The 128417-nt window shown below is 38.6% G+C and overlaps 2 protein-coding genes and 3 long non-coding RNA genes across 6 annotated transcripts; 2 read left to right on the top strand and 3 right to left on the bottom strand.

Moving 5' to 3' along the window:
- Positions 1 to 16037: 16037 nt before the first annotated feature.
- Positions 16038 to 29686, bottom strand: LOC135289259 (uncharacterized). Its single transcript, XR_010352042.1, has 3 exons — positions 26147 to 29686; positions 23038 to 23075; positions 16038 to 17180 (listed from the first exon to the last, which is right to left on the bottom strand). It is a non-coding gene; the product is annotated as an uncharacterized LOC135289259 (long non-coding RNA).
- A 5175-nt stretch (positions 29687 to 34861) lies between these two features.
- On the top strand, positions 34862 to 72096 carry SLC27A6 (solute carrier family 27 member 6). Of its 2 annotated transcripts, none has more exons than XM_064402818.1 (10): positions 34862 to 35871; positions 43687 to 43893; positions 46002 to 46160; positions 47193 to 47317; positions 57421 to 57612; positions 64156 to 64246; positions 66032 to 66230; positions 66779 to 66876; positions 68877 to 69007; positions 70989 to 72096. In XM_064402818.1, the coding sequence occupies exons 1-10, from the start codon at positions 35358 to 35360 to the stop codon at positions 71163 to 71165; spliced, it is 1893 nt and encodes a 630-aa protein (XP_064258888.1). In that variant the 5' UTR covers positions 34862 to 35357; the 3' UTR covers positions 71166 to 72096. The 2 variants fall into 2 exon arrangements, with proteins under 2 accessions (XP_064258888.1, XP_064258887.1); XM_064402817.1 differs by having other exon boundaries at positions 34869 to 35871; positions 57418 to 57612.
- An 11501-nt stretch (positions 72097 to 83597) lies between these two features.
- Positions 83598 to 88462, bottom strand: LOC135289323 (uncharacterized). Its single transcript, XR_010352100.1, has 2 exons — positions 88325 to 88462; positions 83598 to 85439 (listed from the first exon to the last, which is right to left on the bottom strand). It is a non-coding gene; the product is annotated as an uncharacterized LOC135289323 (long non-coding RNA).
- A 46-nt stretch (positions 88463 to 88508) lies between these two features.
- Positions 88509 to 104049, top strand: ISOC1 (isochorismatase domain containing 1). Its single transcript, XM_064402819.1, has 5 exons — positions 88509 to 88890; positions 98317 to 98436; positions 98624 to 98827; positions 99209 to 99325; positions 102568 to 104049. Exons 1-5 carry the CDS (start codon positions 88591 to 88593, stop codon positions 102712 to 102714), a joined length of 888 nt encoding a protein of 295 aa, XP_064258889.1. The 5' UTR covers positions 88509 to 88590; the 3' UTR covers positions 102715 to 104049.
- Positions 104050 to 105665: 1616 nt separating this feature from the next.
- LOC135289322 (uncharacterized) lies at positions 105666 to 113836 on the bottom strand. Its single transcript, XR_010352099.1, has 5 exons — positions 113767 to 113836; positions 111285 to 111398; positions 110422 to 110484; positions 107617 to 107669; positions 105666 to 105876 (listed from the first exon to the last, which is right to left on the bottom strand). It is a non-coding gene; the product is annotated as an uncharacterized LOC135289322 (long non-coding RNA).
- Between the last annotated feature and the right edge of the window lie 14581 nt (positions 113837 to 128417).

The following is a 128417-nucleotide window of genomic DNA, read 5'->3' as shown; positions in this document are numbered from 1 at the left end:
CCTATGAGAGAAGCTATTGAATTGCTGTATCTCACTACCTCAGCTGCCAGTAATAAAGTGGGAGACCAATGGGTGAGCAGGTATTTCACACTGCAGTCCCCCAAAGAAGAAATTACAGACCTGAACCCTGTGCCCTAGGGGAAAACAAAAGTCTGCCACAGTCCCAGAAACAGTGATGTTTCCTGTTTTAATGTCTCCTGTTTTGCTTTTCTGATAGCTCTTACTTACATTCTCGTTTTAAATATTAAGTCCTGAATACAAACCTTGGACAAAAAATATTTGCTAGGCATTAGCAATGCCAGATGGGGCACGCTGGTCTGGCCACTTCTGGTTGCAGGACCTTCCATGTTCCCCCATCTTTGCTTCTAGGTAGGAGACGTTTAGCTCAATGATTTGGACACCTGTCTGGGGCCAACACACTGCTTATCCACCAAAGACCTCCTCTGTCACCTGAGACTTCTCACTTTCTGTCTTTGTACCTCACTTTCCTGAAAGACGGGGATGCAATGAAGGCCTAGTACATTAAAGATCAGTCGGCACTCAGATACTGCAGTAGGATAGATGAATGAAATAGGGGCAGGTAAAGCTGTGTGTGAAACTGGGATCTAAAAATGCCTCTGCAGCTGCAAGAGGCAATGAACTGGGTGGAATTTGCATCCTATGCAAGAGAAAATATACAAACATGAGCATCTCAGACTCTGCTCTTCTGGTTAGTTAAAATATCTGAAAACTTCATCCTCCACTAGAAACCCCCTCCAGTTTTTAGTGGGTCTTGGCACTTCACTCTGCCTGCTTTTTGCCAGAAGAAAAAATCCACTTCTTGGAAGGTGTGCTGGGTGTCTTTCAAATCTCTTAAAATTGCTCTGCCCCTAGTAACAACAACAAACCTAACTTTAGTACCTAATGTTGAGCATTGCTGAATGAAGTAAAAGGATTTCAAAGCACAAGTTTTCTGCCTGTTCTGAAAGGTTGGGTAGGAGATCTGCAGAGGAGTTCTTCCTTCTTATGGGCACAGAAGTCCTACTGCCTCCAGGAAAGGAGCATCACGGCATGCCTTTGAAAGCTGTGGTGTTGTACCTGCATTATGGGACAACACAAGGACAAGAAAACCTCAGAATGGTCTATATTTCATTGCAGCAGGAGACCAGCCTGCCAGAAGAACATGTGAGGTTCATGCTGTTTATGATGAAGCATGACAGCTTTATAAAAATGTAATTTGCTCCCCAAAAAAGCCAGCATAAGCACTTGCAGGTCTGAATTTCCCAGAATATGAACAGCTTGAAAAGCTATTAAGCTTCTTAAAGAAATAATAAGAAATCAAAGCTTGAATGAAGAGTGTAGGAGAACTATACACAAGCCTGAATGTCTGTTCACTTTATTGTGTTCATGGGCCAGGGCCACCCACCTTTCCATAATCACCAACTGAACTTACTTTAAGAATAGCACATAACAAGGCAAGTAAAAAGCACACATTAAGGTTTTGAGCCATGGGGGAAAACAAACTCTTGTTTGAAATAAGCTAAACATTTGAATATGTGGCCACAAGCTGGGGTTGGGCTCCAGAAGGGCTGCAGCCATGACACAGTGAACAAAGTGGGAGGAAGGAGGGAATGATGATCCACCAAGCCAGAGGCATGACATCAACTGGGGTAAGTCTCAGCAATGGCAAAACCTTGCTTGTTGTCCAGGCTGCTGTGGAGCAGCCTTATATTTGCACCTTTTAGTTCTATCCACCCCCACTCTGGCCCTGCAAATATTTTCCAGCTAACCTTTCTGGAGGGATCAGGCTAGAAAAGCAGTAAGTAGGGAAAAGGCAATGGAAAAAGCTAATATGGAAGGGACAATCAGTAGTAAATGAGGTTCCAGAACTCAGAGACCCTTCCCAGAAATGGGCTGCTGGAAAGCTCAGAGGGGATCCAAGAGCATTATCTGTGCCATGCTTACTGGAGGGAGGGCAGTGGAGTCTTTCGTTGGAGGGTATTTGTGCTTGTCTTTACCAATTACTACTGCTGTAATGAACTGCTACTGCTAATGAACTTTAAAAAAAAAGGAAAAAAACACCAAACACAAAAAAACAAACAACAACAACAACAACAAAAAGTTGCTTTGGCTAGAATTAAGCCATTACATGGAAGTGTTTTGAAAATTCATATGAAGACAAATGAGCCCTTGCCATCTGAGCATCATTGGATTTGCAGCAGAAGAAGCTTTTGGAGAGACCATGCTTGAATGTCTTACTTTTTTGCAAGGGGGAAAAACTGTCCTTGCTGCCTGTTCTGGTATTAAAAATGTTAAGACAGTCTAGTAAGAAATGATGCAGTGCTACAGGCCAGGACACAGAACAACTTGGTGTGATAGTAGTAACACATCAGGCATGAGGTATTGAGTAGGTCATATATGTCCAGATATACCTATGATGTGATTGTGCAGGTGAAAGCTATTAAAAATTATTAGCACTTCACACTGAAGTAGTCCACTCTTTGGAAAAGAAAGAGCAGCTGTTCCAGAGTCAAAGGGTTAAATTTTTTTTGTATCACAAAACCTAGACAAATACAAAATCTCTGCTTTCACTCTTCCAGATGAATCCTGCCAACTCGTTCAGCCTAAGGGCACAGCTCAGTACAAGGCATAGGCAGTATTATAAGCCTAAACAGCAATAGCTTCATCTGCTATTCTGTTCCTTCCTTTGCAGTCACAATAATGAAATCCAGGGGGAATTAAAAGTATCCTGGCTGCAGAGCTCATCAGCCAACCATTGTAATGTGGTTGTGAAATACAGAGCCACAGACTAGCAAGCATAATTAGCTAATAAGATCGGTGCTCCATCATAACCCCATTTTAAACAGGCTGCTGATAGAGTAATTTTGACACCAAAATAGCATCACAGGAAATGCATATTTACTGCAACTCATTGCGCCCGCCTTCTATTAAGCAACAGCACAACACTACAAAGAAGCCAGATTTTCACTGGAGGCTGTCAGCAGGAGCAATTTCTCTGCTCAGACCCATGCAGATGAGAAAATTTTCCATGTCCCCTTCCCCCAAGCAGAGCCAGAAGGGCATGGTTACATATGCCAGCTGTGAAGGTTGTAGGCTGCTCACAGCTTCCCTCACTGACCTCAGCTGGAAGAAAGACCATGGCTGTTCAGCAGCACACTGGCTCTGCCATATCCTTCATATATAACTTAACTCAGCCCAGCTCAACTCAGTGTATGTTGTGCCATATTTATTCCTGTGAGGCACTGGGCCTGTTCTTACCGCTATGCATGAAGATCAGGAGACCAAATGGGCCATGCTAGACTGAGTGAGCTCCTAGAAAATGAAGGTAGCTTGGGCTGCTGGATCTCACCAGCAGCTCAGAGCTCATTAGGGAATGTAATTTAATGCCCTTTAATGCCCTGACAATGTACAACTGCTTCCCACAGCATGCAAGGATGCACAGCACTCTCTGGGTTTGGAAGCTTCCCAGCAATGGTGTTCTCTCTCACGGTCCCAACTGGAGACTGAGAGCAGCTCTCTGAAAGGAAAAGGCAGCATTTTTTCTCCTCCAGTTTTTCTTGTAAGAACAAACTGCTCTCTTTTCTATCTAGTCTAGGTTTTTAACAAACCAGCAAAGGGCTCCTCCTTAGAGCCCACAACATGAAATCTTTCACCACAAAAATAATCCCAGTGCAATGAAGTCTCCAGTCTTCAAAGGCACCTCTTGGGCCAGCTCCAGCACTGGAAAGCCTTGTTCTGAGATGAGATATGCTGCTGCAGCTTCATGGTGTGGTTTGCAGTGACCCTTCCTGAGATCTCTTCTCTCAGGGCCCCTTCTGCCTTCTGAGCCTGTCCTGAGGGTGGGCTCACGATGAGCCAGCATTTCCCTGAGCTTTGCCAGCCTTCTGCCTTAAAGATTGCCAGCTTGATGACCTTCTGACCGATGTCAACCCTTTGTGCCCCTCCTCCCTCCTCTTCCAAGGCAGGGCTGACTTGTGCCAGCATTTGTCGCCCCCAACAGCCCATGGTGCACACACCTCGCATGATTTCTGTACTGGACACAGCCAGCCTATGAGTGCTGCCAGAAGCATGAACAGATGAGAAGCTCACCCCCTGACTGGCCCAGCCCAGAGTCAGGAGATGGTGCACAAAGCACTGGCATTGACAGTACCTGACCTCCCCTGGCTCTTGTCCTTGCCGCCTCCTGCTGGCTTATCACACTGAAACACAAGGTGATGCACCAGAGGTTATTGCTCTCCAGGAGATAGCAGAAAATAGGCGTTTGGGGCAAAGGTAATCTGCTGCCTCTGAGTTTCAATTACAGTAAGTGTAGGACAGGATTAGAACACCCTTTCATGCTCCCCAGCTTCTTGTGCTTAAGGAGAGTTATGGCTCATCAAGCCCAAAAGGTGCTGTGGGTGTTGGTTTGGTTTGGTTTGGTTATTTTGGGTTTTGTTTTGTTTTGTTTTGTTTTCCTGCTGTGAATCTTCTTTTGCTGTGCAGCCAGAATTCACTGCAAGATTTGACAAGTTAAAGGGTCAGATCTTCATCCCTCACTGCTCCCTAAAATGGTTACACAACTGCCTTCACAGAAATGCAGAAATGTGGCTTTCAATTCTCTTTTTTTTCCTTGAGGATTACATCCCTGAACCACCTTTTTTACCTCACCTCAATCACTGCAGTCCTATTTTTTTCTATTCTTTGAAAAGACAGCTGATCTGCATGGCACACAAAAAAAACCTGTGCTTCTGCTGTCCACATGTTCAGCCACTTCCTTTCTACTTGTTTACCTTAAACCCCTTCTCTTCAGTCACCCAAACATTGCCCAGCTGTGCCTCCATTCAGTTCTTTGCTGTTCTCTGTGCTTTTCCAAAACCATGCCCTTGCCCCCAGCCTTGAGTTCCATACAAAATCTACACCTCTCCCCCACCCAGACCTTGCCTCCATGACACTTCTCTCCTCTTCCAGCTCTCCCAGAACCTGAGGTGTTCCACAGTCAGGGTTGTGCTCTGACTCTTGCTTCTGCCATCTGGGACAAAGTTACCCATCTTTCCCTCTCTCTCATTCTCTGGGTTTTTTCAAGCTAGACATCAAGTTTGAGTGTCTCACAGTTTAAACATCCTCAAGGACAGAAAATAGAAAATAGAAGCTGTGTGCATTCTGCAGCTCTGGCTTGTCCCAGTAACTTCAGTAAGGTAGGCAAATGGACAACAACTTCCAGTCTCTGTCCTGCCATTTACATGATCAATCAATGGCCATGTAGTTCTGCTGCTATTTTAAATTATGATCCCCTTGCTTTGTCCCTAATGCTAGCAACAAGACACAGATGTGTTGCTACCTGCTTGCATGTGCACCATACAGTTCCTCTGTGTAGATGTAGTGCTTGGCAAGCCAGGGGTTTGACTCCAATATAAAATGTTAAGATGAAATTTCAACTGCACTTGGCTCTGCCCCCCACACACACTTATCTGCACTACAAGCAGAGTGGAGAGCAAATATGCACAATCAAGTATTTTTTACCATGTCACCCTAAAATGAGTTGAACAGGGACCCAAAGGACTTAGGCATGGTGTGTTTTAGTTGATTCTTCAAGAAGCATTTAAATGGAACTGCTAGTTGCAGGGTCCCTCACTGGCATAAGCAACAAACCCATAAATGCAATCTGTCTACATTGCACTCAGAGGTAGAATAGACAGATAGATTCAGGTCTAAAAAACCTAAAGCTTTGCTTTAGAATGTGTTTTGTCTTGGGTCCACCTATAACGGAAACACTGTGATTTATTTGACATTCTTACTTTGAGAAGACATGAGGAGTTAGGCACTCCACACTGACTTCAGTAAACAGGGAGACTGATATTGGTTTCTGCAGGATATCACTGCACTGTTCAAGTGAAAATCAAGACCGCCCTAAAGTGCCTAGTGCTTTCAGCACATGACATTTTGAAATTAAAATTTCCTTCAGTTAGTGACATTAGCAGAGCATAGTGCCACATGTTGTTACCCGCTTGTCCTCCAAGAGGCAGGTGGCACACCCCCACGACCCTGGGCACACAGGCCAACCTAGGTACAGGCTCTTCTAATGGCAGGTGTGCCCCTGCAGCCATCTCATGTTGTCCTGTTCTGCATGGACCCTCAGCATCCCCAGGTGGGTGAGGGCTGTGGAGCTCAGGGCCAGAGAGGGACACTGAGGGACACTGGGGCATGGTGGGGACAGGAAGTGCAGCAATGAGTGCTCCTGGTACCCAGGTCTGGGGTATTTGGGGATATGGCAGAAACCCTGAGACAATGCAGGTCACAGCAAAACCAGCAAAAATGCAAATTTGCGACTTCCATCACTCCGCCTTCTATCTGCTCTTTGAACCTTTTACAAAGTACTTCAAATGTCCCCAACAACTTTAGTAAAACTCTACTTGTCTGTGCAAACCTGCAACTCCTTCAAAAGAAGACATGCCCACAGGAGGGTTCAGTAAAAAGTGCTATTAATTATAAATGTTTGTCAGTGATCAGAAAGCCACCCATTTGACCAGCTGGCCAGAAAATGGCATGCTTTTCAAGCCAGGCATGTCCAATTCATCGTAGCTGTAGTCACCTGTTCCTGTGAAGGAAGGTGTACACTGTGCACAGATGCTTTCTTGAGTACTACGACAGTCTGATTTGCATGGTAGATCTCTGGCAACAGTTACACTTTCTGGAGGAGCACACTGTGAAGCTTCTTCTCTGATCAGGGTGGCCACCATGGCTATGGGGAGTCTCCAGCTAGGTGTAGCATGGTTCATTCTCCCCCAGAAAGCAGGCAAATGCCATGGAGAACTGGATCAGGAATGGCTGCATCTTCTTCTTTCCTAAAATGTGCTGATGGTGTTTCGCTGTAGTTGCAACTGGCTGTCCTAGAGAGGAGAGTACAGGGCTGTCACCAGCTGCTCCTCAGGTTTTCATACCACCTGCATCTCCCAAAAGGAGAGCCAGGATTGCTGTTGAAAAGAATAAGATGAATGTGTTCTCACAAACAGACTGTGTGAATCGACTTGTAGACAGGGCCAGGGACTTTTAGATAAGGAAGTAATGGGAGAAACCATCCGTTTCAGAAAATTGACTAATTCACGTGGACTGCTGCTGAGCCAATGTCGTGCTAAATTCCTGAACTGAGAGAAGAAGAGGACTTAATAGAATATGAATATCATTTAATGTACAAAAAGGGGTTGCATATTAAGGGAGACATACAGCAGGCAAAAATGTATCAGAGCCAATGGGAAAAGGAAGAGGGTGATGCAGCCAGGAAATTAGGAAAAAAAGGAGGCTGCATCCTCCAACAATTTGAGAGACCCCCATGGAGAAATGCCCCATGGCCTCTCCCTTTGTTCATGAATAAAGTTACAGGACTCCTCTGTTTCCTTTCTGGACATAAGCCTCTGGTGACGTGAATTTTTCTGTACACTGTCCCTGCCACAGCCCCCAGCTCGGCTGTGCCCAGGCTAGGGTCTCTGCATGCACGAGTGTCCTTCTCTGCCAAGTTTTCAGATGCCAGCACCCCTGTTCACTGTTAACTAGAGGGTAAAACGGCAGGTCATGGACTATGTTTGGCACTACAGCAATCCTTTTAGGCACTGATCACAGGCAGGTAATTCACTGCTCTCCCCCAGACAGGCAGACTGACGAAGACACAGTGCCATCAGCTGGGCATTTGCAGCCACCTGCCCAGAGTCCGGGCCACTGCCCTGCCAAAAGGAAGGGGTTTCATAAAACCATGCCTTTTGGTGACTACGAGCTTTTTGTGGCAGACAGCAGCGCATGCAGGGTGTGTGCCTGTCACAGGTGAGGAGGGCAAGCCAGCCTGCAGTGCAAAAGCAGGATTAGAAGGTGTTGAGTCCATTAAGCAGTTAATTCTTTCTAAGAAGCAGCTTTAGGGACCCTTTTGTCCTCCATTCTGCACCTTGCCATCCACCAGCACTTACTTGCTACGTGAAGGCAGAGACATGGCAGCAGCAGTGCCCCTGGCGCCAGCAGTGTGCTATGGGGACAAAAGATTTTGCCTGCAATTTGATTTGGGAACCTTTTATAATGAAAAGGGAGGCACAGGCAGCAAGCTGGATGAATACTCTTTAAGCTTTAATAGCTGGGGGACGCAACTGACTGTACAGCCCAGCAAAGTGCATACAGCCCTGGAAACCTCATTAATTATGCTCCTTCTCTTCCACATTGTAACTGGTCTTTCCACTGGAGTATGCCAGCACATGTCTCCCTGGAGGTGAGAGCTCGTATTTCCTGCTCCTCACTTAACTCCTGCCTTCCAACTGCCCACTAAAAAAATACAGGCAGCAGCAGAGCCTGTTCACAGGTGTGTTTGCTTTTATGCCATGTGAAAAACCTCCCCTTTTCTGCTCTTTGTCTTGCTGCTGCCTCTCAGTTTATTTCCTCACTCTGCCTGTCTTCTTTCTGCTCCTGGCTGGCTGCAGGGCGCCTCAAAATCTGGTTTTAAAATATGAAGTGACTTTTGGACTGTGTGGCTCTGGGCCAAGCTTTCATAGGCAGTGGCTGAGAAAATGTACTTATTCACTGCTTTTTGACATGGTCAAAGGTTATTCCAGTAGACATTTCAGCATGAAAAGAGCAACTTCAGAAAATGACAAAATTATGTGGCTTGAAGAACTCAGCCTTCATCTTCATAGGGGGATGACTTCTGAGCAATATAGGTTTTTTCCCCATGTAATAGATCTTCTATTTTTTTCCAGTAGCTCTCATGAACTCCCTTGATTCTGTTTTATTTGAGTAGTGTATAGGGGTTTATCCTACCTATATCGATATATCCTGGGCACTGAAGAATTCCCTCTGTCAGAGACGGGGAAGCAGCAGGAGTTACATAGGTGAGGCAGAGAATTAAATTCACAGTAGTTAAGTGAAATTAAAGGACAATTTCTAATCATCTGGGTCCTTTTGAAACTTACCCAACAGAAACAGTATCAGGGGAAAAAAATGCACAGCAGGGCAGTGTCCCAAAGATGGCACAAGCGTGGTGGTGCATTTTAACACCAGCACCGTGCTCAAAGCTGCTGTGACACCACAGAGCTGCGCTCCAGCCAGTGGCTGCTCTGTGGCTGTGTTTGTGTCTGTGTCAAACGCCATCATTATGAAATTACAGTTTCCTTTCAACACTGCCGTGTTGGAATTTTTTTTTTTTTTTAAGTTTTCGTACTTCCTTTTTAGAACTTGGATTAGTGAACTCCGTGATTAAGCAAACACGTATACACAATATTAGAGATAGAATGCCTGGGGCTGGAAGGGACCCACGGCAGGACAGCCGAGCCTCACATGCGGCTGCTGCTGTTGCGATCCCACGGGCACCCAGGGTGTGGGCACAGGCTCCCCGAACCCGAACACAGCCCGCTGCGGCTGCCGGCTGCCCCTGCGCGTTCCCAGCGGGCATCCCGGGGAGGCACGGCTGGTGCCTGCATCCCCGCGCCGCTCCGGGAAAGGGCGGACCTGCCCTCTGCCGCGGAACGAGGAACGTATCGAGACCGCCTTAGGTCAGGATGTGCTTGGGTGTAAGACCTTTGTATACTTTCAATACTAATCAGCAAGGAAGGAGAGCTAATCTGTGGCACTGGGAGCGGCTAGCATCGCCTAGTTCAGGACATCCGGGAACTGAACATGACGAGATTTGAGGATGCAGGAAATCGGGATTGTTGATGTATGTCTGTTGTATACATTGATAGCTTGGCAAAACGCTCAAGGTCTATGTGTCCTATAGCTTGACTATGTGCAATATAATACTTAAAATCACGCCTTTTTGTAGAGCAAAAAAGCCCGGACCAGCTGAGGACCCTCCTCTTGGGCATGCGTAGAAGTTATCTGGGGTGTATGGAAATTTCCCAGCTAATCGTGACAGCGGGGCTGTACTTGGGAAGTCACTGACTCCGAGCTAGTGCGTGTAAATAATGTAGGGGAAAGTGCGACAGGGCGCGCTCCATCTCTGGAATACCAGCAGGCTTGCGCAGCTCTGGAATAAACAACCACTACCTCTCTTGGGTGTGTGATTACTGGCTTGTGGAGAGGAATCCGGTTTTGTGGAGATCGCTCTCGCGGCTGCGGAATGAGAAGGGAAGGTGCATCCTCGGATTTTAGAAACAAGCATAGGAAAAACCACAAACACACACCTTCCCATCTGCTCCAGGATTGTTGTGTTTCTCCAGCTTGCTATGAAAAGCACGGTTATTGAAAGCTCCTGGCATTTACTTTTTTTCCTGTTAAGATGGTAGGAAGATAGGGATATGTATTCATGACAAGTGGCTTGTTTTGCTTCTGCTCTGAGTAGGTGACTGTGTTAAACGGTGACCTTGTGAATTTTGCCATCCTGCCTGTCCCACTCACACCTCCCTCCAGCATAGCATTCACCTAAGATTGTTTTTTCAAGGGCTCGATTCAGATTGGTGGATTCCACTCTCTTGCAACCATGACTTAAACCAGGAATTTATCAATGCCAGCCACAAGGTTAGTCTGGTTCTTGGGTTTGTAGGCAAATTATGGAAAACCCACCCACAGGGACAAGTGGTGGGAGGACAAGCCATGATAGATGTCCTAAACAGTGCAAGGCTTTCCCCCCTCCAGATTTCCTGCTGAAAATATCCCCACAAAGATAAAAAACTGGGGTGCTTGTATTCCTCTCCTCCAAAATGCCCCTGATTCCAATATCACACCATAGCCTTCTGCTTGGAAAGGAGCTGTTCTGCTGGCCCTGTCAATGCCACCACTGGGTACAGTGTTCCTGGGACCCCAGGGACATGATCAGCATCTTATCTTAACCCATGAGATTTACTGTGTTTTTTCCCTCTGATTCTCCTTGTCCTCCCACCAGGGTGGTGGGAGGGTGGAGTGAGTGAGCAGCTGTGTGGTGCTCAGCTGCTGGCTGTAGTTAAACCACGATGCCTTGTTATTCTGTGTTCTCGGTATGGAGGCCCGTCCTTGTAAACATGCAGATGAAACAGCCATTGGCAAAGCAAAACTGCAAAGCAAACTCCCTCTGAGTTTGATGTTCTCCTACTGCTAGACAGGACCAAGGGGACACCTTACTGGGCCCTGCAAATGCAAAATGTCCTTGTGTCCATCTCCCCCATCTAGTGGGGCTGTAGAGAGGGGAAAACCCAGGATTTGAAACCAAACAGGCAAAAAGTTGGTGCAGAGACTGAAATGTCTGGATGCATTTGGATTTTACCAGTGAGGTAAACAAGAAGCATTGTGAATGGCAAATGTGGGCTGTCATCTCACAAAATTTTAAAGGGCAGACCATTGTGGCTGACTTACAGGGCACCTGCCACTATCTTGCAGTCAGACTTTAAACTAACAAATAATGCAGTTCTAAAATAAAAGAGAAACATTTGAAATAATGATTCTAAATGGTTCTGAAATCCAGAGCCAAGAACAGCGATGGGACAACTCATCCTACTCAGACATGGATCCTGGGATTCCCAGGGTAATGCAAAGGTTGTCATTAACCACCTAGTTGATCAAGGGAAGCCAGTTGATATGATCTTTTTGAATTTCAGCAAAGTTTTTGATACTGTTTCTCCAGGACCCTTCTGGAGAAAATGTCCAGCCCACAGCTGGATAAACACATCATGTGGTGGGGTGAGCAGCTGGCTCATGGGTCAGGCACAAAGGGCTACAGTGAATGGGGTGACATCAGACTGATGTGACCTGTCACTAGCGGGGTTCCACTGGACTCCATCCTTGGCCCTGTGCTCTTCACTGTTGTCATTAGTGATCTGAACAGATCTGTCATTAGTGATCTGAGGAGATACTCAGTAAGTTTGTTAATGATACTGAAATGGAAGGAGCCATTGACTCCCTGGAAGGCAGAGGTCCTGCAGGGAGACCTTGACAAATCAGAGGTCTGGGCAATCACCACCTCTTATGTGTGAAGTTTAACAAGGGAAAGAGCTGGATTTTTCACCTGGGATGGGGCAACCCTGGGTGTGTTTATAGAGTGGGAAATGAGCTGCTGGAGAGCAGTGCCGTGGAAAGGGACCAAGGAGTCCTTGTCAAAGGCAAGTTGAACATGAGTGAGCAGTGCCCTTGCAGTCAGGAGGGCCAGCTCTGTCCTGGGCTGCATCAGGCACAGCATCAGCAGCCAGGAGAGAGAGGGGATTGTCCCACTCTGCTCTGCACTGGGGCTGCCTCACCTTGAGTGCTGGGGGCAGTTTCGGGTTAAACAAGGTGAAAAAAGGTATAAAACTGTTGAAGAGTCTCCAAAGGAGACATATGAAGATGAAGAAGGGTCTAGAGGGGAAGCCCTTCCAGAGCAGCTGAGGTTACTTGCTTATATCAGCCAAGAGAGGAGAACACAGCAGAATGCAAATTCCTCAAGAGGAGGAGCAGGCGCTGACCTCTTCTCTGTGATGACCAGTGGGAATGGACCAAGGGAATGTCCTGAAGTTGTGTCAGGGGAGGTTTAGTTTGCATACCAGGAAAAGGTTCTTCCCCCAGAGGGTGGCTGGGCACTGGAACAGGCTCCCCAGGGAAGTGGTCACAGCACCAAGCCTGACAGACATCAAGAAGCATTTGGACAATGCTCTCAGGTACATAGTGTGATTCTTGGGGTGTCTTGTGCAGGGCCAGGAGCTGGACTCAGTCATTGTGGTCCCCTCCCAACTCAGGATATCCTAGGATTCTTTTGGAACTTTAAGAGTCATAAATGTCCCATATATCTATATCTATACCTTGCCTTCTGTCAGTGTGAAGCCATTCCCTGTGTTCTGTCCCTACATGCCCCTGTAAAAATTCTCTCCACCTTTCTTGTAGATACCCTTTAGGTACTGGAAAGCTCCTCTAAGCTCTCCCTGGAACCTTCTCTTCTCCGTGCTGAAGAACCTCAGTTCTCTCATTCCTTCTTCATAGGAAAGCTGTTTCATCCCTCTCTCCAGTTTTGTGGCACTCCTCTGGACTTGCTGTGGAAGCAGTCTGTGTCAATGAGTGTGATACTTACTGCTGGCACTGGGTTTGTGGGGTTTTTGTTCATGTGATGGAAAGGTACCTGTTAACTGCAGAAATAGCCTGGTTAGCCAATGTGGCTGAGGATGGATGGATTCAGACCCCTGGTTCTCTGAGAGGTCAGTTGAGAGACTAGGGACCACTGCTCTACAATATGGAATTTTGACTTTAGGTGGGAAAAAAATTTTCAAAACTAGAAATGTGTCTCATTCAAAGTAGTTTCAAAGCATCTTCAGAGGTGATGTACAGTGGAGGACATCTGTGACAAGAATTTTCACTGCCTTTAAAAAAATGGGAACAAGCCAATCTCCTTCCAAAGACCCAAGGGCAGCACATGTTCCAAGAGTTGATGGCATCGCGGCTTTATTTCTCACTTGCAATTACTTGTTTCCCAGCAGTCCAGTGGCATCTCTCCCAAGCAGTGCAGCTGGCCAGACATCCCTCCTAATGGAGTAATATAACAAAAACCTCAGTCAGGGTATAACTGTGTGCTTTGGAGACAGAGCATGGTATCAATCAACGGCTCTGCATGTTCAATTAATGCGGAAGATAACTCAAAGACTTCTGTAGGTTAAGTGTTTTTAATGGATGTATATAAATATGTGCATACTTTTTTCATACGAAAGGATTCACCAGGATTTGTTCCTTTAAAAATTTTTGTTAATTTTGGTTTTAGAGTTTCCATCCAACTTCCCATTGCATTGTGTTGGCAAGTAGGACAGGCAGTGATGGCACAAGGGCTGTAGCTGTTGCAGTGGATCTGTAAGTGTAGATTCTGGTTAACATAAAACCTGGTCCTGCAGCCTCACATGTTTTATTCTTAGCCTTAGCCTAGGTTGTGGTCATGATCCTAAACCTTTCTTTTGGGAGTGTCTTGTTCAGCTCACTTTTGGACTGAAATCTGAATCTCTTCAAAACAAAAAAATCTGAATATCTTCAAAATGAAAAAAAAAATCACAACATTAAAAAAATCTATCCTGTGGGAAGAGTAAAATGACATGTTGTCTTATGACTGGCTCATCACAAACACCATCCATTGCTCACATAATAAAGAATTACATAAATAAATGTAGTTTATATTTATATATAAATACATATAGTAGATAAAGTGTGTAAGCAGACATAGCAATCAGCATCAATCCTTGCAGTAAAAACCCGAGAAACATACTTATATGCACACAATAGAGCTGTATAACTCACAAGAAGTTGAATCTATAAACTCCCTGTCATCTGTCCTGCATACCCTGCCAGGGAAGGACAAGGCTAAACCTAGAAAAAACAAGGAACAATTAAAATAAATAAAAATAACAGCCCACCTACCAACGGACTGCAGTCCCTAAACAAAACACAGGATTCTTGAGCTCTACACTACCTGTCTGACCTGAACAGACCCAGTGCTGGGCGCTGAGCCGGCCGTCCCGGGCTGGCCGTGGGCAGGGCTGCCCTCTGCTGATTCCCAGCAGGATATCCAGGTTGCCGCGGGGCTGCCAGACAAGGATGCCCACATCAGAGCGCGGCCCTCACAGCCCTCGCTCCTCGGGAGGGCTGGCGAGCATCAGCCGGCTCCATCACCGGGGGCACAGCACCCCAGGCTCCCTAAAACAGTGCTCGAGGAAGCGGTGACCAACCGTGCTGACTGACCCACCCCCGTGCTCGGTTAGCACAGACCACCCTTCCCGTCCAAATCCTTTAAAGACACACAAGTTGTGCCCACGCTTGTTTGTGCAGACCACAGGGCTGTTTTCTTCCCCTTCTCCTTACTAATTTCAGCTGCTTTCATTTAAAAAAAGTCCCTCATATATGTTATGTGTGTTTTGGTAATTCGTGCTGATTGAGACTATATGTGTATGTGTATATTGATAATGCATACATTATGAGTATTCTGTGAGATGTGCTATGAGTATGATGTAGGATATAGTATGATTTCTAATAAATCATGAAGGGCACACTAGCCAGAGACAAGGGATTGCTGCAGGGAGTGACGAAACCACAGCTGGCAGCCGAGGAGGAGGTGTGTCATTAACATACGAAGTGGACCTAGCCTGCACAGGAGATGGGCGTTCTCACTGGTATGAGCAAGAGGAAGCCCAGCAATGATAGCCCATGAAGATGTTCATCTCAGATTGACAGGAATGTCAAGGATATACATCTGAATGCGAGATTCTGGGAACCGAGGAGCAGATACACATCAGTTCCTGGACAAGGCTTTGTCCAGCACAGGACAGAGAGTAGACACAGCGTGAATATGAAGAACTCCAAGGAAGGACAAAGGGACCCCTCCGCAGGCAAGAAAAAGAGTCTAAAACTCGGAATCTGCCATTTGTGAATCAGAGGGGATTTGGTGCGATAGAGGCCGGATCTGAGTTCACCCAGCTCCAATCCCGGGGTCGGTGCTGCCCTTGATTGTTGGCTGTCGGATATATCTCCAAGCAAAAGCAATTCACATAGTTTTAAAAGTAATGGTAGAAGAAGGTAGCTCTTCCTCACAGAAGGACAAGTGGAGACTTCAGGGCAGCCTTTGTTGGCTCTTCATACTTGCTTAATTCATATTTACACTGCTTTGCTTCCTTCAAATGGAGCCTGTCGTGATTTATTTCGAAGATATTTTCAGAAATGTAGCTCTGGCCTGCCGACACGGACAGGAATACAGGCTGTGGTTCCATTACAAGTCTTTGTTTACTATTGTTGTAGTAAACAGCTGTTTACATTGTGATGCTTAACAAGTCCCCTTTTTGCTCTGTGTGTGTTGGTATGAAAGCACAGCCTCCCCGCTGGGGGTTTCGACAAACACTCTCGGTGCAGGTAGCTCGGTGTGCAAGGTGCTAGCTGCAGGGCTGTGCCCTGGATAGGAGGAAGCCAGCCGGGAATGGGGAACGACTACGTCTGACGAAGGGCACGGCCCTGCGGGGTGGGGATGAGGGGGAAATCATGCAGGAGCCAGTGGACACAAAGAGACCCCAGAAGAAACACCAGCATTGGAATGCGGGCAGCAGCTCGAGCCGTCCTCGTGTCGCTGCAGCACGACTGGAAACGCTCCAAAAGACGAGAGGTCTGGGAATGTGCTGTGGAAAACCTGTGGCCGAGCCGATGAGAGCAACTGGTCTGAGCGAGGGAGTGTGAGGTGTGCAGGGAGCCAAGCGGGACACCCTTCGGGAACTGCCCACTGTGAAGCCGCTGCGACAGTCCCCTGTTCCACCTGGGATCTTGGAAGAAGGGAGGAGACAAAGCGTGCATGTTGAAATTTCCTGAGTAGATCCAGCACCAGGCCTGAGGGTGTGTAATATGTGATTTAGATAATTCGTGCTTATGTAGAATATGATAAGAATATATGTTATAGTGTTTGAAAGAAATATTTACAAAGCGTTTTTCAAATCCACATGCGGGAGCCGAGGGGTTGCCTCATACCAGCAGACTGCCACATTCCCTTGAGAAACTGCAGAGGCAGCATGGAGAGGTCTAATTTGCAGCCAAAAGAGCCTGGCTCGGGAGGAGATGGATCATTACTCAAAGGTCACCTGGATGATGAACACTCACCAAGCACTGAGATCAAGATAGCAGAAGCTATTGGACAACTTGCATCTGAATGCCGGTTCCCATAAACCTGCCATCAGCACTCATCGCGGGGAACCACATTGTCCAGCCCAACTCGGAGAAAGGAGACTACATGAATAGGTTTAGCTATGAAAAGAGCAAGAGGGACTCTGCCTCAGGCAACAACAAGAGCATAAAAACTGACTCTACCAGACTGCCTTCATGGACAGAGGGGATTCGATGCGCTAGACCAGTGTTCACCCAGCACCAAACCCAGGGTCGACGCTGTCCCTTTGATTGTGGCTCTCGAGACTGTATATCGGTCACGCAATAAATTATATTTTTGTGATTATTAAATTGGCTTGATCAATTTTTACCTGTAACAGGTGGATCCAAGCCCCTCCGTTGGGGTAGCATTTGTTCAGATTTGGTGGCATTCCTGCGGGGCAGAGTGTGTGTGTGTGGTTGAAGTCCCTCGGAAGGCGCCGGTGGAAAGCGGGAAGTGTTTTCTGTCCGGTGCCTCAGTGTTGTGCCGCAGGAGCCGCAGTCCCGCGGTGTGGGAGATCGGCCGATCTCACCTGGGGCTTGGAGGAGTGATGCCATCACGGGAACCGCCGATCACACCGACTCCCTTTCCTGCAGCAATGAGTGCCGGGCGATTCCCGTCTCCCAGGGTTTATCTGTGCGTCCTAAAGACAGCGCGGGGACATAAGGGGGCTTACTACCATACATTCTGTTAGTACTAATCAATGAATATCTGCACATGTGTAAATTCCTTTTAAAGGAGGTAAAATCAATTTTAAAAAAATCAAAATAAAACTTCAAAAGAAAAAAAAAAAAAACAAAAACACAAACACACCAAACCCAAAACTTAAAAAAAAAAAGTTCCTTTTTTGGGTGGGGGGTGGTTGGTGGAAAGATGTCTTGAGAAAAAATTCACCCTAATCAAAAGAGACAAACAAAAATAAGAAATTCCCATGCAAAAGTGGATATAAGATAAAATCGGTCTTGAAGGTTTCCAGCAGACCACATGTAGGCTCTTTCTAATATGACTTCCAGCCATGGTTAATTGCATTTGTGGAAAACAGACACACTGAAAATCATTCTTAACCTCTGACTTGACTCTAGAAAGAAGTGGCATTCCCTGTGGCTAAGGGAAGACAAAAAGACAGCATTTTTCACTTGATTTGCCTGACTTAATTTTCTTGTTTGTAGAAAGACATTAGGAAGAGGTTTCTATGAGTATGCAGGAAGTTATTTAATTTTTGCATTACTTGCTCTCTATTATATTGAGGAGTATTTGGGTATTTTTTTGTTCGGTTTGTTTTGTTTTTCCCCCAAATTTGTATTTCTGCATAGAAAAGCCTAACTTTATTAAAGTACCATCAAGCAATCATTTAAAATTAAAATCTCAGGAACCTGTATTCATAATAAATTTAAAATAACTAATAGCTTTTTACAAAACTTTTAATGTTATTATTGTAAGTTTTTAGGTAGCTACCAAGAAAAACTCGTGCTAGCTGTTCAATTTGAAACAGTCTTGCTTGGTAATGGTGGAATGCTGTTGCCACCTGGCAGCTACTCAGTGTTTCTGTGACATGACTGGGTCATCCAAATGTGCTTTGTATCACAAGTGTTGCCAAATGAGAGTATGAACTGGCAAACTTAATAGCAGACTGACTGAGCTCAGAAGCCGAAACCTAAATGACCTGGGAATTGGGGAAATGGGAATAGCCCTGTGAGGAGGAAGATCAAGAGAGAAAACAGCTAAACCATGGCTAGTTTCATCTTGAGAATAAAATACAGTGTTTCCTGCATTGAAAACATTGTAAAAGTGGTAACAATGCCTGACAATTCAAACAATTCTGTTTTGAATTTTTCCCTTAAGGTAAGCCACATTTTAAATGAGATTATTTTGTATCCACTTCTGCTCCCAGACACTGACCTTTGAGTGCAGACTAGCTCATGAACTGGCACTTGAAAAGATGCTTCTGCAGCAATTGTTTGCACAGCATTATTTTACATCTGTCATTGATATGAATTATTTTTGTCTAGGCCACTAGTATCTTAAGTTAGTTAAATATTTTACTCCTTTAGCTCATGATACTGATTCTGCTTTTAAAGTGCGTAAATTATTAGATTAGTAATGTACAAAACATGCAGCTGGAAATGTAACCAAAAGCACTGCATATAGACTATAGTTCAATGTTTGTTAAGTATATGATGTAATATTTAATTACAATATTTTATGTAATGCTCAGTGACAGATTTTTTTTTGTGGAAAATAAACATTCAATGTCAAAATACAGTTGAAGCATTTAGTGGTCATTCTTTCCCACAACTTACACCAGAATTAACACAGATAAACTGTTTGCAAAAACTCATCAATTCTGGCTCAAAATTTCCATTATTTATCAGTTGCTATACTGCTGAAATAGAGCTTTCATGAAAATTAGCCTGAAATGACTGTTAGTTCCAGCTTTTTCTGGAATTGGACACCTACTCCCTGTTAAAAGGTGCTATAAAGTGTTGCAGGAAGAAGCTGACCAGAGAATATAACGTTAGCACACCTGCTGGATGTACTTTCTTTCACTGCACATATCTGATTGCATTTAAAAATTAAACAACTCCACACTTACATGAGGGAAAACTGGTCTGCTATATATTCTACTGTGTTATTTCCCTGCATTTGCATGATCTTTTATCCAGATGGATAAAACAGGTATTGAATTAACCTAGTTCTTGCCCCATTTGGAGCCCATTTTACAGAGGTGTTTGGTTAGCTGTTTCCCAAGGATGACACTTACTTTCCCTTGGTTTTAGTCTGTGCTGTCACTACAAGTGCTAATGCTACCACTACTGTCATAATGCATTGAAACACCATTAATAACAACAACAACAACAACCACCATCTAATTACTAATAATGACTAATATTAATAGAATTACTAATTACTAATAATTACTAATTATAATTACTAATAATTACTAATACTATCTTCACCTAGGGTACATTGACATCTCCCATGGGCTACAAGGTTTCTGAATTTGGAGTGAGGTTATAAAAGAGCAATACTTGTTACATAATCCATGTAAATTTACTAATCTTCAGAATCATTGAGTCCAACTCCCTGTTCCTTGCAGGCCTGTCTAAACCATATGAATAAGAGGATAATGTTAAACTAAAACAAGCCAATCTACTGAAAGAAATTACTTCAATAGTACGGAGGAACAACAAAAGCACTTTGAAATCTCGTTTCAGAAGGTGTGTGGACACTACCTGTACCATGCAGGTAAGGAGATGAGTTTCAGAGCACTGTCAGTATGTTCAGTCATTCCAGCCACCACAAGGTGGTAGCATTTCTGAACATTACTCATACGGCTGCCTTCTCTAGTACTTGCATGCACAGATTTCTATAAAACAGCAGTAGCCTGATTTTTAATCACAGAATGGTTGAGGTTGGAAGGCTCTGCATGTCTTCTGGTCCAATCCCTCAAGTCCAGCAGAAACACCTAGAGCCAGTTACCCAGATGGTTTTGAGTCTCCTCTCCAAAGAGGAAGAATCAATACCAGCCTGAGCAACTTGCACAAGTGATTGGTCACCCTCTGATAAAAAAACCCAAACCTTTTCCTGATGTTGTTACTGTTAATATTAACATCTTAACATTCAGAGGAACCTCCTGTGTTTCAGTATGTGCCGATTGCCTCCTGTTCTGTCACTGGGCACTGCTGATAATATCACAGCTCCACGTTCTGTACACACTGCATTCAGGTATTTGTACATAGTGAGGTGATTCCCCTTGAGATTTTTCTTCTCCAGACTAAACAGCCCCAGCTTGTTCAGCTTTTCCTCATAGGAAATAAAGACCCATAAAGATCTTCATGCTGGCCCGAACTGTCCCCAGTACCCAAAATACTCTCCATGTGCTCATAACTAGATGCAGGAATACTGGTGTGGCATTAACAATGCTGAGGAAAGGGGAAGGAGAGCCTCTCTTGGCCTGCTGGCAAGACTTCCCCTAATGCAGCCCAGGACACAATTATTTTCTAATAATCAAGATATTATTAGAGAGCTTTTCTCTGGAAGCCCAGAGAAAAGTCTAGTCACTGATCTGGCTTTATTGTCATTATGAAGATATATTACAGTACACTGTCTGCCCATTACTTCCACCATTCTTCCTCACCCTTTTCCTCCACATTCAATTCTTTACCAACATTTAGTCTTCAGAAAAAGTTAAAGAAGAGCACAAGGCAACAATTCTGCTCCTGGCTTGACAATTAAAAGCTAGTGGTTTATTCATCTGCATATGTGAAGAACAAATTATGTCCCACTTCTCTCCACCTGGAAGTGTTTATCCTTAATGTTTTCAAAAATGCCTTAGAAAATAAATTACATCTCTTTTGTTTACAGTTCAGTTTAAAACAGTATTTCAATTTCTGGTTTAAGGAACAAAAGATATGCTAATAAATTCCTCTCCATCAATGATGGAGCTACCCAGTATGTTTTTTAAGGCACCAGTACTTTTTTTGCTACCAGTACAAATGTCTTGATAAACTAGGGAAGCAGTAAGATACAAAATATGTAAGGAACTAAATGCAAAAAGGAAGGAATTGTATCTACACAAGAGGAAAATAATTAATCAGCAACTTTGTGAATAGAAAGCTGCACTGGGTAGAGTGATCAAATCCAAAGACATGGCTTCCAAAGTCAGCACATACAAACCAAGGCTGTTTATTCTCCAATGGGCTGCATAAAGCAGGCTCCCACTGAGGTTACCCTGGATATGAAGCACAGTGGCCAAGATGATTTGACCTGCACAAAACCTGTATTTTTTCTGCAAGTCTAAGAGCTTCTAGAATAGTGTAGAGCAGAGAGAGGAATTCAGCTATGTTTGCATCCCTCCATGAAGGTACAATCAAAAACCCTGACAGGTAATTTTAATTACCTCTAGCAGCAACAGTGCATACCACCCACATAATTAAGCACGGCAACTGGCTCTTGGAAGTGCCAATCTCTTCCTACTAATGATACAGTTTTCAAATATGAATGCTTTGAGTTGCACCTTTAGCAGATATACAGACAACAGTGCAGTAAAAGTCCCCAAAAAGGACTTCATTTGCACGAGTCTCCCTTCACTGTTCCCTGGGCCTGAAAAGGCAGAGAATGAACACACTCTTTTGTGAGCAGCAGACCCTGCTTCAGCATATAGATGTATCTCTGGGTGAAGAGCTCTCAATGCCCAAATAGTGAAACAAACTATACTTTCAAGGTCAGGAGAGCTGGGCATTGTGAAACACTTTCGTACACCAATAGGAACTCTTGGACTGCTGAGGAGGAACAAATGTTGCTCAAAGTTGTTTCAAAAAAATTTATCTCAGATGTGTCCTGAGCTTCTAGCCACTGTATTGCTTGTTATGGAGTTACTTGAGAACATTTTATTGTACTTCAAAGAAAGCAGTCATCCAGCCATGGTCAGCATTCGCAGGAAACCACATTTCGCATGGCAGAGGGATTGGTTGCCTGTTCTTGCTTGCTCTCACAAGCTGTATGCGTTGGTGAAATAAATATCAGGTATATACTTTATTTACTGTTGAATTTCTTTTAAAGTGAAGACATACCACATGACTTCTTTTGGCCTCTCCCCACCTATGTTTTGTATTTTTGTTCAAAAACAGGAGGAATTTTATCTCAGGACTAAACGTAATCTCCTCTGTATGCATCAATAAGGTTTAGGTGACCTGCCAAAACTCAAAATATGTAAGGTTATTGTGGTAAGAATATAAACAGATTGCAGATTTGGGAATTGTCCCCTACACTTTCATTTGCTTCACAGTTCAAAGCCTCCAGTCACCTCCCAGTGTTGATCTTTCTTTCATGTTTTTTCTTTCTCCTTCAGTACTTTCAGTAATGGTATCTGACTACGGCATCTTGTCTGGTTTTTTTGCATTGTTTCATTCCTGTATCAGCAAATATCCAGCTCCAAACAGTATCGGTAACATCTCTTCATTTGTTATTTCAAATTTGATGACTTTGCTTTTGTTTTGGAACAAGACATGCATTCAATTTTGAAAATTATATTACCTAAACTTATTTTCATAAAGGAATTCTGTCATGGACTGTACAAAAGCCTGAAACAAATTACAATAGTTGAAACTTGGCACTTAAACTGGAATGAAATCACCATTACAGAAATTAGTGCCAAATATTACAATAAGAACTTTTAGTACTGAAAAGCTTTTAAATATAAAATTTAGTACCCCTTGTCACAGATGGGTGTGAAACAACAGTAACCTATCAAACAAGAAGACTCTTAAAGAAATTGAGGGACTGAATATTTCATATGCAGACCACAATATTTGTAGCAATAGGAATAAGAATCCTACAAAAGGCAAAAAAATCCTTTGCGCATTATCAATTTCAACAATGAATAGGGAGGGCACTAATTTCTCTATTCAAAGCCTGGACACCTTTTACGTGCAAGGACTTTAATCTGCTAATAATGCTGAGTCTTTTTTTGAGATCTGAAGAAGTAGGATTATACTTACATGCTTTCACCATGCCAGGAGCACAAAAAAAATTACCTCTGGAAAGAAGTTCAGAAGTAATTTTGTTAATATCTGAGTATATGAACTACAGGCAGTATTTACATAAGTGTCTATACATACCACAAGTCATTCAGTCTGTCAGCTTAATGCTGCCTTGTGTTAAGCTTATGCACCAGAAGGACAGAAAGACATAGCCACAATCTGAATGCAAGCAAACGATTTGGCAAAGACACACTATGCCGTTTTTTTCTCAAGAAACTTCTAAAATTTATACTTCCAAGATTTAGAGCTTGTTCTTGCCACTGCTCACTTTTACCTACCTCTATGACACCTCAGTGCTGGTCAGGTTCTGTGGTCTGTCCTGCTCAGCAGCTTAATACATTTCCTACCCTCAGTCTTTCTGCCCAAGCTGGTGTCATGCACAGAACAGTCCTGCAGCCTCCAGAGAATCCTCTGGAGTATTTGGGCTGATGTGCAGCGCCACAAATTAATTATTCTACTTTTCCCTGTACATGATTTAACTTGCACATGAACCATCACTGCCTATGAATAAACCTGTTCTTTTTTGAGTTGAAAAGCAAGTTAAATATTCAAAATCTTCTCTGGGAGATATAAACTCAAAGAGAGAATATTACATAAGTGAGGGAAGGCGTTAAAAGGAAAACCAGCCCTCCCACATATTCCTCTAGAATATACTGAAGAAGTTTCTTACTATCCAGCCACAAATATCTGGAGTATTGATAAGCACAGAGGCATCTGAAAGCCTTGCATACCCAGAAACCTGAGGTGTTTTTAACCTGTGGAGATACTAGGTAGTGCAGAAGCACCAAGCCTCAAGCAGGTAAACAAACTGCCAGAAAACAGGCTAATGTTAAAAAAGCCTGTTTCAGGCTGGTTTTGTTCAGGGACAACTGGAGGGTTGCATGACATTCTAATCCCCATTCTATCTGCTGATTTCAAAACATTCTAATGTTTTTATGTGGCACTAATTTTATCTGGCATTGCCATTGTTCCCTCAGGCCTAAAAACAATTGTTATTCTGTTTTCTTTGCTTGGACTAGATTAGCTGTAAAGTTTTTACACGTGTCAAAAAAGTTTGACTTCTTCCAAAGCTTTCTACAAGTAGGGTTTTAATTAAAAGAACAGTTACAGAAATCAAATAAGAATTTTATTACCCTTGTTATATTTTACAGAATGTGCTATTTTAAGTCAAAACAAACACAAATACGGGTGGTTTTAAAAGCTGAAAAGAAAAATTGTATCTTAGAAGCAGCAAAATATATTGAGAACAAAAAACCTAAAAGGTTCCTTTGCATCTCATTTAAAAAAAATATATGCTGTATTGAAGAGTACCAATAAGGCACATTTTACCATGTGCATCATGATCACTAAACTTTGACTGTCAAAGGAAGCTGCTGGGAAAATATTCATGTCCTTTACATGGCAGAGAGGAATAGGAGTAAGCAAATTTTAGTCCAAGTATTCTGATGTGTTGGTACTTAAATATACTGAAATAGTACAAATTTAAAAGTTTTGAGATGAGGGATCTTCCCTTAAATGCAGATGAGCCAATCCCAAACAGACATAAAGAAACAATTTTCAAAGTAAAGTGTTTGATATTTCTTTGCTTTACTAAAGCCTCTATTGAAGAATCATATTTATACTATCCTTACAGGTCCTACAGATACATATCATACACATAAAATTTTGAAACTCCTTAAGTCAAAGAGAAAGGTTAATGTGAGTTTTAAACTGATCCATGTTTCTTAACAAAAAGACTTAACACTTCAAAAATTAAAAAAATATGGGGATATTTTAAATACTGAAATATGTTTAATGCTGGATAATGCTTGCTTTAGTGTTTGTTTTAACAACTTTTTTGCTGTTTTTCCTTGAGTTTCATTTTTGCTTGTAGTATTTACTTGAATTTTATCAAATTCAATGTAATTCACCAAAGAATTCTTTCAAAAACCTTAAAAGAATATATTTAAATTAAACTGTGTTGGCATTCTGTATTGTAAACAACTACATATACAGTTATTTTTAAAGTAGATCACCCTAGAATGTGGAGTAATGAGTAAAGAAAAGTGTTTATAAAGTCGTTCATTGCCTTCTAAATACCAGAAATCTGATAGCAACATGGCTCCTATTACTTTTTTACTACACAGGTATATTGTCAGATTCATTTATCCTCCATGTAGGAATTAAAAAATTTCCACAAAACACTTTCTGAAAGCAACACTGTCATCAAGTTTAGAAAGTCTTCCAAAATAACTTTTTTTTCCTTTTTTTCTTGTTATAAAAATAACAATTGCTATATGATGTTTTGGGCCCATTTCATAACAGGTACTGATTTTGTCTTCAATATTGTCTGTGTCTTAGAGCTCACACATTTCTGCATGTGGTGACAGTTGTAGCTCTTGAAATAAAAGTGCTGAAGAAATGTAGATTATGTTCTAAAACAATCTCCAGTATAGGCTGCTTCTTTCTTTAAGGCACATAGTTTCCTACAGTCCTGACTTTAAGTTATAAACAGAATTGCAAGGATTAGTAATACAAAGCTTCCCACACTGACGAAAACTACTATTATTTACTTGTACAAAACAGATTATATAAAACTCTTGCTCTGTGGAGAAGCTTATTTTCTATATACTTTTTACTTCCTTTTAGTTGGACAGCTGCATTGCCACATAGATATGAACAATAAATATGCATTTTATTTAGATTACAGTAAAGGGAATCCTGCTCAAAAAACTTCAGAGCTTGTACCTCTGGACATAAAGAAAAAGAAAGCCAAAAGTGTAGCATGGATCTACTTAACTAAGTAAGACAACCAGGAGAACAAGGAAATAGTCATGAGAAAACCATCAATATCAATACCTATAAACGAAGAGTCTCACCACATTGAGTCAAAAATTTTAAATATACACTATTGACAAGAACGCAATAAAAATTAACAGAGTTAGATAATCTTAACACAAGTACCACTTCCATTACAAAACCCCCTAATTTTTTGTAGTTTGATTTGAAGCCTGAGATATTTTTCAGAAAGAAGAGGAACAACGATATGGCAAAGAGGTTAAGGGCTTTCAGAGACAGAGATACTTACACAGCCTTTCAGTGGGGTTCATGAGAAACATGGTAGGAATGATGAAAAGTGCCTTATTCTGCTTCTGAGTTTTAGAGACAGTAAATTAACATATGGAGTCTGCCTGTTGGGAGGAGGAAAGGAAAATAATTTAGCAATAAGTCTGTATTATCTTCTGCCAGACCTGTCAAATGGCTCTTCTACACCCTCAGCAGTATTTAGCAATTTCAACTGACAATACCTTAAAAATATGCTCAGTGTAGAAAAACTGAAGTTTAAAAGTTTAAAATTAACGGAACTGTTCATTCTGGAACCCTTAAAAGAGAAGCATATTGAATGGCTGGTCTTTTATATAGATAATATTTAGAAATACGTCAATGTAATTTTTCTGGTTTTGGAACCTCAAGGAGATGATTCTGGAATATTTACTAAAAATTACTATGGAAACCTTCTTCAAAATATTTCAATAACCACTAGTTTATGAATATAGTATTTGCAAAGCACACAAATGAAATAATTTTGTTATTAAATTAACACAAAGACGGAGTAACCAAATTGTGCGTACACTCAAAACTCCTTTAGAAAAGGATTTTGAGCAACTTCCAGACACAATCTTTTTCACATTGCCAGACAAGAGCCCAAAATTAATAATAAGGCACTAAAGCCCTTCAGAAAAAACCGATGCAAAGAAATACTTTATTCCTGAATTATATAGGCATAGTAAAGACTTCTGAACTTTAATTTCAGGCAAAAAAAAAAAAAAATCAGTATGAAAGCTGGAATAACTTTCAGGCCCTATGGCGTAGCTGTAACATGTTGCTTCTTTCCTTACTGCCACTGCCCTTCCTTGAGTTCTCACATTGCAAAGAGCCTATACCCAACTCTTGGAAAGCAATGTAATGCTGAGGGACAGGGCACAGGAAAGGGAACAGGATATGCAGCACATTGCTGGCCTCTCTGGCCTTCCTACTGTGCCTTTCCCCTTGTTTAATCTGTGTTCTTTCTTGCCGCCATTGTTGGAAGATGTCTGAAAAAGAAAAAAAAAGGAAAAAAGGAAAAAAAAAGGAAAAAGATTAACACCCCGCTCCAGCTCTTGCTGCTTTATTAGGTGAGAGGTCTTCACTGAGCTACTTACAGAAAAGAACGCATGACAGAAGAGACTTATTGCTGTGCTGTCTAGGCAGAATGTTGTAGTCACTGCCATCACAAAAGTGAAACCCTTCTGCAGTTTGTGTTTTTTCTTGCTCCAGCTAGGCAATTGTCTGCTTTGATTATTACACAAGCTAGTCAGGCAAAAAGTTTCCTACCTTGGCATAATGTTGCAATTGCAAAAGCAACTTGTAAGGTGATTTCCCCGGCCTGTTAGTTTTCAGTTATCATGGTTTGCAGACAGATGGAAATGTAGGAAAACATATCAACAATAAATTATTCCAGTGAGACCATTTTGGCTGGTCATTTTTGTACATCGTTCCGCAGTCAGCTGACCTTGAGAAATCTTGCTAAATTTCTTTTGCTTTCAGTGGAAAGTAGAGCTCACTACCTTATGTTGAAGACATTTTCAGTGCTGTTAACACAGTGGTACCTGAGCAAATCGTATTCTAGTGGAGAGAAGACAAAATGGGATTATCTTGACATTTACTAGTATCCCACTGACCACTAACACTCATGGAGCAAGTGGTCTGTTAACAGCATTGAGACGAGACTATGAAGGTGCAAATAGCCAACAGATCAATTGTTATTAGGTGGTTAAGGGACTGGTGTACAACACAGGCTACTAACATAGATTTCAGCAAGTCATTTATAAAAAATGGCCCCTGCACACAGACATATCCTTAAAAATTTCTTTTTGAACACGATTTCTTTTTCTTGGCATGAAATCATTTTGCAACAAGATCATTCATATAGATGTAAGAAGTTATTCAACTCCATCCAGATGAAGGTTTTGGCAAGAAAGTCCCTTCCAGAAATAAAAGCATAGCTATTTACTCATATAATGCTGACTTTAGAAGTGTCTATACTTGCCTTGTGGTTACCATGTTCTTTTTTCTTTTATTACCAGACTAGTATTTGAAGATACCTACATACTTAACTCCTCATTTTTCAGATAACCACTTAATAACACAGACACACCCCAGGCAGTTAGAAACTAAGAAAATGGCCAATTTGTCTGAAATGTTCATGGCTTCAATCTTACAAACACCATAAAATGACACATACAAAAGATATTTTCTTTGCATGTAGTAGAGACTGTATCACATAAAGAAAAAGTAAATTGAATGATAGAAAAGTATGTGATTGAGTCACCTTATTTGTACCACATTAGCTTTCTTCCTACATTTTTTCCCCATTAGCCTCATGAGGTTTATCAGTCAAGGTGATTGAATATGACAGATTCCATCTGCAGTTCATATGACAAGTTATCTGAATAAACATAAAAGGGTTTTTTTTTCAGAAACACTTCTCAGAAAACTGCTGGAGATATGAGGATCCACCAACTTCTTAGAACCTGCAAGAATCAAGTAACAAGTAGTGACATAAATTTGCCCTAATGGCCATGAGCAGCAATCACTTGGGGTGCTCTCCCCTCTACCCAAATGCTCCAAAGGTCTATGTTCAGGGCTGGCATCCACACTTACCTGACCTGAGTTGTCCTGCCCTGTGGATGGACATTGTCTTATTCTTGTCTCTAGTGCTACCTCTGGCCTCATCCCCTCCCCTGGCCCTGATCCATTACCAGTCTGGGACTGCTGGCAGCTCCTGTGTTGAAGTGCCCCAGACCCCGGTGTGTTCAGGTGCAGCCAGACTGCCCCCTGGTCAGGGAGGGTGCTTTTGTCTGTGTTAGGGGTATCCTCAGCACCTGTTTTGCTCCTCAGGCTGTTTGAGTAGCTCCGCTGTTGCTGCTTGGTGACTCTGACTACGTATAATGGAGCCACAGGAATAGGAAAAGGGGGTTTTCTCTCCGTTATCTCTCAAAGTAAACTGCCTTGTGAAGGGGGAAAGGGGAATACCAGGAAAAAAGGGAAGCATAAAAGCATGTCATGTCAAACATTGCTTCCAGCAAGCAAAATTCATATGTGCCAGAAACAGTTATTAGCTGTGTTATTAGCACAACAGCACCAACTCAATCCAGCAAACTTAATACAAGATCACTTTGATTTAAAATTGCATTGAACAGCATCTACGTAGAAGATGCTTGAGGAATGAGTCTCTTGCACCACAAAATGACTGTGGTTTCAGCATTCAGTAATGCTGAAACATGTGCAGAGAAGTACAAGTACCTGTAACTCTTAAGTGCTTTAAATTCTTCCTCTTCTGTTGTAAGCTGCTCCTTGGGCTTTCAAGAGAGTAATGTTCTCTCTTCATTTCCACACCACAGAAAAGGAACGTGTGAGAAGAAAGCTAAGAAAATGAGTGGAAGTTTTTGCTACTGAACTTAAAGAAGTCAGTATTTTAGCATATAGCCCAGTTATACCAGATGGCAAAGTATTTCTGAAAATGTTCCATATAGAAGACCTAAGTTCTTGAAACACAGGACAGTATCAGAAATAGTAGTACAAGTACAGGGAAGTGCTTCTGGCAAGAAGAGGTCACAGAAATGAACTATTATACCAGCTAACACTGATAACACTATGGTCACAGTCATCAGATAAAATTTCAAATGCAATCAAAGCACAAAACAATGAAAGCACAAATAAGGGGCAGATATTCTCTGGCATACTGTTTAACTGTGTTGCAAACAGAAAGCAGAGGCAAGTTGAAAACTATCTTATGTGTGCCTGAAGGCACAGAGAGCAGACACCCTGTTCTAATCCTTTGGAAGATGAGTACAGCAGCCCTTTCACCTAGAAATTCAGCATGATAATGAAAACACTGAATACTTCCAACTGGTACTTACTGAAAACACCCTGATCTGAAAGATGCTTATTTTAAAAAAAATATTTTAAATTAAAATTTGTCTCCCTAGCACATACCTACAAAGCTGAAGCAAACAATGGATATGGTAGGCATCTAGCTCATATGTGATTTCTTAGAGACAGTTACATATTTTTGAAGTTTTGCTCATGATTTGCATGACTCATCTGCTCCATGCTGTTTTGACACAGAAAATTTCCCTGACAATCACTGGAAGATTTCTTCTAGACTGTTATGCCATCATATTCCATGACAGCTAAGATTGTTTAAAAGAATGCTTTTGTCATTTGACATAAAAGAAAAAGGAATTGGGATACTATGTTCTGCAGCGGTAGTCTAGAAAAAAATTAAGAATAATAAAAAAATGAAGGTGTAGAACTTTCAAAAAATGTTCAAATCACCCATAACATGAGTCAAGTTAAACTAGTGGTCAACAAGGTATCTATTTAAAGAATGTGCAAATGATAGCACTTCCTACTAAGGAGAAGTCTGTTTCCTTCTCTCTTTCATTTCAGGTCCTGTCTGGAGTTTCCCCATGTTTTCAAGTCTTGTTTACCTTACACCTGAGACAACACCAGAATATCCTTTATAAAGGATTTATACTCAGATTCTACTTTTCATCTGGCTCTTATTTCATCTTTCTGTATGAACGGTGACCTGTTCTTTAGAGCCATGTAAAGTATGCATCCCTTTGACAGGTCAGTGCTGTGTTTTATACCTGATGGGAAGGAGCTGAGAATGAGTAAAATCAAAACCACTGGTTTGAGACTATCAGACTACAATGTGAAATCCTTCTATATAATTATTTTGTATCAAGTGTATAGGCTCATAGCTCGCTCAATTCACATCACTTCTGGATGACAGTGGGACTGAACCACAACTCTCTCTTTTCAGGACCCAAAGACTCACTGTTGTGAACTCATGCCATCAGCAGTCCATGAGGTTGTTCTAGGAGCGAGAAAATTTGAATATTTAGGTATGCTTCTTTGGAAGCTTGTGGCTAAATTTTACTGGGGTGCTAATGTGTATGGCTCCTAGTAAAAACTATTTTCATGAATTCAGGCAAAACTACAAATTTACTTGTAGAACCTATTAAAAGCTAAATAAAATTAAAAATAAAATACGGGGGGTTTAAAATTATATATTAAATTAATAGTAAAGCTTTCTGTTAATAAAATTTCATCTACCAGAGGTGACATTTCTCTACATCTTTGAAAGGTTGCCCCAAGTCTGTAGTGTTGACATGCTGTAGTGAATGACTTGAGACAAGGCACGTCATGTTATGTAAATATTTCAAATGAATGTCCTCACACAACTACAGAATAAACAAGCATTCATAAATATTGCAAAAATTAATTTTAATTTCCTATGGATTTGAACCCTAAATGCCTTCCTATGATGAAAAACTTCCATAATGTCTGGTCTGTGCCATGACAACAACTTTAGACTTTATCTTCTCAGGTCTCTGTAATAACTGTAGTATGACTACACCATTCATTCCCCAAATTCCCATGGGACATTATTAGTCAAGAGCTGGTTTTGTGTGGCTGTTTCAGCATTATGACTTGCTTACTGGCCACTCAGACATCAGATTCTGGTTTGCTTATTACTTAGTTAATTTTAGATTTAAGAGTTTAGACTTTGGTATACATTTGTTTCACAGCTAACCTGTGGAAATTTACAGACACGGTTATTTGAATATTATTATTTTACTGTAATGGTAGTAATGGAATTGAAGAGTGAGATGTGAAAATCTGAAAATTGCATTTTCAAGGTACTTTTATTATTTATTTAATATTCTGGATTATGTTTTAAAATAGAATATATATTTAAAAATACAATATATATTTTGAAATATATTTATTTTGAAGTGTAAAAAAGGAAGAATTCAATAGTAGTGGACAATCTGCAAGAAAATATTCAGAATATGATGCTATTTTCTTCCTCTTCCATATTACAGAATTCTGACAACCTGAAAAGCCAGGAATCTATCTTTAAGTCATAGACCTTTTATCTTGAAGGAATTTCTATTTAGCCACTTTCTCTTGTAGATTTCAAAACTTCTATTTCAGATGAAAAAAATAACTATTTTAAAATTACTTCGGTAAGAAATTAGAAAATAGCTGACACTTCAAAATTTGTGCTATTATTTCACCCAAGGGGACCCAAAAGCTCCATACATCAAACAGATCTTATTTAAAATAGCTTCTTCCCCCGCCCCCTAAATTGACAGTGATGTCACTAAAATAGCCCAAGCAAATTCCCATGAGGATATTAGCCAGATTCAGAGTTAATGAAATGTATGTACAGCACCATATTTTGTTATCTGGATATTAAAAGGCACAATGTTTCAAAATGGTAATATCAAAACTACAGGTTTTTTATGGTACAGAAGCATTTCTGTAATCTGTATTTTCTTGTAATATTAAGATTTTGGTACAGGGAAATGTTTTATCTAACTACAAGTGTTAAAAAAACACTTCCCCATATGAATTCCACCAGTAGAAAATTAAACTCCTTTCTATTTAACTATTGGGTCATAACATACTTTCAGGCATCAAAATGGTTCCTGTTGAAGTGAAATTGAGCAGAATAATTACAGCATGCTAAATAATTCAGGACTCAGTGGTTTGTCTCTAGTACGAGTTTATGTGTTCTACATAACATCGAAAATAATTTAGATTTCAGCTCATGACATTTAACAAGAACCTGATGAACAGGTAATTTCTCACTATATTTTTGCGGTTTTATCTACTTTAAAGCAAATATCACTGCATTTAAAATATGAGAACTTTCTAGGGGTTTTTTTTGAGTTAACCTTTGGAATAGTTTTAATTAAGGTTTCCTCACAATGTGGATGTACCACTTGCAAGTATGTGCTATGTTAGTAATTTTATTCTCATAATAAGATACATTTTTTTCCCAGACAACTATTTTTTACAATAATTTATTCAATGCAAATAGCAACTCATGTTCTCTTAGCTGTTCATATGTTACATTCAACAACCTACGCATGCAGATAATTGCATCTTCACTGCTGATATGAAGTAGTTAACAAGAAAAAAAATTTAATTTGAGCCATTAAAATTCTATGCTGTTTACTTAAAAAAATCAAAATGAAACAAATGTGCATATATTTCCATTGGATTAAGAATCAAAACTATAGAGAGCAAAAATATCGAAGGTGAATTTAACTAATTCCTAACCCACCTGGTGCTGGACCGGCTATCATTTCACTTAGCATAGAATAGAAACTGCAGATCCTCGTGTTTCAATCTATAGTTGAGGGTCTTAAGGTGTAAGGTTAAGCATGTGGCTTGACTAAATAACCTGGTTTGGGGACATTGTAAGAAATTAATCCAATATCCCAAAAGAATTCTGGCACAGAAAGGGTTTTAATCCAATTCCAGCATGGCTTCACCCGAGTTACGTGATTTTTCCATTGTCTATTGATATTTGTTGGTGTGTCTCACCCATTTTTATAACACACCAGAAAATTACTGGAAAATAACATGCATTAGAGAATTTTCCTGTCTCCCTTCAGGAGGATATAAGAAGTTAGTTATTGCTCATGTTTATAAGAAAGTTGGATACTGAGTAAAGAGGATCGATATAATTTCTATGTAGAATTAACAGGAAAAGGGACAATTCAGAAACCACAAACCTACAATTTGGCTTTGAAACTGTGTATTTCAGAATACCAGAGTCTTTATGTTAAGGTCTTGCTCATCATTTCAGTTCTTGGGGATTAGCAGCACTGATAATATCTAAGATACAAAATTCTTCCTCTCTGTTCATGTGACATGTGGCGATATTCTAATCATTAGTCACTTTAGTAAATACAATGTTGCCTGGCTGACTTTTAGCTCACAGCACAGTATATTTAAAATACGCTTCTCTTACCCACAGCCCATTCTGTATGTATTCTACTTTTGTGCTCTATCAATTACCTATTGCTTTTCCTCTCACTCTCATCCATACGCCAAGAGCTTTTCATGGACCTGAACTGCCGTGCCTCCTGCTTTCTTTCTGCCTTCTTCAAAGCAATCTTTGCAAACAAGCGTATCTGTCAACTGCTATCTGCCTTCAAATCAACACATAAGTGTGCATCTTCCTTATGAGTAAAAGACTTTCCCTTTATTCATTATTTATGCACGTTTCTGTAGCAGTTAACAACAGCCAAACTCCAGTCAGTCAAATAACTACTGTGAGTTTTCGTATGTTAATGCAGGTTAATGCAGCACCTAATCTGCCGATTAGTTACTTTGAAGAAATTTTACATACTGGCCCTTTAAGTTATCTCCACCTAAGAAAAGTAAGCTAGAACTCTGTATTCTCACAGAATGTCTTTCTGGAAGAAGTGATTCTAAAATCAGCTGAAAACCCAAGTATTTTTTTCTTCCTGTAAATTTACACCTAGCCAGGACAGAACATACACACCCACTGCACTTTCCAAGCAGGGAACACTATAGTATCGATAAAAACCTGTCAGCCTACTGACAGTATCACCTTTAAAGAGGCATGAAATCCACTCATAATCTAGTTTTGCACTATTTAATTTGCTTGAATTTGTTTTCAATGCGTGTCCAGTCGGCGTTCGTATAACAGACCTGTGTCTGTACATTTTTAATCTAACCAGACCTCGATAAAACAGAAAAAACAGAGAGAGTTGGGAATACTCAAGCCTTAGGTGCCTGCGCTCCTCCGCTCCTTCGGGCCGAGCCTGAGGGCGGGGCCGAGCTCCGGGGAGCAGCGGGAGCCACCTGCCCCCGGCGCCTCCCTCCGCCCTCCCCGGAGCTCGCCCAGCCGCCGCCTCGGCCCGGGGCGAGGCTTCCTGCGCTGCCGCCGCCTTCCCCGGGAGCCAACCGCGGGCTGCGGCCGCCCGGCGGGGTGAGCGGGACATCGCGCCTTATGCAACCGGCTCAGGGAGCGGCCGCCGCCGCCTCGCCGGCAGCCACAGCAGCAGCAGCAGCCCCAGCAGCAGCAGCAGCCCGGTGCTGTGCGTGAGTCCCGGGGCCGAGGGGGAAGGAGGTGTCCGGGCTCAGCCGTGCGCGGGCAGCGCAGGCACTCCCGCCCCGCTCCCGCCGGGCCGTCCCGCAGGTGCGGCCAGGCTGAGGCGGACGGCGGCTGCGGCCGTGCCGGGCCGGGCCGTGCCGTGCCGGGCCGTGCCATCGGAGCTCCCTGTCTCCCTTGCTCCTGAGCGGTGTTGGCCCGGGCGTCCCGCTGTGGAGGAGGTGAGGGCGGGAAGAGCCTCAGCCCGTGCCGGCCTTCGCCTCCGCGCCCTGCCCGGCCGTGTGCCCGGCGGCCCGGCTGTGAGGAGATGCGTGGCTGGGACGACCTTTACCCGCTCCCGGTGCCGCCCTCCTGGGTACCGGGGGCTGCTGTCGGGATTCTTTCCTTGCACTTCATGCAGAAACTCCTCTTCCCCTACTTCTGGGCCGACTTGAGATACCTGCTCAAAGTGTTGACCTATGGGCTGAGAATGGAGATGTACCGGCTGCAAGGGAGGGTTGTCACCGTCCTGGACAAGTTTGTGAAGCTGGCGCAGAAGCAGCCCCACAAACCGTTCCTCATCTACGAAGGGACCGTTCACACCTACAGAGATGTGGACCGCAGGAGTAACAGGATAGCACAGGTCTTCCTGCAGCACGAGGCTCTGAAGAAGGGAGACACGGTGGCCTTGCTGATGGGGAACGAGCCAGACTTCATCCATGTGTGGTTTGGACTGGCCAAGCTGGGCTGTGTGGTGGCGTTCCTCAACTTCAATGTCCGCTTCAGATCTCTCCTGCACTGTGTCAGTAGCTGTGAACCCAAGATACTGGTTGTGGGAGCAGGTAGGGTATACTCCTCATTCCTACATCCAAAACTTTTAATGTCACGTCTCCCACATACCTGGCCCTCCCGATCATTTGTTAGAAACCTGATTTAGAGATGTTCACAGAATGAAAGAAACACAGAGCTGGAGGGGGCCTCAAGATGTTATAAAGCTTCAGCTTCTCAGGCAGAATCAATTATATCCCTGCTTTGTAAACATCCATTTGACCTTTTCTTAAAAAATGTGTATTGCAGGAGAATTTTCAGGATCTAGGTTCCCTGTTCCAAGTGTTTAATTGTGTCAGTAAAAGTGTCTCTGAAAGCATTATCTGTTAAGAATAATTTTCCATTACTTCTCAAGTAGTCAAATTTAATCTTACTTAAGTCACGTACTTTATTCTTTTGTACTATCTGCCCATCCTTCTACGATCAAACACACTGCAAAACTGGAAGGTCCAAACTTGGACTGTACAGCCTCTGCTGCTCAACTGTTTGCAGAGGTACAACAGTTTTCCAAGAGATGTATGTACTCTACTCCCAAAGTTTCTGGAGTAGAGTACATAGGAGGTTGATTCATAATAGCAAACTTACAGTTGGTGTTGGATTGTAGAACAAACTGCTGTGTTTGAATAGATGTGGTAGTGTGTGTGGTGCAACTTTATGGAGTATTAAATTTTTATTAAATGCTTCAAAAGAATTTAAAATCTTGTTGTAGGCATCCTGGGCATTGTATGTTCAAATTGAGTTTAATTACATAGATGTATAAGCTGAAGACAGATCCAAAACATTAACTTGCCAAAACTCATTTCTGATGAAGTGAAGGTGAACCTGCAAGGCTCAAAGACCACACACAAGCTTGACACTTGATTGGAAGAAAATATATCTAAATATTGCATATTCATGTTGTCCCATCTCTTTAAAAGTATTGTTTCAAGTTTCCTTTGCCTCTTTTCTGTTGCACACCTTCTTGCTTTGCTGCTGTTACACAAGTTGTGGGGCTCTAACACCTAAAGGATAGAATTTTCTTCTATCTGTTCTCTGCTGCTACGAAGTTGTGTTTTGAAAAATGCATTTAAGATTTTTTTCCTTATATATTTTTAAATTATAAATCTTCTCATTCTGATTCTATATGGTTTTCTAGTTTAAGATGTTTGGTAATTAAAACAAGCCAATGAAACAAAAGCCAATTTAAATATAATCCAAATACATGATAAGAAGTCTTCTGAACTGACAGCTTTTCATTTTGCTTTCTTAATCTAAAAAAAAAATCTTGTTTAGCTCCTTCTTATCAATATGTACTTTTGAGTGTACGGATTGATGAAGGGAATTAATGTTCAGGAACATTCTGCTCATCGACTGTGGAAAGGGAGAAAGTTTGGATCAAAGCTTGTATCTGAGAGAAGTTTTTATTTAAGTTAGAGGTAACTAATGGATGAAAAAAGCATTTGCAGAGTAGTTCTAGGAACTGTGTTTCTCAGCTCTTAATTTGCTACCAGCAGCTGATAATGAGAGCAACTGTGTTGAACTAGGTTCTTCTGGGAGTGTGCCTCTGCTCACAAGGGAAGAGCTGTGTGCAGACAGCTGATACAACAGAAATACCAACAAATTAGTCTCTCAGCTGGTATTTTACATTTTGGACTCCTTATTTTATTAATGGCTTTTAGCCTCTGCTCTAAGTCTGCCAGTCCCATGAGTCTTCTCAGTATTTCATCAGGACTTAAAGGCTCTTTAATTTTTATCTGTGAAAGAAGTTAAAGTTGCTGGGTTGTCAGCTATTGACCACATCACACACGAGCCTCTCCAGAGGAGTCCAGATTTGGCAACTGAAAGTTTATACGCAGACCAGTGACTGTGAGGCCTAACTCATACCACTCTTGAAAGAAACATATTGAACCTAATTATTATAGATAATAATTTCCCCCTAATGTTTATAAAAATTGCAGAGCAATGTTTAACACTGGTGTAACACAGTCAGTCACATAATTCTTAGAGGTTTATTATCATTTCATCCAGTGTTATTGGGAGTATCAAGGGATTCTTCCTCATCAATAGACATGAGTTTTTAATTTTTCTTGTGGCACCATTTTCACAGAACTGTGGATAGTTTGAACATGGTATATATTTTTTTTCCAAAGTATTTACACTAAAACTAATCCACTTGCGGTCTAATATTTGCCATTGCCATAGGCAGGTATCGTGTCTGGCAATTAAGACTGTTTTTTCAAAATCAGAGAATACTATGTAAATAGCAGTATTTCTGGATAGAGAAATTCTTTAAAAAGTATGTAGGTTTTCCACCGTCCACAAAGGAATGCAGTTCTCTTCTATTCTATTTCTTGCAGTAGTTACAAACTATATCTTCAGTGTTTTGGATGACCTTGGGTCTTAGTCATAGATTGCAGCAAGGGAGAAATTATCCCCTTAACAACTTGACTGCCTGTGTTCAGCAGGACCAAATTTGCACTTGAAATTCTTGTCTGTAATAGCACATTAGAACAGGAACCTGTGTACACGTTCTACTGTTACATTTCACTATATATCTAGTTAATATTAAGATTTCATTTATGCTTAAGGGAACCTTCATCTGCTGCCTGAAACAATTCTCACCAATGATTTTTTATGGCAAAATCTTCCCTACTCAGAATGATGATGTAGCATCCTTTTGCGTGAGATGATTGCATCTTGAAGCTTTTTCTGTACCTCATTTTAAAAAACGCTTTATTTTTTACAAATGTGATACCTCCATACAATTAGGCTTGATATTATTTATGGCTGCATTGTCTTCCATACCTTGTTCTGTTTTTCATGGTACCTCTCGTAAGGTCATTCTCATATGCCTTCTTTTACTCCTGACTTTTGTTGTGTGCCTGCATATTTGTCAGGCATTGTGGTTTGGTAAGCCCATCCAATTAGTATTATCTTGTCTTTGCTTCAGCACTTGGAATCAGACTTTCTCCTGATATGACAATTCTCTCATACTTGGATTGCTTTTTCTAACTTTACTTTGGAATGTTTCAGTAGTATTTAAGTTTTGTGAGTTTGGTATTGTCTTAATGTATTCTATGAACTGAGCAACTGACTATTTTATTCTTAAGCCCCAGATATGTTATAAAAACTTCAAGGTTTCTTCCTCTTGTTGGTTTCTTATATGAAATGGCTATCTCTAAAAGTGTGAGTTTTTTTTCTATGACACCGATGTTCTTTTAATTCATTCAGTGCAATCAAGTAAATTTTTTTTGTCTTCTTATCCAGGCTCTGATTAAAAGGCAATTATGGATTCTATTATTTGCCAATATTTAGTCTTTGTGTTCCTTTCCAGTAATTCCATTTGCCTTTGTGTCAGAGAGAGGTTTTTTTTACTTTAACTACTCTCATTTGTCTGCTGTGTTCCCAGAGTATTTAGCTCTTGCTTTAATTTGTTGCTTAACCTTTTCACAGTTCCATTCCCAGAAACATTTTCTCCCACCACTCCCATTTTAGGGAATGCTTCTTGAAAGAGGTTCAAAAGCTAAGTTTCAAACTACATTTTTAGTAAAACAGTAGTTAACTAACTAAAGTCAATGAGGAACTTGTAAAAGAGAAAGAAAGAAACTGCATATTCTTCTCTTTCAAAAGCTGTTCATTCTTACTACGTTACCAGACTATGCCACCCTTAGTTGTTTAAAAGCTGCTGGTTAAACAGAGGAGGTAAGGCACTGCTTAAAATGAAGACATCTTTTAAAGCACTGTGTCCTTTTTGGTGAATGTTTCTGTTGAAGACTTGCTTGAAGAAGGGATTACGTTGCATCTGTTCTATCCTTGTATCATTACAAGGATAGCATATAGCAGCATCTCTATCAGAAATAATACTAAACAACAAATACAGTTTAGTGACTCACCAGAAATGCATAAATGGAATTTATTTGCCAAGGCGTCTCTAGTCTGTTCCTGTTGGGAACAGCTCACCCCAGAGTAGGACATCCCAGATTGCCATCGTGACTTCCGATGTAAGGATTCAGCTGTTAAAGGATTTCTTTCTAAACTCCATGAGATTGATTTACATCAGTCCTGATAACAAAGGCTCTTAAGGGAGTGTACATGCTGCATGGACACGTGTGGGCAGCCTGCTCTACGCTTGAGCAGGGAGATGGGACCGAGGTGACCTCCAGAGGCCCCTTCTATCCACAGCCATCTTGTGATTTTGCGGTTCTGTTACAGAGGTACGTCTCCCAGCTTTTCTGGCAGAAGTTTTTACTCTTGAGGCACTAGCAGTGCTTTCTGCTGCTGGTGAGTGTGTTCTGAGCTAGACAGAAGCATGTCTACATCCTGGAGAAAGAGAGAAAGCAAAGTATATTTTGTATTTGTAAATTAAAGTCGTTTGATGTTACATACAAGCAGAAGTCTCATTTGTCATGTTAGTCATTGAATTAAAAAAAAAAAGGATTCTATTGAAACAACCTTTTCTTATCCGTTTGGAATAAGAAGCTATTTAGACCTAAACATTTAGTACAAGAGGACTGTAGAAAATATGTGGAAGACACCTGTTCTGTTAGACACCATATCTCTGATTATTTGCTCTTACTCTAGTCTATGTCTTGTCCCAGATGGTCTTTGAGGGGAAAAAAGAGCTGACTGTGATTTGCAAAGTGGTTTATATTTTGTTACCTTTACTGCCTTCAGTGGCACTTCCAGGTACCAGCTCTGATCCTGAGCCACAGTTGACTTTTTTACTGTTACTGCTTTGTGAGAAGCCATACTGAGTCACTTGGGGGATCAAGTACAAGTAACAATTGCTTTCTGAGGCCAGACAGTGTGGGGAAGAGTCCGGACTTGATATAACTTCCTGAGCATATCAGCCAGGGTACACATCAAAGTTATGTAAGAACCATTTCATGGAGCTTTCTTTCTGAGTAACTTTCTGTTCAGTACAAACTGATCTCATAATCTAATGTATTCCTTTCATCATCGTGGGACTGTGTCCTTGCCAACAGCCTGCATGATCTCTCTGCTAGAAAATCACATAAAAACCTTTGTGCAACTAGAAGCCTGGGACAGTAGTTCAGAACATATTTTCCTTGCTTTCTCAAAATATGTAACTGAGTTACATATTCATGTGAATATAAAGTAACAGTTTCACAAACTTTTACTGAATAATGCTTTAAAAGTAAGAGGAGAAAAAATGCAAACAAAAGCAGAAAAAACATATCCATCCTGATCAATTCCAGATATTTTTTCCTGGTAGGAGCCAAATAATTAGCAAATGGCAAACATTTGTGTATAAGCAATGTAAACAGCACAGATAGAACTTGCTAAATTTTGTGTGAGGAGACATTTCTTCCAAAACAAGCAACCCAAAATCTAAATATACTTCTGTAGTGTAAAGAGTAAATAAGTATTATTTGAGTAAAACTCCAAGTTAAAATAGCAGAATTGCTTTACTGTAATTGCTTTTCTATATGAAGTGCACATACAAGGTACCTCTAGAAATATACAAATTATAGGTCTTCTTATTATTTGGATATATGTTAGTACAACTGAGAGTCATCTCCAAACACCCCATCTCATATGTGTTCCAGAAGTAATTTTCAGTTTCTGGCACTTTGAATACAGCTGTTTTAACGTACCTTTTTTTATTCAGGAAATAATTTATTGTTTCTGCTGTTCTGTGCTATCTACTGAGACGCTTCTTTCACTATAACTTTTAATTACAAGCTGTTCATATACTGTTCCAAGTACTAGATTCCTGAGCACAGAAGAAAAATTATGCTGTGTAATCATTTAATTGTTCAATAGTAGTAAAAAGCTCCTGAGCCATTGGAGTACATTAAGAGTGAGTGTTTGGAGAAAAAATTAAGAGTATGTATGTTTAATATGATGATTAATCCTAACTATTTTGGGTAGATATGTTTCAGTCTACTAAATGGGAACTGTGTCCTCATGTCATTCTTGAATCTTAAATGAGTGTGTCTGCAGGGCTGAAATTAATAGTTCCCATCTTTCTTCCTCTGATGCACAAAAAGGGGAAAAAATCAAAAGAAGAGGCAAATCCTCTTCTTTTGACAGACTTGCATTGTGAAGCCAGTGATGGAAGCCAGTGCATTAATAAAGAATGGCAGAGAACACTATCTTCTCTTACTTTTGAAAACAGAAATAAAACTCCATCTACTTGCAACACCTCTGTTTCTTTTACTAGATTCTCAGTCTAACTTGCACCTACACAAGCTATCTTTAGTATATTTGAGAGACATATATGCATAATAGGAAGACAAAAATCAGTATAAGAAGGTAATATGTACATAGTTATTCCATCACACTTGGTTTATTAATACGTGTTAGAAATAGTACACTTGTATTTTTCTATTCATTGCTCAAAAAAATTCCGTAATTCCATAATAGCACAGTTGGACAGAATTAATATGCCAATGAACCTTGGCACTCATGGCATAAGGTTTCCTGTAGTTCTACTACTGTTCTTGACATTACTTTTTGTTCAGATTTTTTCACTCTGGTGCTGTCTATCGTGGGACTGTGCTCCACTGATTCAAACAGGATGCTATGTATCTTTCAGATTTTTAAAATTATTTGGGTGATTTCTTCCTGAAATCATTCTGCAGTACTAGGAAGTTAGAAAACAAAATTTTTAATGTAACACTACATCAGATGTATTTGCTAAATATTCATAAAACATATAAAACTTGTACTCTGTAGGCTTTAGGTTTGTAAAACATGTTTAGTTGATTATAGTAGGCTGTATATCTGTAATAGCAATTGTATGTTTTTGATTAAAATAACTACATCAGTCTGTTATTTTTAAAGCAGCTTTCTAAAAGATTAAAAATCTTCAGTTGTTTTGGCATAAAATTTATGCATATGGTATCCATATTTAATATTTGTTAAGTGAGTTTGGAGTTGATGTCAGGGTTTCAAATGCTGGCTCTGGCAATGCCTCATTGTGAGGATCTGGGTGAGTCATTGTCAACTTCGTTTATTCAAGTTTATTCAACTTTGTTTATTCAAAGTTTATTCAATTTTATTTATAAGAACTGAGATAATAAAATAAGTTTATACGCACAGGTATATTTGTAAGATTAATTACTTAGACTAAGATGTATCAAAGCCCTAAGGTTTTGATACATCTCAGTCTAAACAGTATTCCTGTTCTCGGTATGTTTCCTGGATTAGTACTTTAATGACTGTGCAGTCTTCTGAGAAAGTGACATTGTAAAAATGCTTCAAAATATAAATGCCAAATAGATTATTTAAGGATTGGCTTCTCTATATGTTTTCTTTTTTATTTACTGTGGAACTTTCTCCCATGGTTTCTTTCCTGATAAGCCAACAGAATAAAACTTCGTTAAACTGGTGTTTCTTTTAAAATTAGTCACTTCTGTGCTTTTGAAAAAAAATTAGCTTTCAGTAGGAGATTGCTGTTGAGGGCATCTGAGGAAACCTGTACTGTAATTATCAGTTATGTATATATCTGCCTCTGTGGATTTCTTCAAGATTTATTTGAAGTTGAAACTTAACCACATTTCATTCTGGTCTTAACAATGATCAAGTGTTACCTAAAATCATGTGGACAACAGAAGCTAGTAATCAAGGCTCACAAGTTTTCCCTGAGAGCTAGTTGACCATTTGACTATGGGATGGAATCAGCAGTATTTTAGCACATTATATCTGGTTTTCAGTGGATTTTCCTTCTAGTTCATTGTTATTTTATTGAATCTGTATTCATGGAGGTGACTTGCATTTTTCTTTCTACTATAAAAAGTAAAAATTTAAGAGAAAAAAATACTTTATTCTCTAGTTTTGTGGAAGCATAATGGAATTAACATTATTTCATGTTAATTTTTAAGATTTGCTTGGGACGTTGGAAGAAATTCTTCCTAAACTTCAAAAAGATGTTAGTGTTTGGATAATGGCCAAGGACTCCACACTTCCAAATGTGCATACCCTTTTAGACAAAATAGAAGCTGCATCTGAAGACCCTGTTCCTGTTAATCGATGCTCTGCCAACAACCTCAAGTCAGCTGTTTTATATATATTTACTTCGGGAACAACAGGTACAGATCTTCTAAAGAGTCCATGTTTTCCTTCAGCTTTTATCTAGAAACTTGATTTTTCTGATACTGTAGTATTTCAATAGCAAAATGTCATGATTCTCATCTAGAAGCATTACTATAGAAAACTGCCCATATTTCTTGTGTTTCTACTCGGTGGTTTATGGGTTTCCCTTCTTTATTTTTTCCCACCACACTGTACAAATACTATGAGAGGCTTTACCTCTTATTATTTCACAGCTAAAGTGTTTATAAAACATTGCTTTTTTGGTTGGCTTACAATCATAATAGATAGTATTTTTGTGACCACATAACACTGCCTAGCTAAAATTATTAAGATTTTTACCTAGAACTTTAAAAAAGAATCTTGAAACACAAAAATAGACATTTCTTTTTCTTTCATTAAGTCATGTTTTATGGAGGTCACTGTAGAGACAGAAAATAGGATTAAGTTACTAGCCTTTTAGTTTAGAAACAGATGTCTGAATTGTGCTCCAGCAGCTAAGAAGCTAAGACTTAAAAAAACCTGATCACCGACATGAAAGGCAGCATTGTTTTTAAGCTGAGTGGATTGGCATTCTCATTCAATTGAACACAACAGTTTTAGCTACTTGAAGATTGAAAATGCATATGTGGTTTGAGGCTTTATTCCTTCATACAAATAATAATTTATTTGCTTCATGTTCTCAGGAATAATTAGGAAATAAGAACATCAGTATCCAATAAAAAAGTTAGGAAGTTATAAATATTGTCAAGAGATGAGGTTTTATGTGTAATACTACTAATAGAAATATGCTTAAGCTTGCTTGTTAAGAGTTGGGAGTTAAATTAGCTAAAAAAAATTACAGACTGATCCAGAAGGGATGATTTTGTTCTTACAATTAGAGTATCTGTGTGAAGTGTCAAGTTTCAGTTATGTGGAATTTAAAATATTTTTGAAACTTTGTATGAAATACATGAAGTTTCTGTATGAAGTTTCTGAAGTTTTTGTATGAAATACATTGAGTTTCTATTATGTACTATGTAACTAAAATCATAATGTTTGTTTAGTCTGAAGAGTATGGAATAACTAATTTTGAGTAACTGAACATTTTCACATTCTTTGACTGATAATCTTAGTTAAAAGAAAGGAGTATTTTGCACAATCTGTAGTATTCTCTCTGTAAAGGCAGAAGTAAAAACTCAAGAAAACTTCTTGCTATAAACGATTTATTGGCAACCTGTTCCCTTAAGTGTAGAAAAGTGGAATAGCCTGGAGGGTAACTTGACTCTCCACAGATTATACTTCTAGCTCTAGCTAAGTCTTCAAATGAACAATACCATTGCAACAATAGGTGAGAAAACTTTATGAATAATTACATTTTTTAAATACTGAACTGTTCTCACTGTTCATCATCAGCCTGACTCAGACTGAAATTTGTGTGTGTGTTTCAGAACACATATATTATGCAAGATCACATCCCCTACTCAGATTAATAGGTACCAGATTAGTAGTTACAAGAAGCTCTTGCCTGTGAGTCTGTATGTTGCTGAAGAGAAATGCTGTGCTGAACTTGAAGAAACTCATCCAGATGAACTTAACTGATGTGGTCTTCTCACAGATTTTTTCTTTTTTGTTAATAGATTTCGTAGAGTTCTAAAGCAAATAGAAGGATGTATGATTCTTAGATAAACACCTGCTTTGTGACCTACTCTGTGTCGATCCCATACCTTTCTTGTTTACCTTGCAATCACTATGACCCTTGCCTGAGCAAGATCTGGTGTGATGGCTCTTTATATTAAAAGAAGTCCATATCTACAGTAAATTTTTTCTTCCTTCTTGCTTTTTATAACTTGCTAGCAGCAAACCAATGAGTTTCTTCATGTTTCCACTTATGTGAATGGATGTGACATCTAACTAAATAGCAAAGAGATGAGGTTACTGGCTAATCTTTATCTGCACATAAATGTGCAATATTGCATTAAACAGCCAATTGTCTATTTATGGCCATCTAAAAAGATGGTTGGCAGTTTGGTTACAGAAGTAAGAATTGACTCTTTTATGATTTTAGACTTCATACACAGATTCCCTTTAAGAAATGCTTTAATGCATTATTTTGATTTTATTACAGGTCTTCCAAAGGCAGCAGTCATTAGTCATTTACAGATTCTTAAAGGAGCTGCTGGACTGTGGGCTTTTGGTGCTACTTCAGAAGACATCATTTATATTACTTTGCCTCTTTATCACAGTGCAGCTTCTCTTCTTGGCATTGGTGGATGCATTCAGCTGGGTAAGGCTTGTTTGCTTTAGTTGTTAATAGAGAATTAATTATTATAAAAATGTCTAAAACACACTTAGGTTCATTACCCCTAGGGAAGCTAATGCTTTGCTCAAATTAACTGAATAGCCTTTTTTGGAATAGCTGTGTATTTTGGGGAGAGGGGATGCTTTATACTAACAAGGGATCTCTACAAACTCTTTTTGTGGAGAATAATTAGTTATCATAATTTGCATCACAAATGTTTTGACTTCTTTATATTTAGGTCAAAAGGAAGTTAAGGACATATGCAGTATTTTGGCAGTATGTATGGTGCATTAGTGCATGTACCACCAAGCATTGTACAGTAGAATGGAATTAAAATGTATTTGGTGAACTTAAAATATTGACAAATACATTGACTACTACAGACTGTACAGACTTTTTAATGTATTTTTAAATCCCATATAACTTTTTATCCACTTGATTTGTGTACTGTTTTGACACTGGCAATAAATCAGATGTATTACTGAGACAATACAGGTGTCCTCAATGACCCTTTTATAAAAGATTTATTTGGAACTCCATGGCAAATACTTTGTTTCCTTATGCATCAAGTTCAAGTCAGAGCAAGGGAAAGATCATTGCATTATGAGTTAATTCTGTCTGAATCTGCATTAACAAATACTTTCTTGAGAAATAAGTCTTCAGTGATACCCACATGATTTACTAATCAGCCTGAATCTTCTGGGTATTTTCAGTTAAACGCTTGAACACAAGAGTTCAGGTTAAACTCTTAAAATATGTTACCAACCAACAGTGTTGTAAGAGAAGCTAACTTCTTGTTTTTAAGTTCTGATCTATTGCATTGCTCTCAGCCAGGAGGCTGATTTCCTCTGCCTTCTATGTCTACCAGGTTTGAAAACACGTCTTCAAATAAAACAGCTTAAATACCGCACAGCTCTCTGAGCGAGGCTGTCTTAGTTCCTCAGATGATCTGTTTTATAGCTAAGCTGTCACACAGAGCAATTGCCTAATTTAATCTTCCCCACTGTTTCCATAAAGGTGCAACCTGTGTGTTAAAAAAGAAGTTCTCAGCTAGTCAGTTTTGGAATGACTGCAGAAGGTACAATGTGACTGTCATCCAGTACATTGGAGAACTTTGCCGTTACCTTTGCAATCAGCCAGTGGTAAGTGGAATCAAAGTGGTGCCTATTTGTCTGTCAGTACATTTATTTTTCTTCATTTGGGTATGCTAAAAGAGTAATTAAACTGTATTGAGCATGTCCTTCTGCCCTTCCTTTTATGTGAGGTTCTGCAAATATTTAGTGATATGTAGATGCTTAATAAAAATAACGGCTTGAATCATGAAGATGTACTAAAGGTATTATAAAGAATGATTTTGAGATTAAAAACTGATTCAGTATCATTTGGTGAAAAAGTACTATTTCACAGAATTTTGCAAGGTAAGTTCAGAAAACTAGGAGTACTTTTCAATGCCTTTTGTGAATTTTCAGAACTTTTTTCTTGGCATCTGTGTGTATCAGAGGTCTCATGTTTTGTATACTGTGTTTTAGTACTGTTTTGTTTTGTGAAATGTGCATATTCTGAGACCATCTATTTCATATTTTTAAACTTGGAAGAGGCTTGGTCTAGATCAGCAGCTTTTTGTTCAAAGTGAAACATTTGGTTTTTTTTTCTGATGATAGAACTATTCTATACAACAAATATTTAGGAGAACAGAAAGAATTTTGTGAAAATATACAGAAGTTGGATGCAGTGCAACTGTTACTTCTTTGAAAAGCCTCCCTTTGCCACTATCATAATTCCATTTTGTTATAAAAAAAAAAAATCAGTGGTTTATTTCCTTTTCAGTGAATTTTATTAAAATGACTCCTTCTTAGGAAAAGGTACCAGTAACTCAAAGTATTTAATTTGAAAATTATTAACACCATCCTTAAGCAGTATTCTAAAATAAGAGAATGCAAATCAGTCTTGTTTTCCAACAGAATAATAATTTGCATTAATATCAGAGTTGCTGACCAAAGAATGGAAAAGGTCATTGAATTGCTTTTCCCTGAGGAAAATTTTCAAAAGTATGTTTAAGCAATGTAGTTGTGGGTCATGGATCCAACTGCTCTATCCATGTGTGCCACAGTAAAGTAGAAGTTCTTGAATTAAAGGGAGCATGCATGATGGCTCGCTGAAGACCACTGGTGCTGATGAGAAACCAGAATAGTGATACTTTCTCTGATTGTTTTTTTTTGGTCTTTTTTGAGGGGGGGGTTATGTTTTGGGATTTTGTTTGTTTTTACTTTTTATTTGTTTGGGGATTTTAACTTTCTAGTAAATAAACAAAAAATTAGTCCATAACAAAAAATCAAGTTATAAATCATAAGAAAAGTCAAGACATTGGGGAGGCATAATTTTTATAAATTGTGATTTCCACAAAGTCATTTCCCTCTCTCCAAAACCTCATAACTTCTGCTCTGTTTGCAGTCGGAGATATTAATTATTCACTTTTTCTATTCTCTTACTGTACAGGGAGAGCATGGCTTTTTTTCCTACTCCTTTTTTATCTTAAAGCACAAATTATAGATTAATATACCTAATTTCTGAAACAAACTCATCTATTTTTAAATCTTTACTAAGCCACCAGGAAGTTAAAGCAATTTTAAATTGTGCAAATAAAGTAATTTATACTATCTTTAACTATTTATATACTACATACAGTGGTTGTACAATCATTAACTATTCATTAACTGTATAACTATTCTATTTGTTAATTTATGTGCGTACTTTCTAGGAGCTAGCATATCTAAACTCTTTCTTCTGTGAGGCTGCAAGGGTTTGTTTTGTTTTGTTTTTGCTTGCTTGCTAAGCCTCAAGAAAAATTCAAATTATAAAACAAATCAGTTTGACAGCTAGGTACTTGAAGAAAAATATTAAGTATCTGTCATGTTAAAACTGGAAGACAAACATGTTCACACAAATAAGTGGAAGGTTTTAAAATACCTTATGCAATTTACTCTTAGTTTTCAAGTAAGTAAAATAACTACCTAGGTTGGATTCTCGATTTAAGTTTTGTTAATGTAGAAGTACTATGTATGCTAGCAGCATGAGAAAGATACGGTGCATTTTAAAGTTCTGTCAGGATATTATGTGGGCACTGTTTGTGAGATTAGAGTGCTACAAAGCCCTCCTAATCACCCTAGATTATCCACAGCAATTACCTTATTTTCTTAATTTGTTTCTTCAACACTAAATTTCAGATAAATAGTGTATTGTTTGCAGTTGGAGTCCATGCTGTGGCCTTGTATTTCATAAATTCTGAATTGAACTTGGGCGAGTCTCTGTGGTAGCATATAGGCTCTTGGCTGAGCTTTCCCTACTGGCTTTGTCTTGTTTGATCTTTCTGCCTCCCACTCACATCTGCAAAAGCTCTTGAAGATTCTTGCAGCAAATTTTTCTGAGGTTATTCTGTATCCAGTTTGGTTTAGTAATCTGTTGTCTGGAAAGAACATTTGTTAGAAAAGGAAGTTGTCTTTCTTCCTTAGGTACAAGTACAAAAAGATCTGGCTTTACGTGACATTCATAGATTTTGCTGGGTTTCCATGTGAGTAATCCTCACGCCTGCCCTCTTCCAAACACTTCTTCTGCAGCATTTTGATTGTAGGGAAAATACAATGACCAGCATTGATGGCTAATAGCCATCAGTAGCAACAAAATGGATCTGTCTGTAAGATACTAGCATGACTAGTCCAGTGAAGAAGAATATTCAGAAAATTGATAAATTGGTCTTGATGGCTGACATTGCTCAAAGTCTCTATTACCAATGATCTGAAAAACTACAAGCGTATGGCATAGCAGAGCCCCCTGTTTTGCCTCTTAGCAAAAGCCTTGGAAATACTTCTGTACTAATCTGTGGAAATGTTTTCCTTAGACACTTGCAACTAATTTAAATTTTAGCATCTGAACTGTAAACAAAACCTTCCAAAGGTAGTTGCAGATTTATTTCAAATTTGACATAATTATCTATTTAATAATGCATTGCATCCTAAAGCTTTTGGAAAGATGGGAATGGTAATGCAGCTTCTCTTTCCTGCTTTTCTGTAAAGAAGACCTGCATCCTGAGAAGTGTTATAAGCAGAGGGTAGGAATCAGTGTCCTTAACCATTATGTCATGTTTTCTACTTTTGTAAGCTGTGATGCAGTATGACAATTTTTGTATGGTTTATGATACCTTGCATGAAATAGGTAAGGTCTCTATTAAAACCAGTGTTCACTTCTGCTTCTATTCAAAGTCTGTGTCACAAATAATTCTATCATTGCTTTCAATTTCCCATTTAATATGTGTCCTGTTTTATGTCCACTTGGTATTGAGACAGTGTTATCCTCTGGCAGAGGTAATATTTCTTATTTCCTTGGTGTTACCTAAGTGTATAAGACCATGCTTATCAGCTTTCAGACTTTGTTTTGTTAAGCTGAGGCAAGACCGTCTCTCTACTAGATACAGTTTGGCCAAGGGTTCTTTGGATGGGATTAAGCTCTCTGAAATTACTTTAGAGAAGATGCTTAGGGATTTATTGTGTTAAAACTCTTCTGTGTTAGAATAATAGTAGTTTAGAAGGTGAAAACAAAGAATTCAGTGCTACTGGGATAAGGAAACAGAATTAATATTTTTTTCCTGTGGTTGACGAAAGTGTTGTAGAAAGTGATGTAAGGATGGGGTTTATGTAGTTGGATAGCACTGTTTCTCACCGAGAAGCAGTTTTCCTTAAAGGAAGGGAATTTGATGGTCACATAAGCAAGGAGAAATTAGTCACTAGGCATTTTTCTACAATGCAGGTTTTACTTGTAATCATATTTTATTTCCCATTAAAGTTTAGCTCAATTTATGCTCAGTACTGGAAATCGTTCTTTCTGATATCCTTAAAATGTGGAGTGGAAATTTGTTAAGCCCCTTGCAGGCTTTTGGCATAAATATTTTATTGAATACCCTAAACCAGTAATGTGACACAGTTACAACCAACGACATCTGTATCTTGCATGGGAAGGCTTCTAAAAATCTCTATATGTCATTAAAATTTAATTTACAGGGGTGAATTTTGCAATTTGTTTATTCTTGTAGTGACCTATCCTTTAAAAAAAATCTGAAACCATTTGTGCGTGTCATAAGAAGACATTATTCTTAATCCAAACACTACTTACTGCAGTATCAGCAGTGCCTAAAAAAAATTGAACATTGTTTTTACATACTGTTAGAGAAAATATAACTTTTAGGCTAAGAATGTGTCCAGCATGTCTTAAATTAAAGCTTAGAAAAGGTAATGAGATTTGGAAGCTTGTATTTTTTTCTCTCTAGACTGTATTATTTGACCTTATAAAGAACAGACTGTATGTCACAGCAAACATTTTGTTTTCAACTGCCATAACTACAACAGTATTGTTTTTGAAAAATGGCTTTAAAACCTTTTATAAACCCATCTATTTTTCTCTCTGCCTTCTGATACGTACAGATACTGGCATACCTCTCTTGGTACCAACAGATGATCCTGTGTCTGTTTTCTCATTCTGCCCACTAATAATGGTAAAAGGTTTTCAGATGTTCTTTGTGGAAAATGTCTTCTGTGATGTCTTAGGAAACATTAGTTTTTCATATACAAACAGCACAGAAGGCTAGTTACAGATGGTGGATCATTACCTAAGAGGTCATACCATTTGACCAATTTCTCTCCTTCTTGCTCTCAGTTTTTCCTAGACTTGTCTTTTGGGTTAAACAAGTGGAGATAATGTGCTTATATTAAAGCCTGGAAATCACAATCATGCTTTCACAAAGGGAAGTTTCATATTGCTCACAGAATACTGTATGTAACGTGCACCACAAGAAATAATCTGTATGTGCTTTAATTCTCTGAACTGACCTTTGAAAAGTTTTGTGTGATTTATTTTGACTAATGCACTCCTGGGACAATCACCAAAAATACAATTATCTACTTCCTATTACTGGCTGGAAAAAAGACAGAAGTGACTTTTTTTTTGTTGGTAGATATTTTCTGAGGAGATATGAGTACAACTAAACAAAACATTTCCTATTTGAAGAGCTAATTGAAGAAAGCTTCTTTTAGAATATAATTTTAATAGATTATCAGGAGATTGATTATTAAATATGGGTGAGAATGAGCTACATTAAATAGCAAGCAACCAGTTTCTGTACTACAAAGATGTGTCCTTTTCCTACGTTTCCTGTCCTTATGGTGCATCTCTTCACACTCTTCCTGTTCTCTTTTATTTGTATTTTTAAATTTGGGTATGTGTTTTGCTAAAAAAATCTAGTTGTGGTTTATACTTAGGCATTACTAAATAATGAACATGGATGTGCATCTTGAAAAATGTATCTGTAATAGTAGGGTATCTCCCATCTTACAGTCTAATAAACTACCTGATGCCCCCTTTTCAGGGCTAATGTATCAGTAGAGGAATGGGTGAATGTGTTGTTACATACACACCTTGTAAATACTTGAATGCAAATCCTGTGTCATCTGTCTTATAATATTTTATATTTAACAGATATTTGCATTCTCAGACCCTGAGATTGCTTTCAGTTTCATCAAGGCCATGGTACAAAGAAAAATTAATGCCTCCTTTCCTTGCATTATCTTTGCTTCTCTCCATTTGGATATTCCTTATGCAGAAATAATAAAAGAAGGGCAATGAACTTATTTTTTGTGTTTGTTTAAAGTGGCTGCTTTAAATGCAGCACATTTTATGTAGCTGCAGTCATTAATCGCTCCTGCACCAGTTAGTATAGTGCTGATAGCACTCTAAGAGGCATTTACCAACAGCTTAATCACGTAGATATTTGTTGAGAACACTTAAGGAGAAAAGACTGCAGGATGAAAAATCCCAGGTATGTGGTGTTTAATGTAGTAAGGCAGATCTTGACTTGTCAGTTAGTTAATATATGTAAGAAACAAGCACGCAAGATGGAGACATATTGTGTCAAACTGATTTATGATGTGTGCAGATGTTTGGTACACAGTTCAAAGATCTTGGCAGAATGAATGGAAAAAAATTCCAGGTGTATGGTAAGAACTGTTCTTGCTTATTAATGCATTGATGTCAATGAAAAAGGTATTGAAAAAGTGCTTCACCTTTACTGTTAGAATTAAGTGGATGTACTGAACCCCCATTTTATTTAAGAATCACTCTGAATTAAGAAAATAAAATCAAAGTGCAGGAAAATAAATAGACATTTTTGGAAGCCTTGGAAAGATGTTACTACATTCTGTTGGTCTAAAATCTCTTATCCTCACTATCTGTGGAGAGCTATTAGTAAATTCAGAAACACAAATCATAATTGAATTGTCTGAGGACATGCAATTTGAATTTATTTGTGGTAGGTGACCAGGGTAAAGCACTGAGTCCTTTGTAAATGAGATTTTGTGAGGAAATACAGCTTTTAGCGTAGGAGGTGTTGATTTGGTACAGTGTTTTTGCAGTGGGCTGAGAATACACATGCACCCAATTGCTGCATGCCAACTGTTGCAGGGCAGCTGGCTGACATGCCACTGCTTGATCAGGTGTCAAGAATGGCACAGGGATAACAGAGCTTTTCTGCTGGAAGAGAGATGTATTAGGTGACTCCTTGGAATTCCTTCTACTCCTTTAACTTTTTTATTGTACCAAAGGTAAGCTAGTTAATGAAATTCCATCTGAAAATGGCAGAAGTTCAAAACCTATTTGGTCTAGTCAGTTTAAAGCATGAATTTCGGCATACTTATTTTATTTATTTTTTCATTACGACACCCTAAGTGTTCATCACTCAACCGTGTTTTTGTAATTTGGCTGAATTATCATCTCTTCTCCTTCCCTTCTCTTACTTGCAGCACTTGATTTACTCCATAACTATTGAGCCACCGTGCCCATGGATACCAACGTTCCTGTCCTAAGAGTTGGGCTTTGGCAGTTATCTGGACAATAACATATGTGATGATGTCTGTGTTAAAAGCAGATGACAGATGTTAGAATGGCTAACTCTGTTTTCTTTACTGTGGGTCACTTTACATTGAAAGTTAGTTGCATATAAAGCTAACATGAACTAATGTTATATTTTAGTTATAAAAAAGATAAAAATAGATAAAATATTTCTATATTACTTTACTCATATGTAAAACTAATGTGAGTAAAACTCACTGCTTGAAGTTTCCCTAATTTTAGTAATTTTCTTCATAGTTATTAAACCTGCTGGGAGATGAAATTACATATAATTTTCATTATTACAGTTGAAAGACTGCTAAATTGATGACAGTTTTAATGTCTTCAACACAAAGCCCTGCAGTACTCTTCAGGGAATCTTGTATTGACAGACAGGTACAACCATGGTGGGGCTGACTAAATCACAAATACCGTAGCTACAGCAAAGCAATCTAACGGTGGATCTACCTTAGTTGTGAAGTGAATTACTCCTCTACCTTTTAGGAATCTGCTTTCTGTGATCAGTTCTTGGTAACTTCATACAAATTCTTTTTATTTTTGCAAAAAGCCTGAGTGCTTCCCTTCCTCAAGTGAAATTGTTTTACACTGTATTGTTGATGTTGGCGGTAGGTGTTAACATTGCAAGCAAAGTGGGATGATGTAATCCTCTCAGGACTACTCTGCATCTTTTTCACTAAACAACTTTGTGCTGTATTAATATAAACCAGCCAAAGTAATGTGAGGAACTGAAATTACTGCACTTTTAAATGATACGGTATTTATTCTTTTGGGAAGAACCCCCAAACACTATAATCTGTGTAGGTCATTGTCTTCTAGTTCATCCTGGAAGATAAACTAGACTAGGAAAAAAAACTATCTTTTCAGCAAAGAGCTATCAATGCTTTTATTTTTCTTAAAGTAAAAATAGTAGAAGCAAAGTCTTTTTATTAGCTTGGTCTCTAGAGGTTTTGACTGTTCCTAGCCTGATGAAAGATTAAATTACTGTGTATATATATATGTACATGTTTGTCTTTTCTGCTCATTGTGGAACAAAGAATTTCCTTGAAAGTATCTCTTGAGCCATTTTTGTATCCTAGCAGAGGCAGTAGATTTGAATAATTCAGTGGCATCAGCAAGAGATAACTGCAGTTTCTGCAGTGTCCATGGTATGGACACATTTCAGTTTCACATTTCATTTCAGTTTAGCATTGAAATTGCAAGGGAAATAACCTACTTTGAATTTTATAAAATGGTGAACAATTTTGTGGAGGAAGAAAAAAAACCATTAAAAGCTTTCCTGATTAAGTTCAGAGAAACACTGAAACATTTTAGCTTAAAAAAAAAGAATGTTATTGTTGTTCATTGACAGTATAGTGAATTTTAATTTATATTCTAACAGATATTATTATTTCAAGTATGTAAAAACCTACACTGTTGTATTGTGATAAGTGTCTGAAGTTGAAAAAACAAACCACTGTAAAAATTACATCTGTTGGCAATTTTTAGATACTTTGTTCCAGGCTATGTCCATGTCAGATTTGTAGTGTTGTGTAATACAGCACTTGCTAATAATGATTTAGCATGAATTCAGTGAAGTATGTGTTTATGTGTTCAGAAATTACTTTCACACCTAAAGATAGAAGGGGAAAAGCAGGAATTGTGTTCTTGTAGAAACAGAGTTGATAGAGACCATAGGAGGCTGGTGAGTAATGTAGTTGTGAGGTAAAATAGCGGGATAATGCCTCAGATTGTAATCTGCCGACACCTATCTGCATCTAGTGAAACAGGCACTTTCCTTGCTGAATCATTTCAGCAAGAGAACTTAGTTTGCAGAAGGAAGACTCTAAAGATGATTTAATATATTTTTATCTTTCTGTGAGTTACTGGTTTTGAAGAGGGAAGAAAAAAAACATAGTGGTCTTTGTGATTTAGAGGAGTTTAAAATTCCATTGTGTTCGCAATTTTTTGTTACAGTAAGAAGAATTCACATCCTCGTGAAAAGTCTAATTTATCCAAGATATAAGCCTCAGAGGAGCACTGCTGTTTATGCACTCAATTGATGCTTTACTGGTTTTGATATCCAAATTGTTCAAAAGATTCCTGTTTCACTCAGCTGACCAGATCTCTTCACAAAAATAATTAGCTGTGATTTTATGTGAGATGAAAGGTGTTCAGATAGATTTTTAATATAAAGCCATAACTAATTCATTTGTTGGGGGGTGGGGGCATAATACAAAAGCAGAAAATAAGAACTCTTTCTATAGTATATGTGCGTGAATGTATACATATATGAATCTATGAAAAGAATGCGAACACATGCAGATGTGTGCATTTGTGTATAGAGAGAGGTGTTTGCAAACCTGTATAGGAGTGTAGGTAGATGAAGGTGTATAGAGACACTTGCAGTGGCAGCGTGCTATGCAGTTCTGAAAGTATGTGGTAACAAACTGTACCTATGTTTATTTTGAGCTCTTACTTCTAGAGCACTCTGTATTGCAACTTGAAATGATTGAAAAGGGAGTCATAGTTTAAACTAGGTGAAATTAAAAGAAAATAAACCCAAACAAATCCAAACAGTATAGATGTTTTGCCTTCTGGTACTTCAGCTTAAATGTGATTGTGTTCTAAAGTTGGTCCATGGAATCTCAATATTTGGAAAAGTACAGATAAAATCAGAACCTCTTACTGAATTGGATACATACTACTGTGTTTGTTACGGTAAACATGGGACCTTACAACAGTAAAGACTCAAGATCACTAAGAAATAATGTATTCCAGTAACATTGAACAAAACCTTGCGAGTCTTAAAATTGAAAAATTACAGAAGATGACTAATATGCAATATGTGGGAAGGAACGTATTTTACAAGTGTGTGAAATCTGATTGTTTCCTCGTAATCAGTCTGAAGACAGAAGAAAGTAACTATTCATCTCTTCTGACTTTAATCCCATGACAGAAATAATTCCTGTCTTTCTCTGTTCTTCCCAATTTTTTAATTCCTCTGGGGAGAAACAGAGCGAGACAATACAACTTTTCAAATATGGACGTATTTATATAAATCATTGTAGTAATTTTGTCAGGAAATAATTTGTTTGTTCAACAAGATAATAGGTTTTAGATTGCAGCTTACTGTTTTGCAGCTGTCCAACAGCTATGCCAGCTTTCTTTAACTTCTTGAGTGTTATTTTTTCCTTTTTTTTTTTTTACTGGATGTATTCTGAAGAAAATATGTTTTTCCTGCAATGTATGCACCAGTATACTATGTATAGTTATCAGTATACTATATTTTAATTGTTTCCTCTTTTTTTAACAGAAGGAAGGAGAAAAAAATCACAAAGTCCGACTAGCAGTTGGAAATGGAGTAAGAAATGATGTTTGGAGGGAATTTTTGGACAGATTTGGTGCTATCAAGATCTGTGAGTTCTATGGTGCTACTGAAGGAAACATTTGTTTCATGAACCACACAGGAAAAATTGGATCTGTTGGGCGCACCAATTTCTTCTATAAGGTGACTGACTATTTATTTACATTCTACTTAGTAGTAGTGCTGAAAAATTGTGTTTCTTAGTTGTAGTACAGTTGTAAGCCCAAGACAAATTTTCTAGCATGGTTATTGCAAGTTAGTTGACCCTCTGTAAAATATTGGCACCCAACCCAGTTGTACACTCAGCAGAAACACTGAGATTTTTTATAAAGTTTACAAAAGTCAAAAAGGCTTTGGCTCTCTTCTGAAAGTTTTGAGTGATCTGACAGTTGCAAGTATAGTTTCAGGTTTCTACTACATTAGATGACATAAGAAAAAGTTGGATTTATTTTAATGCCTAATAACTCCTCACTGCTGAAATAAGACTACAAATTTCCTATTCTGATTTACTGTTCTACAAATTATAGGTAGAGGTGTGTTTATATAGTATCTTGATATTGCATACTACTATATAAATTTTCGGCATAAATGGGAATTAATAATAATTAATATAGTGTAATAATTACATACAGTAGCATATAAACAGATACAGATTTAATAGATATTCTATACCTAGGTGCAAATAAACATAATTAACTCAAACTATAGCTATCCTGTATCAGTATTCAGAAATGTTAAAGATAACACAATACATATATAATCACTGTTGAGGTCTTGTAACAGAGAATACTTAGCAAGATTATTAATTTTAAAATGCTATACCCCTTTATCTACAGAGTACTGTAGGTGTTTGCTGTGTTCTAGGCTACTGAAACTAGGAAAAAAAAAACCGTTCTTTCATCAGCTTTGAAAATGGCAGTAATATATTTTGGGGAGGAGGATTGCATGATATTTATATCACACATTATGACTTTCCTCTGTCCTTCTGAGTAAATGAAGAATTTATTTCTACTTGAAATTCACAGATGTCCTTTTTCTTTTTGATCCTGTAAGGACAATCTTTTAAATGATTTGAAAGTCTCAAACAAAGTAGCATGTGTCCCAAGCTTTAGCTAATAATTTGAAAGATGTCTAGCCTTTTTGCAAGGAGACTGCATATTTATCATTATGTTGCTGTTAATGCCAGTTTTTATTCTTCTTGAAATAAACAGTATCTCATGTATTGCCTAGAATTTTAAATTGAGTGATACCTATCTATGTACAAGTCCTGTTGACTTAAATGACATTTGTGCTTCTTAGGAGAACTGATAGCAAAATGTCCCGACAAAACTTTTTAAAGTAGTAACGTAAAACCATTGTTTGGAAATACAACAGAGGTGTCTTCTGATGCCATGTAAATAGGTTTCTAGGCAGCATATGTGTTCCAGGGTCCTCAACTCCAATACTCCATCACCCACAGTACAGTCACTACAGAGACTGCTTTACACCCTGGGGCCAGAGGTTCTTCACTTCTTGCGCAGGAACTCAGACTGCAGTGAGGATTCTGGAACCACTCAGAAAACACCACAAGAGCTAGTGTGTTGCTCAGAAGCCACAGAGAACTCAGGAATTTAAGCAGATGATTTCACTGATTCTGTCCTACATGTGTGATGCTCCATCCAGTGACCATCCAATGCTGTTGGATATCTCCAGAAGGGTCCAGAACTGGTGCAGGAAATCAGAGATCTGGAATTTAGGTAGTAGTAGGTGAACCAGGAACATTATAGCTGATGTTAAATTTTGTTTCAGATTTTTCTAAACCTGATGCCTTATAACCTTACAAGATTTTGCATGTGTTCCAAACTTGAGTAAACTTGTTTTCAGTATTGCAGAACTTTTGGCAGATTTTTGTTATAAGTCATTAACCTTTTGGAAATACGTTGTGAAGTCTACAGCAGATAAAGGTTAAACTTGAAACTACCTGCATATTTCTTTATTAATCTGAATTTATAATCAAGTAGTGTGGGGATTTTGCATGCAACACTAAATATATATTTTATTGCCATAGTTAAGTTAATTTTTACTTATTCCAGGCATTTGCTCTGGGGGTTTTTAATACATTTTTCAGCTTGCAGATAACTAAACAATGCCTTCTGAAGTGTGGCTGTTGTTTGTTTTACTTCAGTCTAAATGACATCCACTAGACAACTAGCGATATGTAAAGGAGAGCAGCACAATTTCTGATTTGTTGACTTGTTAAAGACCTAAAGCTGGACAAAAAAATCTGTCTCCTGCTGTAAAGCAGACAATGGCACAGACAAGGCCGAGCCACCCAATCCCTAACATTTGTTGTTTCTTCAAATAAATGCTACAACATCTTTTGGAACATTCTCTTTACACACAGGACTACATGAGATAACCTTTAACATGCTATCTAGGGATTTCCTGAACACCTGTCTCTAGAATAGAAAGAAACAGAACTGAAAAAGTGGGAAAAAAAGGTTTGTGTGTTGATATATGTGATATACTAAAGGAGAAGGAAGAAACTTGCTCTCTTCCTACAGCATAATTGCACAGCTTGCAACAAAGTAAATGCAGTACAAAGCCCTATAGATACAGGTATTGGGAATATAGAGGGAATAATAGCAGAAAGTTTCAAAGTATAACATTTTTAGTTGGGGGGGAGGGTGGGGGAAAGGAAAAAAAATAGGAGTGCATTCTGTTGTAGGTAGTGATAATGGCACAGTTTGTAAAGGTGAAATACAGATAAAAATTACAGCTTTAAGAGGCAACCTTAACTCCGAGTGAGCAAAGTAACTTTTCTACCAGTGACTGCTAAAGACTGGGGATAAATGTTTGTGATAAATATTAAGGTTCTACCGAATACATTTATTTTCATGAAAATATTGTAAGACATAAGGTAATAGAAAGAAACAGATGAATGTTACAGCAGTTGGCAGAAGTTACTGTATTTAACATGTTAACTGAAAGCAGTGCCCTTGTTTGCACTTCTTTCTTTTCACACTGTGTTCTTTATATAAGAGGAATCGCTTCATGTGCTTGAAACCCTCCCTGTAGAATATGAATAAATCTTTCAATAAAGATGTTTACATAGAGTCAACGAACAGAAAAGTAGAAGCCTCTGAACAGCTTTTCAGCTGGTGAAACTTAAAATGTTTCACAAAAAAATACAATATCTTGATTAACACAATAATATAATAAATTACTGTTTAATCTTTACATCTGACATACATATGTGTCTAGGTAATGTTAATAATCAATTACATTGTATATTACATACATTATGTGTGTATTTATAGATGTGATATGTAAAAAATCTTGAAGACCCTCAATTGTGTCTATCAATATAAAAATCTCTTTCTTATGCTGAAATAAATTCTGAGTGATGACACACAACAAGGGAGCTTGGGATTAATGAGATCCAAGGAAGCTTATAAGGAGGGCTAAAAGTAGCCCAGGGTATGTTCACCTGAAAAGCATTATGTAAAAAAAAAAAGAATAAAAATTCCAAACTTTATTTGTAAATGTAATTTCTCATTATTTAAGCAAATATACTCAAACTATCAAAGGAATCCAAATCTCTTATGCAAAATAGTATAGATAAAAATCAGCTTTGAGCTGAGAAACATTTAGATTTTTTAACAAATCTTAAATAATTTCAACATATAAAATGGCTTTCACACAGCCATTCAGAATTAGTATTACGCACTTCTTCATGCAGTCATAGAACTTGTGGCAGAAGAAAAATAATTTTGTTTAAAAATAAACAAAGTTAATTTTAAGCAAATTTTAAAATCCTGGAAAACCGGGTTCAAAGGAAGAATACTGATGTGTAAATCCAAGCAATGGAAGCGCCTAAGTGCATTGGCCAATGAAAATTAATGTTGTTTCTTCTCCTTTGACTAATTTTGAGCAAAAATAATTTAAAGTACTACAAGTGTTTTCTAATTTTGAGCAAAAATACTCTAAAGTACTACACGTTTTCTAAGGTATTATATTCCTATGTGTCATGATTCAGTTAATATCAAACACAGCTTAAAAGATTTGTTTCTTGGTTTTGTTTACTTTGGCTCACAAAGTTGTGTGGAGTACCTATGCATCTGCCTTTTACAGCGTAAATAAGGCATTTCAAATATATTTTCAAAACTGTCTCTAGGATGTGATGACACTATGCTCCAAATTTTTTTTCTTACATTTCATTTTTTAAAGATGCTTGAAACTAAATCTAGTACATGTTTTGTTTTTGAAACTGATATTCTCCAAGAGAATTCAAAAATACTTCACCTCTAAATAAAAAGTAATAAAAAGTTTGTAATCTCTATTTTCTGGTAAAGTTTCTCTGAGCATTCTCTGCAAGTTGAAACATTAGGAATGTCAAAACTACTTTCAAAATAATATTTAAATTCACATATTTTCAATCAATTAAAAAATAAAGCAGGTGAGGGAAGCTGTTATTAGATAACATCTAGGCAGCATAGTAATAGACAATGTTGCACATTAACACCCCTTTCAGTTTCAGCTCACTAAATGATGCTTTTTGTTTGCTACATTTATGTTGTGCTTCAGAGAGTAAGATGTAGATTAAAATGATCAATGTTGGATGCAATACTCTGTGAAAATAATATGGTAATACTTCAACAGCTCAGGTCCTTGTCCCATTAGAATTTAAATAATGAGGTGAACCAAATGTTAGTCTGTGCACAGACAAAATACTTTGCTGTGGGGCTTTCATTTTCTAGTTTTTAATATGAAAAGCAAGCTGCTTAGAATCACAGAATGATTTAGCTTGGAAAAGACTTTTGTGCAGGCACAGCTGTTTGCAAAGACTATGCATAGTTTCATTATGCATATTTAATACAAGATGCAGTTCTTTCTTTTAATTATATATTTTCATGATTATTGTTTCAGAAACCTAACTGGAATACACTTCGTTAGTACTCTGAAGTTGTAAGCAAAAGAAGATGTATATAACATAGTATAGTTATATATAATAACAGTCTCAACAGTTTTTAGATGATATCAGATACTGAATTACAGTTTCTGAGTGTTTTTAACAAATTAATTCTTTGTTATTTCAGAGCTTAAAAACTGTATCTTGTCAAAATACTACTCTGCATGATGCGTTATTTTAAATTATTCTAATCAGACACAAAACCAGTAACATACAATTTTATACCATTTCATTCTTATTATTTATATTACTCATTGCATTTTAAACCTATTAAAGTAATAAATATTGTAAAAAGAAAGTGAAGAAGAGTAGCATTTAAATATAGACAGGCAAAAAAAAAAAACAAAAAAAAACCTACTACCACTCTATTCCTCAAGAATAATCAATTATTTTCTAATAATTATATAATAATTATTTTCTGACCCTCAAATTCTTAACTTTGTTAAATGATTTAATCTGAGATTAATAAGAATAATTACTCTTGACTTAATTAAAATAGTGTCCCATTCTTGAATCATTACTTGTTTTGCAGACTATGACCTTTTTCCTTTGATCAACTGTCAAAAATATCTTTTTGTTTCAGACTTACGGTAGAAAAAAACATAGTGCTGAACATTGAAAGGACTCAATGAACCAGTTTTGTCCACATGAGACTGAAATTGTGGGATTCAAGTTACTCTTTATTCAGATTTCTTTGAGAAAAATTATTTATTTACAACAACATTTCGAATTAGGATAAAGATTAGCAACTCTTTATCCAAGTTAGTGGCAGAAAAGGAAAGAGGTTTATGTTTTAAAATCCTACCCTCTACTTCAGTCACTTCCATATAACCCTCCTTAAGTTGTATTGCATTTCTTTACTGTGAAGAGTGCAGGTCTATATTAATTGTTCCCCTATTGCCAAGAATTCTCAGAAGAAGATAGTTACTTTGGTTTCACTAGTTGTTAAAGATTGCTGATACCTTTCCTTTTGGGAAGGCAACATGGAATCCCGAGTGGGAAAAAATGTCTCTTTAGAATAATAGAGAGACAATTTGGATGACTGCAAACACAGTTGTCCAAATAGCATCAGTAACTGTCTCTTAAAGGTCCAGTTTGGATTCATATCACAGCAGAAAAACAAAGCAAAATAATAGTCACATGCTGTATATTCAAGAAGAAAAAAAAAAAAAAAAAAAAAAAGAAGAAGGAATAAAAAAGTGTTGCAGTTGCTAGTTTTGGCAGGATGTACCCTTCTGCTGGTGCTCATTTCCCATCACCATACAGGAGCCTGAGAAAGCAAGAGGGAAGAGCTGAGGCTAGTTAAGCAACAGTAAAGCCCAACAGGAAGCAGGTTGTCCTTTGTGAGGCCTTTCACCTGCCAGTTGTTTTCAGTGCCAGAAGATTCCAAGAACATGTCATATCAGCCACCACCATTAAATGTTACTTAAATACTAGAGACAATGGTTCTGTTATGCTGACTCACATTGCTCTTTCACTGATGATGTAGATCCTGCAACTTACCTGTAAGAAAATTAACAAAAGGACAGTTCTGTGTCTTCATTTACAAAACTGTTTTGATGTTGCTTACTTCCAGGAAATGGAATAAATTTACATACAGAGTATTTTCAGTTTTAAATGAAACTGCATTCTCCTTTCAGATGAGCAAGACCGGAGTACAGGTTTCTTTATGTGTATTTACTGCCACCAGATGTCACTGTGTAGATGAGTAACTGATGACTTCTTCCCTTTTTTAGCTTTTTTTCCCATTTGATTTAATCAAGTATGATTTCCAAAAAGATGAACCAATTAGAAATAAGCATGGTTGGTGTGAAAAAGTTAAGAAAGGTAAGTATGTATTTGAATAGGATATTACAGGCTATTGATTTTAATAAAAATACTTCATAGAGTTGTTTTAAGGAGGCTTGCTATTCTGTTACTGCAGTTTACCAAATGAACTATTACTCTTTGCTCTGAAAAAAAAGCAGTATGATTTTTGATCTCAGATAAAAGAGCATTAAACATACCAGTGCTGATACCAGAAGCACTCAGGAGATCCTTGGACGTATTCACAGAAAAGTAGTGTTCAAAAGTGATGTTATGGCATTATCTTTGAATTTATACATAGTGACATCTGTGTTTTTTAAAGGAGGTTAACATAAGGAAATGGTTGCCTAAGAGATCTACAGGAAGGACTGGTGGATTAGAGCAAATGCTTTTTGATGAGAGATTGTTTCCGACTAGGTGATGTGATTTAGCTTAATAATTAAAAAAAAACCAAAAAACCAAAAAAAACCCAAAAGACCCCAACCAAAACCCCAAAACAAAAAACCAAAACTGCTTTATTATAGCTATCCTAAAAACATTCACCAAAAATCATGATTACACAATTTTTCAAAGCGTTACCACGTACTGGAACATACATTGAATTGTAGGAAGATAACAACTGAAACTGGAGGAAGAAAAGCTCATATTAAAGGTCAGGCAGACAGCTTTAATAGGGAGCTGAAACAGATTTTTCAAAGGAGTTATGAGATTCTCTAACAGTTGGTAATCAAACATGGGCACTTTGAAGATGATATGTCACCAAAAGCTGAAATTTTATAGGCATTTATCTCTATGGATGCTAGACTGACCTGTAGAGGGAACACATACTTTAATTAGACACTTGGTCTAATTTTTTTCCAACTACACCATTCAATCTAATGAAAAGTATTATCTCTGTCTATAATCTTTGTCCTACCCCTGTCTTATTTCTTCAGAGCATTATGGCTGCAGTCATACTACCAGTGAACGAAGTACTCCTACTTTAAACACTCCCAGTTTATGGGAAAAAAAGGCACAGCTTTTTTTTAAGGAGGCAGTCTTAAATTAAAGACTATGCCTACTTTTGGAAGCATCTTGATATATTTTCATATTTATAATTCTTGTCTCTGCTATAAAGTAATGGAACTCTTAAGCTGTATTGTTCAGAACCTGCTCCCAAAAAGGTTACTTTATACAATTATTCCATACTCTGCAAACTAACACCCTCGTACTCTACAAGCATAAGAGGATAATCCTTTCCCCTACTCTCCCTACTTTATTAGGAAAAAAAATATTATTAAACTTTAGTATTTTACACCAAAAAGTAAACTGATGATGCTATATCACTTTAATGAATATCCTGAAGTCACAGAATCACAGATTATCTGAGTTGGAAGGGACAAACAAGGTTCCAGTCAAACTCTTTTAAGTGAATGGTCCCCACAGTATTAAACCCACAGGCTCAGTGTTATTAACATCATGCTCCAACCAACTGAGGTACTTTCAGTGTTCTCAGAACTTCTGAAAAGAGATTAAAGAGCAACATAGTGCCTGGGCTAAGCATCTACTTCTGATTAACACTAGTTTTTCATTAGGAAGCTGATAAAGCTGACAGTCATTACGGAAATTCAATATTAACTTCAATGGTGCACGTTCGGAGTATTATAAACTACTTGTGAGTTTATAATAGAGAAAACTGGTGAGTCACCAGGAAGAAATACAAGTGACTGTGAATTTGCGCGGACAATATTGTAAGTAATGTTAATCTCAGGTACAGAAATGTCCAGTAATATTTTGGGTTTATATTCTTTCAACGTCTCTGTATAGGTGAGGCTGGTCTTCTGATTTCCAAAGTCAACGCAAAGAACCCCTTCTTTGGTTATGCTGGCAATAAAAGACACACAGAAAAGAAATTACTCTGTGAGGTATTTAAGAAGGGAGATCTTTATTTTAATACTGGAGATCTAATGGTTCAAGACCATGACAATTTTCTTTATTTTTGGGACAGGATTGGAGACACCTTCAGGTACAGTTATTGGTTTTTTAAATATTTCTTCATTAAAGATATATAGAATGGAATAATGTGGTTGGATTTGTTTTCAGCTGGAACTGTTCAATTTATCATGATTCTGAAGTGGATGATGAACATTGAATTTTGTCACAAGTGTTCTGTGAGTAATATTCCTGTGGAACTGAATGATTCATTTTCAGAACGGTTCATAGGAATTCCAGCTCTTTGATCATGCTTTTCAATAAGCATATAACAAGTAATGGATTTGCTAGTCGGACACTGATGTGGAGAAAAATGTATCAAACAGCACAGATTGGTCACTTTTGATACATTTATGTACACGTAAAAAATTTGGAAACGTATTGATCTTCAGTGGCCCTTACAGTGCTATAACGCCCAGAAAGGGCAATGAGTTGCAACATTGTCTTCTGGTGATCAAATTCTAATATAACAAGTGTGAAAAAATGTGAGGTAGTGTCAGTCTGAAATGAATGGAGCTTCTACAAAAGATTTTTTAAAAGGACAGGTGTCATGGGATTAAATGTTTTTTTCACACATTTTAGATGGAAAGGGGAGAATGTTGCCACTACAGAAGTTTCTGATGTCATTGCAATGTTGGACTTCATACAAGAAGCAAATGTGTATGGTGTGTCTGTGCCAGGTAAAAAATTCTCCCAGGTTCATTAATAATCCTTATAACCCTTTCTATTTCATGTTTTAAACCTATGAATCATATTTGATTGAGTAATCTCTTTAATATCCAGCTAAAATATAGGTGCAGGTAATGAAAATACACCCAATTGTGAATGAGTCAGTGAATTATGCATTTTTTATCTGTATTCAATGAGGAGTATTTTTGAAAATCTACTGTGCATACATTTGTGATAGCTACATAATAGTTGGAATATAAAGATTTTGTAAATTCACATCTGCGTAAAATACAGACACATGTGCCAAAATAAAATGTAAACAAGGTAATTCTAAAGTAACTCTAAAGGAAAATATATGATGAGATTTTGCTGTCTTATTTCACTTCACCTCATAAAGTAAATGGAAACAGTTAAGTTATAAAACTAAGAAGAAAATTAAAAAGAATATAAAGAGAAAAGTAAAAGGAAGAAAACAGATAATTTCTTTTAATAGCTTTTTTTGTTATTTGTAATGAGATTGGATGGGCTTGATTGTCATTCATGCTAAATCTTTTTTAAAAAAATATATGTTTGGGGTCACTGGGATAAAAATAAATTTCTATATAGGAGACTGGTGCTCTGCTTTGCACCAAACTAAAACAGTGGCTAAAACAGTGTTGATAACTTAACAGTGCCTGGCTACCACTGACCAGAGCTTGCACAGTACACGGTTTTCTCCATGCATGAGAATGCTGGGGGCAGCAAGAACTAGGGAGCAGGTGTAGATGGTACAGTGGTCTGAAACTGACCAAAACAATATTCTGTATCATATGATAGCCATGCTTAGTTATTAAAGCTGGAGGAAAAGAAGTGGATGAGAGGTTTGTGGGTGTGGTGCTTGTCTGCCTAAGAAAACCACTGCATGCTTCAAGTGAGGCCCTGCTCTGCAGGAAGTAGCTGGACATCTGTCTGATGATGGGGAATATTGAATGATGTCCTGGTTTTGCTTTGCTCGTACATGTATCTTTTTGTTTACCTATGAAACTGTAATTACGTTAACACCTGAGCCTTGCTTCCCATGGCAGAAGGGATTGAGCACAAAGCTGGCTGGACATTTGGTTGCTGGCAAGGATAAACCCACCACAAAATGATAAAGGAGTTTAAAATGAGAAAAAGTTTCACTTTCTCTCATGTGAAGCATGAACACTCACTTGAACAGTATTTTAAAGCCATAGAACATAGATACATCATAGAAGACTGTCTGAAAATCAGATTCAAAAGTATGAGAGATGCTAATTTCCTGTACAACACTTATCTGTTTACCTACTCAGTTTATCTGACTGTCTTGATAATTGCACTGAAGGATAAAAAAAAAATCAAATTCCTTACAGATTTTATAGCATTAGCAAAAAATTAAAACAAACCAAAACAATGATAAGGTTGGCAGAACATCTCTGCTGTTACTACTAAACTAAAGTGTTTAGTTACTTGCTCAGTTGAAGTGTTCAGTTAATTTTGATAGCTGAAGTTCATTGCTTTTACCTTTTGCCCATTTTGTTCCTTACCAAAGACCCACAGCGCTCTTCTTTTCCAGACTAAACAGTCAGAACTTTTAATTGCTCTGTTAATTCAGATCCACAGTTTTGTGAAAAGATACTGGCAAGAGAAAGAGACTAAAACAGAAATGAAGATATAATTGGCTCCTCCAAGAAAGACACTCTTCACTCTTGTTTTTGAGAGAGGAATGTTGTTGATGTTTGTCCAATTTACCAATTATATCAAGTACAGGACTCCATTTAGTCTTACCCGCCACACTCATTTACAGCATGAGGTGCTTAATTGATCACTTGAGTGATGTCCAAGTACATGTAATACTGCATAAAATATGAATGAGATCTTGCAGCTTTACTGAAACTCAGAATGTGATCTGTGACTGTAGGTTTGTTAATGCACTATGTTATTTTTTTGTATGGTTTATCAATGTCAACTTTATTCATGTTACAAAATTGACATCTCACTTCCTTTTGTGCAGACCATGAAGGAAAAGCAGGAATGGCTTCTCTTATTTTAAAGCAGAATGCATCATTAGATTTGGAGCAAATGTATAAGCAAGTAGTGACCTACCTACCGAGTTATGCTTGTCCCCTTTTCTTAAGAGTCCAGGTAAGCTGCATTATTGCACTGTGTATACAAGCATCTACATAATTTAAACACAGAGATAGCTAAATTAATAACAAAGAGTGCTTGTTCATGTATCACTAGACTAGTTCTAGACCGGGTCCTATTTGCTGTCTTCATTAATGGAGTCCTGGAAAGGGGATTACACAAAAAGTCAATGAATTTGGAGATTATGTTTAAATGAGAGAAACTGTACAAATGAGCAAGGACAGAGATCATACAGAAGGATTTGTGGAAATCCTAAAATCCTAAAATCCATTTTATTCAGTGAAAACGCATGAGAAATAGAGCTAAAACAGGAACAGGAGACAGTGGGCTGTGCACAATAAAATGAATATTATTTTCTCTGTAACCATGACAAATATTGAAGTATTTGAAAATACACTAGGTAAATTGAAAAGGTGAATAAAAAAAGTACGTTATTGTTGCCATCACAGTAATCATCAAAGTCATTCTTATTTGTGCACTACTTTGCTCCAATAACTGTCCAGTTTGGGGAAACAGACCCTCCCACAGAGTGTAAAAATATAAATATAATAGAGTGAACTACATGTGAGAGTATCAAAAGCACACAATATTGATTATCATGATAAATGAAGTCTGATGAGCACTTTCATTTCTGTTAAGTGTTTTGCAAACATCATGATAAGACAAACAGAAAAATGTTTCTGAAGATGTTTGTGAAGGAGTCCCCTACATTCGAGGAGTAGATGAAAAAATAGTTATTGTTTAAAGAGAGAAGTTATGGAAGTTGGTATCTTAGACCACTCAGAGATTGAATACTGGTTCAGAATAAAAAGGGGAAACAAAAAATCTGTGAAAGACCTTGAAAGTGAAGTATGTTTGTATGTATGTATCTATCTCATAAGTCCAGGAAGATGTCTTGCAGCAGCATTCTGATGCGCATAAACAAGATTAGACTTGAGAATGTTGCAGTAGTCTGTTTATGAATTATGAGAACCTAGTCTAGATTTACTCCTGTACAGTTGTAACAAAAAACTTCACACTGGACAGAAGGAATCTGATTCTTGGGTATTGCATTGATATCAAGTATCTGGAATTTGAATATAAATTAAAATTTAAATGCCTCCATTACAGACACATTGCTGTTGGCACAGCTGTCATTAACCAGCAGAGGGTGGAACTTCAAGGGAAAAAAATTAAAAATGTATTAAGCTTGATCTGACATATAATTATACTTTAGAAGATGTCAGAACATTTCCTAGACCAACCAGAGCAGGTAGATAAAATCTGTAGGTATCCCTGGAGTAAATAAAAGAGCTCTTTAACTTTTTTTTTAAACATAATACTTATTTTTTTATTCAGAGATTGCTTGCATATAAAAATAAGTATAGAGACAGAAGATGAATGGAGAGAGGTCATAAAGTTGGGCTGAGCAGAAGCAGTTAGAACAGAAAAGACAGTCTTATTACAGATGCCTCACACTACTTTTCCAAGGGGTACCATAGCACTGGAGCAGCCTGAAAACAAAATGTAAAGTCAAGATCCATCTTCCTTTGGACCTGAATATGAGTATGGCTGATTTAGTACATGATTCTTTCAACCCCTTTTGTAGGGTGACAACAGTCATAGTTAGAGTAAATTTCCTGAGTTTTATCATTAAGGAGTTCTTGGTAATAACATGTTTTACTCTCAGAAGCTTCATGGTGTGTAGTTTCCTTTTATGATGTGCCAGTGAAGAAGATCGATTGTCTTGGGCATGCTGGGATGACATACACCACATGTGACACTAAGGAGACACTGCCCAGGGATGCAGATAGAAACGGGCTCTAGTTTTTGTCAGCCACATGTCTGGTGTGGGTCTGCAGCAGCACACAAGCTCCACTTTTTCAGCACAATGAGAATAAACTGACTTACATCAAGTAAGACTTTGAAAAACAAATATGAATGTGAGACAAAGAAAAGTAGCTTGTTTTTGAATAATGTCTCTTTCTCTCTACTGCAGGAAAAAATGGAAATGACAGGAACATTCAAACAACAAAAATTTCAACTTGTGGATGAAGGTTTTAATCCATCTATAATTACTGATCCCCTTTATTTCTTAGACAATTCTAAGAAAGCATATGTCTTGTTAACCAAAGAATTACATGAGATGATCTTATGTGGGAAAATGAAGCTTTAATTAATTGACCATATAAAAGGCTATTAAGGGGGACAGTCTATACAAGCTATTGTATGAGAAAATAATGCAATTAATTACCTATTTATACATAGTTATCCGGAATAATGTTTTTTATATTTGATATTTACATTCAGATGTCTTTACTTACTTGATCATTATTTTTTACTAATCACTTTTTACCTCTTGAGACAAATTTCTAAGCAAATAACCTGTAAAATATAACTGAAATCTATTTTATATTAACTTTGGAATATAAATGCTGAATCTGATACTTTTTCTTAGTACTAAATAAACATAAATGATATATGGTATGACACGTGGTGGAAAAAGAATCGGCACATAAGATACCGTGCCACATGTTGTGTCTAAAGACAGAATATATGCCAGTAACATATTTTTTTTTCTGTAGTTTATGTACTTCTGAATATGTATTGTAGGAAGTAAAAGCTTAACACTGGTTGGAGGAAAAAGTATTTTCTGCAGAGGACTTCTCTGATGGAATATAAGATAAAAGAAACCGAAGCAGAGGAAAGTCCTCCATACAAACCCAAATACTAACATCATTGATGAATTTTTTGTCTGTCATAATCTGTGCTCTTTCATTTGTTAAACTGGCTGTTCAGAGTGTCAGATTCTGAAGACAAAGCAAACTTTTGTGAAATGTGTAGTAGCAGATCAACAATAGGCAGAGAAAATCTGCACGCTTAATGGGGAAAATCATTTATATAGCATAACAAGAATTATTGCAGCACTTTATGTCATGCATATTGAGTACCAAATAACTTCCATATTCTTTGTAATGACTGCTAGAGATCATTATTTCATGAGTATAGAATATAGGTGAATTTTTAAAACACTAGATTTTTATGTTCTAATATTTTCTTTTTTTAAGTTTTAAAATAAAGTGTAAGATTATTTAAACCAAATACCATTCTGTCTCAGTTTGAGTCTGCTTGCACAAAGTCTGTTTTCCAGCCTCTTTTGATACTTTATTTGCACAGTGCTTTCTTCTAATGCAGCATGATGCCCACTTTGATCAGCCAGAAGCAGTATCAGAGAATACTCAAAGGGTGACTCTCTCCAACACAGGGCATCAGAAGTCTCTTTTCCATCCTAACAGTGGTATGAAACTAGGTTCTCATGAAAGAGTAGGATGTAACACGCTTTAAAAATAAATTTCTTGTGTCTTTCTACCTTTTTCATCTAACAAGACATTAGAACCTTGTCAGTTTTTGAACTTTGATTATTACTCTAACTGATTTTCTTTAAGAACCCAATCCAAGGATGCAGTGAAAAATATGTAAGAATCATAACTTACTTACATTTTTGAACACTATATTCCTTATGGGGCTGCCAGTATAAATAACGAAGTTTACAATTTTACAATTTACAAACCAGTGAGAGCTAACAGATACTTAGACCAACATCATGCCTTATGGTAGATGTTAATGTGAAGGACATATTGGGGAATGAAGAGAACTTCCATAAAGATGGAAGGGGGTTACTATGATGTACCATTTCCTGAGTAGTCCCATTTTTTCTGTTTCTTTAAGCAGTGCCCAAATGGTTGTCTGTAGCTGAAAGCTAGGGCAGGGGATGTTTGCCACTTACTGAGACAGATAGAAGTGCCATTACCTAGTCAAGAACTGCAAATTTAAGAATGAGGTATTTATTATAAAATTAAACCAAACTTTGCATGTTAGGCTGAAATTTTGAGCAAAAGATTGGTTGTTGAAATCAAGACTACTTTAACTCTTACACAAACATATGTTGAATATTCAGGACCCCTTTTATTACAACAGTAAAAATTACATCCTTTCTATGGGAAATAATTATTTTCTGATTTTTTTTTTTTAAATATGGCACCCTGACATCCACAGTATCATGTTTAATATCGTAGAAGAATACTAAAGAATTTAGTGAGATCAGTTGCTTAGCTTTGGTAACATATTTAGCACTTCTGAAATTTATTTAGCTGTATAATGTATGATCCTAGGCATGACTAATGAAAAGGTTCAACCATGTAAATGTAAAAAATGCAAGAAATGAGAGGGGGAAAAAAGAAATGAAAAAAGAAGAGAACACTTTTCTATTAAAAAAAAAGGAGAAACAAAAAACAAAGGCTTGTTCCTGAGTGTTAGCATTTGGTCACTTCTTTTGTAGCGTATCTAAGATGAAGCAGATTGTTTCTGTGAACAGTGGCTGGGTCAGAGAAAGCACCAGAGGAAGAACAATGCCTGTGTGCCACTTTTCATGCTCTGTCCGCTACAGGATCAGCCAGCTGGTGTTTCCAAACTCTTGGGTACACTTTCAGCAGCAGTGGGACTCCTCTAGCACAGCTGCCTTATGGCTGAATAATGATGCTGCTTACGTCAGACACCACAAAGGGTCTTCCTTTCAGAATGAGAAGATATTGTGACTGACCTGTTAATTTCCTACCTTTACACAAATCGACATTTGGACTGGCTGAGGTATGAGTGTTGGTGCAAGATGATGTCTCAGTATTAATCTGGGAAAATAAATTTCATGTAGTAAGTGGAAAGCAGCAGATGAGGCATGGCTGGGGTATGGAGGGAGAGTTTTCCTAGTAACCTCATATATTAAAAACGGAAGGGAAAGAAAGGTTAAAATAAATGAAGGTAATTATTTTTGAGATTTAATGTATATATTTTTCCCTTTGCATTTAAAGGAAGGTTGATAATGCAAGAAATGCTTATTAATTAAAAACAAAACAAAACCAGAGGTTATAGTTACAATTTAGAAAAGGAAAAATTCTGGGGAAGAGTAAACACATATCCACTCTCTTGTCTTGGTGAATCTGATACAGTTAGTACAGTTATAATCTGTATTAATTTAGATAAATCTTTCTCAGGATCCCCACAAAACAGTAAAAAACCACAAGGAGGTCATGGCCTGAATTTTATTCTCCTCACCCAGGGCAGATAAATAGAGCTTTTAAAGAGAATTCATAACAATCACCATAAAGAATGTATTTCAATTGACATACAAATTTTCTGCAGATGACATACAGGAAGCACCTTCTACTGTTGGTACTTTTTTTTTTTAAGGAAAAAAAGAGGTAAAGGCAGGAGGAGCACTCTCCCCTGCATTTTTAAAATCTAAAAATAGTGGATGGCTGTGAGAGAAAAGACAAAAAAGTCACTCCTCTTATAAAAATATAAAGTTCATTTTCAGTAGCCTGTCCTCAGCTAACAAAGCAAGTAGTAATTTGATGTCCATTACCATAGCAGAAATAATAACATGTACCAGTATACATGAGACTTATTTAGTCAACTCATTTCAAGCAAGTAACATCTGTTTAATATCTGTTCTGGCAAAAATTAGATGCAAAGGTTCAGCAGACAGCCAAAGAAAAGTTGCATGTGAATACCAGCAATTTCAGAAATAATTTTAGCGTGATGTGTATTGTTACCAGTACTGTCAATAGCTGATGGCATAACTGCTGAAGCCCACTGGAACCCAGGCTGGCTGTGAACACTCCGGTAGCCACCACAGGAGTGGGGAAGAGCTGGGGACTGGGGTTTGCCCACAGCTGAACCTGAAGAACTGCCAGCTCTACAGTGCATGCTGTTACAGCCGCAGCAGGGACCAGATGAAAGAGGAGCCTCCTCGCCTTATGGCTTCACCTGGAAAAAACTTGGCCCGTGGAACCCCAAGCCAAAAGACCCTTGAGCACGCCTGTGCAAGGGTTAAATACAGTTACAAACCAGGGGGTGGATACAGAAAATCATCAACACTGCAGGACCAGTCAGGATAAGAGGAGGCAAGGGGAAAGGTCGCATGGGCCAATGGGACACAGTGGATCAGGGGACTTCCAAATGGGTGTTGCAATCGGGGATTGGCCCAGGGATGAGTGGCAGGGAACATTCAGGAAAGAGGGGTAGGGTTGCCTGGATAGGCAGGGAAGGGACTAGAACAAAGGGAGGGGAATAACCTGAGGGACAGCTGTAAGGGAGGGTACAACTTAGGGAAAAACAACTTGGGGAAAAACAACTTGGGGGGACAACAGAACGAGCCATTTAACAATAACTTAATGAAATAAACACAAACTGTGTTTAATGTGTTTAATGAAATAAACACAAATGTGTCAATTAATTTGGCCATAAAGGTCACATCAGAAGATTATCTGATTGTGTCCTGATACTCAGGAATTAGTACCTTACACATTATACCCTTTGACAAAGAGATTATATTATTTGTGCTGTGATAATTTTAAATAAACTGGGTCATTAGCAGAGTGAAATGCTATTCTTATGCCACTAAAAAATCCACAAGTCTGAGAATCTTTTACCGAAGTAAACTTCATTGAGTTTCTCCAAAGACTGCAATAAGCACAGCCCAAATCAAATGGTGAGGAGTTGCTTTTGCAATACAACAAAGCAGTCCTTGTTGCTGCCTTCCAGTAAGCGGTACACTGACCTATTACCATTTGGATCTGTTCTGGCACCATGAATTTTGCATACTTCCTGTTATTCCATAGTCCTACATGACTAGTGGGAGGTTTTGCATTACATCAGCTGGACCACACACACATATTTATAAAGAAAAAAGGGACTTACACTGGCAGAAAACCACTTGTTATTGTGTCTCTTTTTCTTCATGCAACTGATACTGCTACGCTGACAGAAATAATGTTTCTTACAAGTATGTATAGACAGTGTTGTCCATATAGGACAGTCCCAGTCTGGTAAGATGCTTTTTGTGGTTGTTCTGGGTTTAGCACTCAACTAAGTATCTCCATTCATTTAAAAACCAACAAATCAACCAACCAACCAAATAAAACCCCAAACCCCCAAATCCACATTATAGCAAATAAAGTAAAGAGTATTTAATTATTTGAAATATATCTTGCAAGAAGGGAGTCAATGCCTTAATAGGAATTCTAATATGAAAAGAGTCTGCTTAGTCAGTGAAAACTGCTAAGTGCAGATAAACAGAAATGTCAGTCTCTTATGGTGCTTATGCTATGGAAGGGCACATATTTGGTTTTAAAATACTTTGTAAACTTGTGGATTTATACTGTGCATGTGAAATGTTACTCAGGGGGATATAAAACAACATTGTACTTGTTATGTTCTCAGTGTCTTTGAAAGCATAGAAATTAAACATTTCTTCTTGGCTTTACCAAGGAGCAACTTTTGAAAATCTGAAAATTACTTAAATTTTTCTCCAAACACAGGATATAATCACAATAATTTTGAAATCTAGCTAATTATGAGATACTTAGACACTTGCCTAGCTGTCCAATAATTTCCAAACTTTTTTTTCACAGTAATTTCTACTAGACATCTTACAGTATTTTTCTAAATACATGTGTCTTCTACTAAATGTTAATAATTTTCTCTACTGGGTTGGCTGCACTTCAATACTAATACACTTCATCAATAGTACTCCTTTTATTTACCTTTTTTTACCAGACATGCTTTTTCACCACTTTTGCAGTTTAGGCAGAAATACCTCTGCTATACTAGTCTTGGGTCATAAGAAACTGTGAAGACAGGTTAATTTGTGCCAGACTGTATAGTCCTTATCCTCATGTATAAGGATTCAATTTTTTGGTATAGAAAAGCATGAAGATGGATCTCTGGGGAGGCATGCCTGAGCATTAGCTCACTCTGACAGCTTCTTGTCCTGAAGGTAGGTGGGAATAGAATGCTGCCTCAGATCTTGCTCTAGTTACATTTCAATGATAAGATTTCTCAGTAACTAAGAAAATTCATAGACAGAAAAATGGACATGAACATCAAAATTGACTTCCAATATTTAACTTCTGTTATCCAGGAAGACTACCATCTATCAGCTTTAGTGGGTGTATAAAGAGCCAATGATGTCATTCATTCAAATGTCAAAATTAAAAGGCATTTATTTATTTGTCAGCTTCTAAAACCAGCATGTAGTTTGCCTTTCACTTCACTAACACCACAATAAAATTCAATACTTCTAGAGTACAATTCTGTTGTGGAATTAAATGAATACCATGTGTGTGGCTGAAAAAGACATTTCTTAAATATCTCGATCAGTTGCATTTCATGGTGCAAACTTTGGAAAATTTTTATTCAGTTTTTAAAAATAAAGATTTTAAAGAAATCCCAAATTGACAGTAAGCACTGTATATCCCAAATAAGATACTACAATTTAGGGATTTGGAGTAGATTAGTGAGATACAGGGAGAAAAGATTAGGTTTCAAACACCTTACAATCCTCTGGTAAAGACATGTAATTTTTCCTGGCTGTGTAAATTTTCATAACAAAGTGAGATAAAGTCCTCAGATTTATTTATTTTTAATCAAGAAACAAAACACTAGCTATGAAAATGTGGACTGCACTCCAGATTTGTGAGTAGATCCTTATTTCTGTAATAATCTAAATGAAAATCTTGCATGTAAAGAGACTAAGAGAGTGTCATTTTGGAAAAGTCTGGATTAAAATTCCAAAGGTGAGGCACATTTTGAAGTCCTAATACTCAGAGCTCTTCCACTATAAATATATGTGTGTGTGTGTATATATGTATATATATATATATATATATCAGTCTGGAAAAGAACAGCCTCTGGGAAGATGTTTACAGAAGCCTTCCAGTAGCTGAACCAGACTACAAGAAGGTGTGTAGAGGGACTTTTTACAAGAGCATGGAGTGATAGGACAGGGGAGAATGGCTTTAAACTGGAGGGGCATGGATTTAAATTGGATATTAGGAAGAAATTTTTTATTGTGAGGGTGGTGAGACACTGGAACAGCTTGCCCAGAGAAACTGTGGCTGTCCCATGCCTGGAAGTGTTTATGGCCGGGTTGGATGAAGCTCTGAACAGCCTGGTCTAGTGAAATACATCCCTGCCCATGGCAGGGGCTTGAACTAGATGGTGTCTAAGGTTCCTTACAATGGAAACCATTCAGTGATTCTGTGATACTAAACAAGAGAGATCTAAGTTCCTGCTTCATTTGCAGCTATCATGCTTCAGGAGCAGAGTCGCTCATTTCACAGCTGAGTAGCTGAAGGAAATGGAGTTGCTGCACGCCTAGTTGTTTCAGTGCCTAGCTCAAGAGCTCAAATGCTGAGTGAAATTTACAGGATGCCATGATAGAGCCTTAAAAATGTGAGGGGAGAGTCATATGCCTGCAAATAAGATCAGAAGTCGGTTCAAAGAAATGCCTAAATTGACTAGTAGAGAACAGTGAGAAGATTATGTCTTAAATCCATCTCCTGTCAGCACATAGGTATCTAATTCTCATTTGCTGGGAGCACAGAGATAATTGAGCTCTCACCTAGAATTACACAAAACCAATTTTTTTTGCAAATGCAAAAAATTTCTACAGATTACCATGAAAAATGCAGCCATATACATTCAGCTCAGTTTCTATCCAAGCATTTAATTAGAATCATACATTAAAAAGAGAAAATGATTTATTGATAACACATGAAAACCCTGAAATCAGTTATATATCTCTGCAGTAACAAAGCCATATTCTGTCACAGGATAAGGCGAACGTCTTTTGGAGTATAAAACAATATAACTCCATTTCCATTTTGCTAGTCACAAAAATCCAATTTTTGTGAAGAGACGCTTACAGCTACCCAAATGCCTGTAATCTGCCATTAACAAAGAGGTTTTGTTGGGAAATTTGCAGATCAAAACAATAAGTATGATTCACTGTTGTATCAGTCTGCCTTTGACAGATCTCTGCTACAACGAGTAGTCCCTATGCCATTTTTCAGGTATATTTCAAACTAGCTTGTGGTAGTAAGTTTTTTCCAGAGGTACAGATTATTTTTAAAGACCCTCATCTTTTGCTATATTAAAACTATATTTCTTTAGAAAAATGGTGTATACAGAAAGCAAATTTTTGCGAAATATTTTTGAGATAATTCACTTTGTTAATCTAGTTCATAATATTAAACAAACACTACCTAACTAAAATGTTGCTCTATAGTCTGTATTTTTCTTGAACCTCACTATGTGATGTTCAGTACAAGTTCCTCCTAGACAAATTTTGACCTAGTTAAGATAATCTCTGCCTTGCTTTTGTACATAAAAAATAGTGTCAGAAAAATACATCTTAAAAAACAGTTTCCAGGACTGATTGAGGACAGTCAGGGAATTACCAATAGCTTTTTATTTACACAACCAGTGGATGAAGTGCAATTACCCTCATGGTAGCTGCACTGTACATGTTTTGTTGGCAATTTCCATGGTCATATGCAGAACCTGTATATTCAGGCATATTCAGAATTGAAGTGGAAATAATTCTTTCTGGAACCCATAAATCACAGTATTTTGCTTTCTGTCACCACCATCCTATCTCTGTTTAAAAAACAAATATTCTAAGTATAGGAGCCAGCAGTACATTAAAATTGCACAGTGAAATCAACTGAAGCAATACACTAGATAGCATTGTTGCATTTAATAAAAGGTCTGTTGCATTCAATAATATATTAAAACAAAAATGTATTACTAATTTTGATGATAATCTATTGTAAAAACAGTTCTACATATATGTTTCTTAATTTGCAAGAGAATTAGGTATTTGCTGTCACATTAAGATTGGAGTCACTAAGAAGCAGTTATTTGAAAACACACTGTCATTTCCAAAACTACAGATTTTAGAAACCTTACTACAAGTTTTTTTAACAAACAAGTCATAACTGCTGATTCACATATCTGGTGTGAATGGTCATTGTGGTGGTCATTGCAGAGGTTGTCACTGCAAATTCTCACATTACACCAGGCAACACAGACATCTCAAAACCATAGTGTTGCATTTGGCACTAGAATTCTGCCTTTTTTTCCTTTTCTGAACCCCATGCCACCCATAAAGTTGTTCAATTTTGACATAAACCCCCCAAAGATTATTAAGAAAAATGGAAAGGATTTCAGCTATTCAAACTCTTAAGTAACACTGAAGATGCCTATTCAGTGGAACCACTGAAACACACAGAGGAAATAATATTATCCCTGCATATTCCATTACATCATTCTTTGTTAATAAGACCCTGTCCAAGTTAACAATCTTTTTAGTCTTATACTTTCAACAAATACTCATTTTAGAGCACATCATTGAACAAGGAGTCACAGAAACCCAATTCCCAGTGGGAGAAATCTCTGCAAAGATAAAGAGCTTTAAGAAAAACAAAAAGCACTTTTTTTTTAAATCTTGCTTTAGCTTTTATTTGGATGCTACAACAATAAAGCCTGAATCCAGAAACAGTGTTTCAACAAATAAAGGTCTCATACACATTATGTATGTGTTTGCAAAGTGGGTCAGCTGTCAGACAGCTTCACTCATATGAATATGATCTACTAATTGTGCAGGTGGCAGCAGACCTGGAGTGACAATGAGGCTATTCATCCTGATCTCTCAGAGATACTTACAATAGATGCTAGCTAAAAATATCTGTGCTCTGGACCTCTTCTTTCTCCTATGTTCTGTTACTCAATTTTTAAAAAAATGTAACTTTTAAGGCAACAGGAGACAAAGGGTAATTTTTTGTTAATGGAAAATCACTCACAGATTAAGAGTCCTGGAATTAAACCTATGAATCTCCTGAGAAATGAAAACCACATTCTGCTAATGCAGAAGTTTGTTAGGCAGATGTTCCCAATGACAGTAATCAAGTTAGAAAGCTTTTCAAAGAGCTCTTGAGTTAGTAAATTACATCCTCAAGATAAAATATTTAGAACTGGGAAACTGAAGACTGGAGTGACGGATTTAAAAATAGATAAAATGGAGATAAATGCCGACTCCAAAAGAACACACAGAAAATATTTCTTTTCTCCTTAAAAATCTCTGACAGTTTCCTCTGTCTTACAATTGGCTGATATACCTCATATAAGTGGAACTACACTTTCCAATGTAGGTCAAAGCCTGCTGAAGAGAAAAGTATTCCAAAAGAAAATGCAAAGGCACAATGTGATAGAAGCACCTTGTTGATTTGGGTCGCTATTCACTCCGAGAAAGAAGCAGAGGGCAATAATTCTGTCAGATAAAAATTAACCTAAGAGAGTTTAGCTGTAAGTAATTTTGCTGGTTTTGGCTGGGATATAATTAATTGTCCTCACAGTGTAAGTATGGGGCTGTGTTTTTGATTTGTGCTGAGCACAGGGTTGGTGACATAGAGATGTTTTTGTTGCTGTTGGGCAGGGCTTACACACAGCCAAGGCTTTTTTTTACTTTTCATACTACCACAATGGTAAGGAATTTGGGGATGCATGGGACACTGGGAAGAGGAACAGCCAGGAGAGGTGACCCCAAGTGACCCAAAGAGGTATTTCATATCATATCCCATGTATATGTATCACACAACATCATGCTCAGTATGCAAAGTGCGGGGCAGAAGGAGGAAGTGAAGGTTTGGAGTGATGACATTTGCCTTCCCAAGTAACCGTCACATGTAATGGGGCTGTGCTCTCTTGGAAACAGCTGAACACCTGCCTGAACATGGGAAGCTGGTCAAAATAAAGGGAAAGAAGCAAATGCATAGGCTGTAGAAACAAGGACAGGTAACCTGGGAAAAGTATAGGCACGAAGTTTGGTTGTATAGGATTGGGTAATGAAGGTGTGGAAGACCAAGGCAAAGCTGGAACTGAACTTAGCAAGCAATACAAAGAAAAATAGGAGGGGCTTCTACAAGTATATTAATCAGAAAAGGAAGGTCAAAGTGCCTTCACATCCCCTGATAAACAAACTGCTAACAATGGATGAGGGGAAGGATAAGGTACTCAACAATTTTTTGCCTCCATTTTCAGTGGCAGCCTTGGTTTTCACATCTCTTGAGTGGATGGACAGCAGGATGGGGACTGGGTGTGCAAAGTTATTCCCACAGTAAATAAAGATCTGGCTCACGATCCCTTGAGGAATCTGAAAGTACATAAGTCTGTGGGACCCAATGAGCTGCATGCCAGAATCCTAGGGAATCAGCTGATGGAGTTGTCAAGCCACTCTCCATGGTTTTTGAAAGGTCCTGGCAGTCAAGGGAAGTCCCCAGTGACAGGAAAAAGGAAAACATGGTACCCATCTTTTAAAGGGGTAGAAAGGAAAACCCTGGCAACCAGCCTCACCACCTGCCTGGGAATATCATGGAGCAGATCCTCCTAGAAGCTGTGCTCTGGCACATGGAGAACAGGGAGATGATTCAAGACAGGCAGCACAGCTTGACCAAGGGCAAGTCCTGCCTGACCAACCCAGTGGCCTCGAAAGATGGAGTGACCAAATTAGTGGACAAGGGAAGAGTTGAGATATCATTTATCTGAACTTCTGTAAAGCTTTGGACATGGTCCCCCACCACTCCCCTATCTCTAAATTGCAGTGAGATGGATTTGACTGGTGGACTGTTCAGTGGATAAGTAATTAGGTGGATGATCACATCCAGAGGGTGGTGGGCAACAGCAAAGAATCCTGACAGACACTGTGACAGGTCCCTCAGGGGTCTGTACAGGGACCAGTGCTATTTAATATCTTCATTAATGACACAGACAAAAGGATCGAGTGCACTCTAAGCAAACTGGCAAATGACACCAAACTGAGTGATGCAGCTGAGACACCAGAAGGATGGAATGTCATCTAGAGGGATGTGGGCAAGACAGAATTCCTATAGGAATCTCATGATTTTTAACAAGACCAAGTGCAAAGTATTGCACCTGGTGTATGGCAACCTCTGTTATCAACACAGTCCGGGGGATGAGCAGATCAAAAGCAGCCCTGTGAGAAGGACTTGGGGTGCTGGTAGGTGAGAGGCTGGACATGACCCAGACATGGGCATTCCCAGCCCAGAAAGCCAAACGTGTCCTGGGCTGCATCCAAAGCAGCGTGCGCAGCAGGGGAGGGAATTTAAAGTGAACTACTCCCATTTGTGGAAGAAGTATCCCATTATACAAATGTCCCTGAGCACAGTGTATACCTTCCAGTGTGGGAAAGGCTACAAATATATAAAACTACATCAGGTTTGTACTCTTAGATATTAGGTATAGGAACACATAGTTATACACGTATTACAGCTATTGTTCAAAAAAGCAAAAGCCGTGACAGCTGGTACAGAAACCAGATGCCAAAGCACAAAGACCACAGTAGAGGCGGCAACAAAACTGGAAAGGAAGCTGACCTGGCAGCCACTCATTCATGAAGAACCACCTAATTTGCAGGAGAAAATCTTCAAAGTTTGGCAAACTGGTTCTTTGGGGAACTTGTCTCATAGCTTCCTAGATCTTTGTCCAATCAACTAGAAAAACTGGAACGGTCCATAACTGCTAAGATGCAACTAGATGAAAAGATACTCCCTCACGGGTAGTACACAAATTCTCCCAAGCAGCAATGCAAAAGATTTGTTGAGATTGTGGAAACTCTACAAATGCCTTAAGTGGAACATTTCCAGGTTATAAACAAAATAATAATAAAAAGAAATCACAACGACAATAAAACAAAGTGACATGTGAGTATTTAACAGGATTAAAAGTCTAGAAGAGTTATGTTGAACTGGAGACAAACAACACAACCCAAAGAAGGACTTGCATAGAAAATTCTTTCAAAAGTGGCTTGTGACTAAAGCTTATTTGATCTAAACATGTACAAGTTATCAAAGACATAAAAATAAACTATGGATCAAGCAACAGGCACAGTACAGACAACACTCAAAACGCTCTTCACTATGGAAACTGCTGTCCCATGTGACCAAACATTATTGATTCAAAGGAAAAATTAAACAGAAACTAAATAACCCCCAAATCCTAATGTATATAAAGAGTGGAAGAGTGACTGCAAGAGATGCAGATCAATTATATTATAAAAGAAATGTTGGAAGTTTTCAGGCTTGTCAACCTTCAGACAACAAAATGGATTTTAAGATCTCTGCCACTGTCATTAGCCAGTTTGACAGAAGGAGATGAAAAAAACCCTCTTCTATTTAGTCTCTGTCTGCCTGGAAAAGCATGTTTTTACATTTACATCAACAATGTTGAAAATCCTTTCATAATAAATCCCAAAAGTAAACTTAACTGAATTTTTTGACCGACATCTGGTGTAATTCCAAGTTATTCTGTGCCCTGAATATATAGTTGCAATACTTAATCTTGAATAAATGACAAATTTTTACAACTTTGTCTGCTGTGCTTTAAAGGCAAAACATACTCATTAAGACTGTTCTTTAATAGAATTACCATACTATATTTAGTGCTTCTAATGAAGACATGAAATTATTTATAACCATAGAAATGTGGGGCTACCATATCTGAAAATAGGTCTAAGAAATTTTATTGTAACATATCACTGTGAAAACAGTCATATATCCAGAGAGTAAGCTCTTTATATATGGCTTTATACATGGCTGCCTCATAATACTGTAATTGTTCCCAACTTCAATTCTTTACATTACTACAGAAAAAAACAGCTGAGTTTTGTAATTAAGCTTCCATTGTGGCATCATCATTTTAATAAAATTTGCTTTAGCAAAAGAAAGAAAAAAAAAGTTAAAATTCAGCAGACTGCTTTGGCAGTGCTATTTTTTTCCCCATGAGAACTTGAATTTTCACAGTTTTAGTCCTAGTAACCTAGAAGTAGGGTCTTGTCCATGTTTTGGCTCTGCCTCATGGCACTATATTACAGTTGGACTCGATGATCTATTCAGACCTAAACAATTCTATGACTCTCTGATTCCGTGGTTACCATTCGTGTCACATTCTCCTAACCTGTTCTGAGTGTTGTTATATAGGAAAGGGTATCAAAAGACATCAAAATACAGCCTATAGGACATGATGTGGCTAACACTGAATTTCTAGAAAAAGCAATATTTTTCTTAATTATGTACCAGAACTGATGACAATTACTTGCAATATGAAATGCCACAGACATGTGTTACAAATGCTATTACACACTTGTGTTATTCAAATTGAGTTAATAGTACCATGTTTTAAGCCAATGCAATGGGGATCATTGGGCACTTTTCGTGTGTACTCATACTCTTCTCTTTATATGAAGCAAAAAATGCTATGCTGGATTTATAGGTGGGCTAAGCCTTGTATTTGTAATGGTGTGATACCTCTGCAACTGCCACAGGAGCTGTATGATTGAGACACACAAAACGTTACCGAATCCAACTTACATTCACTTGGTGATGCTTGAAAAGTGTCCCTTCTCAAGTTTGGATCTCAGGGTGGTATCTTGACAACTGAAGATGACCAAAATTGGCATGGAAAAATACATAGTCTGAGCTGTGCTTGCACCATAAGTGATTTCCTCTATGGGACAATACTTTTCAAGCCCAGGCAGCTACAAAGAAAGAAGGAAGAAAGAAAAGAAAGAAAAGAGAGAAAGAGAAAAAAAGAGAAAGAGAGAAAGAGAGAAAGAGAGAAAGAAAGAGAGAAAGAAAGAGAGAAAGAAAGAAAGAAAGAAAGAAAGAAAGAAAGAAAGAAAGAAAGAAAGAAAGAAAGAAAGAAAGAAAGAAAGAAAGAAAAAAGATTAAACTACTGTGAAAAGACTGACTATGAAGTTACAGTGTAAGAGACAGAATTTAAAAGTGAAAATATCCAAGGCTGTACAATATGATACCAGCAGAAATAAGACACAGAGCAAGGCCAAGATTAGCTGTCACTTAGTAAAGACAGACGGGTTGTATGGTAAAGAAAGCAGCTATTGCATTGCCTTTATGTGTGTGCAGGTGCCTAGTCACTGTGCTCCTCTGCCTGCAAGACCTCCTGTGCAGGGAGGACCAGCCCCTGCTCTGGGTCCTTGACCTGAGGGGAAACAGGGGAAGCAGTGGTCAGCTGCAGCAGAAAAGCCCCTCATTCTCCAGGTTTTGGATGAATGTGGGTACTGCCTTGAGAATTCCTTGTCATTGCACCCATTTAATCCTGTTAGCAAAACTTTTTCTGTTATTTAAGTGAGCTTGAATCTGGTGAACATACTAAAATATGTTATGTGTTCTGCATAATAACTGATTTTTATTCAAACGTATTTATTATAGACAGCAGTTTAGAAAGGTAAGAACCTGCTATGGCTTATTTTGTTAATACAGATGTATCTATCTTGCTATAATGGAAAAAGGAAATCCATTTAAAAGGCACCATTAATCCACAAAGCCACTACCCATGCTATGTTTTAGAAGTATATTTAATTTTAGAACTGCACTCAATGAAAACAAAGTACAAATTAAGAAATGGGAACCAGTTTAAGTCACAGAAAATAAACAGAATTCACTGGATGTTCAATTTGTCACCTTTTCTTTTGGAAAACGGGAACTGATTCAAGTCAGCTAATGACTAGGCCATAAAATTGTTCACCCTGTATTCCTCTACTGTAACAGCATTAATGACTGTCTGTATCAATAAATTAAATCAGCAGAACAGTAAGCATGGACAAATAATTAAAGTAAGCCCTGAACCCAGGCCAGTGGACATTTTTTATAGCTGGCAGGTGGAACAGAGTTGTACATAATTCACCAAACACTCCCAAGTATTCACCTCATTTTTAGAGGTGAACATTTATTTTTTTTCCCAGCTACATATTGTCCTATGCAGGATATGATCAAGTGTTTAAACCAAACCCAGATGCACAGGCTCTCCACTCTTTTCAAAGTATATCTTAACCACAGAGATGTGTTCAGTTAGACTGAGTATGTAAGTTTTACACTATCTACTGTGGAAAGGAGGTGGAAATTCTGTATGAAACCACTGAATTCACTGGCAGTTAGAGATGGCAAAAAAGAAGAGTATTTTAGACTTATGATTGAATCCTTTTAAAAACTTAGTATCTGTAATTTCTGCCTAAACACCGTATCACTTCAGTGTTTTTCCTGTAATGTGCAGGTGCCATTGCACATTTGTTTCTTGGGTAGTGTGTAAAATAATCACTTCATGCTGCTTCGGTGCCTAGTGAGTACACGAGTGCGTAAGTACATAACTGCAAAACATTACTTATTCTCACACTTTTTAAATCAAATCATATCAACAGTGTTATTTTCCAGTGACAAAAAACCCCAACAAACCAGTAAATACATAATACTGTCATTTAACATGACAGCTTCAAATTTCTGATATCAGTAAAGCCTGAGAACAATTTGCATAGAATCATAGAATGTCCTGTGTTGGAAGGGACCTTAAAGGTCACCTAGCTCCAATCCCCCTGCTTTGAACAGGGCGACACCTTCCACTAGACCAGGTTGCTCAGAGCTCCATCCAGCCTGGCCTTGAACACTTCCAGGGATTGGGTATCCATAGTCTCTCTGTTTAGTCTCTTCCAGTGCCCAGTTTGTCTCGGCATCCTGTTCCAGTGCCTCAGTAAAGAGTAGCTTCCTCATACCTAATCTAAACCTACTCTCTTCCAGTTTGAAGTCACTCCCCTTCGACCTGTTATGACATGCCCTTGTAAAAAAGTCATCCATCTTTCTTGTAGGCTCCCTTCAGGGACTGGAGGGCTGCAATCAGGTCACCCTGAAGTCTTCTCCAGGCTGAACAATCCCAAATCTCTTCATCTTTCCTCATAGGAGAGGTGCTCCACCTTCCTAATCAACTCTGTGCCACGCAAACGTGCATTAACCTTAATGGTGCATTGGCACCGTGCATGAAAACATCCACTTGTTTTTAACAGAGAATATTTTCTTTCTATGCGAGTATCACATTACTCAGATCTTTCCCCCAAGCACATTTTAATATAACAGAAACTCTGCTAATTATGGCAAAAATAGGGGCAACAATTTCAGCTGTCAGTCATGCCTGTAGAAAAAAATAAATATGGTAGAGAGCATGAAGCTACGAAGGAAAAAAATACGCGTTCTATCCTGCTCACTTCCCCTCATCCGTGGATGGAGCTGGAAGCTCGGAGCCGCGGCTCGGGCACCGCCCGCTCCGCAAAAACGGGCAATTCCGAAGGAAGACTCGTAGAGAACTCAGCTACCAGTGCCCCACAGAGATCTGGGCTGCATCACCCTCCAAAGCAACCCGGCACGTTTCAGGCTCTAACAACAGGTTTCCTTCCCCGCTTCCACGGGACGCGGCCGTGCCGTCCCCGCCGTGGCTGGGCCCGGCGTCCGCCCGGGCTCCGAGCCCGCCCTGCCCCGGGCCCGCCGGGGCCGCACAGCGCCCGTGTCCCTTTGCCCCTCTCCGCCTCTCTCCGTCCGGACGAGGGCGAGTGCGCCCCTGCGGGGCTGCTCTTCTCACTGTCCGCCTAAGCAGGGAAGGCGGCGTGCCCCCGCCCGAGACACCCCGAGTCCGCCCGACGAAGGCACCCCGGCAGCGCTCTCAGCCCCGTGGGGCTGCGGGGCAGGGCCGAGCCCCATGGCGGGGAGGAGGAGCAGGAGCAGCCGCAGCTGGGATTGGGGCCCGCCGGCACCGCCCGGCCGGTCGGGGGGGAGGAGGCGGCGGGAGGAGGAGCGGCAGCGCGGACCGCAGCGAGCTGGCGGGGCTCGGCGCGGCGGTCCCTGAAGATGGCGGCGGCGGAGCCCGGCACCGCTCCGGGCAGCGGGAGCTGCGCGCCGGCGGGCGGCGGCTCCGTGCCCGTCCTTTTCTGCTTCTCGGTTTTCGCGCGGCCCTCCAGCGTGCCCCACGGCGCCGGCTACGAGCTGCTGATCCAGAAGTTCCTCAGCCTGTACGGGGACCAGATAGACATGCACCGTAAGTTCGTGGTGCAGATCTTCGCCGAGGAGTGGAGCCAGTACATCGACCTGCCGAAGGGCTTCCTGGTCAACGAGCGCTGCAAGGTGCGCCTGGTCCCGCTGCAGATCCAGGTGAGAGCCGGAGGCGCGGCAGCGCCGGCCGCCACAGGTGCGTGTGAGGGCGGGCAGCCCGTCCCGTCCTGCCGCGGCTGGCCCCGGCCCCTTCCGGGAGAAGTGCGGGATCCTGGAGCTGGCTGGGAGCGTGGGCGCAGCTCCGCAGCCCGCGCTCTCTTGTCTCTCCGTGGAAACTTTTTGTTTTCCAAGCCGGGGAGGCAGGTGCGCTTTGCGCCACGCGCGTGTGTTAAGCGGGCTTTGCCTTCGGCTAGCCAGAACTTACTTGGCGCCCTGGGTGGGAAGACAAGTCAGGTCGCTGAAGTAATCAATGCTCTCCGTGAAATCAGGCGGCTGGCTGGTGCTACCCGGCCTTAGGCGGAGGTAGTGCTGCGAGGTCGAAACTGAAAGAGTGCCCAGTAAAGTGGGCTCTGCCAGAGCTAGGTATCTTGGCTTGTAGTTCATCAGGACCTCTGTATCCCTCTTTGCCTCAAAAAGCTCTTTCTGATATGCAGGTTTATAGCTTGGTAGTTTTGTAGCCGCAAACTAGAAAGCCAGACTGCCAGATTGATGCAGTTACAGGTGCTTTCCTATGAAGATACTTTTATGCCCACGAGAGATTGGTGTAAGTTGTGCTGTAATACTCACTGAAAACACATTGCTTCTTCCTTTCTCCAGTGTCTGAGGATTCAAATTAAAAAAACCCCGCAAACCAAAACAGACCCCAGGATTAAACCCCACATCATTGCTGTTTTCATTCAGAATATTTAAAAAAAATTGTAATAAGAAAATTTTAGTTTGCCTAGCCGACATTTCATTGGAAAGGTGTTATCATAAGAGCTGAAACATTTCTTGTCTTCTCTTAATGTTTTCAGAAATGTCTAGTTAATCCTGTTCGTAAACTCTGCTTTATCATAGTGTCATCTATGTATAAACTCTCGAGGTGGTCTGTTTGCTTACACTGCAGATTAAGGATGCCTTTGGCATCTTTTGTTTTATTCTTAACTTTATGTATGGAAAGAATGGTTAAGAAGAACAAACTAGTTTAATAAATTATTAACACTCATCATATACACTCATCATATTCAGTTTAACACTTTTCTGTTTCTGTGTTGTAAACAGAATTTATGGGGGCCCAATCAGAAAAACTGGAAAGGAGCAGTCTTTCCAGCTTGCAAAAAGAGTTGGTATAGGTGTTAATTAAAGCAAGGGTGTTAAAAACAGAATTTGGGTATTCTGGGCATATAACAGTGTTTCAGGTCAAAATATGGTTCTCATTTGTGCATGCAGATCACTACTCTGCAAAGACTCCCTTGCAGATGCCTTCTGCACTGAAACTGTAAATGCAGCTCAAGCATTTGTAGCAGGACATATGTCTTGGAATAAAGGTCAGTATCGAGACAAGGATACATCACTCCCAGGGTGCAAATGCGCCAGACAGTTTTGACTGCAGGAATTCAGGATGAACCAATATTTTATATATTATTGCATATTTGATTGCCTACTTACACCAATACTGTTGCAGTTCTGTTGCAGCTGTTGATATGAAAAGGATGGTATTTGTGGGTTATTCCTTGATATGTTTCAGCAGCTGTGAATGAGCTGAAGATGTCTCAAATGAGACATCACAGTGATGTCAGTCAGCTTGCCTTAAGCCAGAGACAGGTGCTCGGAGATCACTTGTTTGAGAAACATTTGGTATGATACAGACACAGCTGAGCTTTTTAAGAGCTTTAGGACTTAGTGACGGGAATATTATACTTTCTGTGTATTCATTCAGGCATTGCCACTATTATATGTCCTTTTTTCCTTCCCTCCCACTTTTCATCCCTCCCTCCCTCTGTGATGTTTTATCTGCAGTTACACACAACATTGATTTGTCAACTCTGCGTGTGGCATAGTCAGTGGAATCACTATTTTGGATGTATATTTCAAGAGGGACAACTTTTGCTCATTGATGTGATTAGACTTTCATATTTAGAAAGACATTTCTGGTTTAAAATTAAAATTCAGAGATGCTAGCAGCTGTATTGCTAGACAATAATTTCAGTGTTTTTATATGCATGTTTATGAGGTATGTATATGCATTTAGTTGGAGGTAGGATTTTAACCTTTAAGGCAGCTAGTGCCCATGATCTCTGGTATGTTATCCTTCCATTTTGATTCCTATGCAGGCCTGTCATAGAAGGATGCCTTTTGGTATAATAGCTCACAAAATGTCAGCATCAAATGATGTTTGACTGGGCTGTTTCAATTTCTTGTCCCTGCGGCTGAGGGTGGCACTAATCTCATGGTGGAATTACCATATGCTGCCACTGGAAAGCCACTCCATGAACTCAGTTCAAAGCTTGATCTGTACAGAGACATTTGCTCTTTCGTTGTTTTATGCCTTTGTACCATCCTCATAGGTGTACATTTGTTTGGTGTGGGTGTCCTGACACAAAACAATTACTTAAGCTTTTGATGGCCCTGCAGTGTTAGGTGGGCTGGTAGAACATCACTGCACTGTGATGTTCTGCCTGGCTGCTACTCCTCAACTCGAATCTCCTCAACCACAGACGTGCACTGGAAGCCGATGTTTCCTCAGGCCTCTCTCAAATGGAGGGGCTGCATCTGCTTTTCATAAATTTTAAGTCTTATAAAAGTATTTTAACAGGAGACTGTAATATTTGTAGTTTGGGTGAGGAATGCAGGACCACTTTAATCGCCTCTACATACAGTTAAATAGTGCTACAAAAGTATTTTCCTTGTAGCTGCCTTTGGAAAAGAAAAGTAAGGAAAAAGACTTCAGTGATATCCAAAGACAGCTATGTGCACATTACAGCAGCGTAATAGAGGAGTTCAGGCAGCTTTCAAATACATAGCCAAGAAAGACTATTTCACTGTTACTTTCATAACTTCAAGGTGACTTCTCCTCAGGAGGCCTTGTGCTCTGTATTTACAAACTGATACAAACTGAAGCTAAAAGGGTAAAATTATTGCTGAAACCATTGCATAGGGCGCATCTATTTGAGGACAGTTTTTTTGAGACAGATTGGTGTTTTAGGCTTATCTGTCTTGAAAAAAATGGCTTGCAGAATGATATTAAACTTTTGCTGAATGATAAGGTAAATAAAACATGACAACACACAGATTTTGCTCTTATTGCACATACCTGATATTGCTGGAATAGTCTGGAGCTAGAACTAACTCAGGAACCCAAGTCCATTTTCTGAAGACCAGGAAAAGCCAAAGCATAAATTGGAGGGATATTATTTTGGGGTTTTAGGGTGAAATTATAAATTTTGATAAATTAGTACATTCCTAAATAAATATGTTTTTTGAAAAGCAGCATGTGGGACCCTAAAAAAGGGGGGGGAAAGGGCTGAAAACACTGAAAGAGGATTTTTTCCTCAAATTCAGACTCCTTATTTGTTTATCTTTACTCTGCAACAAGCATTTTAGTAATTTTAAATTTTGCTGAAGACTTTTGTACTACATTAGTTATATGTGCATCATGTGTTTTTTTAAAACTAAATCTGTCATTTTAAAATGCTGAATTACAGCACATTAAAAGGCTGCACATTGGCTTAGCATAAGATAAATATTTATGTTTCTAAATTGAAACACTTGTAACCTATTTTTCTCTTGAAATTCATCAAACTGAATTTATTCAGTTTTTTTACATCTGAAATATAGGCAGCAAAGTACAAGTGAATCTTACAAATTTCTTTGAGAAATACAGAAGAAAAGGTGGTAGCTTCTTTTTGTTGTTGTCTCTTTTATGCCATTCTTGAAATACCAAGGTTGCAACATCCCCCAGTCTGCCCTTTTGGTACGTAACCTTGACATGAGATTTATGACATCACTAGTGATGTTAAATGGGGTTATTTCTCTGCTCGAAGTTTCTTGTAAATTACAAATACTGTGAGGAAGTTTCATTTTGTATGTCTCATAATTTCCTGGACTTTGGACAGGTAAAGGACAGATAAAAAGCCAGTATATGTGAATATTTTTGTAAAGCTGAACCTATAATTATCGTACTTCATCGCAATCACACTTTGTCTGATTAATAATAATAATCAGCAGAGATGATACATAGCTGTGAAAAAATCACCTCTCCTTTTCCTCCTAGGTCTTTTCTAGAGTAGGATTTAAAGCTGTATGTAACTTGTGACAGCATACCTTTAAATCCTGGTCTGGACAAGGTCCTAGAGATGACTTCTTTAGCTGGGTAAAAGAGCTGGATCAGGTTACTTGACCATTTGATGTACTTATTCTGGTTGTGCTGGGTAACCTTCAGCTGGAGGACAGAAAATCCAAAGGGAAATGAAGTGCAACAAGTGGAAATGCTTATGTACTGTTGAGGGGAACTTCAGGTCATTAGGGTTTTGATGGGTTTTTTTAATTTTTATTTTGAGTTCAGGTTGTTTAATGTTATTGTGGCTATGTTATATGCAGGGTGGATTCTGGCAGATACTGTATGGCTGCAGTGGCTCACAATCCTTGCCCAGCCTGCCCCTTTCTGCAGTGAAATCAAACAGGTGTTGATGTGCCAGCAGAGGTTTGATGTATAGGTGTAGTTTTGCCCTCACCCCAGCTCTTTGGGATGTTGCACTGGGGTGGTCTGTGTGATTTTCACTGCCTGGAGCTGTGGACGTGTCACAGCATTCTTGTAGAAGGGGAGAATGGCATTGAAAGCGAGTAGTAGGATTTACATGGCACACTAAAGAACTAGTAAACTAAACCTTTCCTTTATACATAGCAATACGTGAATTTATTTATGAACTGTGTTAGCTACTATTTATGAAACTTAATTTTAAACTACTTTCTGCTGCACTCTGCACATCTGGTCTTCCATGTAACACCAGCAAGTGTTGACTCTTTGATCTTAGCATCTCTTTCTCCCAGTTTCCCCTTCTCCTGCCACAATTCAGACTGCAAATTAATCAGAAATAAATAAGAAAATCAATATATGAATTATTTGTGTTAGACTTTGTAAAAGCTTTTATTTAGCAAATATACAGTCGACACAACTTTATTTTAGAGAGCTGCTGGTATGAATCTGAAGGCATAAATTAAATCGTATGAAATCAATGTGACAATAAAGAAAAGCAGATATAGTGCTTTTGCTCCAGCTCCCTGTGCTTTTTGACATAAACATATGAGATTCATTGGAAGTCTATAATAAGGATACTCTCTGGCTGGAAAGACAGTTTTCTTCTGCACTTCACTGTCAAATCAGAATAAAATTGAATTGTGCTCTATAAAATGGCTTCCAAATCCACTGTTTTGAATTAGGACAATTCCATTGTCCTTCTCCTTGATGACGCTTAGGGCAAATACTGTTTTTGCAGAAGATCCTAGGCTGGAAGGAGCTGCAAGCATCTGAAAAAGCAGACTTCAGGTATTTCAGGACACGCTGGAAAAACAGGGTGCAATAAGATGCATTTAAAAATGGAAGTAGCAATGGAAATAATCACATGGCACAAACAGATGATGAGGGAGAGTTCAGGGGATGATTTATGGGTCTAAAATGCACCTCAGGAGTCTAAGTATCATCCATTATGAAAAGCGCAAATACTGTACTGGAAAGTACGAAATAAACAGGGCCTGGAAGGGCTGTGAATTGGATGATACTTGAGGCCCTGCTAGAGCAGTGAAGTAGTATGGGCAGAGAAATACTGTTGTGATAGTAGTACTGAGTGCCTCTCATTCCAGACTGCAATTTGAAAACTACCCCAGGGAGGACCAGGAAAACAATTTGTAGGAAGAAATACTAAAAGCATTAGATACATTTTAGAATAAGGAGGGGGAGAGGAAAGCCTAAAGGGAGACCTAAAGGTCTGAATCTCGAGGTCTGGTAATAAGTTTTGCAAGGAGGATGGTAATGCTCTTGTGTTTCAAATTCACTGTGGATTTAACTGGAAGGAACACTCATAAATGTGAGGGATGAGAAAACACTGAAAGGTAAAGGTAACAGAGCTGTGGGATGAGTTTTATAGGAGCTCTGTCTCTGATGGGTCAGACCACGTGGTTTTCTGTGAAGAATATTGGTGTTTGTTTGATCCTTCTGTAGGGGCAGATTGTGCAGCTTCTTGAAGACTTTCCAACACTATTCACATTTGTTCCTCTGCTAAGGGTGGTAGTGCCATTTCCTGCACTGGCAGAGGAAGGTGCATGTCAAAGCAGTAGATTAACTTCACATCAGTCACTCTATAGTCCATGATGGTTTGTGGTTCAGACAGATATTAAAAAATTACAGAATTACAGAATCAGTTAGACTGGAAAAGACCTCTGAGATCAAGTCCAGCCTATGACTGAACCCTGCCTTGCCAATTAGATCATGGCACCAAGTGCTACCTCCAGCCTTTCCTTCAACACCTTCAGTGACAGCGACTCCACCACCTCCTGGGGCAGCCCATTCTAGTATCTAATCTCCCTTCCTGTGAAGAAATCCTTCCTAATGTCCAACCTAAACCACCTCTGGTGCAGCTGTTAAAATGATGGAAAGATTTAAAGGAGAAAATAATAGTCTTTGCTTGTCATATAAATGCTAAGACAAAATGACACGTTATGAGTAGGAACCACACTTACAGATATTGTTTATTCCAGTTATTCTATTTTTATTGCTGAGCAGTGGGAAAGTTAAATGTCATGATTGACTTCTGTGATGGTAGTAAGTCCCAGAGCTGGAATGGGTCACAGTACATGTTCCCTATGGTGTTGAATTGTATATTAATACTGCCTGCCAACTGTTTTTTCCATTGTTCAAGCAAATGGTATGGTATGATGGATGATATTCAGGAACAAGGTGGTTATTTAATTTTATGTCCAATCTTTCTTGGTCCCAGACCTCATTCATTACCCGGTGTAGAGTTGCAGAAGTGTTGGGAAAAGTGTTGGGAAAAGTATCTAGAGGCTGCCTTCCTTAACCCCTTGATCAAATCAGCTGCTGCATTGCTGAATACTGAAAATCTCCTAGGATTGAAAATCTCACATCTGTAGTAAATTTTTTTTCAGTGCAGCTGTAACTTCCTGGTGAAAAAGATTTCCCTAATGCCTGTTGTGATGCTCTTCTGACTTCCTGTGGTATCAGTGAGCCCAGTGTTACATAATCTGCACCATGGTTGTTACTGCATTTGCCTCTGTAACTGCTTGTATTAATAGTGTTGCTGTTTGGCTCACAAGGACTGGAGGAACCATGCTTATGATTGGTTTCTGCTTTGGTAGTAGTGGTGTAATGAATCTGAGAATTGAGGGAATTTAGCATATGCAATTGTTAGCATACAAGTAATTTTCCCAACAGTTTGAACAGGCCATTGCGTATGTTTAAGCATTGCCATTATTAAGCATGGCCTTGGGAATTGAGATCAGCAGCATTTTACTCTGGAGACATGTGGTGAATCAGTGAAAGTTTTGGAACTAATATTTATCGATTCCCAATTCCTTTGTGGTGAGTTGACCTTGGCTGGACACCAGGTGCCCACCAAACTGCTCCATCACTTGTCCTCAGTAGGACAGAGGGGAGAAAGCATGAGAAAGAAGCTTGTGCATCAAGATAAGGACAGGGAGGAATCACTTGTCAATTACCATCAAAAACAAAACAGACTTGGGGAAATCAGTTTGATATAGTGCTAATTAATAACCAAGTAGAATAATCAGAAATAAGAGCAAATGTAAAAACACATCTTCCCTAACCCTTCCTTCTTCCCAAGTCTAGCTCTACTTCCAACTTCTCTACCTCCTCCCTTCAAGCAGCACAGAGGGATGGGGTATGGGGTTTGTGGTCAGGCCATAAAACTTCACCTCTCCCACTCATTCTTTTCACACTCTTCCCCTGCTCCAGAGTGGGGTCCCTCCTGTGGGAGATAGTATGACATGAACTTCCCAAATGCGCATCCTTCCCACAGGCTGCATTCCTTCCCAAATGTTCTCCAGCATGGGCTCCTCTCTAGAGAGTAACAGGTCCTGCTAGGAGCCTGCTTCATCGTGGCCCTTCAGAGTCACAGCCTTCTTTAAGGTGTATTGCAGGCCTCCTTCAAGGCTCTGCTGTGGGGTCCTCCATGGACTGCAGGTGGATTTCTGTTCCACTGTGGAAGCCCATGGGCTGCAGGGGCACAGCTGTCTCACCATGGTCTGCACCAGAGGCTGCAGGGGAATCTCTGCTCCAGCACTTGGGCCATCTCTTGCGCCTTCTTCTGCCCTGCCCTTGGTGTCTGCAGGGCTGTTTCTCCCACATATTCTCACCCTCCTCTTAAGCTGCTGTTGGACAGTGGGTTTTTTACCCTTTCTTAAATATGTTAGCATAGAGTTGTCACCAGCATCACTGATATAACAGATCTGTCTTGGATTCAGCGGCATTAGCATTCTCTTGACATGAGGCTTTTTCTGGCATCTTACAAAAGCCGCCCCTACAGCCTCCCCTCACTACCAAAACCTTGTCACATTAACCCATCTGCACTCTTCCGAAATGCATTCTTTTACAGATTTGGTAATTTTGTTTCAGTTTAAAACATTACAACCTCAGATTCCAGAAAATGAAGTGTATAAAATTAATGGGTACTTCCCAGAAGCTCTTTATTCAATTCGATTTATCTGTCTGCTGAAAAGCTCCTGAATGGATGTAATTTCTCTTGAGTTGCCTTACAACTAAATGATAGTATGTAGCTCTTTTCTTTCCCTGTAGCTTCTGTCTGAAGCCCTATGCTTTGGGCTTCAGGTATTGCAAGTAATTTATTTATACAAATACGAAGCACTCTTTCTAAGGGTAAGAAAATTAAGCATTTGGTTTATTTTTCTTATCCCCTCTCTTCTACCCCTCATGGTACCTTGTATGCGAGAAGCTCTAGGAGATTACTTTTGTCATTTAGATGTATTCAGTTTGGTTTCTAATATTTACAGTCTTCTCTACTTTCATTCTAGCCTTTGGACTTTTATTAGACTTGTGATAAAAGAGTCATAGACAAGCCAAATTGACTACACAATGAAGTAGTGAAAATATATGTACATACAATATTTGAAAGCAAGTGGAAGCCTGAATTTTTTAAAGTTTAATTTATCTTGAGTTTATTTCAGTTCCAATAATTGTGGATTTAAAAATGAATTTGCAGATTGTAATTTTGCTTTTGGTATTTTTTCTTTTTTTTTTGCTGTGATTTAGGCGGTGTGTTCCTCTGTCCCCTTCAGAGTGAGAAATATTGACGTATCTTTATGTTGACTTGGGCTTCCCACCTAATAAAATCTTGATTACATATTGATGATTATACCGTATTGTTCAGTATCGGCTATTTGTTTTAATCCAGAAACATACCAAAATCAGGCTTGAAAAACTTATCTCCTATTTTGACCCAAAGTAACATAAATCCATAATCTAGCAGATGTATTGCAAACTCTTCCTCATTCTGCTGCATTTATGAAAGGATGTCCACTGCCATGGAAAACATCACCTTTATTTCTTTTTTTCAGATTACTACTTTGGGCAACCTGACACCCTCAAGCACTGTTTTTTTCTGCTGTGACATGCAAGAGCGATTCCGGCCTGCCATCAAATACTTTGGTGATATCATCAGCGTGGGCCAACGACTGGTATGTTCGCTTTTTTTTTCTTGTAGTGAGTTTTGATCACTCACTGTAAACTGTTATTTTACATACAGTATAACGATTACTTAGTGTTTATTACTTAGTGTTAGGTAATAACAATGTCTTTGTTATTATTGTTCTTTTCTTTTTTTTTTCTTTATTTTTAAATGTTTTCCTCTCTGACGTCTTACAGCTCCAAGGTGCACGGCTCTTGGGAATTCCAGTTATTGTCACTGAACAATATCCCAAAGGTCTTGGCAGCACTGTGCAAGAAATTGATTTAACAGGAGCTAAACTTGTGCTTTCCAAGACAAAATTTTCAATGGTGTTGCCAGAAGTTGAAGCAGCATTAGCAGAGATCCCTGGCGTCCGGAGTATTGTCCTCTTTGGAGTAGAAGTAGGTGCCTTGCCATTCTGATACTGGTTTATGATAATGTCTATTGGCCCTCAAAGGGGGCATGACTTTGTGTAATTAAAAAAATCAACTCAATTTATATTACTTAGAGCTTAGATATCCTCTACAGAGTAAATTATTTTTGTATTGTCTTTAATGTTATCTCATAAAAGAATTTCCAGTGAGATACTTGTAAACTACAGGCACTTGTCTCAATCTTAACTGGCATTTAAAATGCATATTGAGTTCCCCTGTACTGCCAGGGGTAGAAAAGTATGTATTTGAACTCGAATTAATTATGAGCTCTAATTTGTGGTTGTGTTACTTTCATTTCATAATAATGGTTTGTTGGTGTCTTTTCTGCCCTTGATTTCTCCCCTGTAGACTCACGTCTGTATCCAGCAAACAGCACTGGAATTAATTGGCAGAGGTCTGGAAGTTCATATTGTAGCTGATGCCACCTCATCAAGAAGTATGATGGACAGAATGTTTGCTCTTGAAGTAAGTTTCTTAGTCAGGGCTTTCTTCACTTTGCTTGGTATGTTAAGTTCTCTGCTTATTGTAAGCTAACAAGGAATTTCTATGGACAAAGCAGTGGATAAAAGTTGATTTGGGAAAAGTTGGGTACTCTGATTCTTAAAATAGCATTGAAAATGGAGAAGAAATACTGGCTTTTAAAAAATCTCCTTAAATTAGGATCTAATATGCATAGTCCAGTTTGGAATGTTTGGAATTTAAAAGTGATTGTTCCATGCAATATAGATTACTCTGTATAAACATTAGTATTTTAGCATTTCCCTTTATGCAGTGTTATCTCTACAGCAGAGTAAAAGTAAAAGCTATAAAGCTTCTGGCTTTCTGTCCCAAAGAGTATTTATTCAGGTGTTGAAATTCTTGAAGTGGAATGAAATGCAGTAGTATGTGATCCTTTTCAAATCCCCTTGTACCTCTGTCCCTCCTTCTGCTTTTCCTCATCAGTGCAAATTAAAGCTTAATCGCAGGACCCTGATTATAGTAAAGATTCCCCTCCCCCCTGCTTTTAGGAGCTTAGGCAAACTAAATGTTGAGAAAGTGGAGATAAATGTAACAAGAAGATTTAAAAGTGCGTACAACTATGTCATAGCAAATTCATGCAAATGATTTTTTGATGGTGTACTCCTAACTTGCCTACAGGCATCACTGTTGAAAGTCAAAACCCGATACATACATTAAGTATTGCAATTTTTTGCCTCAGGCTCTAATAATTATTTGAAGTCGAAACTAATGATAACCACAGCATGTTATACTTTCTCATAGATTTTGAGAAGACTTAATTTCTTAAAGGCTAAAGAGAAATCCCCAGCATACAGCGACTGATGAAACCCGTGACTTTGATTAAGTGGAAACCTAATGTCAACTGTCACATAGAGCATAGGGACACACACAGAGTACAGGAGTGACTGAAGTCATGGGCTCCCAAATCAATGTGGTGCAGCAGCAGTAGGAGACAAAACAGATACAGAAAACCTGAAATCTGTTGGCCTTATTGTGTATGTTTTTGTACATTTATTACTTGAAATGTGTCTGTAAGCATAGAAGTTGGGCCAATGTAGAAAAGGTTAAAACAGTGACTGCCTAGCTTTGCTTTACTTTCTAGGTGAAAAGGTATTGATCTTAGAAGTGTGATTGCTAGCAAAAGCTGTAAATTTTTCAATTTTAGGTAACTTTTTGGACACCTTTGCAATGCTTTTTTTTTCCCATCACATAGCATGTGTTTTGATTGTGCTGGTGATTATTATAAAAATATTTGAGTGGGTGTACTAGGAAGTGCAATTTGACTTAATTGATAACGAAAGCTTTCATGTCTGCTTGGATAACAGGTTGTCTCCACTTCTGTTGTGTGCTTAAAAATGACAACAGGCAACACTTCTAGTTACAAAAAACCTCAGAAACCAAAAAAATCTCGAAATTTTCATTGATGAAATAACTCTGCCCAAAAGTTAAGCTTGTGACTATTCTGAATCTCTGCCCTGTCTGATGAAGATGTCTCATGCCAGTGCTTGGTCTCAGATTTAGACAGCTTAGTCTGCTCCTGCTGGTTTTCTTTTCTGTTGTCTTTTTTACTTGTTTCTGCAGTGTGGATGCAAAATACTGTCAATACTTTCCTTCTCAAAGACTCTCTTCTAAGAAAACTTGTGATTTCCTTGGAAATCATCCAATATACTTAGCAAATGCATCTCTTATTTTCTGCTAATCTAAATTCTATAAAAATAATATCTAGTCCTAGAAAAGGTCTAAGGCAATGCCAGCTTCTTCTGAGATGTTATTGTGTGTTTTGCTTTTAAAGAGAATATGTTTTCTCTTTTCAATCAACAATTCACAGACAGAAATGATTGTTTAAGGGTCTAGATTTTTTTTCTCATCCATGCTAGTTAAAACCAAAACCTTTGTATTCTTGGAGAGGCTCATGTTGAAAACATTGCCATAATATTTCATAATAATTTTTCTATTTTTCTTCTTTTTTGTAAGCGGGTGAAATTTAACAAATTTCGTTGTGTGGAGTAGGAGTGCTGAGGAAGGTAGTTACTGTGTTTCAGTGTAAGAATATTGCGAGGCTTGTTGCTGTAATGGCAAGTGGGAGCTCTTGAATTCAGTAAATCCAGTGTTGTTAGTTTGTTGTTATGTAGGCTGTAGTTACATATACTTTACTGGTTGGTCCCTTAAAGTTAGCAACTTCCGCCCAGTTGCTTTGTAATTGAAGAGCTAGAAAGTTTGGAGCTTCTCTTTTTTTTAATGATGACAGTTGAAACCTGTATGCACATATGTCTATTCTCTGCCTCTTGCCCTCCCTTAGCGCTTTCAGGATCCCATTAGATTTGGTGGAGCATGCAGCTGAGTAGAGGATGAGGGAGGGAAAGCTGACTCTATGAAGAGCCAAAGCATTTGTATGATGGCTGGGAAGATGGTGGGGGACATGGGTTGATCAGCCTTTGCTGGAGGTAACTTTGTTATGTAAGCAACAACCACAGTTTTAAAAATACAATAACTTTACAATAAGTCCTGTGCCTTGGGCAACATGGAGCCCAAGCCCTGTTGAGTTGCACACTTACAAGATCTTGCAGACCTCTTTTGGTTTTGCTTTCTCTGCAGCGATATATTTTATCGTGTGGCCTGTGAGAACTGACTCTGGAGTCTGTAATGAAACATCATTTAAAAAGAGCTTCTGTTGTGCCAATATGATTTATAATGTTTGTAGAAGGGATTTTCCCTCTTTCTCCAGAGATTATTGCTACTGGTGCACTCTGTAGTCCGAAAGATGAAGTAGTCATACATAACAAGGACTGAGAAAGAAATTGTTATAATATCTTGCTTAATGCTGTTAGTTGGACCTTGCTATTTTATTTTTTTCCCCGGGCCTTTCATCTGCATGAGAGTGAAGAAAGCTGTCTGGGTTATGCAAGGGAAAGGGTTGTTATTAAGATCTGTGGGGCTGCTGCCTATTAAATCTGACTTGGGGAAGGAATCTAGTTCAAGTAGAAAGCCTTATTTGTAATCCAGGGCACCCTTTTGCCATAGCAAAGTCTAAACCCTGTCAGTTTTTCATCCTAGCTTTATAAATTATACCACTAGGAAATGCTAGAATGGAATTGGTAGTACTTTTGTTAATAGAAGATGTTTTTAAAATTTGTCTGTTCTTTCAAAATTCATTCATTCGCATTTGCAAATATATTACATGATTTTCTCTCTGCTCTTTTATTTTTCAGCGTCTTGCACGTACTGGAATTATAGTTACCACTAGTGAAGCGATATTGCTGCAGCTGGTAGCTGATAAAGAACATCCAAAATTCAAAGAAATTCAAAATCTCATTAAGGCAAGTGCCCCTGAGTCAGGGCTCCTTTCCAAAGTTTAAAGCAGGCATGGAGGAAGCAGATCTCACTGTCCTCTTTCAGAGGAAGGAAAGCTATAAGCGCACATGTACATGTTCTTTCGCTCAAAGTTTGGTAGGAGTGTAAAAATAAAAATTGAACATGCTTGTGCTTGCCTTAGCAAAATTGCCTAGTTATATGTCTGGGTGCCAGTGTGTTCTGTTTAGTTACAGCTGTCAGAAGTTTTGGGTATCGTAGGACCCTTTTGTTGTCAAGTTTCTTCATTAAAAAAAAAATCAACAGAGGTGCCTGCTAGTCCATACTATACACTGATTGTAACAGCTCAAAAAAATGCATATTTCTGTGACACCCCTTGATTGTGTGCTTTCAATTGTTCTGTGATGTCCTGTTTTACTTTTGTATTAATAGAAGATAATTACTTATTGGATAAATGTGATGTGATACACTTTAATATTATATATAAATGAAGTATTTTATTAGGGCATAAATTAAAACTGAGTAAGATATATGACCTATATGTGTGCTTTTGTTCTCTAGGATAAAATTTAAGCACTTTGCTTCATAGATAAGACACATAAATCAAGCAGAGCTGATGTTTGGTTGCCCTAGGTAGCTGAAGTCTGCATCATGACTTTTGATTATATGAAATGGACTGCTCTAGGCTGTACTTTCCTTAAGTGTATACAAACAGAAGACTGTTGTGTAATGAGTTCTTTATAAACAACTGGTGTAAACTCCTCCAGAACTTGCGAATATTACCAAAGCTTTCAATTGGAAATGCTGAGGATGTTTAATAATGAAAACTTTCAGGTTCATGTGCTACATCTGCTAATATGTTTAAATTTATTTTGCTTTGTTTTACACCCAGTTTAGTTAGATTGAATAATTCTATCCAATTTACTCAAGAGGGCTCTGAAAGAAGGTTTAGCTTCTCTCAGTTTTTGTGCTTTTTTTATGGTCTGTAGTTGGGTGGAGTTTGAATAGAATGTGGTCTAAAAATATTCTTCAGAAAAATAGCATCTTTAACATAATGATATATATTTTTTCTATCTAGAACTAATCTTTTGACATGTGATTATTCATAAAGGCACTTCCTTCATGTTCTAGGGGATTAACTATGTTGTATAAAGTTTACAGTGTGCCTGAGACATTTATTTTTTTTAAAGAGTACTAAAAGATGTCATACTAACCACTGATCTTTTTGGTAGAAAAGCTATTAAAATACATGTATTATTTTAATTTGCTTATTTTCCCCACAAGACGGCTCTAAATGAATTGTTTCATAAATAAAAATAATTTCAATTGTTTCATATAACTTTTGTCTGTTCAAAAGAAATAAAAAGTTAACATTTGCTGTCTCTCTTTCGCTTGTGATATTTATTGTAGAGCAAATTCTGAAAGCTGTGTTTGCCATGGACCTTATTCTAGTTTGTACAGCTGTGGAAGTTCTATGGATGTCATGGGAATTTTGTGTAAAGATCAAGGGTGGATAATGTTGAATGATTCTGGTCTTCAGCATCTAGTTATAGTGTTATTTAACACTGTGGAATATGAGGAATAAACATTATGCTTCAAGCTGGAGGCTGGAATGCAAGTTGGGTTAAGAATGCTTGCTATTATCACTGACCTACTTTTAACCTTCTTTCCTGGTATATTAATTGTGTTTCTTAGCAGTACAAAGCTCACTTATATAAATCAACAGCTATGCACAAAAATACTATAAATTTCTTATTAAATAATGGGTTGTCCTGGTTTAGGGCAAATTTGGGAGATAACCGCCAAAGGAGCTCCTCTACAAAAGCAGATTCAATTGCCCCTCCCGCCAAGCGGTTCAGGAGAAAATATCTCCTTGGAGAAAAAAGTGGAAAGAAACCTGTTCATTAAACAATAGAACCCCAACAATATTAAACAATAAAACCTCTTGCTGCTCCAAAAGAGATGGCAATCTCAGAACAGTCCCTCCTGGGCTGCAGCTCCCTGATCCGTCCCTGCCGTGCTGCAAACGCCGCGGCCCAGGCCCGGCCCGGCGGCCGCAGGTGGAGCTGCCGCTGCTCTCTGGGTGTTCAGGCCAGAGCAGGCTTGAACAGGTGCAAGAAAAAGAAAAACCACAGTCCAGGGAACTTCTTTGCCTCAGCTAGCTAAAACTAACTAAAAGCAAAAAAGAGCTCTGTCCTGCTGTCTGTCCATCCACAGACAACACAGTCCAGGAGCAGGAATGTGGAGGAGTGAGTGCAGTCTGAAAACAAACTGTGCACTTCCTCCCTCCCCTCTTCACTCTCTGGAAGAGAGTCTTAAAGGTGTAAAACTTATTATTCAGTATAAACAGAACAAGATGATTGGGGATAAAAGCATCATATAGTCAACCCAGGACAGGGTTTATTGCCATCCTTACCATTATGTGGTGATGGTACCAAGAGAAAGTAATTGAAGGAAAAACTGTAGCATTTTTTCTGACGTTTATTTCTGAAACCACATCAGTTGCCTCAAAAACAAATGCATTGGTTTCTAAGAGGTAATGGTATTGTTACTAAAGTTTTACCACTTCCATAGAAAAGCAAGTTGAAGGACAGATGTCACATTTTCCTTTACATTACTCTTTTGTGACAAGGGGAGTCATTGGGTAACAAGATGGCACTAAAGAAGAAGCTATGAAATACATTGATAGTCTCCATGACAATTTTACCTTTATTTTCCTTTAATTTGCATTGCCTTCTGTGATACACTAGATTTTTGTCAAGACCCCTAATTTGTGGGGTTTTTCCCATAAGCTTAAATTATAAGAATTCAGAAATACCCAGTATTATCTTATAAAACTCTTAGATGTGAATTTAGGGGTGAAATACATTCCTCTTTTGTTAGATGGATGCATTATTCAGCATCACATGGGTCATTCAGATGAGATTGTAAGAGTATTTAAAAAGAAGAGAAAAAAAAAGTTGCCATATTTCTCTTATGTAAAGTAAGTTTATTCAGAGGAAATAATTTCCTAAGTTGCCATATTTCTCTTATGTAAAGTAAGTTTATTCAGAGGAAATAATTTCCTTTGCTTCTTCATTGCTCTCTACTTTCCCATATTTTCTGTTCTCTGACAAGTGGGTGTTCCAATGCAGCAGAGCAGCAGAAATGAGTGGTTAGAGAAGAGGTCTGTGGGCTATTGGACTGTGTAGAGTAAGTATTGTTTTGTTCTGCAAGGATAGGAAATAAATTAATGAAATAAAGTAGAGGAGGACTGCTTAAGGGTATACTCAGCTGATTTTGAAGAATCTTTCTGTCAAGCTTTTCTTTCTTTGAAAACTTCACCACAGCTATGGCTAAGCAATACAATTGTCACCTGCTGTAGGTTGCTTCAGCCACCTAGATAATTTCTCCTTTCTTGGGGGAGCAGAAAGGCACTTCTTGATGGAGAAGTGTGGTTTATTTTCCCTTGTAGGAGTTCTTGTTCTGTGCAAGGTTGCTAATACATTGTTTACCTCACTGCAGTAGCTGATATATAAATGCTGCATTAAGTATAGCAAGAGACGTGTGTGATTAGTTTTAATCTGCTAAATCCTTACAAAGATGAGTATTTTTTTCTTATTAGGACAGCTTTGGTTTCGAATTTAAAATGTGATCCTGTTTATTCACAGAACCGTGGTCCTTTTTTTATATTTCCATGTGCATGAACCAAACTGAGTAGGGTTTCCAGTAACCTTTGCATTCTCTGAAAACAGAGAATGAATAAAAGATCAGCTATTGTAAGCCAATGTTTTCTGTTATGGCTGAAGAAATTATGCTATGAGACCATTCCACCATAATTTTTGCAGCTGCCTGTTAGTAGCTATCAGGCACATGTTCGCTTAAATCCTGCTGGTTATTGAGGACATTTCCTATTAGACATAGGAAACCCTCTCTCAGCTCCATGCCCTGCCCCCATATTTATTACTTTGTCTGAACAATTACATTAGCCTTTCTGGGGGGAATTCCAACCAGTAATTTTCTACTGCTACAGACTGTTTTTCTCTTAGGGAAGAGATGAAGGCTAGATTGTTGCTTTAAAAGCTTTGTTTGAATTTTAAAAAGTGATTCCTGGATCTCTGGAGCACTGAATAGTGACAAATAACGTTCAAGGCTTTTCCTTTGGTAAGGGGTGATGCTGACTAGTAGTGATTTGTACTCCACTTGTTCTTCAGAGTGGTTTTTTACCACTTTAACTGGTAATGGCAGAAGATGGCAGTGATTTCTAGAATCTGGGGTTTGGGGTTTTTTTGCTTGCTGTATAAACTAGAGAGAAAATGTACTGAATAGGTATAGCATATGTCCTTCAAATAGGTTTAGAAAATCTGCTCAGCAAATGAACTATTGAAGGAAATCCATGAAAAAAAGATCTGTTTTGTTTATCCAGTGCCAATTTCATCTTAGTAATTGGAATGCTATCATCGAGTTGTTGTTAGCCTTTTCTGTAATCTCAACCAGTACTTGCGGTTGAGGAGAGATTGCCGTTGATGGTATGTGCTGCTCCTCTTCGATGCTCTGTGTGTATACATAAATATACCCTGAAGTGTGGGGTCTGGTCCTTTATTACTCATTTGAATTGCATAACCTAGTTTTCCTTATGAGATAAAAGGATATTTGCAAAGGACTGCTGTGAATGGAGGGAATTTATTAAGTATTAGCATGCTTAGGTCAGCTTAATAGACTTATGAAAACCACCAGGGTTGGCAGCTCTCCTGCCACTGACAGCATTAGGCTTTACTTTAATGAAACCTTTTTATCTGCTCAAGAGAGAAGATTGAGCAAACAAATGAAGAGAGCAGTTAATAGAGAATAGATGGTGAAGTGCAAAGGCAAAATGGAAAAGAAAAAGTTTTCTAATTATTACTGGTTTGCTTCTTTTTTTGCATGGGGCTGTTAGGAAGCTGGAACATTGTTAATACAGAGTTACATACCTTAATTTTCAAAAACTGAGCAGGTCACACGAGTCATTGCCTCTATCCCACTGCTACCAAATAAAAAAGAAGGAGAAGGTGTTGGAGAAAGACTGAAGATCACCACATACTTGACACTGATGTTCCCAAGCAAGTATTACCTGTGTTATGGCATTCCGACCTTCAGATTTTGATTCAGAATGTAAGGATTTCATTTGGTATGTTAATAATTTCAAAGAGACATTAATTGAGGTATTGCAGACAGGGAAGACTTCATAAAGTAGGAATCTTTGCTAATGGAATAAGCTAACTGTTCAGCAAAGTGTTTAGTCAACTTGTGGCATCAGTGTTTCCACTTTAGGTCTCTGGATAGCTTAAAACCCATAAACTTAGAGTAATTTCAGCCATTATCTATCTTCTGTTTGTGTGTGTATGTGCATGGTGGCATTGTTCAGTTTTCTTGTATTTCTACTCAGGCATTGAAGATCTTGGGGGTTTGTCATGCTGAATAATCCCACTGGATGTTCCTAGTAAAAATTTTTATTTCCAAGGAATGTATTGATTACTGTGTCGTTTGCTAGCAACAGTCAGCTCTGTTGGTGCTGATAACAGTGATCTACTTGATCCATGGGTGGCAGAGACTGGAGGTGACAAGAAGCGTCAATGCCAGGACTATCCAAAGGCTTAGAGCAGCTTTTGCCATCTCCAGGAGACAGACCTTGGTAATGCATAGTATCAGTCACCCCACAGAAACATTGCAGGAAGCCTGTGAGAGCAAAAGAGGAAGTTTCTTCCTAGGAAACAGAAGTAGTTGAATGCTTTCATCTCTCTCCTGGGGTCACATTAAAGGGAGAAGAAGCTAAAGTCTGCTATGGAACCACTCTTCCCTCTTCGGTGATAAACATCTCATAATTATCTGAAGGTCAAGCAGAAGACTGAAACTGAAAAGCTAAAGAACATCAGTTTTATTGTTTTAGGCAGTTATTTTATTTTAATAAGTACTCAGGAGGATACTCAGTCTGCAGGAGTTGAGCCCAGCACTGAATGACAGTCCAAAGACCTCCAAATACTGAAGATCTACTAATCTCCTGTCTGTAAAGTGAGACAGGGTTAGAAAATTTTCCTGAGAAGTCATGATTTGTGGATGTCACTGTATTATATTAAATGCTTCCCTCTAATCATGTATCTGTGAAACGTGGTTTCTCCTATAAAAAGTGCCATAAGTTCATTCCAGATGGCATATTTTAGTATATTTTACTAATATTAAAAATTATGTTCATATTATCATTAGTTTAAAATTACTGGGTAGCATATAGCAAGTTTACATAGTGTATTTTCTGATGGGAACAGCTAATGTGATGTCCTTACAGAAACATGTTTTCTTGTTAAACAAATATGTATTTCATATTCTGCATATGGAAAGAAGAGCAGCAATATCTGCATTCCCTGTTATTAATTGCCTAAAATCTATGTATTCTCAATGGAAAACTGACTAGCAAATGCTGAAGTGCTGTGCTGAAGTAATTTCCTCTGTGAAAAACCTGTTCTGAGCTTGCAAAGAGTAATAACTGAAAACATTTCTTGTAATGCATTGTGGTAGAAGATTAGGATGTGTAACAAAACACCACACTTGGCAGGGATATGCAGTATAGCATTGAAAGACAGTAATATAAAGGTGGTTAAAATTGTTTGAATGTGACTCTTTTTCTGCTAGATAGGTTAGTTAATGTAGATAAGTCTATATTCCTACTGCTCATTATCAGTAGTTTTCATGACATGGGAAATAGTTTCTGCAGAATTTTTAACTTGTGCTCCAAATAGAGTTTAGAGCAAGTTTTTTAACATCACCAGTATCGAATAGAGACCTCAAATTTTCTCCATGTGTGCCTTCATTATGCCTTTACACTGACATACATATAGGAGTCACGGAGGCCAGCCTGATTTGAGATAGGTTCAGATAGATCACCATTCCCTTGGTGATCCTGCACCAGTGCTGCACAGCTGCACCAGGAAACTTGGGACAGCTGTAGTCCAGCTGCTGGTGCAAAAGTGTGTCTGTGACAGATGCCACATAAAGTGGACCGAGATATGACATCCAAACAGCTTTTGAAATAGCTTTTGCCACACCTGTTATTCTGATGACTGAGCAGAGACAGCAATCAGGCTTTCGGAATTACATGCCTTCGGAAAAAGGTTGTTAAGGGCTGAATTCCTGCCTATTGTAGTTCTGAAAGTTCTTGCTGTCTGTTCTCCCAAGCTAATACATAGGAGATGACTGCTCAACACATTGCTTACCTCCTGACATTTTGATTTGAAGAACACTCATTAATTCACAAAAAGAATCTGGTGGCAAAGTGGAATTTGTGCACAAATTTGGGCACAGCACCATACTCTTTTTGTAATATGCTGATTTAAGATGATCCTTCAAAACTTCCGTGATATATATAGAAGAGTAAATCACTGTAGCTAAACCTTAACATTGGCATAGGAGTGGTAAGAATTTCTGCTATCACAGAGGTGTATCATACTTTAAATCTTATAGGGAATTTTGAATGTCGGAATGTCATTGAATGTCGGAAATCCAGGATGTGCAATTATGCATTAAACAGAAGAATAACAGAATTCAAATCCAAGTGCCAGTGGTGTCATACAGTCTTTAGTACTGGCATACAGTACTTACACATCTAATTTGTCTACAGAAAGAAATTTATGTGAAGTGAGGAAAAAATAGGAAGTGACTTTATAGTGACATTCACAAAAAATAAGGTTCTTAGAGAAACCCCACTATTGTTGATGCCTGATACAACCCTCTGCTCCCATTAGTACCTTCAATGAAAATGTCCTCTCTTTTCCTTGCCTCTGTAGGGAACAAGAAGAGATCATTCCTTACTGGAATAAAAGTCAACAAAGAAAAATTTCTGAGTGCATAAAAAGTGGAAAGAAAACATGTATGTGCAGAGACTAGTTCTTCCTAGCAGGGTTTTTGCAGGTATTCAGGTAAAATATGGGTCAGTATTCTATTGCTTGTCTCACACCACAATCTGTTTCTGAACAGCAATAGAAAAAATGCAGTAGAAAATTTTAGTATTTTCAAATGTAACTTGGATTTGAATACATACCAGAATGTATTGAAAACCTTCACTTTGCAGATAAGGGAAATAACTTTTTTTAGATTCTTTAGAAATTTCAGTTGTTTGAAAAATGTGGGATATTTCAAACTACTCTGTTTTGGACTGATCTGTTATGGTGGGGTTGTTCATCAGAGACATACAAATTACACAACTCTTGAACGTCCTTGTGACAAACAGCCTTGAGTTTATTCTCACAGCTCCTTTTGTAGGAGCTTCAAGTTTCCCTCCCTTACATGTGATTGGCTGAGGTCAGTGTGGACCAGCTAGCTCTCTGGCCAGTGATACATCTGCGTTTAGGGCTGCATGACATTGGCTGAGGGTCCCTGTGTAGATTTGAGTCCAATGTATCCTTGTTCACCCAGGGACTTGCTTTTACTTCTAGGCTGGTTGAGTTTGGGGGGCAGCTTCAGGTCAGCTCCAATGTGACACTGATCCTTCTAAGTGATCAGTATTTTAAGTCTATTACCTGCATATGCACACCAGTAAATGTTAATTAAAATATTTGCCCTTTCACAAGTATGTGTTCCTATTATTCAAGCTGATTTTTTTTCATGTCACCTTTTGTTCTGTAGCCAAGAGGCACATGAGATATCTCTCCACTGGCCACTCATCTTTCATTGAAATTGCTGGACATCACTTTCCTGATACTCCTGTTTTTCTGAGGATTTCATTCTGGAATCCAGATTATGACACCAGTTTATTTGGGTTAATGATTTGATTAACTCATAACTAATCCCCTTGCTTGCAAAGAGATTAGCCATTTCAAAAAATGCAAGTTTCACCATGTGTTCCTTTAGAGAAGCTAAAATAACTCTTTATTACCAGTCATCTCAAATCCTCAAGATCTTTCACTGTTTCCACAGTCTTTATTGAGTTAAAGTTTTTTTTTCCTAGGGAAAATAGTCTTCACTTTCCTGAATAATGTGTGGAATGAACAGAAGCAATTACATTCTCTCAGAATAATTATTATTATTTAACATTTTTTATTAATACCCAAAGCTTTTTTTTTCCCCTGAAAATTCTAGTTACATTCTTTTAATTGTTATGTGCAACCGTGCAAAGATTCAATTATCCTTCTACTCTTTTTAAAACCTGATGGAGTAGACTTTTCTCTACAGACTGTTATCTACTGCTGTTCTGTAAGACAGAAAGGTCACATCTGCATTACCACATTGCATCCTTGGAAAAAAAAAATCAATAGTATTCAAGGATCAGTGAAAAGGGAGCCTAGAAAGTTGCTAGGCAGGCATTATTTGCTTCCTGTATTCAGCAATACAGTAAAAGGTCCAGTCTGGCTAGATCTAGCTGTATTAAAATGGAGACCTCAGTTGGCCACAGTTGACAGATGGCTTGGGTAGCTGTTCCTCACTGTTTTCTATTTGTTAGCCATTATTTACCAAATGAAGGGCTGGTGTCTGGCTGTGTCTTATTTTGGATGTAAAAATTTAGTAATCCCAGGCACCAGCCAAATATTCAGTGTGAACATAATTTTTAAATGGTTGACATTTTTAAACTAGTGGGGTGAAAGGCAATACTTGCTTTCTAGAAGAGCACATGGGGATAAATCCCAGCAAAAAAAGAAAGCTGTCGAACTTTAGGAGTTATAATCACAAAAGACAAAGACATCAGCCAGGAGTGGCTTCAAACACGAAGTTAAAGACAGCTGCAAATCATCAGAAGAATGTGTTTTTTAAATATTCCTCCAGTGAAAATGGCAGCACAAATTCTGACTATTTTCAAATAAAATATGCTTGTGTTTCCTGCATATCAAATCCTGCTAATAAATAGGAATACATTATATATTTGCTTCCAAAACTCAATAGCTGGTTAAAGTGATGACCCAAACTCTGAATATTTGCCACTTTATGGCGACATGCACTTTGCATCTACACAGACCACCTGAGGCTGATGGGCCTCCTCATATATGCATTGAAATCATCTCTGGGTCAAGACCATACTGCTCACCTGGCATTGTTTGAGACAAAACCCCCAACAAACTAGAAGACTTTTTTGAGAAAAAAAAAATCAATCCAGGAGCTGAATCCAAATTCCGTAATAGGCTTGTGAGAGGCAAGGCCTCTGTGTCCAACCAGCAGTGTGGCTGGAGATGGGTTTCCAGAAGGTAGAAGCACATAGAGTGTATGTACACACCACAGACCTGCCAGTACAGACATCCAGACAGACACCTGGAGTCCTCACAGAGACACAGACTACACTGAGGGTGTCATTCTACTGCCCTCTCCAGGGCAGTAGGATGGGGCTCAATGAGTGACAATATACATTTGTGGATGACATGTCTGTCTCTGGCAGTTCTCTTAGACCCTGAGTCTGACCAGCCACCATCCCTTGATGTCAGTCTCCCGAGCTGCTAACACAGCCTGAGGTTTCAGCATCACACGGGCTGCTGGGTGTTGCATGCACACACAAACACACATACACAGGCACACAGAGCTGGCTGGGACTCCTCTGTCCCCATAGACAAACCCCAGGGGACTCTGAACCAGTGCCCTGAACAGGCCAAGGTCCACCCTCTGGAAGTCCAAGGTCCAAGTATTTTGCTGATTCTCTTCCTTACTTCTCCAAGAATCAACACCTCTGTGATTGATTCCATGGTCAGTGTGCCCAAGATGGTCCCTGACCACCACATGTCCCACAGCCCTCCTCTGTTTGTGAACAGCAGGTCTGGCAGGGCATGCCCTGGTGAGCTCCCTTATAAACTGTGTCTGGAATTTACCTTCCACACACTGCAGGAACCTCCTAGACTGTCTCCTCTCCACTGCTGAGTTTCCAGCAGACATTTGGCAAGTTAAAGTCTCCCACAAGAGCAAGGGCCAGTGATCATGAAACATCCACTGACAGAATATTTCACTTCATCCTGGCTGGGTGGTCTGTGACACACTCCCAGCAGGATCTCTGCCATGCTGGCCATCCCTCTGACTGTCACCCACAGGCACCCAGCCTTATCCCCACTGTCCCTGAGCTCTGTGCAGCCAAAACCCTCCCCAGTGTACAGAGCCACCCACAGCCCCTCCTTCCTCACCTGTCCCTTCTGAGGAGCTTGTAGCCCTCCACTGCAGCACTCCAGTCATCCCACCACATTCCCATGGTGATAACCACATCACAGCTTCCTGCTGCCACTGGCTTCCATTGTTTGTTACCCATGCTGGGTGCATTGGTGCAGATGCACTTCAGCTGGGCTGTCCGTGCCACCCCGACACAGGCGAGTCACCCCAGGCTGAACTCTAGTGAGCCTGGTCTTGTCTCTTTCCCCCTTTAAAGCTGCTCAGTCAGTGCTGACAGCTCATGGGATAGAATCCTTTCCTCCCTTTCATACAGGTGAATCCAACCTGTCTGCATCAGGTCTGGTGCCATAGGACTATCCCATGATCAAAACAGCCAAAATTCCCTCAGTGACACCAATCTGTAAGAGAGAGTGAGAAACACAGCCTGCAGGTGTTCCTGATGGCTAGTAGTGGGTTTCCTGCTGGATGCAGACAAGAGTGTGACTGGTCCTGTGACAGCCCTGGGAGAGCCATGGCAAGGTGGTTTGTTTCTCAGGAAGCCTTGTTTTGAGTTCCTGCCTGCCATCCTGGGCTCCTCACTGGGCTTGTGCTATGGGCCCACTGCTCTGGGCAGGTGCAGCCAGGACAGGATATTATCTGGGATGTCTCCTTCCTGCTGTTGTCACCCTGTGCTTTTTGGGGGGGGGGATGTGCATATGAGTTGCATAGCCTGACAAAATCAGTTCAGTAATCAGATCTTTGCAACCTTCCATACATAAAGAAAGCAAGTACCAACAAAAATTTGATGGCAAATTGTCTTTTATCTTTCAACTCACATGCCTGTGGCCACCCACGTAGCAGCACAGGGAAGTAACTTGTTGCATTGGAGTCTTTCATCTTTGCTTGCAAGAAAGCAAGTAAGGGTGACAAAAGAAGGAGGCAATGCTTCATTTTTTCCAGGGTTACCAGCTCTGGAAAGTCTGCCATTAGTTCCTCCATACTGTCTCATTGCTGCTTTTTAAGAATTGACTCTCTTGGCATTGTTTACTATTGTCTGAGAAGAAGAGGATGGTAGTTAATGAATATTCAACCTGGGGAAAAATTTTCTGCATGACTTATAAACTGAAAAATCTGGGCTGAGCAGGCAAAGTTTATAAAAGACTTAAAACCCACTAAAACAAGATGACATTTGGCAAAATCAGTCCCACTGGTACCTCTAGTCTGTGAAGGTAAACAGAAATCAGTTCTGTTCCCTTCAATTTTTCTTTTGTTCTTTTAAGTACCTGAGATAAAAGAAAGGTAGAGATTGCTTGCTTATTTTATGCTGGTTTTGTAAGGAAGATCTTTAATTAATACTTAAATTATTATTTTTAAACTATGTTAAGCAGTACTGTCTTTGAAAACAAACATGTATTTCCACAAGAATTACAATTACTTATGCTGAATATCTTCTTTTCCATGGCATTTCAATAATTCTGCTTCAAGGGTATTTTGCAGGATTGTTAATATTTACATTTTTCATATGTAAATGGAAACATATGTCATCATTAAAATAAGGTATCACATTTTGAGATCTTAGATAAAAAAATTAATTTCAAGCAGAATTGACTTCAGTTGTATTAAAGTAAGCCAATTAAACGCCATGTATTCTGCTTTATAGCCTGCCTTTTTATTTTTTTTTTCATGTTTCAAAATTACATGTACTCCTGAACATTTCAAGTAAGTACTAGTGTTTCCTTGGAACATCTCATTACAACTGTAGTTTATCCCATAGAGAAGTGTAAATTTAATTTATTCTTTATGTTAATTCGTAACTTGCTTGGATACTTGGCATATTCACTGTAGGAGTCCTGAATTGAAAACTCTGAATGTTCAAGGCTCAAGCTACTATGTTTTCTGTTTTTAAATCCCCCCATCATGCACCCAAGCACACATAAACACACTCACATGTCTTAACTGGGTTTTTTTTGCTGACACTTCATAGCATTTATGTACATCTAGAATGTCTCAGCTTCAGAAGACAGTGTCCCTCCCTACAGATTATGGATCATAGAACCTTGGCAAGGGGTTGAACTAGGTGATCTTTGAAAGTACTTTGCAGTCTAAAGCACCCTCTGGTTCTGTGATTATTCATTTACTTTTATAGCTTTTTGCACAAAAACCTCAATGCTGCAAATCTATGTTGCAGATCACTCTTAACTTGCATGATTGATAATCCATTAGCATTAGTTAGCTTTCAATGACAGTCCCTTGACAGTGATAACAATTATTGCTCAGCAGCTTAACTTAGTGATAAGACCTTAAGTACTAACTTAATGCTTATTATAAATCTTTATGTTTAAATACAAATTCTGCTTTCCACATGCTGTTCAATTTTGTGACATATTGGTTTCACTGTAATGTGGCATTACACACGTATCACTAGGGCGCTTCAGTGTGCAGCCCCCTTGTTAATACCTCTTCTATCATCTTGCAGATGATAGCAGTATTTTCTGCTGCCTTACAATCAGTTGCATAGCTGATTGGAAAAGGTAGCAGCACAGGAAATGTGAGTCCACATAGTCTGATTGTGGACAATAGTTCATGCTGACTCTGTTCACTAAGAAGCCATACAGAGGAGACACGAGTCAGGTGCCTAGCAGCTGGAAGGCACAGATAGCTACACATCAGGCTATGTGAGGTCTGCTTTGAGGCTGACCCTGAAGAAAACATGATCAGGAAGGGTATTAAATAACAGAAGCAAAACAAGGAATGCACAGTTGCCTCCATTACCAGTTTCCCCAGCATACTGTAATGGAAACTCAGCAGCCAGACAGAGGCACCATGAGAGGAGTTAATATGGGAGAGACAGATGTTGTGTTCAAGTTGAAGTTTAGCAGACCAGTAGCCATGGGCTTACCACTTCACAAAATATGAATAAATATTATAATGGAGAGGGGACTTATGATCACAATGTTGTTATTCTGCTTGCTGCTTTGTAAGCAACAAACTTATCTACTTATCAAACAGCTATGTTGTTCTTCCACTTACTTTGGCAAGTCACTGTAATTTCTTGAATCTAAGAGTGGCATTTCTTTCTGTCAATATATTTGATAGTGCTTTTGGGGATTTTAAAACCACTAATTAATAGATACACAGCAAGATGCAAAACAATATTATGTTTTCAAATTGGGCTGAGTGGACATAAACAACAATTTTAAGAACATTTTTAAAAGTAAAGCATTGTACGTGCTCTGTCTGTAGTGGACAGATTTTGATCTTAAAATTTAATGACCATTTGATGTTCTTTTCATAATGGAGATCTAGGCTGCCCACACATCTAAACAGCAGGTTTTTTTTTTTTGTTTTTTTTTTTTGCCTGAGATAACAGAAGTTACATCAACCAATCATTGCTGTAATACATGAAATCTTTATATAGTGGACAATTAGCTATTTTTCACACACTTCCAGAAATTGAAAACAATGTGCTCAGAGCTGCATAATCAACCGTATCTGGATTGTGATATTCAAGGGCAAATCACATTCTGTTAATAAAAGCCACAAAGGCCTTGGAGGTATGTGGTCTCAGGATAATCTTTTAAGTGAACTCATAGGTTAATCAGTAACCATGTGAGCAGGATACTCTGGAAACAGGCACATGCAGTACTTTGGAAGGCATTAAATGCTGAAAAGGTGAAGAGATGGAGCAAAGTACAATTGGGCAATGCTTCACAGGTAAACTTCTATTCAGAGGACAATGCTTTTACAAGATATATTAACCCTTGGAGGTATAACCAGCCCAGGCTTACAAAGCATTATCTGTAAACATATGAACATATGAACTAGTGTGATTTGTAGGTGTTTTCATTTGGGACTTTAGTTTGGGCATCTTTATAGCTGAACCTGCCAAAAGGGCCAGAGTCATATCTGAAAACAGTGAACTTCACATAGAGAAGAGCAGTACTTAAATTCTCCTCTAATGTTAGTTTATTTTTTGCAGTTTTTCTTTTCCTGGGAAAGGATGTAGACTCTGATAGTACATAATAGTTCAAAGAAATAGACTATTATTAACCTTTGGAGAAAATCTTTTATGTTCCTTGCAAGCTCTGTCTGTTATCTTGTGCAGATTTGTTTTTCTGCATTTTTTTTTTTTTGGTGTGTTTTTTTTTTTTTTGTTTGTTTGTTTGTTTGGGTTTTTTTGGGTTTTTTGGTTGTTTTTTTTTTCCCCTAATAAAAGATGCTTCCAGTTTTCCAACTGGAAGATAAATTGAAAATTAAAAATCTAGGAAAAATCTAGAATTTTTGTTACCACCATGCTTAACCTTCACTAGAAAATTGATGAGATTCTCTCTGGAAAGTTTTTTACAAGGAAGTATAGCCAACAAACATTTAACTTACTAACTACCAAAGAAATATCAATGGAAACAACATATTCATTGCCAAGATGCAGTCAGTAAACACAGGCTAGAGAAATGTGAAGCACCTTAATTGCTTTATGCATTTCAGAGGCCACAAAATGATTTAAAGATCTACTTGTGTACCATGACTTATAACCCTATGGAGACATTTTCTAAAGAAAAAGCAACATATAAAAAGAAGCCAGCCTTATAAAATTGTCCTGGTGTTTACTTACTCTCTGTTTTAAGAATGTGTGTCAAAGGTGTCTAAAGGAAAGCTTTTCCGTTTGAATAGTGACTGAACTGATACGCTGATGGCAACTGTGCTTGGTTTCTTGTGAGAACTATAAAGGTATTCAGGGAAAAAATCAGGACAGATCCCTTAAGGCATGACACATTCATTGTGAGTTGTACATTTATGTGTGTGTGCATTTAAGTATCTGGTCTCTGCTGAATGAGGGACCTGACTGAGTACCTTGTACTACCAGCCACCTGTCTGCCACACATCTCACTTTTGGACATAGGTCCCAGAGCACCAATTTCCTTCATAATCACTGGCAAGGGTCAGGCCATCCACACTGCAATAACAATCCCTCCTTTAATTTTGTCTAGAAAAAATGAGCTAAAACTTTATCCTTACTTTCATGGTGACATGATAAAATAGATAGGAACCCAAGAAGGATTTTCTATCAGAGAAAGGGAACTTATGCAAGAAGGAGCCTGGGGTATGTTGTCTCTGAAAGTTGCTCAGAAGTGAATGTTCTAAGCCTCCATCTAACAGCTGTAGTTAAAAGGTGATTTGAGGTATAATTTTGGCTGCAAACCTCACTGAAAAAAAATTAAAGAGGCTTAAGTTATTCCCCTGTTTTATGTGGGGACAATGAATATTCTTGAGTCTTGTATTTCCAGACCTTTTTTGCTGAGAAGCTCTTTCACTCAGAAATATCTCAGTACATTAAGAGCTTTGTTTTGCCCCTTATCTAAGTTCTTGGCACAATATCAGTCAAACGTCTGAATGTTTTCAGCAAGAGAGTACTGGTGATCTGCTTAAACCAAAGACACATATGACAAATAGGCAGTGTTGTGAGGGACAGGTACAGATCACATGGTCTTCCGTGGCTAAAGAATGGAACCTCTAAATTAGAAGTGAGTTTTTGCTAATGTGAGGTAACTGAACACAGAAATATTTAGGCATCAATTGTTGTTGCTTTGTATTATTAATAGTTTTCTAGTGGTAACTATTAAGGACTACTTGGCAGAAACTTTACAAAACTGCCATGACTTAGTTATTTTAACAATTTCTAGTAAACTTGACATATACTATTCCAATAAAGGCCAGATACTTCTTTTGTTTCAGGAGAAATATATCTATCAGGTGTTTATTTTTTAGTATTCAGCAACAGGCTGTATTTACACTGAAATAAGAATGGCATGTTTCAGGGAGGTTTCAAGCATCCTCTAATGAATACAGTTAAAGGAGTGGGAGGTCTTAGGGTTATATCAGAAAAATTATCTTGGGTTCTGCTACTTTTCAGCTTAAAATTGTAGAATTATAGAATATCCTGAGTTGGAAGGAATCCATCAGGATCATAAAGTCCCACTCCTGGCTCTGCACAAGACACCCCAATAATCACACCATGTGCCTGAGAGCATTGTCCAAATGCTTCATGAAATCTGTCAGGCTTGGTGCTGTGACCACTTCTTTGAGGAGCCTGTTCCAATGCCCAACAGCCCTCTGGGTGTCCTTTTCTTGACATCCCTCCTAAACCTGGTAATTTCCCAGCCCTGTAATTTATCCAGGTCTCTCTGCAGGGCCTCTCTGCCCTCGTGGGAATTGACAGCTACCCCCAATTTAGTGTCACCTGCAAACTGGCTTAGTATTTCTTCCAGTCTCACATCCAGGTCATTTATGAAGATGTTCAAGAGAAGTGAGCCAAAGATGGAGCCCTGTGGAGCCCAGTGGAACCCCACTAGTGACAGGTCACATCAGTCTGATGTCACCCCATTCACTGTAGCCCTTTGTGCCTGACCTATGAGCCAGCTGTTCACCCACCATATGATGTGTTTATCCAGCTGTGGGCTGGGCATTTTCTCCAGAAGGGTCCTGAGAAAGACAGCATTGAACGCTTTGCTGTAATCCAAAAACATCACATCAACTGGATGGGTTTCCCTGTCCTGGAAGGAAATTATATTTGACAAGAAAAACTTTCCTCTCATGAAGTAGTGCTGGGTGCAATGACTGCATTGTCCTCCAGACAGTTTTCAGTACTTCCCAGAATAATATTTTTCCATTATTTTACTGGGCACTGAAGTGGGACTTACAGGCCTGTAGGACCTCCTTCCTGCCCTTCTTAAAAACTGGGACAACATTTGCCAGCAGATCCTGCACAAGTTCAGGGTCAACAGGAAATTGATCTTTCTCACAGCCATGGTCCTCCAGCTCAGGGCACTGAGACCTCCTTGGTCTCTCACCTGTGTTGAAAACAGAGACAAAGAATGCATTAAACACCTCTGCCTTGTCCATGTCCCTGTTTGTGAGATTGACCATCCACATCCTGTAAGTGGCTGACGTAATTTCTACACTGCCTTTTGCCATTAATACTTTTGGAAAAAGCTCTATTTATTGTCCCCCAAAGTTCTGGCCGTCTTCAACTCCAGTTGAACACAAATTTTCCCTCCATAGAGAGAGTCTGTGGGGAAGTGAAGTCCTTCCCACTATAAGCAAAGAGCAGGTTCAGGACCACTTGAACCTGAAGAGCCACCTGTTGATAACACCTGATTAGGCCACCAAGGCCCTGAGGTAGATGACTGCTATTGTTTCCAAGCCACTCTCCATCATATTTGAAAAGTCATGGTGGTCAAGTGAAGTCCTTGGTGACTGGAAAAGGGAAATATCTCTCCACTTTTGGAAAAGAGAAGGGAAGATCTGTGGAACTATAGATGAGAGAGCCTCTCTGTGTCTGGGAAGATAATGGAGCAAACAATCCTGGAAGATACACCATGGCACATAAAGGACAAGGAAGTGTTCTGAGGCAGCCAGCATGGCTTTATGAAGGGCAAATTGTGCCTGATCAATCTGGTGACCTTCTGTGGTGGAGTGATGGCAACAATCAGTATGGAAAGGCCAATGGATGTCATCTATCTAGAATTCTGTAAGGCTTTTGATACGGTCCCACATCACATTCTTATCTCCAAATTGGAGAGACACAGACTTGTATTTGATTCAGTGGATAGGGAACTGGCAGGATGGATGCCACCAGAGGGTTGTGCTCTGTGCCCAGGTGGGAGCTGGTGACAAGTGATGTCTGTCAGGGCTCTCTGCTGGTACTGCTGCTCCTCAGTGTCCTCGTCAATGGCACAGACAGTGGGATTGATGCATCCCCAGCAGGTTTGGAGATGACACAAACCTGAGCAGTGCAGCTGACACAACACAAGGATGGGATGCCATCCAGAGGGACGTGGATAAACTTGAGAATTGGGCCTAAGAGAACTTAATGAAATTAAAAAAATCCATGTGCCAGGTGCTGCACCTGGGTTGGCCCAATCCCTGATATAAGTAGAGATGGGGAGAAGAAGTCATAGAAACAGCCCTGTGGAAGACTTCTGGGCTGTCATGGGTGAAAAGCTGGACATGAGTCAGCAGTGTGCATTCCCATCCCAGAATTCTAATGATATCCTAGGCTACATCAAAAGAGAAGTGATCATCAGGCCGAGGGAGGTTATTCTCTCCTTCTACTCTACCTTGTGAGACCTCACCTGGACTTCTGCATCTGTCTTTGGGGTCCTCAGCACAAGAAAGATGTAGACCTGTTAGAGCAGGTCCACAGGACACCATTGAGAATGATCAGAGGGCTGGAGCACCTCTCCTGAAGACAGACTGAGAGAGCTGGGGTTGTTCAGCCTGGAGAGGAAAATGTTTGAGGGAGCCTTTTCTTAATTGTGGCCTTCTAGCATTATAAAGAGGCTTAAAAAAGGAAGAAGATCATGCTTTTTTTTAGATTTGCAGCCCCAAAATCCTGCTTCAGAAGTGGTAATAGACACTTGCCTTCACCTCCCTTTTTGTAAGTAGAGTTGGGATGCTTTCTGCCTGTACACATAACCTTGTGTTTACTGACAGTCTTTCATTCACCCTGTATTTTGTTGTCCACTCAATGGATTTAGTCAGGTGTTTCTGCCATTCTTCTCTTGGCCCTTGTAATTATTGGTTTTTAAAGTTCATTTAGTAAGATGTTACCTTACACATATTTTCAGGTCATTTTATTCACATATTTCATGCTACTTGCTTTTTTGCATGAATTTACTATAGTATTATATAATTTTACCTTAAAAGCAACCTTCTTTTATATAGAAAGATCTCATGAAAAAACAACATGTTTTGTTGTACCTGTACTGATCTGCTCTTTTTACTATGGAAAACACACAGCTGAATGGCTTTTGAGACTTGGAAAAAGACATAGTTCCTGAAAGATGAGTTTATATTTCATATGTTTTTAAAAAATCCCAACTAAAACACACTCCCAAATATGCAGGTTCCTAAGATGAAAATATTATCTGGAAGGCGGCTTTTTGAAATAAAGTGCCTTATGAAGCAACTCACACATAAATTCCTTCAGTGACAGGTTCTGATGTAAGTATTTGATTGAAAAAACTTCTCTATGGTATTCCAGAAGATGGAGAATATGCCCAATATCAAAGAATTAAGAAACAAACCCACATCATTGAAGGTGGTGATGGAATAATGAAAGGACTAAAATGAACACATTTTTAAACATAGCTCTTTGAAGAGAAGTCCAGAAGTAGGGACAGAAAGCTTTTGAATCTGATGAAAAGATTAAAAATTTAAATGGTCTAAAAGGGGTCTAAAAACCCCTCTTTTGAAGGTAGCTGGTAGGATTAGAGTTAGAAAAAAGAGGATGAGATATGATTTACTATTTAAGAGCATAAGTAATTAAAAAATTAACATACTTTATAAAACAATATTGTTTTGACCAGGTAAACATGAGAAATCTTTCAAAACAGTTTTGTAAGGGTGGCATGTGTAGGAATTGCAATTTTTATTTATTGTGCTTTTCCTTTAGAGATTGCTTTATCTTAAAAAAAAAAAAAGTTCCTCTGAAGTTATTGGGTTAGATTAAGATAAGCTGCTTTCCCATTCCCTGCACTGATAAGGAACCACTCACTAATTAACAAAGGCAACCAGCTTCTCTAGGAGCATTTAAGAAGCTCATATTTTCACTTTACACTGATTTCTTGAGAAAGGTAAGGAATTCTTTCCCATGAAGGCTGTGCAGACAATGGAATAGAAATTCCACCTTGTGAAAAAGCTCATGAAATGTCAAGCACCTTCTCAAGAATAAGCAGAAGGTGCAGGAATAGGCCTCCATGCTGCATTTCATCTTTCTCACTGAGTATCATTCCCTCCTCAGAGGTTTATAATTGTCAAGGTTTATTTTCTGGAAGAAATGCAGAAATATCTTGACAGATCTATACTTCTGTGCATAACATTTTCTAAAGGAAATATAATTTACAAATGTTCAGGAGAGATACAGATCCCTAATTCTGCATGGCTTAGTGTGGTCAAGTTGTGGTCTCTCCACTGAAATAATAGCAGACTATATTAGTGGAGAATATAGAACATAGATAATGTAGTCATTTTCATGCAAATTTTCCAGGTGAACAATGCACTTTCAAGCTCATCCAATTGGCTTTCAGGTGAATTCTCCTCTTTCAAAGATGTGTCCCAGAAACAGAACTGGAAATGAAGATGTCATATGGTTGAAATTGAACCACTTACCACACCACTTGCAAGGGATGTTCAGGTCATATGTTCAGGTGCTTGGAGCGCTGCCTCCCCTCCTTATCTCACATCCTCAGCAGCCTCCAGAATCTCAACTGAACCACAGACAAAAGGCTTTATTTCCATGTCCTTTGCCTAGCCTTTCAAAATCCCATCTCTTTTAAAGGGTAATCAGAATCTCTGTAATGTTGCCACCGGCCACAGTATCAGTGTGAAGATTCAGGGGTCTCATTAAAAAGTATAAACAAATTACCATGAGCCTAAGAATTTAAAAAATACCAACAAACTAATATAAAATTAATTTGTATTAAATAACACATGAAATATTATCTTTTTTCCCCCCCCTCTAATTATTGTAAAGCTGTTGAGCAACATTTTATTGAGAACTGAACTTCAGCAAACTCCATTCATCATTTGGAGTACACTTTATGGAATAAAAATCCTCTTGCTACAATTGTAGTTCTGCTTTCTGCGTGAGCCAAAGCTGGGTTAATGCCTCTGTGTCACCAGGCATTGGCCATACATGGTGGCCTGGCACTGGTGTTGGGGTTCTGTCACTTCTACTGACTTCTTTTTGTGCTTTTCTTGGGACTAAGAAGGTTAGAGCAAACCAGCTGGATCACAATGTTACTCCTTCCTCAAATGGGAATATGAAGTTAATTAGTTGTCATTCTAGAACTTTTAATCATCTATGGAATTTAAATGCTTGCAAGTTGTTTTTAGGTTTTAGTTGTTATTTTGTTTGGTTGATTGTATTTTGGGGGGGGTTTCTTTGTATTTGTTTTTGGGTTTTTTTTTTTTTTTTTTTACTTTTACCTTCTGCAAACTAAGGTAATAAATACACAGAAGAGATTACTTTTTCCCCCTATCGAAGTGGAATTTTTTTTACATCATGCAAACTTTTGAAATGACTATGAAGTAGGACTTTATTCAGTGTATGTATAGTCTGTGATGGATGCCCAAACAAAATGTCAAATGTCTGAATTTCCAAAATTATTGCATTGACAACTTTTAAATAAAAATACTTTTGCACTTCTATATGCTGAAGGTTGTAACTCTGAAAATGTCATCTGGGAAATGGAAAATTCTAGGTCTTAAGTGAGCTTGAGGTAGGGAGGGGCATTCTGAATGGAGTGTGAAAGGCTTGGATACACACATGCATTTTTTCTATACGGCCTTAGTGCTTCTGAAAGCAAGAAAACAATAGTAATGGCTTTGATTGGACATGGTGCAAGCAACCACTCTGAAATCCTCCCCATGCAACTTGCCTAATGCACTTCAGTGCTGGCTTGTGATATCCCTCATGGTTCTTGTTCTGGACATTTCTTGAGCAGAGGCTGCCAAATGTGTAGCCTTGTGCCAAACTACATGGTGGTTTTCAGATATGTGCAAATTGTGCCAAAAGAAATTTATTTGAAGAAATGAATCATATGTTGAGATGTTGTTAGAAATAAAATAGAACCATTTATATGCTGAGTTTATTTCTAAAGTCGCTTTGATACGCAAGTCTAAACAATCCAGCTCTTGTTAAAGTGCTGGGGTTTGGGTTCTTTTCCAGCTATAGAATATGAAAACCACCCTGAACAGTCTCAGCTGAGAAGTTGGTTAGTTAGTATGCATAGTAGCAACCTCAGGAAATATTTGGAAAGAGCCAAATGTGGAACAACTGATGCAGTGGAACAACATTTCCAAACTTTTAACGGCTCACTTTTTGGAGCTTGTTCTGTTCAGCAACAAAATGACAGAGCAACTGGTGTTCCTATGTAAACCACATGTTGCTAGATCCCACAGTAGGACATATGTGTGGATATAAGAAAACTTCCAGATTTAGGTTCAGCCACTGCCACATAGCATCAAATAACAGCAAAAATATTTTTAACATGATAACTGCATACACTAACTGGTTTCTTGTTTCTGTTCCTCTGTAACTAACATTGATGAAAGAGGAAAGAAAAGGCCTGGTCACCATGGTATAAGTGTTTATGAACCCTTAGGATAGAATCTTTGAAAGTGCCTAGCTGTGGCCTTTCTTTGCCCCTCTGACATCAAGAAGAGCAGAAATAAACCAATGCAGGTAACGCTATCCTTAATATGTTTTGCAGCAGAACTTATACTTCTTATTATACCTTACGCCTTGTTATCCCTCTTTTCTTCTCTCTATTTGGTAGTCCATTTAAATTCAATTACTCTCCAGACTGGTTAGCCAGGAATATTCAATGGCTAAAGGCACTTTTGTTACTTCATAATTTTAAAGATATGGTGATTTTAGGAAATGTAAGACAAATGTATTCAATTTCAAAAGCTCTTTAAACAGCATGGCATAGTACTAACTAATACAACAAAAATTTTGTTAACAACAAACATAAGCATTAAGAAATTAAAGTCAGAGCTATCTAGTATACAAAATGGTCTAGAAATCTTAAAAATCCAGTGAGATACTTTTATGATGTTGCTAGCATATCTTGCTTTCAGCCCAGATGGAAGGCTGACAGCAAAAATTGTGGGGTTTTTCTTTCCTTTTTGGTTGTCTTATTGCTTCTCTTCTCACCAAAACTAATATTTAAAGAGGTAAAATAAAAGAGGCACTTAAATGTTTTGGAAATGTACAGTTTAATTGCACCTTCTTCTGTAACTCAGGTCTGGGCATTTTTGATGGGATGACAAATCAGAAAGAATATAATGGCAGAAATTCCCCCTTTAATCTAAAACTGAAGGCTTGGATGCTGTTCTTGGTTATACCACTGCAAGTCTTGGCTACTGTTAATCAGTGCATTTTCACTTGTTTCATACACAAGCATTAGACAATTTAGAATCTTGCATAGAGACTTTCTGGTATTTTGTGAACACTAACATTATAAGACGGGGAATAAAACTAAAAAAATATTAACTCTACTTTAGAACTAGCCTAACATCTCACTCCAACCTGAGAAGAATACCAAAATCTTGACATTTTTACAGAATTCTGGAAAAATTACAAAATAATTTAATGCCATTCATTATTAACTTTTAAAATTATTATGCTATTAAAATTATTATATGCAGCAAACAGTTCTTCAGTGAGAACTAGAAAAACATGCAGCACCATCCCTGGTCATAATTTTCCCAGTTTTTGACCAAATACCTCCTTTAAAAATGGTTCAGGTACTTAGCAAATCAAGGGATATTCTGATCTGAACCTGTAATCTGGGTTGGATCATAATAATAGCTTTGAAAATAAAAGAAATGTGAAGGAGTGTAGATCCTGATCCAAGTATCTTGTCTTAGACTCCTTATTGTTCTTTAGCCTGTGGATTTCACTGCTGGACACTACTGGCTGGGTTTTTTTCCAAGCAGATAGTCAAATGGGGACTTCTATTTCTCTTTATTTGGATATTTAATGGAACTTCTTGACACACAACTTTATTAGAAATCATTTTAGGCGAGATTTTCCACATTTTTCTAGTGAAACAGTATACTTTTCAGTGACTGTAGTGCTTTCTTTTTTGTATGAATTCCTAATTGTTAAGGCAGATGCAGTAAGTCTTTAAACATGGAATTATATTGTTATCATTTACTTTAATTAACATTAAGGGATAAGAACTTTTTCTGGCATAACAGTGCAAAGTTCAGTTGTCATGATAACTACAGTGTGTCTATCTTTGTTAAACAAGAGAAATGCTGCTGACAATTATTTCAACTTTTTCAAGATACATTTTTTATTTTTCTTTTCTGATCTACATGCACCACAACAATGAATTCAACACTGTCTCAGCTGGTAAAAGAGTAGTATGGAGTACTGACATATTTGTCTTCTAACATGGAAGACTACATAGCAGACAACAGTGACCTAGTTACAAGATGTATTATAGGAAATAAAAGTGAAAATGGAGGAAAGCAATATCACAGGCCACTCTTACTATAAGTGAATCTTTCTGTAAATAACAAGGTTTTTCAACTTATGGCACTAAATTTTTTCAACTATGACAACAGAAAGAGATTAATTAGATAATGTTGATGGAATAGAAAAGCAAAATTATGTTAAAAAACATTTCAGAATATGCTTTACCTCCTTTTCTTCTTTCTTTGCTGATGAGCTAGTAGATCCAAATGTAAACTAACCAGCAGGTGGTAGCAGTGTTTAAGATTTCTAGAACTGGTATATAAATCATGCAAGTTACTAATACATTGAAAAAATTTCAGAGTACAGACCACACAGTCAATGCCTCTGCAAGTTCATGGCAAGGTTCTTCCATCTTTATTGATGAGGTATGGACTTTTAGTTGACATCTTTAAGACATTTCAAAGACAATTTCATGTGCAGAGTAATAGATTAGACTAACAGGTTGTTGGGAGTGTTCTGTGGTTTTTGTTTTTGTGGGTTTTAGTTGTTTTGGTTTTTTTCTGATTTGGTTTGGGTTTTTTGGCAGGAGATAGAGTATTAGCCTAGTACTTCAACTTCACTCGTTTCACTGCCATTTCCTCTGCATCTGTAAAACATAGAAAGATTTTGACAGTGTTCACATCAGAGGTTGTATTT

The sequence above is a fragment of the Passer domesticus genome, chromosome Z (assembly GCF_036417665.1).
Source record: "Passer domesticus isolate bPasDom1 chromosome Z, bPasDom1.hap1, whole genome shotgun sequence".
In the NCBI taxonomy this organism is placed as follows: Eukaryota; Metazoa; Chordata; class Aves; order Passeriformes; family Passeridae; genus Passer; species Passer domesticus.
Note: the sequence above shows the minus strand (reverse complement) of the source record. Positions and strands in the feature narration are given on the sequence as shown.

What these genes read in the sequence shown, in the direction of transcription:
- SLC27A6 (XM_064402817.1), top strand. Translation starts at nt 35,358, where the DNA reads ATGCGTGGCTGGGACGACCTTTACCCGCTCCCGGTGCCGCCCTCCTGG. An exon ending in TGGTGGATGCATTCAGCTGG is followed by an intron (nt 46,161 to 47,192) that starts GTAAGGCTTGTT and finishes GTTTCCATAAAG; the next exon opens with GTGCAACCTGTGTGTTAAAA. An exon ending in GTATGGTGTGTCTGTGCCAG is followed by an intron (nt 66,877 to 68,876) that starts GTAAAAAATTCT and finishes CCTTTTGTGCAG; the next exon opens with ACCATGAAGGAAAAGCAGGA.
- ISOC1 (XM_064402819.1), top strand. Translation starts at nt 88,591, where the DNA reads ATGGCGGCGGCGGAGCCCGGCACCGCTCCGGGCAGCGGGAGCTGCGCG. An exon ending in TTGTCCTCTTTGGAGTAGAA is followed by an intron (nt 98,828 to 99,208) that starts GTAGGTGCCTTG and finishes TCTCCCCTGTAG; the next exon opens with ACTCACGTCTGTATCCAGCA. An exon ending in ACAGAATGTTTGCTCTTGAA is followed by an intron (nt 99,326 to 102,567) that starts GTAAGTTTCTTA and finishes TTTATTTTTCAG; the next exon opens with CGTCTTGCACGTACTGGAAT.